The 144,179-nt window shown below is 40.2% G+C and overlaps 2 long non-coding RNA genes across 2 annotated transcripts; both read right to left on the reverse strand.

Annotated features, from left to right (window-relative positions):
• Positions 1-31,475: 31,475 nt before the first annotated feature.
• On the reverse strand, positions 31,476-32,737 carry LOC118685607 (uncharacterized). Its single transcript, XR_004979999.1, has 2 exons — positions 32,601-32,737; positions 31,476-32,409 (listed from the first exon to the last, which is right to left on the reverse strand). It is a non-coding gene; the product is annotated as an uncharacterized LOC118685607 (long non-coding RNA).
• Positions 32,738-34,447: 1,710 nt separating this feature from the next.
• LOC118685606 (uncharacterized) lies at positions 34,448-90,325 on the reverse strand. The gene is made up of 4 exons (XR_004979998.2): positions 90,289-90,325; positions 38,303-38,834; positions 36,382-36,471; positions 34,448-34,726 (listed from the first exon to the last, which is right to left on the reverse strand). It is a non-coding gene; the product is annotated as an uncharacterized LOC118685606 (long non-coding RNA).
• Positions 90,326-144,179: the final 53,854 nt, after the last annotated feature.

Consider the following 144,179-nt stretch of genomic DNA (forward strand, 5'->3'; position numbering starts at 1 on the left):
TCATTGCTTTTAAAAATTGCCTCATCATAATCAGAGGTTTTGTCATGGCTTTCATCAGAAAAACAAATCCAGAAACAAACACAGATGACAAGAACTGTGACAGACGCCTTTGTTTGATGCAGTGATCCTCCCTAGGTGGATAAAGAACCACAGTCAAGAGTGGTGAGTATTTTTTGACAAGTCTCATTTTGCTAAAATGGAAATATTCAGGGAGGAGGTGGCTGATGAAACTTGTTTTCTTAATTAGAAAATCTTCAGCTAGTTCACAGACAATGATATCCTTCTGATTTTCTCTAATCTGGTCTCCAATTATCAAAAAGATTTTTTTGCCAAAAATAGAACAATAAAGCTTATAAAGTGACTTTTTAATGTTATATTTATCTTCATTTGGTCTATTCGTGATATTTGTTGTTCTTAATCTAAAAAATGAGACAAATATCACACATGAATGACAAGCATTTGGCAAATGCCCTCTTCAAATAGTCCTGTTCTCTCATATGCCTACCACAAGCATCTGCATATCCTCAGCATTCCCTAACACAATTCAAGTCTTTCTGCTCTCAAATTAACTCCTACCCTGATCTCACAAAAGAACAAATTAAAAGGCAGCCTGTAGACTTCTTGAGGCTTACACAAAGAGACTCAGGCAGATCCAAGAGTGGAACACAGAAATCTGCTGACCCTAGCAAAACCAACCTGAGCCAGCTGAAAGCTCCTAAGGGACAATCAAACTTCTAGGTCAGGTTGCTGGTCACTCCATTTTTTCAGCCCTTGATCACTGAGACACATCACAGGTGACAGTTCCATTTGCACACTCAACATTATTCTGAAAGTTCTGTCTTGAAGCTGGAGGGGGGCTTCACAAGAGAAATACATTTGAAAACGCACGCACACACACACACATGCAGTTTTGATGCTCCAAAGCTGAACCTGGAGCATCAGATGAATACACCAAAGGACACCAACACCAACACTTGTTCCAGGCAAAAAGCTATTCATTGCTGAACTGGGTATTTGCCTCTAAGCTTGTATACGGTTGATGTTGATGAGGGAGGAGAGCAAGTTGAATATTAAAAACTGCTGCCTCAAGAATAACATAATGTACAGATTTAATCATAGTAAAAAATGATCTGCAAGTAATTGTAGTCATTACTACATCTGCTCAGAGTTGTGGGTAATCATTATGTACGAGTGAATAAAATCAAATTCCATATCATGGGCCTGATCCTAGAATTTCTTCAGTAAATTCACCTCATATTAGTAATCTCCCTGAATGCAGAGAGTCTATTTGTTTCTATGGATGCATTTCTTACATGAGTAATCTTATGACCCTTCCACATTTTACCTTTAAATTTAATTAAAATTTAACCCCAAAAACTTTAGAAGGTAGACTAAAACATAGATTTCCAAAGATGGGAAATGAATTTGTTTCACTCTGTTCTTCTCTCTGTGAAGGTACTAAAGTGGGTAGAGAGAAAGAAGTTTCCACGTGGAGCCTGAGTAATGGAAAAGGCAAAGTCTTCCAAGATAAAAATTTGAGCTCAAATTCCTTTTGTCACTAAATCCAGGCATTAGCATTGTACTGAGGACACAGGTATAATTTATTGCACAGAGTGGGAATGTCAAACCCTGACTCATGAAGATAAGAAGAACCTGTTTACAAAAAAGCTGCTGAAGGGCAGAGCTGAAGCCAAACTCAACCTTGATCAATAGCCAGATGAATTATTAGTAAAAGAAATAAATTACTGGTGTAGTTTCTTTTCTGACACTTATACCAAATGTTAGAGACTGCATTTTAGTTTATTGTCGTGAAAATATATCCACACCAGAAAGTTTTTACTCTGGTAGTCTTGTGCTGACCTCTGTGTGTGTGTTTGAAATGGGGCGTAAGAACAGACATGCCTGTTGTGGAGAGGACAAGTTTTAACCTTCCTAAGAGTGCCAGGCAGGCATCATGCTCTTCCAAAGATGCAGGAGAGAAATCAAACTAGATCTGAATTCTTCCTCTCATGCCTGTGGTGAGGTCACAAAATATGTTATAAATCAGGTTTAGGTGACATTTTCAATAAGCGTCTTTCTCATGGTGCGTATTCTAGCAAAAATAGTCTTGAGGGCAGCTGGTCCAGGGAGACACTACAGTGATATGCTTCTGTACATCTCCCCATCACCTACAGCTAGACACATATATTCCCACTACTAACATAGGTAATAGAGTGCAGCAACACAAAGGATAATTTTTTTCTCCTGAAACAGAAATGAGCTGGCAAGCATAATCAAAAAATGAGAATCATTTTTCCAAAGAGAAGCGAGAGCAACAACAGCAAAAAATCGAGTGAGAATTATGCCAACAATCTAAGAATGCAATCAGTAGAGAAATCCTGATAAATGAGGACCTTACATTTTTAAATGCCTTAAAACCAGTACAAATAAATATGAATTTGAACAGAATTCAAGGCACAATTGAATTTGAAGGGGAAAATTCAACCAAATTACTAAAATTCCACTGTAGAACTTCCAAGTAGTTTATCTAGATAAAGCTATAAAATGAATAAAGCAGCAGCAAAAAGGATTGAACTTTTCTGTCAGTAAGAAATCCAAATCATGGATGAGAATATTATGAATGCTGCATAAAGATCTCTGCAAAATATCCTCCAGTGGAGAGGAACTAATGATAGATGAATGTGCACATGTAATTGAACATGCAGAAAAGAAAACCAACATTCTAAGAAGGAAAGCAGAAAAACTATCCGGAGTACTGGCTCATGTGAACATCCACAAGAATGAGATGCATACAAGGAGAAAAGGCAAATTACTGAAAATGCAGCCTGCTCTGTATAATAAAATATATGTTTGGCTCTATACATATTCTTCATTAGATTATCAAGGGAGCATGTGTCACACACACAGTCATGAGGAATGCTGGCAGGAACATTCAACCACATAAAACTTGCCCAGTTTTGAGTTTCAGTACCTACGTCAGGCCCCATGTTGTTCCCATGATGGGAAATTTCCCTTTGACTTAATGGAGAACAGGATCAGGCCCTTGCCCAGCAAACAGTTAAAAAATAAAGTGTAGCAAAATGCTTGAAGTGCACCTCAGCCCAAAAGCAAGCCACTCCAAAGAACTAATCCCCTTTGCATTCCGTACCATAGGAAATATGATTTTCCTACCTGTGTTTTGTGTTAAGTTGTTGGGCTCAGCTAAATCAAAATTCAAGCAAAGCAAACCCACACAAACTTAAAATCAAATGCAATTTCACACTCCCCCTGCACACTGAAGCAGCCCTATACAAAGGTACTTTCAGCAGACAAAGTCAGTGCACTTTTAAGAGTAAGCAGAAATAGAACACATTTGTAACAGACAAATTAGAAGTGCATCAAGGTACTGGATGAAAACATTTTTTGAACATAAGCCAAGTACACAGTAGGAACAGGTTAAAAGGTTAAATCATTTCTAACCACAACTTTAAGAAGACTTCATAGTAAAAATATCCTTTTTTAACTCTTGTCTTCCAGGCACACATCACAACTTTTGTTTCCGTTGGTTTTAGTCCCTATTTCAAAAGAAGCATTTGCTGTAACAGCTCATTTTTTCATGCAAAATACTGAATCTAATTGCGGAAATATGTCATTCCCTCCTCTCCGCCACATGGCATGAGTTAATGATGATGAATGAAAGTAATAAAACCCAAATCTTTTTCAAACTAAAGCTCCTGTTAAATTACTGGAAATTATATGCATGCGTCTACAATGAGGACACTGCAGAAGGTCAAAGATCTTGCTTCCTGCATTTGGCCAAACTATTCAACAGGCAGCTTGGCTGAACCTGCACAGACACGTTTTTACTGAGGTCTGGGGGAGCCACCTAAGAAAAGCAGCTTAGTTCAAGGCTGGTGATTTCATTAGAGCATTTCTCCCCATCCCCACGGAACACTAAATATTGTTCACCAGAGTCTATGACCTGCCTTATATGTCCATGGCAAGCTATTTTTGGATGTTCATGACCAGGGTTTGGACGAGTAATATATCACCTAAAGTGATATATATTTTTAATGGAGGTCCCAATTTCCCTAATACAAAACTTTATTCTGTGGCATTGACATGAAGCAGAAGGAATACAGCAAATTTAGAGCCAGATGCTGTCCCTCTCATTCAGTCTGCATCACACCCAATTTCTTCAGTTGGTCCACTAAGACAGGTAAACCATTCAGAGATTAAGGTCTGTCATGGTTTAACCCCAGCCAGCAACTAAGTCCCAAAGCAGCTGCTTGCTCACTCCCTCCACCAGTGGGATGGGGAGAATTAAGGAAAGAAAAAAAAAAGGAAAACTCATGCATTGAGGCAAGAACAGTTTAATATTAAAACAGAGTTTAACCCCCCCCCCCAAACCTAATGCTACCACTTATAATAATAATATTATTGTGATAAAAAAGGAGAGAGAGATTAAAAAAACCAAGACAAGCAAGTGATGCACAGCAAAATTTCTCACCACTCACTGACCAAAACCCAGGCAGTGGTCAGCCCCTCCCAGCCAACTTCCCCCAGTTCGTGTACTGCACATGAAGCTCTGTGGTGTGGAATATCCCTCTGGCCAGTTCTGGTCAGATGTCCTGGCCATGCTCCCTTATGGCTTCTTCTGCTGCTCCTTGCTGGCTGAGCAGGAGACACTGAGAAATCCTTGACTTAGGGCAAGCAGTGCTCAGCAACAACCAAAATATCAGTGCATTAACAGTGTTCTCATCCCAGACCCAAAACACAGCTGTGTACCAGCTGCTAAGAGGAAAATTACCTGTATCCCAGCTGAAAACAGGACAAGGTCCTACTCAATAAAAACACAACAGGCAAAATGTATTCCTTTCCTGTCTACAAACTCTGTTTCTAATTCTGCATGCAGACAACTGCATCAGCTTATTGCTGTTCTCCCCATTCATTCGTTTCTTCATTTTTGCTTAACTGGCCGACAGTTCTGTGGCCCCTTCTTTTCCTCTGGGCATTCCAACACTATGTTCTCCTTTCTTTTCCCCTAGCTCACCCACAGCTCACTTTGGAGTCTTTTTGTCTCCCTTCCTTTCATCATCAATTCATTGAGGTTTCATTGTTTTTGTCTTCCCACTATGCTGATCTCCCACTCCCTATGCTTCCCTCTTATGGTCCATTTCACAGATGGACCACAGAAGACATGGAAAAACCCAAAAGGAGAGGAATTCCTAATAACCTCTCTATATTTCCTTCCGACAGATGAGTTTGAATGCTTTGAATCTTGGACGGGTATAAATCAAGGTGTTGCTTTGCACAAGTCAGCAGGGGTTATTTTTGCAATAAAAAAGTATTTGTAGGAGCAGGTTTGTCAGCAGCAAAGCAAAACTTACATCCTTGCAAGTCTAATTTCTTTAGCGATGATAAACAGTTTGCAGAATTGAAATGCATAGAATTAGAAACATTGGTTTTCAGAAACAAAAGAGCTAAATTCTGCCACTTATGTTCACAATGAGGGATAACATACTCTCTAAGCAGTACTCATTTGAAGTACTCATTTGGAGGGCTCCTTGGAGCCATCAAGAATTCAAGTGGAATTCAAGCCCCTCGTCCACTCCTTGCTCATTATTTTGCCTCTTGCTGTATAGGCGAGAACAGAGATGTTATTAGCAGGTAAATCACATAAGGGTACAAGTTCCGCATTTTCCATAAAACTCATGTAAATATGTGAGCAAGAAGCTAAAATCCTTCCAGTTTTTCAGCCCTAATCAGAGCACACTTGGCTTTCAGAAACTAGCTTTGGGATGGTTACCCAGATCTGGCATGTCCCCACTACACTATTGGGAATAGCTACTTAAACAACTGTGAGGAAGTCACTTAATTTTGATCTTGGTCATGCACAAAAGTAGGAGGAAATCTCTTAGACCCACTCGATGTGGTATTTCACAAACAATTTTTGAATTCAATGAACAACCAGAAGTTCAACAACCTCAATCATCTTTGAAAAAGAAGATATCTAAAGAATGAAAGAAAACTAACTACAAAACATGTCTGGAAACACAATCCTGATCTTAATTTTTGAAGACTAGGTTTTTGGTTCAGCAGTTTTGCATGCAGCTTATAAATATCATACAGAATATATTGTTATTTTCTGGCATCCTATGTCCACAAACAAAGCCATGTGTTGGAGTGGGATTAAATCCATTTGTAAGGCTGCATGTGCAGTTTAAAAGAAGCATATTCTAAGCATTGTCTCATTGTAGGCTGAGATAAATACCCTCATCCTACAACTAGAGGCACGACTTCTGAACACAGGCCTTCAAGGGGCAGAATGACACCAACTGCAAGAAGTAGGTTTCATAACCAAAGCTGGGCCATGTGAGCTTTTACATTTTAGCTCAATATTTATAAGAACATGTCCTCATTTACTAAGCTTCTGGGAACATTTTCACAATTAAAAACCAAAACAAAACAAATTGAAAATAATTGTCAACATACTGACAACAATTGGCAGCTTTCAGAGCAACTCACAATGCCATCTCCATGCCTTCAAAATCTTTCCCACAGTGAAACTTCATTACCATCCCATCCAGATGCTCATGTTAAGCTTTGGAGGTTTCCTTCATTCCCATGTCCCCACCTATGTAAATGAAATCCTAAGAGTTGAATCACAAATCCTATGCCATGTTTAAGAGTCACACCAAGGCAATTCTTTGGACTTGCTTCAGCCTCATATAATGGGTTATTAGCAATGTCATGGCCTGAGTAGATGCAACAATTCGTACTAAGGTGAAAAGCAGATTTATGGAGACATCATATTTGTGACCACTGCTGTCAAAAGGGAAGTGCAGTGAAGTTAAACTGTAAGCATTCCTGATGAAGTTGTAACTTACCATCACAAAGCTTCCAGGCCTAACTCAGGAGAAGGCCAGCATGCAACACCAAATCATTTTGCGACATTATCTCACCCACAGAGATACTGACGACATCTGCTGAGAAAAATCACAAAATCATCTCCTCTGGAATCTCTGAAAAATTAAGTGGAGAAGCTGCCACAGAACCATGATTCAGCCTTGGCAAATTTTACAGGACTCCGAAGAGCAGCACAGGGAAGCTGAGGTTACAGGGAAGCTCAGCACATATTTGAGGTGGTATAGGAGGCAAACCTTGATGAACCCTAAAGTTAAGTCCAGCAAATACTGCAGCTCTCTCAGAGCAGAGGCTACTCACACAAGAAAAGTAAAACCAGAATACCTGGAATAGTGTCCTGCATAGACAAAAAAAGCCATTTCCAAAACCACACTATGCAAATTTCACCTAGTTGCACAACATTCACTCTTTGTGCAAACATTTTGCATAGCTGTGATTTCACGGTGTCCAACACATTTCAGGGAAGGAGGAGGGAGAAATGTGTTGGGCAGAAGGCTTACCTCTGGCTTCAGCACAGCCAGCATCATGGAACTCTGGAGGTATGAATCACCACTCGGCTCCAGCAGTGCTGAGTTTCTGTGACCAGCACCCACAGAGACACAATTTAGGAGGAATAGACGTCTCTGAGCAGGACTGCAGCAAACCATGTAACACTTTTACAGATGGCACAGTCATAACCATTAAACAGCTATGACCAGCTTGAGTGAGAGAGTGAAGAATGTGAGCACAGGGTGATAAAACACCCCCACTAAGTTGAGAAAAATACACATATTCTGGTTTTAGACACAAGGGTTATCAAAGGTAAGAGAGCCCTCACTACAATATGATCTCTTATCAGAAACCTAAGGCAGCTGATTGGATTCTGAACTGTGGCTCACAGATTCACATATGGTCACAGTTTTCTGGAGAGAGTGGGGAGTGGGGGGGGTGTGGAAAAAACCAGCCAAGGTATCTTTTAGTACACTGAGTATAGTACAGTCAAATGGTTTCTTTTTCTCTCCATTTCTGACCCCATTTAAGTGCTATCTTAAATATTCCTAGGGACCCACTGGCCTGTAAAGGAAAAACTCTAAAGAAAACATAATCTTTCAAGGACTGACATTACCTAGTTCCCAGCACAGCTACAGACTAGTTGCTGTGAAATGCAACAGCCTGGTGGGAATTGGAAAGCTCTCTTTTAACTGCTGTTATTATCTCTAAAGCCTCTCTAATAGCAATCCAGAATATAGGTTTAAAGAAAAATCATTTTAATGGAGGTCCCAGTACTACATTTTTATATTGCACCAAGTCAAGCTATTGATTAGCTTTACATTAATTTTAAAAGCACAAAGAATTTGTCATGATTTTTCTCCCTTTGATATCAGTGTCCATCAGCAATTGCATCAGTTTTCTGCTGAGCTGCCAAGCAAAGTTAAATGATGATGCGCTTCCTCTCCCTGACTTTTTATTCCAGCTTGGTTCAGCAATCTTGACCAGCCACTTCCTGTCTCCCCTATTGCACCGTCTGGCACTTACTTCAGACAAGTCAATATGTTTAAATTATACCTGTACCAGGCATAATTAATCATAAAGCTTTTTGCTTTGTAATGTTATTTGAACTTCTGTATGGTGTTCATAAGCAGAAAGCAAAACAAAAGTTCAGTGGTGAAACCTGTGCCATTCCCCTCCACCTCCTCATTGAGTTGGAGCTCCTTGGATTTCAGAACAAGAGACGATTTCTCAGGAAGTCACTGCTCCCCAGAGGTTCAGAATTACATTGCTGAACTTCAGTAGACTGACAATACATATGGAGAAAACTCGAATAATTAGCGACATTTTGTATGGGACCAGCCTGGAAACACAGGGAAGTTTTTTTTTTTTATGTCAGTCAGAGCTTGGTGCTCCATGTGTAAGAGAACGATGTTAGAGGTGGTGAGCATGGGACCCAGCTCTGAGTCACAGCTCTACCTTTATAGCTGCAATTCCCCAGGGCATGTAGCAATTTATAGCCATTAGAGGCCAGCAGTAAATTACTCCCACCAGTCTGGCTTCAAGTCAAGCTCTCCAACCAGCCACTGGAGACTCGGCAGGAGGGAAATGCAGAGAGCGAGAAGTGGTTGGCATCCATCCCTTGTCCATTCCAGCCTTGTCGACTTCTAGAAAAGAAATAAATAGACAACTTACAAGATTTAGCTGGACAGGGTGCTGGGCCACCTAGTCTAGACTGTGCTTTAGCCAAGAAAGTTTGGGCCAGGTGATTCTCAAAGTACCCTTCCAACCTAGCACTCTATGATCCTATGACAAGTACTGCTTTCTCCCTCCCAGGCACTCAGCTCAGAAGTCTGGACTACCTTCCTATGGTGGGGAAACAGGAGCTCTGTCCAAATCCAAACACTCATCCTGTGAGGAGGGAGCCCTCAGCAAGAGCTTAGCTAGCCACTGAGTATTTCTTTTAGGTGTTTCAGGAACAAAAACTTGTTTTTCAGCAGAAATGAATCTTCCATATAACCCACAGCACAGGTGCCTTTAAAACACTTCAAACAAAAAATAAAAGCAACAAATAAACCCTCTTTTCTTAAAGCATCCTAAGCAATTTTACAGGGATTAATTATCCTTATTCATTTTTGTCTTTCAATATATTTCAGCTCTCCCACAGAAAACTAATCCACTGGATTTCAAATTATGGTACAATTAGCATGAAATTAATTAGCATCTGACCTATCCCCTAGTTTTCCTCCAGCTGAGAAAGCCAACTTTTAATTTAAGCCTAAAGCAAGAACTGTAAGATTAATACAGCAAATGGGACAAAGGCTTTTTAAATTAAAGAGAGTTTAAAAAAATGCAATTTACAGCCATAAGCATTTCCCTAACAACAACCCCAAAACTCCAGTCCTCCAACAAAGTGTAGAGGAATATTTCACCTCCCCCTGACACAAAGAGTTCATTTGCAAAGCCTGCAATCATCCCTCAATCATTTAAAATTCTCATGGCCTTTCAAAAGCAGAGCCTATTGTTATCAATTAGCAATGCCTTTTAGTCCCATCGTGCAGATTTTCTTTTTCATATAACCTCTCCAGACACCTGTAAGAATTTTTAAGTCCATCACATATATATAATCAGTCCCCCAACTGTATCTTAGCCTTCACAATTTCCTGCATCATTTATAGACCTGCAGTGTCTCTTTTTGCCACTGTACATATCTTCCACATTCCTTCAGGCTCCTGTTCACTATCTAGTACTCAAATATGTTGCCCTCTTTCCTCTTCAGATTTCAGCTATCATTAACCAAATGCCCCAGTTATTCTTTCTCATAGTTGCTTTGATCACTGCCATCCCCCTCTTCCACATGAAGCCTGTGAGTCACAGATACCCAATAACATTTGACTCTTTTGCATTGTCTGGCTGGAGTGGCACACAGCCGCCTGGCAGGAATCATTGCCTCCTGTGGAACACAAGTTTTAACTCAGAAAAAAAAAGACCATGCTAAAAAATTTTTCAAAAGGAACTTTCCCTCATGTCCTGCCATTGTTCATGTGTTGTTACAGCCCCTCATGCGTTGTAACAGGCTCTCCTCTATCTTGGAAGCACAACAATTCCAGGTGCATATTCCACTTCCTGTGCACTAGAAAGAAATACTATAGACACATCTTCAACAGGAGGATTTTACAACCCTGAAAGTGAAACATTCAGGTGTCACCACCATCATGCCAGAGAAACTAACAGCTTTGGTAAAGCTTGCAGCAGAAATGGAACTAAATAAAAAAAATTACACATGTAGGAAAAACAATACAAAAAATTGTAAGGATAGAGAAGATACATGCAGCACATAGAAGATTCTTTGAGAATCTACACACACCCTTACAGATTCCATGTGTACAATGCAGAATACACTTCATTCTCTCATCAGTAGAGGCTACATTGAAATCTACATCTTGGTCAACAGAGCGGCAGTATTGTCAGTCTTTGACAACACTGCAGCTCACTCAGAAACCACAGAGAACAACAACCAGAAAGAGAGGGAAGAAAACAGCTATACAAACACAATATATTTTCAATATTATATTTTCTTTTCACAGGTCTTTCATTCACCTGGGCACTTACTGAGGTTGTGGTCTAACTCTGCTCTTACAGACTGCATGGGTTGTTCTTTCATTCCATGGTTGCTAACATTGTTTTTTCAGTGTTTTTGGTTTGTTTTTTTTCTCCCAGAGATGAAAAAAGAGTGCTCTAGGGCATTTTTATGAGGTGGCAACAAACAGTTCCCCAGTCCACAGCACTCCAAGTGCTGCACTTTATTTTAACAGCCCTGGACTCTGCTGCTGCTGTTCTTTTTCCTTTTGGCAATATAGAATCAAAAGAATCCTTCCAAACTCAGACAGATGAGGAGCCCAGTAAAAACTAGAAAAGGAAAATAGCATCAATTATCACAGCTAGTCCAAGAGCAGGAGGAACCTGCCTCATGTCCAGGTGTATTTTGGTCAAAGGAGGTAGGAGTGGGGTGCAGTCCAGGTGCACCTCTGCAGCTGCCGAGGTCACCTCTATGCACACAGATGTCATCTGCTCTTCTGGACCAGGCACAAAAAGAGGGCAAACAGCAGGTCTTGCCCCAAACAGGTATTGCAATCCCATCTGTTGGCCCACATGTCACATATCAATGTATTTCCACATTGTTTGCCCAGTTCCCAGCAAAAGTAGGCAATTTCAGAGACTTCTTTTAGCAGGATGTCAAACTGATGAACCAAAATTAGGTGTTCTTTAACTGAATTTCTCTTCTGCTGTCCCTAAATAGCTCTTCCAGAATGGAACAGTTTCTGATAACCTGGCTTACATTAACCCTTCACCCCTCCAGAATCCACGCTATTAATTCTCATAATAAAGCCTATTTTAAATATATCTTTAATCCTCTGAGAAAACCAATTTCATCCTTGAATGTTCCATTGATCTACAGTAAACAAATAGGCATTAGGGAGAAACATTGTTTATTTATTTGCTTGCCACTTAGAATTTAATCCTGGGATTCTAAAAGGACAATTATAAATTTCTCTAACAGTCCCTAGGGTATGTTCTGAATGTAGTCATCTAAGATAGGACTCTTGCACTCCAGGATGCCACCACATTACAGCTTAGAAAGATTATAGCCAAACAGCACTCATTTATTATAAAGAGGGATGAGTAGTAATTCCAGGACACACACACTAGATGAGATTTCAGCCCTGTCTATTCTGTGTACATTGTGGAATGTATCTGGAAGATTTCCAAAGTCTGCTTACATACAGCACCATCTCACCAAGAGACTTCCTGGCAAAATCTTGTTGGTAAAGAGAGGGGTCTGGAGCTTCTTCAGTGAAAGACAGTTTCTACCATTTATCAAGACAAGTTTGCACAGCTGCAGATTTATGGCCATGTGGAAGGACTGTGGATATCTGAGCTCTTATACTGGAAAATCTAAGGCCAGTGCTTGCTTCACTCAAACTTTCATTCTTCTTGAAAATCAAAGGATGGGGTTTTTTTGGAAGAGACTGGCATAGGAATACTGTGCTGGAAGGGACCAGAAAAGTCATTGCATCCCATCACATACAATGGGAAGAATCAAGTCTGCTTGACCATGAGCTCCTACAACCACAGGCCATAAAACCCTCTCCTGACTCCTGAAAAAATAGCTTAAGTTCAAAAGACTGAAAATTATGAAGACCTTACCACATACCAGGAAAGCAGTAGTTAATCACTCTTAAAATTTAAGGGAGGAAAGAAGCAAACAAAACAAAAGAAAAACAAAATAAAAATACCCAAACAAAATCCTCATTTCCTATTTTGTCCAGCCTTTTCCTAGGACATGAAAAAGCTATCCACTAATCAAAAAGCTCTTCATTTAAAGTACATCTAGGAATCTTTAGGTCATGGTATTGGATAAACTAACTAGACTGAGCTTATGTGCGTAAGGTTTCCAGATCTCTGATCATTCTCCTAATGTCATTTTCTAAGCCCTTCCTGGTCTGTCAGCACAACCACACAGCAAGGAATAATAACAAAATGAGTAAACTCTTCAAGCAACATATTTCTACCATACTTTCAAGGAGTAGGAGGATGTTACTCAGTAGGGAGAAGTGAAAGAAATGGCTGCACCATGATACAATCTTGCTTAAACGCCTTGGAGACTCCAGCTCCCCAGTGTGTGTCAACACGCAGCCTGAAGGAGTAGCTGAGCCAGAGCCCTAGGTTGCACACAGCCAAACTAAATGCTCAACACAGCGAGGGTGAAGTCTGCTTTGTGTCACTGGAGAAAATTAGGCTGATATCTAACAGATGACATTTGCCAGTAAAAAGGATTGTTCACATTGTGTCTGTCTTCTGGGAGAACATTCCACATCTGACATGCATCCACAATCCACTCAGGTACTGAGTGTAACCTTGCTGTAGATGGCTTCCAATCTGCTACACAGGTCCTACCAGGATACAAATTCTCAAGATAACAGTCTTTTCCATTTAATTTATGAATCTCCTTCATGTTCATGCATGCTTCATGCTTTAATTAATATTAATTAAAGACTAATCACATTCATTGCAGCCAGGTGCTGAACAAATTTGTCATTTGTCTTTGCAACGCAGAGCACCATGGGCCCTGGCCATGTGGGGAGAAGGCAAGAATGGAGACCACCTCTGTTCCTGCCTTGTTTTATCTCTGGGCTCACTTTGGTGCTCAGAGTTACAGACTGCAGCCTCATTGCATACAGGGTTCTGTGAGAGAACACTAAGTGGTCTCTGCCTCAGAAATACCTATTGTACCCTGGCATGAAGGCAAAATGCAGACAGCCTGTCTGCACCACCACTCTTATTTCCCTCTATCATTACAGACTCTGCCCTGCAAATGGAGCTGCAGCACCATAATGCTTAACATGTAAACCAGTCAATGTTATCCCTTCTAACAAGATTTGGGGGCAATGAAGTACAGAAAGGCCATTGACTCACCCCAAATCGCAGTGAAAATTGGCAATGTAATTGGAAATAGAGTCCTAATCTGCAGAGATCTGCATGGTATCTTCACTGTATGGTCAATATTCATCAAATGAAGTATTTTGCCACTGAAAACTGATTGCATACAAGAACACAATGGCTCAGTTTCCTTTAAGTCATTAGCAAACCAGAATCTGGAGAATAAATTCCTGTTTCTATGTTAACAGAGACTTGGTTGAGACTATGAATCACATAGTATGGAGTTAGACATTCCTGTCTCTTCTAGATCTTATTTAAGTCAGACACAAAGAGTTTAGCCAGGCAGATCATGCACACAACAATTACTTGAAGCCTATGAAAACCCTCCAAGGGCTCATCTTGCTTCTTGAAGAGCCAACACACAGAGGAATTCCCTGCGATGCCTTTCATGATCTCTATTGTTCACAGGGTACTAAAGTAATGAATAGCCTTTATTTTTCCAAGATTCAGCCACAGAATGTGCATGCTACCATTAAAAGGAAAACAAAAGTGCAGAAATGCCAAGATACTATGTAACACACAGCCCTTCATCACTTGCCTTGATGCACAGTGTTACAAATTTTATCTAATCAACTGACATTTTAAGTAGTGGAGAATTTAACAAGAATAACAATGTGGTGACAATTTAGTCTTTCTTACCCCTTCATAAAAACACTGTCTTCTGTTTGGTCTAGATTTAGGTCAAGACATTTCACTAATTTACTAGTCATTAAAAAGATATTTTTATACCCAGCCTGTAATATTATACTCTTCAGTGATTATGATAGTTCCCAACAGAATTCCAGACTTGAAAATGAAGGCTGGGAAGCTGAGCTGCAATTATGATACTTTAAATAATTCCACAAAAGTAGAACCACTGTTAAATAATTTATAGTCTTTGATCTTGTCACAGATCTACTGAAATCTTCACATCACTCAAGCTAAATATTTTCAAACAGAAATGGGATAGGTTACTTCCCTCCACCCCTTTCTGTCACTGTGGGAGCAGAGGAAAATAACGGTGACAGGGGCCAAACTCTTCATTACTTTGGTGTAAGCTCCTTCTCACATGAAAATTCTTCCTCTGGGGTTCAAACACATCCAGAGATACGTCTTTCATCACAGCATCCTGAAAGGTTAAGAAAGTAGTGCTTATTTTTGAATCATAGAATCATTACAGTTGGAAAAGACCTTTAAGATTCTCAAGTCCAACCATCAACACAGCAACACCAGCATTTTCACTCTTTAACCATGCCCTCAAAATAGATTTACCACCAAAATGATCTCATTCCCAACATTTTACAAAACAGAAAATGTAACCTTTCAACTCTGCACTTTGCACAGCTATAAAAAAATAGTTGGAAGGGACCCATCATGATCCTCACATTCCAGCTCCTGGCCCTGGACAGGTCACCCCAGGAACAACACCATGTGCACAAGAGCATTGTCCAAATGATTCTTGAACTCTGTCTGGCTTGGGGCTGCAACCACTTCTCTGGGGAGCCTGTTCCAGAGAACCAACCACCCTCTGGATGAAGAACCTTTCCCTAATATCCAACGTAAACCTCCCCTGACTCAGCTTCAGGCCATTTCCTCTGGGTCCTGTCATTGGTCACCAGAGAGAAGAGATCAGTGCCTGCCCCTCCTCTTTCCCTCATGAGGAAGTTGCAAGCTGCTGTGAGGTCCCCCCTCAGTCTCCTCTTCTTCAGGCTGAACAGACCAAGTGACATCAGCTGCTCCTCATGTGGCTTCCCCTGCAGACCCATCACCCAACAAGCAGGAAGAGACAAGAGAAGCTCCAGGCAGCACATCAGTCCTAACAAAGTTCTTTGGATCTGTGCCAGAAAAGTGATGGAACCTCACCCAAGAGGCTCAGACACACTGCCAAACCTCAGCAGGTGCCTTCATGCCTAGAGAGGCATGGAACACGGCCACTTTACTCAAGTAACTGTCAGCTCCTAAAGGCTGGTAAACAGGGACACACATGAAAATGCAGACTGTGCTAAACTGCATGATTAAAACAGAAAAAAACCCCTCTGTAATTTGTGGCCTGTTCAGTTGCAATCCTCCTCAGTGTGGTCCTTAACGGGGTCCTCAACATAAGAAAGGTGAGGACCTGGCTGGATCAAGTTCAGGGGAGATCACTGAAGACAATTAGAGGGATAGAACACATCTCTTATGGTGACAGGCTGAGAGAGTTGGGGTTGTTCAGCCTGGAAAAGAGGAGGCTCCAAGGAGACCTGATTGCAGCCTTCTAATACCTATAGGGGGGCTTATGAAAAGAAGGGAAATGGACTTTTATTATGGGAAAATAGTGACAGGACAAGGGAAAGTGGTTTTAAAGTGGAAGTGAGCAGGTTTAAATTAGTTGTTAGGAAGAAATCCATTATTCAGAGGGTGGTGAAGCAGAAGAAGAGATTGCCCAGAGAGTTTGATGGGTACCCTATCCCTGGAAGTGTTCAAGGCCAGGTTGAATGGGGCTTTGAACAGTCCAGTCTAGTGGATGGCATCCTTGTCCATGGCAGGAATATTAGAATCAGATAATCTTTAAGGTCCCTACCAACCCAAACCATCCTATGATTCTCATGTCCTGCTACTCAGGGATGCAAAACTGCTCAGTTACTACCAAGTGCAGTGGCGAAATAACTTACTCTAGGAAAAACTGAGCTTCTCAGTTAAAAACATCTTTCAAAGTTGAATTCAGAAGCACTGGAAATTTTTTTGGAAAAAATTTACCTCTAATTAGCTGAGCCCAGTAGCTAAGACAAGACACGATAACATATCTTAAGCACCTTTCTCTGGAGGCAAACCCAAGTCTGCATCCTGTTGCAGCCCTCAAATGCCTACATGCATGTGTGCGTACAATTACAGCAGCTCTGCTGACTGATAACTTGTTAAATTGACATAACTTGACTGTCAGGGTCCTAAGACTAATGAAACATGTAAAGTATGCCAGAAGTAAACAACAGCTTTCCAGGAAACACTTAATTTACATTCTAATTAATGCAATGTGGGGCAGAAGTCATAAATAAAGGATTCAATCACAGTTCACTATATAATAGGCAGACTAGTTTTACACACCTGATATGACAGGCAAGTACTAATGTAGGGTTATGGAAGATGCCAGACCTAAACCAGCTCTTCACATCTACAAGAGACAAAGAGGTGCAGCACCTAAAAAACCAAAGGTTTAATGCTGCAAATATCTTTTTTTAAAGTTTCTCTCCCTAGGAATAAACCACTTTTTTTCTTTTCTTAGAAGATGACAAGTGTAAAGAAAATTTCATCTAAAGGAGTCCTTGAAGGTTTGACAAACAGGATTTGAACACCACACCTTCAGGCTCATTAGCAGTGGTGATGAGTACTGCTCATACCCTGAATGCCCTGGTAAAGATTGGAGTCTCACTTTTCAAACAGCTTGCAGAAGTCTTCCCAAAATAGTTGCCACCACCAAGGAACTCTGTCCATGCTCCTTGAAACAGATGATCATCAGGTCTAAATCTTGCTATTACATTTTTCAGACCTGTCACATATAGCATATTGCCTGCAATAGGCATTTTTTGGATTAGGTAGAGTTTGAGGATGGATTCCTGCTGCAGTCACACCTATAGCCTCACCCTATCACAATTATGGTGCTCCAGCCACTCCCTTCTAGGGACCATACTATGTAGTTAATTCCAGCTGGTGAGCTCTGAATACAATGGGGGAGCAGAAAAGGAGGCTGGTTGCATTTAGCCACAATAAATTCATCTACATAGAACCATTAAGAAATTCAATTTTTATGTCTTTTTTTTTGTGGGATGGTACATGTGGTTTACATTACTTCGAGAACACTTTGGTAAGCCCTCTGTTTTATTTATTAAATGCAATCAATTCAATTTAAGAAAAAGAAATTTAGTTACTTGCTTTCTAATTACAAACAAACAAAATTATTTTAAATATCCCGCTTTTCTTCCCTGCTGAAACTACTAGTAGAAAAACTGGCCTATGTAAGTGACAGAAGGTTATTGCAAACCAAGCTGATGAAATGAAAGGGAACAGTAAACATCAGCACCATAATAAAAGTAAAGTCCCTTTTTGCTTTTAACTGCCTCTCCTCACTTGCTTCACATTTCCCCACTACTCCACCACAAGCAGCAACTCTTTCCATGGAACCCTCTATGCTCATTCATTTTTATGAAAAATAATTCCTCAGGAGCTATTTGTTTTTTTGCAACCATAGTGATAAAATATACTACTGGCAGGACTCTCAGGATTATAAATAGGTATCATTCTTTGTTTAATTTCAGTAAGCCAGGACAAAATCACTGAGGTTTTTGCACACATGACTTTCATTAGGAGCAATGTACAACTGAAAACACATTAGGCTCTTGTCTTTTATTTTTCCTTATTTCTATTTGTTTATACCTTCATGTAATTAGAAGGTTGGAAACTTTGGGGGTGTAATAGCAAAGGTCCTGGGGAAAAAACACTGACAACTGAGGAAGGGGCAAAGTCACTCACACTAGGACAGTTACTAGCAATCTGTCAGAAAAGTGTTTGGTTTGAGGTTTTTGCTTGTTTCCATTTTTGTTAAATTGTTTAAGATGTGTTACTTTGGTAAATATCCATCTAACTCCAAGTGCTACAAGTTGAGCATGCTGTCAACACTGTGCTTGAAGAAAACCTAGTCTGAAAATCTAATACATTATTCCAGCTGAAACCTAAGAGATAGCTACTTTCTTCCCAAATGTCCACAGTCCCTCACTGAAGCCACAAGAGACCAAAGCTGACATTTCATATACCTCCAAGTCAGACAAGCAGTGCCAAAAATAACCATAAAAAAATGAGTGCAAGCTTTTCTTTGGGTCAAATCTTTCAAGAACTTACCTTAAAATTCATATCAATGATCCTTAGGTAGGACTTGCAGGTTTTTTCAGGGCTTGTAAGCGCTCTGTATTATGAGCAAAGACTCAATAGAACAACACAGAATTGATGTGATAAATAGAGGAAGTGCTCAACACTTCACATTTGGTACTGAACTCTGCAGCAATCCCCATCTTACCCCCATGGCCCTGGACAGAGGAAGCACCACCAGGACTTGCAGATCTCCAAGGGTTAAGCAGCGATGAGTGAGGGTGGGGTCATATTCCAGACTAGCAGTGGAGCTAAGCCACAGCATTCACAGGAAGGGAGCTGGAAGGATTTGCTGTTTGGGAGCCATTTCATGCCACCCTCAGGCAAGTCTCCCGTAGAAGTCAGCAGGACGCTCCTCTGGTTATGGGCTGCAGCAGGATTTGGCTTCGGCTCTGAAGAAAAGGGATTCATAGGGGGAGCTTCTGGTAGCAGCATGTACACAAGGGAAGTTGGGCATAGCAGCATATTTCTTTCAAAATCTCCCTGCTCCTGAAAGGCCACCCATGGGACACAGCCATCTCTCATGTAGCTATTGTTTTCCGTGGACATGAGCCATGTATTAACAGCCTCTCAGGCCTTGTGCACAGAAGACAAAGACTGCCCTCTGCCTTCCTGCCTTCAGAGGCCACTCACAGCACAAACAAGGCAAGGCCAGAAATACAGCTACCCTCCCAAAATAGGCTCCAGCAGCACCCAAGATAATTCCTACAGCCAGCATGGCAGCAACAGAAGGAGCCTTCCTGGAAGAGCTGGAGGGCACCTGGAGCAGATGATCCCCAATCATTTATATAGTAAGCACATACTCCAATTCAAGAGCCAGGGGCTATATGGTAGTGAATCAGGAGGAAAAAAAGGAACAGTTTCACACAAAGGTTTTACTAATTTCACCACTGTCAGGTTGAGCTTCTCTAGTACAGAGACAATGCAAAGAGTTGGGGCTTGACTCCAAAGCCCTTTCTCAAGCAATATTTTAAGGAGTGCAAGTAGATTTCCTTGCAATCTTCCCCTTCATTCCTTCCTTAGGTTTTTTTTTTTGGTTTTTTTTTTGGTTTTGGCTTTTTTTTTTTTTTTTTTTGCGGGGGGGGGGGGGGGGAAGGGCAAGCATTCCCTGCAAAAGTAGGATGAAATTTAACAATAGCAGAGTTATCAGAAGCCTCATGTGTCAAATAAACACTACATTTCTCACAAATAGAAAACACACAATCCATAAATCAAGGGTCCAGCAGAGAGAGGCTTGTCGCTGGGAAGGTGTCAGTGCACATGGATTTGGATGGCTTCTGCCCTCAGGCTGCCTGAAGGAAGTTTTGACCCAGGATATTAATACAGCTTATTTGATACAGAGTGAACCAGGCTGGGGCTCCAAGGTCTGTTTACATTACAAGACTGTGTGCCTTTGGGAGATTAACACCTAGAGAAAATGCATCTGTGTTTGTTCTGGGTGAGGCTACAATTTAAATTCTTATGTTATCACACAAACTAGACATGATAGATAATCAATGCCCTGTGATAGTTAGTACTGAGGAACTGAGCTAGTTTTTTTTTGCAGGGTCATTATTCAACATATCATTCTTGCCATTTTCATTTCTATTTAAAGTGAAATCAGGCATTTATTTTCCTGAGACTTTTATGAATGCATATGTACATTTTCATCTCTCAGCATAAAGCACAACTGCCTGGATTCTGTCAGTTCTGTGCTTTTTTTGCAGGGATATAAAATATATTATATAGTTGCAAAACATTACATCACAGAAATCATACAGACATCAGACTAAAAGTGATCTTAAGAGGGCTTCCAGTCTATTTTGTTACCTAGAAGCAGTAGTAAGTTTAATTGCAGCCATGACATATGTCCCTCAAATTTCTCAAAACCTTGAGAAGAGAGTCTGCAACATTCCTGGGTAACTTATTCCAGTGATTAACAATCCTAGCCATGTAGATATTTTTTAAGCAACCAAAAGCTTTGTTTTGCTACTGATGAAGCCAGTCTCTGGATTTTTCCTTACATCTTTAATCTACACCTTAGGTTAATCTACACTTTAGTAACTCCACTCCTTTGAAAGCACTGACAGCTGAATGCAAGGCTATAGCTACACTGCCCCTACAGATATCAAATTAAATACAGGGACACAATGGCAATCTGGGCAGAGAGAGCAACAAGCACAGATCAGGGTCAGTAGCACTGTTGAGAGCTAAGTGTGTGATACACTTTTCACATGCCTGAGCAAGAAAAGCACTGATCTGATAAATCTAAGTTCAGTTTAGTTTTTACAGAAAGCCTTCTATTAAACATGTGTGAAAATATAGTGTTTGCAGTCCTACACTCCACAGCCATGGTGACTGATAGATCTGCATCCCCTTTCTAACAGCAGCTGCCTACAAGACTTATACCCTTCCTCAGACATACCTTTTCTAGACAAACACAAATCTTTCAACCTTTCCACACAGATCATATTTTCTAAGTCTCAAATAATTTGGGTCATTCTTCTAGATTACACCCCACTTTTCTGTATCACTTTAAAAAGAAATGAAAAAACACAGGTCCAAAAACCCAGCTGCTGACTGCTTGCCACTGGACAGAGATGTCTTGCACACTAAGAAGTGCTCCCTCAATACCACATCTTTTATTCCTGTTCCACTTTCCAGTCACTAAAGCTCCACCTTCTCTCCTGATGCCAGGTCCCTGTGTGCTTGCAGATTCTCTGACACATTCTATTTTGCAGTTCTATAATCTGAGTGCCTTCATACTGATAAATTTTTCCCAATGTATCATGTCCATTGTTCTTCTAATCCTATGCACTAAAGCACTTCTGTACCCTCAGTCTAAATTTTTACATGTTCACTTTCTATCTCATCATTCAAGCTACTAATGAAAATATTGATGGGAACCAGGCCCAAAATTAAGCCTCTTCAAGAGCAAAAATGAATTCTCCTGTTAGCAGGGTATCACTGCTAACTGCCTTCTAAGCATGGGGTTTTTATAGAATGAGACCATCCCCTGTTATCCAGGCAAAATTTCTGGATTTTTCTCCAGTTTACATGAGAGCATATAATCTCCCGTAGTGTCAAAAATCCTGGCCTAAGTCAAGATGTATCACATTTACCACTTTTGCCTTATCCACTAAGCCAGTTTCCCCGGGAAGGAAGGAAATTAGATTGGTTTAACATGATTTGTTCTTGACAAATACATATTGACTCTATTTTATCTCCTTTTTATCTGCATGGTGCTTACACATGGACTGCTTAATAATTTGTTCTGGTATCTAATACCTTTTAAGATATCAAGGTTGCACTGATCAGTGCACAACTCCCAAGACCCTCTCCCTTCTCCCTTTTTTATTCATACTACCATCTATTAAGAATTCAGTGTAGAAAAACATGTAGGTCTCCAGGAGAAGCAAAACTTTGTGTGCATGGCGAGAGTGCCATGTGCAAATTTAGGCAAGAAACACTGAACAGTTTTCTAGAACACTTTGGCAAAAATGAAAGTTGGACTTATCTTCTTATCACTTTGAGATGAGACAAAAACAAACAAAGTGTAGGGTAATGCATGACCAGCAATGAATATTGTATAAACAGAATCGTTCATTGTCACAGAAATACGATCCCTATTATGTAACCTATTGCAGCTTTCTGCCAATGGGTGATTATTTCCTACAAAGTATTTTCCACTGCTTTGTTCAACAGAGATTTAAGCAAATCAGTAAATAGCTTCCCCATACTTCCCTTGGGAAATTGTTGCACAGCTATATAATAGTCAGTTTGGTCTCACTGAAAACAATAATACAATACTGAAACATATTTAATAGCAGCTAATTGCAACAATAAATATGTAGTAGTAATACTACCCCTCCCAGCTTTGTCCCATAGAGACAACTGTTTCCATTCACAGATATTATACCTACTTATTCTTCTATTTCCCCTTTGATTTCTGAATACTTACACTTTTTGTGTTTTCCACTGTACACAATAACAATGCACTTCAGCATCTGCAGAGGTGCCTGGAGCATCCCGGCACACCTGACCTTCTATTTTTTGGGTGCAGTTATACCACACTCCCATTGGTCTCTGCTATGGCTCTCAGTGCACAGGAAAGCTTCTGTCAAGGAGATGATCTTGCAAACAGGAAGAACAAGAGAGAACACTGCATCAAACTCAGTTACAATGTCATATATAACGCCTCCTATACAATGCCTCATCACAACGACTGCTGAGATTTATTTCTTTATACCAACACTTGCATTTATTGAAATGAAGTGGGATTAGATTTGATGTTGATTTTTGGATGCCCAGCATACTGCTCTCCCTTTTGGGTAGTGGCTGAGACTGAAGAATACCTGCAGTACCACATGATTTACCCTCTGCAGGAATAAATGCTGTTTCCCATTCTCTATGTGTTTAAATCAGAGGCAGTTGACCTGTTTAGGATATGATCTATTCAGATAATAAAATCCATATGGCACATAGTAAAATGTTTTAATCCATGATCCATGCATATACTTCTCTAGAAACAAAGATGGTTACAGACTGTAGCATATAAAATTTGCCCTGAGCTAGAAAGCCAAAGCCCTTTCGCACAGAGACATTTTTGAATTGTGAACTTTATAAAACCCAACTCATAAGTTCTGCAGATGTAGCTTATTGCTGAGAAAAATCTAAGATGTTAAGCGCCAGTGTTAGCTCATATAAGCTGGTATTTGCAAATGTGCTGTTTAACTTGTATTGTTTTTCTCACCTTTTCTATATAGCAAACCCAAGATATTTTAAATTAAGGCTTTGGGGGGGGGGGGGGTGGTGTGGTTGGGGTGTTCAAGAGTTTAATGGGGGTAAGGATGTGGTTTTGTCCTCTGCCATTTCTAAAAATTGTACAAATCGAAGCATATTTTTAAAGGGGATTTTACAACCTGTTTAATAACTTTTTAAAAGGTTCTAGTATTGCATCATGGGACTATGGGTACGGTAGGTCTTTTCCTGCACAAATGAGCAAGGAACACACCCGAGCAATGCTTAGTAATGTTAATAGCAGTTGCCATACAAAAATTCCGTCTGATCTTTAAGCAAAGGAATCCAGAAAAGCTAGTTGGCTTGAAATGTTTTTTAAAGACATGGGGTTTGGACACAGATTGACACAAGCTGTTCAGCAGCAGATTATCCAGACTGTATCAGTTTTCCTCAATGTTATGGCTGCCTACTACTATAATTTTAAGTTGCTCTTATCCAACAGCAAAAAGGCATAGAAAGTTATTCAAGGTCCTGCACAGAGAGATATCTTAGAGACTGATGACCACTGGCTCTTTCTTTTACCTGGCTGCAGACAGACAGCAATGAATTCTGTGTATCCACAGTAGAACTTAGCCAGAGGTTTTTCCTTTTGGCATTTCATGCTTTGGAGAAGCTTCTTTGCAAGCTAATAAAAATGCCAGGAAGACCAGCTGCTCTTAAACAGTTTGCACGAAGGCAGATATAATTAATTCACAAGTTGGAAGCACATTTGACAGAAAGAATTGTTTTGTTACCCCCAAATAATTGAGAAGCTCATATGTGAAATGTACGTGCAAATATATCTCTCCCACTTAAATCCATACATTTACACCACCCTAACTAAAGACACTGTAGCCATCTCTCGCAGCTAGCCATGAAGATGATTTGCAGAATAATCTAAATACTGCTGTGCAAGGAAAAGCTTGATCAATAGGCCCCATAACTTAGAAGGAATGAATTTATGTTACTTTAATGGTATGTCCAAGAACATTAGGACCAATCAAAGTCTATCCAGCTGGCCACATTCACCAGAGCTTTGTGTTTCTTTGGGTCATCACAATTGTGATTTCCACCAAACCCAATGTTCAATACTTACAGCAATGAGAACAGAATTATTTAAGCAGTTCCTTGCTTTTTCTTTTTTCAACCATATTCACATAAACTTGTCACTCATTTGCATAAATTTGAGCAGTCTGCCTGCCTATAAGGCATCTGCACTTTTATGTTCATTTCTCTGACATCTGGAGTGCTATAAATTCAATGTTTGCCTTCATTTTTTCCTTTTCTCTCTCCCCCATCCACTAAAGAAGTACTGGCACTAGCACAGATCAATCTAGTCACATCCAGATCCAAACTCACTGGAGAGTTCCAAGCTTGAATGACTCAAATGGACCAAGAAGTTAAGAGTAGTGGGAAAAAAAACCATCAATGGTGCCTCTGTAAGGAAAAAGCAGCATTGTCATCCATTGCAACAAAATTCAAAGGAAAATACTAACAGTGAACAACTAAAATGGTTGAAGTTGCCTCAGGGCATTTTGGAAGAGAACACTGAGGCAGGTATGACAAGCTGCCACCCACTTCTGCTACATCCCTGCTGGGAAAGCAGGAGTTGATGCCAACACCCTGGGGAAAAATATGCCTCAGAACAGCTCCAGGCTGACCAACTGAGCAACTCAGCCTCCCTCTGTGCTTCCCTTGGGATGACTAGACAGGTGAAGGACCACCACAGCACTGAGTGTGGGGACATTGTACCATGAGCATGGAAGCTGCGCACGTGTTTAGAGGGAATGTTTGGAGGAGCCAAGCACCCAAAAGGGATTCACAAGAACCACTTTGCAAACCTCTGAGATATTGCAACACACAATACAAACATAAAATTAAGTTTTGTAAATCTGGCCAGACACCAAAGGCTTTGGAATTTGGCTGAACACGGAGTTCCCTGATTCTTCCCCTGACTCTCAGCTTTCCCTGCAGACTGAATCAAAAAGCACAGATAATACCAGGCTGCTCATTCTCCTCCTGCCCATACAGTGATATATTTTTCTTGCTCCATTGGGACAGATGAAATAAGAGAAACGAAAGTAGGGTCAGCCTGGTGTCTGTTGAGGGATCATCTCTTACTAACCAAGAAATGGCAAAATCCTCCTAAAGGTTCTTTGGGGAATATTTATTTTGTCCCACGCTTTTACTGTAATTGTGTTAATCCGATAGATTTGCTAAGCAGTAAAGCGTTGACTGGCATGTCTGAGGAATGCCTGTTGGGGAATGTGTCTGCACGGGAAGAGGACTGAAAATGCAGTTTACATAAGGGTGCAGACTGTATCTGACAAAGAATACATTATAGTATATGTTTCCTTCATGGTAAAATATAATGAGGTAATGGGGAGCAGGGTTAAAAGCTGAAGTGACTATATTTATGTGTCAAGTTCAAGGGGTTGTTTCAATTTCTAGACCCAATCAATGACAAATTTCAGCTCGTCTTCTGTCCATGCTTCAATCGCCAGTGAGGGGTGGCTACTGTGTGTCCAGCTAGCAAACACTTCTGTGCTGGACTACTTCTATTCTCTTAAACTGGCATTTTGAGTGGAAAGTGTGGTGCCAAGCATAACAGAAAAGGCATGAAGAGCAGGGAAAGAGTGAAGTTAAATTATGTGGAATTGACCATAATGAAAAAATCAGGGGAATAAATCAAACTTGCAGCTATTTTGTCTATCACTCACTTACAGATCTTCCTTCCAACAAAGAAATCACCCCTTTGAACAGGTGATTGTCCTTACAAGCTGCAGGGCACATCAGGGGAACATTTTAACAGTTTCATTTTCTCTCCTACTGAGTTATGCTGCCCACAACCTCTGTGATCACACATGATCCAAGAGCCCACAGCTTTTTTTTGCTGTTGTTGGCTGCTCTCATTGCTAGAGCTCAAGTCCTGTCAGCAGAAGCTTCACAGCAGATGCACAGGGAACCTGCCTAACATGTTATAAACTGACACAATTCCAGCAGTAGCCAGTGGTCTCATAGAATGCAGTTATTTTTTCCAGGCCTGTTTTCTTCTTCCAGCTGAGTTCCCAAAAGGCAGCGATGCTTTAATGGACCCACACAGTGAAAAAATGAGCAACAGCAGCATCCAAAAAGTTTTTGTTAATTATTGCATCCAGCCCTTCTGGAGTTCTCAGATGAACTGGAGGGCGAGCTTGGCTAACATTTCCTGACTGAAGTACTGAGAGGGACTGTCCCAAAATTTCATATGTCAGAGCCACTCCAAGGTCCACTGTGCTACTTCACTAATGAGAAATGAGTGTATCAAAGTATGTCATATCTCTCAGGCACCTGCCTTCTTCCTCCCCCTTCATTTGCCTGAGGACAGCTGGTCATCTCCAGAGATGAGCAGGCATGTCTCTAGACTGACATACAAAAAGGGCTTTTGTAAAGCATGAGGAGTGCTTGGGCCACTAATAAAACATAGCTTTGCCACTCTGAACAGATGAGATATTCCAGGGCTCGGGACTGATTGTTTGTTGGTTTGGGTTTTTTTTAAGCAACAACCAAGTATTGTCATTTTCAGTAGACTCTAAGCTGCTGAAAGTCCGAGCTGATTCTGTAAATCTTTGCCATGAAGCTTTGAAATCCACATTGACCAATGTTACAATAAGCCATTTCCACCATCCATCAAGCTCTGGCTTACAGCAGACCTAGCAGCTCAGGACAAAGGCTTGTCCATGATAGATGCATAGTCCATGATGACACCAGCCCAGGTGAGACCTTGCTTGATCCATGCAAAGCCTTGTGAAATGCAAAGCCAATAATGGGAATTGCAGAAATTCACACTGGCACATATATGCTAAAAAGCTGCCTACTCCATGCCTCTTTCCTTCCTGCCATAAGAACAAAAATGAAAAATATCCCTTAATTCCTCTGAGGCTTCATCCACACAGTTACCTACAGGCCATGCATGCGGTCGCTCTCCTGCATCATCCCTTCTGCCTCCCCCCACTTTGGCATAAGGCACCAGATGAACAGCTTCAATTGCTTGAACAATGATCTTGGAAGTAAAGTATTTCCCTCCTTGCCACAAATCTTTATAAGTAGTGAAATAAACACCACAATGTGCCTTCTTCCAACAGCTGGAAAATTATGGTCTGACTGAAATGACATCATTGTGTTTTCCTATGGAATTTCTGTGCTGTGAGATTTCAGGGAGAAGCTGTGTGGTGGCTTGAGGTAGGGTGAGAGAATGCTGTGATGAAGTGGACAAATAAAAAAGGTGAAACTGTCTTAAAGAGGCTCTACTGTGAAATAAATGTTTATACAAAAACTGGAAAGGTTCCTTAAAAACAGGCTGTTCCTTGGCTCATAGTCATTCCTTGATTCCAGCCTTCAACAGCCCTAGCCACTCTAGTATACAATATGAAGTTTCTCAACATCTTATATGGTTCTTCCCCCTCGCCTCATTACACTAAAAAAAATATGTGGAAGACATATACCCCAGTAAGGCAGTAAGGGAATATCTCTGTCAAAGAGATGCTGCAATTCTAACAGCTTTTCAAATGAGACAGCACTAAATCTACACCCTTAATTACATGCTTAGTTGTGGATGTCAACAGAAAGTGTGTGACCACACTGGGGGTACTGCAATTCCCTTTATTGCACAGAGGTCATGTGGAAAAGGAAGATTACTTCCTAGCAAGTTAGAATCAAGTCCCAAAATATACCTCTGGACTAGAACAGAGTGCAAAATGTTTGATAGTAACTAAGTTTAAAACTGAATTTGACCATTTGGTGAGAGTAGAAACAACTGCCCACTCCTACCAAGAAATGCAAGTTCAGTTTTTCATTGTCATCACATTTTTTTCTAAATTTCTTTTCAATTCCTTACCATGCCAGAGCCACCCAATTTGCACTCCCTGGTCCAGGAAGCCTCAGTATCATTAAAAGGTTTGGTCACCTTCACTGAAACTCCTCTGGGCACAAGTCTCAGTAGCACTCAGTGCAACTCAGTAGTGCAGTTTGACACACTTGATACAGGGACTAAAAAAAAGTCACTGAAACCTAAAAGAAATTCTGAATTGTCTTTAGTAATCAGTGTTTCACTATAAACTACCCACTTATGCCAAATCATAGCTGTGGGAAACCGTCAGCAGCACTGAGACTGACTACAGGCAGTAATCAGGCTGAATATGAAAATCAGAAATGAAACAGAGCATGCAAATAAGAAAAGACAAACCACATCTTTGCTGAAATTCCCTTTCCATTTCAACCCATATAGAAGGCCTTGAAACAACACTTTCTCAGTGCTTTGGAAAAAAATAAAAGCAAATATTTTCAATAGCTCTGGTTTCTATACACTTCCTCTTATTTTCACCCTGCCCCTCTCAAATAACTACATAAACAACCAGGATGGCATTGCTAAAAAGTCAATGTGTATGCTAAAACTTTCCCCAAAACAGGGATAAAACTCAATCACCTTGCAAAGTTTTTCTACATTCCTTTTTGTTATGCAAATGAGTGAACATCATATATTCACACCTGGAATTCCATGCTTCATTTGTTAACTTTCAATTGCTCTATTTTGTGGTCAAGAATGAAGAGCAATGAGGGTCTATCTTCAATACTTTGACAAAGAATGAAATTGATGAATAACTGTGCATATGATTTTAATGTATCCAGCCCTATATATAAACATAATTTTGTGTGATTTATATCCCTAATTAGATTCCCATGGCAACATTCTTCAGCTAACAATGTGTATCATAATCACCTTTTCTTCATACAAATTATTTCCTTAACTTCGCATGCATATCTTAGCAGGTTTTATTTTTAAAACTCACGTTAACAGTTTCTCTCTTGTTACCAGTAGGGGTGCTACAATAAGAAACTAATTTGCTGTAAAAATTACTCATTTGTCAAATAAGCATTAAAATAATTGTTCCCCTTTTGACTGTTACCCTGCTGTTTCCAGTCATTTTCAAAAACTAAATTATTTACTCATTTGAAAGTTCAGCTGTGCATATTTTAATTGATATTTCCTCATAGGACTCATATTGTTAATGACAATAATTAACCCGAAATGGCTGCTAAATAATTATGCTGAAAAGATACAAAGTATTTGTGCAGAAAGTAAAATCAGCATTTGAGAAACCATCAAAATGTACAACTTTCCTATTTTATGGCAAAGCATGGTAATAGTTCATAATCAAATTAAGGATGAAAAGGAAAGATGTAGATTACATGCTTTGATGCAGAATACTTTATGTTTCCAATATAGCACGGTATCCTAGCAAACAATGTGTACTCAGTCATTTTAATAAATCCCTAGTATTGCTATTCCAGATAGTAATATAATGTATTTTCATGAAGTCAGTGCAGTTAGGAACGTAGTAAACCATCCATTAATAATACTTCTCTGCCATCTATCTATTGCATTTCATTCCAAGGAATCAGAGCCCTGTAATAATTTATCGCTTATGGAATTAATGCTGAAGGCTTTCTTCTGGCAAGCATTGTTGATTTCAATGATGAGAGCTAAAAGCTATTCAGGCCCAGCTTCTTTCTCTGGACACATCCCAGGCTAGATGCATTACCAACCTATTGTTTGTGGAACCATTTTTGAACGAAAATCATTTTTGATTTAGCTCCTCTGCCTGTCGATAGTGCAAGTTACGGATGAAGCAAGCTCTGTGTGCTCTGCTAAACAGACACAGGATGGGTTTGTCTACACGGGAAACAATCTGAGTTAACTAAGGATGTGATTTTAATGTGGGTTTCTATATACAACTATATTAAGCCCATGTGGACTCACTCATTCAGAATTAAAATAGCTCTAATTCACTTTAATCTAATTCACTTCCAAAGACCACAGAGGGGTTTAAAGTTGTTTAATCTATTTGAACAGCTCATTTGAATCCACATGCCCGAGTGTCCCCACAGACACTCACACAAGCAAACAAAAACCCAATAAAGCAACAGAGAGGTTAGGAGAGGTTGGTTGGCAGAAAGTTTTACTCCACGGTTTTTTGGTGGAAAATTAGGTTTTCAACTACATAGTCTCTTTGAAAAAGGTATTGACATTGAGTCTTCCTAAATTTCAGCTGGAAACCAAATGCCCTTTCTTTTAGAAATTAGAGCTGCTATTGCAGTATTATTTGGTTGACTATCACATATCCCCAGAGTCTGCAGTTCAAGTAGTTATCCCAGCACACTGTGGTCAGGGACAACCAGGGTGACAGATAAAGCAAGGTTCATCAGAGAAATTGATTTGGAGCCAGAATACATGTTTACTATCTTAGACCAAACCACATTGGGCCTTTGATTTGTTATTAATATTCAAGATTTTGAATGCAGAAATAACTCTCTCCCCTTACCCCCTACATACTCAATCAGTCCTACCTGAAAAAGCTTTTCCAGTGGCCCATACTAACAGAGCATCCTCAAACTGAAATGTTAGGTGGTGCTTGCAATAAAAACCAAAAACTATTTGGAGACCACGCACTCTATGATCTTGTGCTAAGCTCTTGGAGGAATATGGATAGAGCTGAAGTCTCAGTTTAAAAGTCACCAAGTCCTGGCATTTTGCTCTTGTTAGGGGAAAGGCAAGTTTTGAAGGGGCAGCAGGGTCTCTGTTCATCGGCTTAGGTGGGTGTTGGCAACAGGCATGTTTTAAAAAGAAAAATGCTGGTACTTTTGAAGAAGTAATTCCTAATTTTTGAATTTTGTCATTTAGTAAAATGCTTCATTACAGCAATTTAAGTATTCCTGGCCAAAGAACATTAATATGAATGCATCTGTCTTATACACTTGAATTACCTCTGCAATTCCTGTATGTTTTCACATGCAGCTCTGGGGGTTTGCCTGTGTAGCCAGCAGCATTCACAACTCAAGCACGCCTCTGTGAAAGTTTGGCTCATTTAGAGCTACCTTCCACATACTCTAAGTTATATTTTGGATTTTGACATATTAGACAAATAGCCAACAGATAAAGAGCATATTTATTAAAAAAATAAAATTATTTTAATTGCTCAACCTACTCCTGCCTGAAAAATAAGTGCAAGCTATTACTGGCACCAGACAACTCCCAGTTTTCACTGGCCAGCAAAGCTGCATCTGCAAGTTCAATGAGATCAGTAAACAGTGTAGGTTAAGTAACTGATTACTAACATTTTCCTTGAGCTACAGAACTTTTAAATAAACAACAACAACTGTGATCACAGTAACCTTCCAGAGGTTAACAGCATGCAGGTGGTCAGTTGGAATTAAATGCAAACCAGACGGCTGTGGCATTATAAACTGAACATCTCCATTCAGTTTGCTTCAGGAATTGTGTCTTCTTTCTCAAAAGCCTCAATGATACAACGCATAAATGTCAAAATGACAAAAATAAGGAAGTATGTAATAGACTAAGCATTTTAATGCCTTTTCTGGCTCACTTTTGCAGGCTGAACTGTCTGTGTTGACCACATTTGATGGCATCAGTACTTAGTATGGCTGCGTGCATGAGTTTTTAACAGCTAACATAAACAGAGATGGCCCATCAACCAACTGAGCTGTGCTGTGGGCTTGTTGTAATCCACTGGTATGATACATTTTATACTTCATTTATGATGCCACTTCAGTGACCTTGAAAGACTGCTCAGAGTATTGGCAATCAGATGTTGAACTGGGAATAGGTTCAAATCCACTTAGTGATGGTATAAACACTGATAAGAATGGATCATTTATGTCTGTAGACCTTTTTTAAAGCAGGTCTCTCAGTCTATTTCAAAGCCAAGAGGAATAGCTAATACAATTGTTGACCACCGAGAAACTTATTTGAAAGGTCCCCCAGAATAAGCACAGATTTGAGTTACAGGAGCTGAGAACCATCTTGTCCAGGACAAATGCTTTCTCCAACATCATCAACAGGGGCTGTGAAGGAAGCACAGATACATCATCACTGATAGGGACTCCTCTTAGAGGACTGAGCAAAAATTACCTGTGTGGTTCCCAAACACACTTAAACTGAGCACCTGAGAAACATAACATAAGTTTGGCTCACAGTGGACATACCCAGGCATAAAAGTTCCTACTGGAGGGGAAAATAAAAAAAGAGGAGAAACCTTGAAAAGGCCGTCATCCCACATCAAGCTTTTGGTAAGTGCCGTGCACAAAGCATTTGCCTTTAACAGCTTCTAGAAAAGTGCTTTTCAAAGCTGGAATCTCCTGCTTCCACACTGGCCTATCCCAGCAAATGAATGCTCCAAACCCACAGGCCCTGCAAAGAGCAAGAGAGAGAAGTGTAAAACACAGAACCATGACCATGTCCACATGCACCAGCCAGCACTTGGATTCTATGGAAAAGTGCCAGCACTTTTGAAACTTGACACTGCTCAGAGATACACATTCAATTTGGGTGGGTGCCAGTAAATAAATACAAATCTGTTGTCATGGTGTTTTGTAATACTGGCTCCTTAAAGCTAGTAACACTCACCTCCTAGTGAAGCAATTTGCCTCCAGGTACAATTGTTTCTCAGGCTGCCATATCACCTCCCAATCTACTGTCCTGTACCTTAACCCAGGCTCTGAGTCACAGGCAGCTCTAATGTGCTTGTGTGCAGCAGCGTAGTGCCAGTGAGGTCAGGGCAAATGTCCCCAGTCATCCTCCAGCAGCTGCTTCAAACCAGACAGTGGAAATAGTGAAGTTACAGAGATGTCTAAAGTGTATCATCACATTGTCATTTGTGCCATGTTGACACAGAATCATGGAAACTTTAAAGTGGGAAAAGACCTCTTAAATCATTGAGTCCAACCATTAACCCAGCACCACCACCACGTTCACCATCAAACCGTGTCATCAAGTGCCATATCCAGTCATTTTCTTAATATTTCCAGGGATGGCCACCACTTCCCTGGGAAGTCTGCTACAGTGCTTTATAACTCTTTCCATGAGAATTTTTTTTCCTAATGTTCAATCTCAACTTCCCCTGGCACAACTTGAGGCCATTTCCTCTCATCCTACCACTAACTATCTTGGAGAAAAGACTGACACCTGACTACAACCTCCTTTCAGGGAGTTTTAGAGAGTGATAAGGTCTCCCCTGAGCCGTCTTTCTTCTAGGCTAAACACCCTCAGCTCCCTCAGCTGCTCCTCATCAGAACTGTGCTCCAGACCTTTTCACAGCTTAGTTGCCCTCCTCTGGATGTTCTCCAGCACCTTTGTTCCTTTGTTGCACTGCTTATGGAGGACACATTTCCTCTGCGGACACATCTACCTGCTCACAGCTGATGCCTCCTGCACGGGCAGGTATCTGCTGGCCCTAGATCAGAGCTGCACACGTGCACCATACCTCAGTGTTTCTCCCAGCCAGCCAAGCTGGGTGGCCAAACTTAAGCAGAGAGCAATTCAGCTCCAGCTGCAGCCTTTCCATTACTGGTAGCACCAGTTGTTCCCTCTTCTTTCTGCTCAGCCAAAAATTTTTCAGAAAATTTATAGGAATTTCATAACCTCCATAAAATCTGGTTTAAATAAGCCAGTTCAGAAGTTATTAGGGAAAACAAACACTGGCAAGATTTTAACACACTAATAAGGTCTTCAGCCTCAGCAAACACTTAGAAAGTTGAGTGAACAATTGAACACTGAATATTTTGAACCTCTTAAAATGTAGTATAACCTGTGCTGCAATGAATGTCCAACGTTATCCCTTTCCAAAAACAGCTCTGTTCTGCTTGCCATGTATTTGTTCTGTATACACTTGTATCAGCTGAACTAAGATGTTCCTCCAAAAACCAAGGAAAACTTCTATTACTAAGAAATTCAAGCAATACGGTGTTGCATCTACCCAAAGCAATAAAGCCTCAATTCCTTAATCATACAATGATTCTGTTACAAACAGAAACTTTGACTTCAACTCCGCAGCAAGTACATGTAACAATGGACTGCATGATGCAGAGGAGAATTTTTCAGCCTCTTCAACTTCAACCAGCATTACCTGTGAGTGATACATTACAGAATTGAATGCCAGAAAAGTGGATTTTAGAATAAAAAGTATAGTGTTTCATAATTTGATTTAAATCAATTATACCATCTCTCACTGGAATGCTCATGAGCTTCAGAAATAAAATATATAAATGAAACCAGCTGCTCTGGATACTCTTTCCTTGGGATAGATTTCGCTTGAACTCCACCAGCTTTCTTCTACTGCAAGTTATTGTAATCCAGCATCAGAGTGGAGAGTTGTACAAGTTACTGCAAGGTAAACAGTTTCCATTAAAAAATGCAGAAGATTAAAATCATTTCCTGCAATGGCTGGCTAAAATCTGAGGAATTATTCATTCCTCTGGGGCTGACAGGGAAACCAAGGTAGTTACTGGCACCTCAGCAAGATCCATTAATTTATAGCTATTTGCTATATCACATAATCTTTCTGATTTGTCTCAGTCTGGAGCCCCTCTGTGCCCAACAGCATGGAGGTCTGCAGTGTTTAGAATGAAGAATAATTACAACTGGAGAAGCACATGCAACCAAAGCTCCATGTTCTTTAATCTCCAAGTCTAATGCATGTGTAGATTTTGGCATCACTCTTAAAATGATTGTTTGTAACTAAATACCGTATCTCAGTGCTTAGATACCACGATGACTGAGCTTTTCATAAATCAGAATAAATATATAAAGGCAAAATCCTGGCTGTACTGAACTCAATGGGAGCACTTCCAGCTACTTTAAGGGAGCCAGGGCTTCATGCAAAAGGTTTTCAGCAGCCCAAGTTGTCCAGTTTTGGTTGCAGTATTTTCAACTCCATTTGAAGGCCTCTTTTTCCCATCCAGCATCTGCAGTAGCGTGACAGTGAGATAAAATTGCACGCTCAATTCCCAGCCAAAGTAACAGGAAAATATCCTTTGTTAAAATAAGGGGCAATTCCAGCTTCAGTTCACAAATGCAAGGTACAAAATCCTCTGAATTTGTGTAGATGCCCCTGGGTTTTTTCTGTTCCTTATAGCAGACAGGCTCCTGCCCAGAGCAGAAGACAGTATCCTTGCTGCATGTTCATTTTGATAACATGCAGAAATGAAACAAAGGAGAGGTCCACCTCTCCCCCTTTTTTGATCTTTCCTTAAAGAAACAATCATATTCTCATATAGATGCTTATGTATCTTTTCTTAGCGTGTTATCCAAGTGTCTTAAATTCTTCTGTAGTGTTACACCAGTTCCCTTCAAAGTGAAAAAATGTCTCATTCTACAGTCAGAGTACTCAAAGAAAGGCAAAAAAATAGCTTGTAGCTGAAAACAAGACTATTTTCATAGCTACTGTGTGCTTAACTTTCCCCAGCTCAAATAACTTAGAACACAAAAGCAGGTGTCATATGCAATAAGTGGTGATTTAGTCAAGTGATGTGTATGTGCACTACAGTATCAGTCTAACAAACCCTGTTTACACTGATATACTTAAAATACTTGCATTCCTAAGAAGTCAGTAGCAGAAATGTGTTTGTATAGGATCAACAGTGTCAAATTAATATGCATGACAAGACAGCAGCTTCTATAACAATAAAAACCAAAATTATTTTGAAATTACTTTTCTCTGTAAGTCCAAATTTTCTTGTGAATGAAGAGACAAAAGGAGGAGGAGACAGAAAAAGACAGAATGAAATGGACTTTTTCATAATGAGGCAAAACAAGCTAAAAAATGTGATTCCTTTCCTTTTCCTGAAAGATTGAAAATGCAGATCCTGTTCCTAGAATGATTCAAAGTAATCACTAATAAACACAATTATTTTGGATAAGAACAGGTAATTACTATAAATTCCAACTAAAGAATAATTTTTTTAAAGATCTAAAAAATATTTAAGGAATGGAAGAATAACTGTAAATGGCAAAAATTTCAACACCAGGAAACAACTCACTTGTGAGAAGACTCATGTTCACAATCTTTGGCACATTCAGTTGATGTCCCACATGGCACAGTGACCTCAGGATCCCTCATGTCTTTACCACTATGAAAAAAATAAAGGAATCTTATAAAAAAGGGCTTAAGGCAAAGTGGGTCAAGGAAGCAGGTGTTGTGGTATATTTTAAGTTACAATTTATTCAATGAGAAATGGAAGCATGAGGTTTGACCCCTAACAACAACATCACAGAGAGGGGATGGGAAGGTTTTAAGTTTGAATGATGACTCCCCTGAAATGCGCATGTGACCTGGTAACCCCTGTGAGACAAGGCAGAGCTGACTAAGGAGGAGAGGGGGCTCCAAGAAACAAACTTAAGGTTTTTGGAAACAAAGAGACCTCTCAAACAGGTTCTGGAAACTACCTTAATGAAAACTGCAAGGATCTACAAACTCTCGCTACAAAAAATACTTTCAACAGCTGGGATACCTACCTCATCGAAAGCATACTTTAAAAACACCTGTCTGTGGATAGATGGGAATGTCTCCCTCCAAAATCACATTTTATTTCAAATTTCAGCACTGGACACTCAGCTTTCCACAGTATCTAAGTTAAATTCTTATCCTTCCGGCTTGACTGAGCTGTCTTATAGAAGACATCCTTAATTTCAGTGATGGAGATGGCAATTTAAGGACCACATAGCAGTAGATAATGGCCATTGAAAATATTTCATCTCCTTAAAAAACACAAGTAGAAGACTGGGGAATATGGTCAAGAACCAACTTGCAGAGGAATAATGCCTAGTAAAACCACCACATGGATTTCATATCCTCGCAGTTTCCTTAAGTGTAATATGAGATATTAAACTTCTATTTCTTCTGGTCTGAGGCATAATAGGAATTAAGCTTTCCCTCATTTTGTCAAAGGACCTGCAATTCTGTTTATCTGGCTGTAAAAACAAGCCTACTCTTTCAAAAGACAGAGCTGCATAGAAATTAAATAAGATCAAGAGAGCATTCAACATGACACCTAGAAATATACTGTAGATGTAACAGGAGAAGATTGGCCAGATTAGGCACAAATGAAGTAATGTTGATGAGACTACTCTCTTGTATTACCAAAGAAAGGGCTAAAGCTAATGCTTAAAGTGATCTGGGACCTATGGAAAAGGCCATGAAAAAATAACACAGATTTAAGGATCCTGCATTCACCCCTTCTTTTTTTTTTTATTTTTTTTATTTATTTACTCTTTCTTTTTCTGAGCCTACAATTTACAGAGAAGCAGATGGACTCCTCTGAACCCCACATTTCAGTATTCACCAACCATCATGGAAAGCTGTGCAAAACATTTCTTGTGCCCTCAGGAAGCTGCTGGAATTTGGAAAGAGAAAAAGCACACAACTTTATTGAGGTCGGTGCAAGCCTAGAGATTTCCAAGTTGCATGTCTCTGTTAATCAAAGTGACTGTGCCAACATGATTAGGATACCCACAAAGCCAAGCCAATCAAGCAGCTAACTGAGGGAGACCACAGAGCAGATAGCAAATACCACTGGAGTTGTACATTGTCTCAAAAGATTATCACTGCAGTTGTTCAAACTCTTGTGACCAACAAGGGATTTCAGTGACTCATTGCTATTGTGTTTCTGCAGCTCAACATTATGTCCCATGCATATTCTGGAGCTTCATAGCACCACATGTGTATAACAATGTGCCACTCTTAATAAAATATCTTTGTGGTAAAAGAAGTACCAAAAATATTCGCACAATAGCAGAATGCCAACTACATTAAACAACTCATTGGGTGCCATTCCAAAACAGCATCTGCCATGGCCCCAGGAAGTAGCTTTAAAAAAAATAATAAAATAAGAGATTTTTCTGAAAGATCACAGCTTTTAACATACCAAGGAAACGTCAAGAACAAATTAACATATGACTCACCTCCCTGAGGTCTATCCCATGGTTTCATTATCAGTCAAGCAGAATCCATTGTTGCAAAAGCAGTTCAAAGCATCCACTCCATCCATGTGCCACACTGAATACACAGCAAGTCTTCATGTATATACAGCATTGTTAAAAAAGGAGGATGGCAGGATAACATTTAAAAGGAAAACAAACAACCCCTCCTACACTGGAATTGGAAAGGCCAGCAAAGCCCATATACGTCAGTAAGGGCTAGGAAAGAAGATGCTCATTTTTCTGACAGTCTTAAAACTTTCCCAAGAAAATGATGGCATGCAGCTGGGGCACACCAATCAGCTGCTCTGGCAAAGGTCACTGAAGGAAAGATCCCCCGCTAGTTCAACAGCAGTGGCTTCTTAAATAATCTTGAAACAACGAATAGCATGTGAACATGAATGCTTCTTCCTCCACAGGAAGGAAAACAGGGCCCACATAACTCCTGGTGTCCTCCTGAAAGTACTGCTTCCAAGCAGAGCAGAGTGCCTCCTTCTGATCAGAGCAACCAAGCATGCTGAAATGAAAACAACAGACTTAACTGACAACCTGGAAAGGAATCATGGAGGAGTGAGTCCCCTCCAAGAGACATGGTTTGGGCTTCTTCCGCAACTAAAGAGGCAGATGTAGCTTCTGACACTGACAAGCTCTGAGTGTCATATCAGATGAAGGTAGGAGATAACAGGGAAACCCTCAATACATCAATCATGTCACAGAGAGGTGTCAGGCATAGTAAGAATCTGGCTGAGTTAAGCTTAAAAAAAAAGAATCATGATATTAGGCTTTTAGTTAGATAACTAGGGGAAGGGGGGAGGACTGTATTTTCTAATTAAAGTCCTGATTTAAAAAATGCATGTGCAGAAGGTGCTCTAATGGTAGATTTTGGCTGCTGAAGAGTGGATGAGCAGTGGGGGGAGTCCTGCAGAGGAACAAGTTTCTAGGGATGCTGCTCCTTCCTCTCCTTTCTCACAGCTGATGACATGACACAAGAGCCTCTCCATGTTAGGTAGTGACTGGAACTGAAAACATTTACACTCTTCTCTCCCCATTTTCTTGTTTCCTTTTCAGTGTCCTGCACTAGGTTAGCAACAACACATGAGGAGCCTTATGGATATGATGGACAACCCACACCGGCACCAAGCCATGGAATGCCATCAGACCTTCCCCTCAAGAAATAGTCCTTCCTCTGCTTGCATTCCAAGCACAAACAGAAGACAGTGGTTTAGGACTCCACTCTCCTAGGGACCCACATCCCTGGTGTATTAACTGCTTGCCGTCACTGCACTTTAGGAAAGCCTAAAATTTGGCAAACCTTTTACAGTGAGAATCTGTTCTCCATGACAGATCTTGAAAAAAATGATGCATCTGAAAGGATGGCTATAATAGATTGGAACTTCACAGCCTCTTTGTGGTCACTACCACAGAGCCAGAGGATCCCACTCACAATAGCCCACAAAAACAACCAAAATATAAAAAGCTTAAAATGAACTCAAACTTGAAAGCATTACTGGAGTTTACCATGAAAGGTGCACTGTGCATATATATAGAACAGGAACTCTGCAACACACAAAGCTTTCTACAGATATTCAAGACACCCTTTCAACTTTGATTCACTTAAGAAAAACATCACTGAAGCAATGTTAATCCTCTTGTTTACAGTTACACCCAGGAAAGAATGGGAATTCACAGCTCAAGATCAAACAGATACACTAAAGGGAGCTATTTAACATCACTAAGGATAGCACCCTGTAATTACTGTATCAGGGAGGTTGCATCTTTCAACACAGATTTTGCTTTAAGAAGAAAAAAGAAATAGGGAGCTTTATTCAGCTCTGGTCTTGCCTCATCCTGATATCTACTTCAAGTTAAAACTAAACTAAATACCAATTTATTGACCATTGTTTCAGGACCCCAGATCATCAGAAAACTATATGAAAGAAACTATATGAAAGAGGCAACACAGCTAAAGAAGCATTGAAGGCATGGAGCAACAAAATGCAGCTGTGTACCCAAATATAAATATTTTCACCTTTGCACCTGCAAAGCACAACAGCTACCAAGGTCAGGTTGAAAACTGGAGAATCTTGAGGAGCTCAAGGCAAACATAACTTTGATGGTAAGACCCTAAACATCCTACAGTCTGTGTGAGGTCTTATTAACTTTCACAGAGTATTTTTTGGGCAATGTGGGTGCCTGCTTTTCTGATCCTGTATTCACATTACTGTCAGGAGGTGGCTTTTCTAAGCAGCCTTAGCCTTAGGAGGTAGAGTGCCTTAGTTATATGAAGTAGACGTCCCAAAATGCAAATTTGGGGCCTTTTATCACATTGACAGCATTTCAATAGAATCTAGGCTTGGTACTTCAGTTCTAGTAGCAGCTCTAGGTTCAACATGAATGCCAAACTACAGAAAATCCCCTAAACTATTTAGAAAGGAATTATTTAGCTGATATTTCTACTGAAGTTTGCAGTTAATCAATTATCCACAAGAATTCACCATGAAGTCCGAAAGATTTTATGAACCCGTTCAATAAGAACAGTCTAAATACGAGTGCAGGATTCCTGATAGCAGAGAATTTATTCATATCTTGATATTTTCCATAAGGAAGAAGAAAAATAGAAGGAAGCCTGTTCCTGTGAAAACAAATTGATTTTGCTAGCAACTTCACTCAAATGATCCCTGTTGCATTACAATCCTACTAATGCAACTGCCTTGTGCCCTTGAGAAACCCCATCCACTTTTAGCAGCTGAAGCATTCAAGATCTACAACATAAAGCAATTGGATTTTGAATGCAGGTTGCTTCATTTTAAAACATTACTGCTCTTTGATGTTTATCTGTTTAAGAGAGTTTATTGCAGCTAATTCACAGCAGGAGTGCCCTGTGGCATCCTCAAAAATTATATTAAAAATATAAAAGATAAGAAAGGAAAACATAATAATTATATAATCTAATTTTTTATGGCTACACAACAAAAATTAAATCCTAATTTTGTAATGTATATGCATAGAACTATTTCTGACACATACCAAAAGCATGAAGCCATCATACACAGGCCTTTTATTGGAAAGTCCGACAAACTGAAACAGCAAGGGACTCAATACCATATTAGTTAGGTTTCAACTTTATTTAGAAAATGAGTTGCAAGGATAAGGCAGAAACATATGGATGGCAGGTTGTTACCCAGGAACAGAGTTAATGCAGGAATGGTATTTTTTGATGAACTAGTACTCCTACAACTGCTGCAGTCACTCCCCTGCACCACTTTAATTAATTAATGCCCAAAAATTGACCACTCTGGTGCATGGCCTGGTTTGCTCAAGGTGTTACTGAACATGCCCATAACACACTAGCAAATGTAGTCAGAATACAGCAAAGCCCTTAAGGCCTGAAAACTGCATTGTGCCAAGCCCAAGGAACTGTATAATTAGCAAAACACGAACATCATTACCATGCTTTTATCTTTAGCTATATCTTTTGAAGGCAGAAACTTTCAGGCTGCATCTTGAGTTGCTTCCTGAGTAGCAAATTTGGTCCAGCTGCAGTATAGATCAATTATTATGGATCAGCTTATCTGTAATTTCACACACAAGAATGAAAGACTGTTATTCTATACTAACACTGCAAGCAAAAACATCATTTGTAGAATCACATTGCAAAGGAGTTTTTACAAAGGAAAACCTCAACTGAGAGATCTTCCATTGAGTCATCCCTTTAAAAAAAAACCCTTCAAAAGAGTCCTTCTTAGATGCTTTCCACAGGTCTTATGATTACACTGAATTTTCTTAAAGCCTAAAAGTTCTTTTGGTGTTGGTGCCTTCTCAACACAGCCCCAACTCAGTCCACATTTAACTAGAAGATCTGCAATTCATGTTATTCCACAAGACTGGTAAACCTAGAAAGTTTTTCAGAGAAGGGAAGAGTTTAAAGATTATCTATCCCAGATGCAGTGGCTGGAGAAAAATGGGTGATTCCAAAAGAAAAATGAGAACAGATATCCAGGTCCCTATTTCTGCTAAAATGAATGAGGATGGATTCACCAGACATTCAAAGGTCAGCTCTGAGCTCCTAAATTTCATAGTCTGAGACCACATGTTGGGATCAATACAAATGCCTTTCCAGGTCAAGGAGGGTTAAGAATAAAGACTAACTCTGAAGAAATACAAGAAAAATTAAAGATACTCCTCCACAATGACTGAAATTTCAGATAGAAATGTAGTTCAACAGAAAAAGGGGTGTATTTCAACACACCTGAATGGGCTCAAGTAGATTCCCTAGGAACCAAGTTCTTTGAAAACAGACAAAGGAGTCTTGATTTAAACGACTTGGGAATGCTGGAACCCACCTAAAAGTCTTATATGTGATAAACAGCCTAAACAAAACAAACCAAAAAAACTTAAGAGTACTTCTTCATTTTAAGAGAAACTGCGCCACAAACTTCATTACATTCTCAGCTTGCCCTTTTATTCCAGTGTTGAAGACTGCTGATGCAGTAAATCCTGTCTAGTAAATAAAAAAAGCAACGCAGAGAAGTACCTTTCAAAAGAGACATGCACGGGCAGAGACTCTGAGGAAAGAGCCCTTGTTCCAACTATTGCACTCAACCCATGTGCCTCCTTTTTCCCTTAATATCTAGTCTATCTCAAGACCAAGCAAAACTGAAGTATTTAATGAACTCCCAGATAAAAATTCTCTTCATTTTCATGGCCATCAACCAAAAAATGAGATGCTCCACTTTGCCAGACACACTGAAAACATTGCTTTCAGACAAAAAAATATCCTTTGAATATCAAAATTCTAGGCTTAAATATTTCCTTTTCCTAAATTATACCTTTATGGGGAAAAACCACAAGAGACTATATTCTGTCTAAAACTGAGTAACATTTCCTCCTGGATAGGCACCTCTGAGAGCTTAGAGCCAGCAAAAGGCAGGTGGGAGGATCTAAGCCATCTAGATCTAAGGATCTAGAGCTGACTACAGCTCCAAGTGTATATTTAGCTCAACAAATTGACCAAAAGACACACTTGTTCTGCAGAGGGGATCTGCAAAGGCAATTCAATTCCATTCTGCCCCTTGCAGCTGAGATACAGAGGCCTTCACTCCTTTACTTGTCCTCTGTCACTGTTTTACTAACACCATACATATATACTGGCTTATTAGTGAAGGCTACCTCTGCACAGAGCTGCTGCTGACCAGAAATTTCTGCAAAAAATGAGAATTTAGGGAATTTACACATGTCCAATTTAAATGTACATATTTCCTCTGCTAGAATCCAACTCAGATTTGAAAAGAGAAACAAATAAAACTGGAGGTCTGCTACACTTAATATTGTCTTCATAAACAAAGGCGGGAATGAAAGTCTCCAAACATGAATTCACTATTTTTATGTAGCTTCTATTTCATAACCATCACCAAGGTACTCCTCACACATGAGAGAGGGAGGGAGAGAGGAAGAAAAAGATTTAATAAATAACAGAGAGGAAAATCTTGATGACGTTAATCTCAACCACAGCGAAACAATAGCTTGAAAGCACGCCAGGTCACTCTCAAGTCCCAGGCTGAAGCCCAGCATCCTGCTCATTAAAGTAAATAAAATATAACGGTGAATGAAAAAGAAAAATAATAAGAAAGATCACATGAATAATAGAGATAATCTGAGCACAAGTTCAACCAAATGATGTCAACTATTATTTAATTTTTACTTTGCTCTCTCAGAGACAACACCAGAGAGAGTAGGGGGAGAGGGACCCAGGGAAGTAGTGTGTTAAGGAGAGAAAGGCAAGGATATCCCAGAGGGGTTTTGATAACATAATCACTAAAATAATATATATACATTTTAAATCCTTTTGACATTATTCCCTACCAAAGATAATACAGTGCCAAGTCAGGAGGAAAAAAAAAAGGTAATATTTAGAACTGCAGGAATATTTACACTGAACAGCTCTGGGCCATTGTATCCAAAATGCACCTTCAGTCAGGATAGAATTTGGCCCAGTGTGGACAGTTGTTTATATAATTATTGTGTGGGTTAAATCAGTTCTTGACAAAATAAAGATTGACATTAGCTGGTTAAGTCATTCTTATTTAATGTTATTAGTATACAACCAGGGATGAAAATTTGGATGTAAAAAAGATGCTACATCTTTTCTTCTGGTTTAGTAGGAAGCTAATCATAACTATTTTGAGAAGCCTTTTATGCCCAAATTCTTGGAGATATTTTTCCAAACACCTAAGGACAAATTTTAATATGTTCTTCTTCCTACCAAATCTCAGGAAAACATTCTTGCTTCTGATCAACAGCACCAGAACTGAGATCTTTTGGGGATGCATTCAAAGACCCAGGAGATTTGGTCTGTCACAGACAAAAGAAATCCTACTCCATAAGCTCCCATTGGCAAAGTCTTACCAGGTACCGGCATTAGGCATATATTTTTTAAAAACTATATTAATCAGTATTTGAGTTAAAAACTTTGGATTCTAAGAACCAGGGTTGTGCAGGTTTCATAAATTTAACTTTTGCACTACCTTGATAATCAGTCCTTACTCTTAAACCCAGAAGGATACCAAAAATCATGATGATTGCTGTTATCTTCAGTGATGCCAGATTTTCATCTCCAGACACAGAAAAATCACAGAAAAATCAAAGTGTTACCAAGTACATTTTCATTTCTAAGCATTGAGCAAAACCTCAGTCACCTTTGTAATCAGCCTGTGAATTAATGACAATCAGACTTTTATGCTGATCTGAATATAATTCTTGTAGAGCTGAAAGGACAGTGGCGGGTGGTGGGAGCTTGTCCATGACTGTGCACTTCAATATAGCAAAGCAAATTTACTAATTTTTTTGGCTGCCTTTGCTGTCATTTTGGGTTTTGATTTGACTGACCTTTTGTATCACCCTTCCTCAGTGTAATATACACATGGAAATTGAGTGTATGAGTAAGCATTCAAATCCAAACTTTGATTCTTGGACATGAATAGCACAAGTGACCAAATTTTAAAACTACCATATTTTAAGTAAACAAACAAACAAACAAAACTATAAAAAAAATCATCTCTACTTCTACCTCAATACAGAATTGCAACATTCACAAGTTACATATATTAATCAGGAAAGCTGATTGTCCAACCAGACAGCAGGCTAAAAAAGATTAACAATTATAAAATATGAATTGCAAATCACAAGTGCAAAAACCTAAGTATTTATGAACAATCTTCAAACAATGAATTATTAATTGAAGAACTTTGTGAGCAACTTCCTACAGCAAATAAATCAGAGAATTCTGCAATCTGCACAAACAATTTATTGAATAAATTATTAATTGTGATTCAAGTATTCACTCAGATCTGAATCTTTCTTTTTTAGTTAATCACTATGAAGATTAACTAAAAATCTGCCTAATTCTATTGCCATGATGTAAATTAAAATGTACCCACTACCTATAGTTTTATTGGAAGTAGTCAAGCACGTGGCAGAAAGATATTAAGGTCATTCAAACTGTAGTCTAATAATCTAATAATCTATTTCACCATAAAGTGAAATTTTGGGTGTGTTAGAAGCCCAGTTATATATGAGAGGAATTTCAGATACCTGCAATTAATGGACTTCCTGAGAAAAGCTGACTGTAACTGCATATATTTATAGCCCTTACTTGTAGAAACAAATCCAAACAGATTTGAGAATAAGATCAGCTTTTTGCTCTCTTTAACAGCTGGGATAGGAGAGAGGTATTTTGCATGGATTTGCTGAGCATGCCCTCCAAGTCATCCCCTGCTCTTTGAGCTCATTTGTTTGAGCTCATTTGTTCTCATTTTGCCTCAGTTCCCAAGTCTGTAAAGAAGATAACTTCTCTGAGCTGGAGATTAAACACACTGGGCTGATCAGGTCTTAAGATGAACAGCAAATAGTAAGATTGAAAGCCAAAGTAAGGGACTTTGACTTCTAGGAATGAGCATCATGTTTACAAAACAGGATCACAAAAGGTAGCTTTTAACGTCCCTACTTGATTATCCTACACCTTCTGCCTTTGCAGCTAACATTTATGATTACAACACTGGTTTAGAAATAACCACTCTAAGCTTTGGTGAACTCTCAATATGTTGGGTAGTACCATAGTAGAAAAGAAAAAGAACAGTGTTAACTGTGTGATCCGTTATTTGGGACATACAATAAGCACTCTGCAGAGAAAGAACATCTGTGATGCTGACCGTGGAACATGGGGATCCCTGAACACATCCCAAAGCCACACCAGGCAGCAGAGCAACCCACAAAATGTTGCTCTGCAGCTCCCAGACCACAGGCAGGGAAAGAATCTATGGCTGTGCTCATAACATATCTGGCATTCTCAACAATCAAGGACTGACTGTCAATTTTTTTATTATTATTATTATTATGGCCCTAAAGGTTTCCAAACACTGTGGGATTTCATAGCATAATTCTTCAAGAGCAGCACAGACAAGTACATCCAGAAGGGGCTTGGGGAAAACAGGAAACTAGGCAGGCACAGACAGCTTTTATTTCACAGAGTAGACAAAATTTTTCTGAATCATCCTCTTTAACACAAAAGAGCATCTTGAGGTAGAGATGTGAGAAAGGCACATAGATAATGAAGCAACAAGAAATCTCCAGCAAATTATTTCTTAATCTCACTTTATTAAAAAAATTCTAATGAGCACAAGTGTCTATTTCCAACAAAATCTATCTTTACCCACCTGGTAGTAGGAAATTGCCCATTGAAATGGAATTTGCCCAAGTTAGCTTAAAAACATTGTAGAACAAGTGCAAAGCAAATTTCAATCTCAGTTTGATAGCAAAAATTAGAAAACAGAGTTTTAGGTATATTGTTGCTAATTATCTCTGGCCCTTAGAACATAATACTCAGTAACCCATGGCTTTTAACTAAGGCTTTCAAAAGTGGTATTAACATTAGATCACATTAGGATCTTGGTACAAGTTTCTCCAATAATTTGTAATTTTACTGAAGTCAGCAGTGGTAACTCTGGATTTACACAAGTAGAGTTGTGGTAATAATCCACTCACTCACTCTGAGGGTTTAGGTTTGGTTTAAACAGTAGGGCATTAATATTATCATTAGTCACCACCAGAGAATGAGCTGACATAAGTGAGTTCCAAGAGCGAATACAAACAGAAATAACTGGGTGCTGTATCAGGAGGAACCGCTTTAATTTTTTTTTAATAAAAACCAGAAATTTATATTTTATTCACCTCTAATTTTATGCATCCTATACAAAAAAAACTTCATCTCAGAGCCCTGAGATGCAGAATCCACTGCATTTTTTCTCTCAGTGCCTACAACTCACCTTCACATCAGTCTTATGTTTGATCAGAAGGGCTAAGCAGTAACAAGGAACGGATGACCCATTTAGAGTCACATTCCTCCAAATTCTAATGCCCTGTTGAATGTTCTTCCACCTCACATCTCTCTCTGTTGCAGCTAGAAATGGTTTTCATGTTTATGTTGCTCTCAGAACAGCAAGAAGGATACTTGCTACAGTTACAGTGAATGCATTTATTTTTTCACTTCAACAATTTTTTTTAAAATCTGTTTTGCTTTTTCAGTATTCCACTGGAATTTAAAAATGGTAAAACCATGCATAGAATAAATAGCTTGAGTTTGCTATCTAGATTTAATTTCTGCTTGTTTCATAGGATGAGTTAATTTGCCATAAAACTTTAACCACTGCTGATCCTGGATTCCAGCATCCATAGCTCCCTACAGAATTTTATTGCCCCTAATATAATAAAATGTAGTTTAACCTTCACTACTAATTTCAGAATTAACTACTACAAACCTGACTAAACGGCCTTTTTATCCCATGCACATTATCTGCTCATCATTCACCTGAACCTGCCTTCTTTCCACAGCTTAAAGTTCAGTAAGGGGTTCAACAGAAGATTTAGAGTTACAAAGAATTTCTAAGCACAGAAAAGCTTCCAGAGGAAGGATATCTAAAATATTACTGCAGGAGAAGTCTTCCAAATCTCACACCTCTACAATGCAAAATAATTACAAATTGTTGCTAATTAGGGATCAGGTGAACTGTGCAGATTAAGTGTAATCTTGCTAATAGTTTTTTATTAGGTTTGAGTTATAGTAACACAACAAATGATGCTGTGAACTAAACCTCTGTAAGAGGTAGAAAACAACCAACTTGTAGCACTGATGGCCCTTAAGAAGGAGATACTCACTAGTCTGAAAATAGGCCTTTTGAAAGCCAGGTAAGACACAGCAACAAACTCTTTCATGGCCTTCCATGCATTTCCTTTTGGCAGCACCAAAACCAAGCAATCCAGCAGTATTCTCTTCATTTGGATAGGCACATGAAAAGGAACATGCTGTTTATTGAAAAGGGAATATTGCAATATTACAGTAAGTTTATTTGCTTGCCGGATTAAAGAAACAAAAAAATTAATTAAAAACAGGAAAATATTTTTGGTCTCCAAAATTGCCCCAGTCAGACTTAAAAATCCCATTAATTCACACTTCCTACTGCCAGTGCCCTGTTGCATGGAATGCCATAGGCACTGTAATGGGCACTCACATTGAGGGTAAAGTGATGAATAAAACCCAGTTTCATCTCAGTCTAAATCTTGGGCCAGCTATTCAGCAATGAAAGCACCTAAGAATTAGCAGATATTCTTAAAACCCAGCAGCTTTAGGGATCCACTATGCCTCTTATTGCAGGTTCTCTGCTGTAGCAAGACTACATTACAAAGCTGAAGTAGGGAATAAATGACACAAATCTTAATGCAACCTTAAACCTCACACCTCTCATTGCAAGTCCCAGAGTTGTGTTCAGAGAATCACTGAGTATATGGGAAATGAAGTTGGACTGGTGGGCAATTCCAGCATCACCCAGTATATTTCATTCCACAGACATGCCAAATAGCTCCCTTTGGAGGCCATGGCTGGCTTGTGCCAGCAGCTCACACTGAAGGCCTGAGCCGACCCCCACAGGAAAAAAGTTGCTTTGACAGGAGACATTTTCTCTGACCTCAGTTTGCCTGTGTTTCCCACCATAAAACATTTCAAGCCTGCCTTGACTCCCTAAAGCACATCTGTCTCCCACTCCTAATCTGGGTAACACCCTCAAGTTGTCTGAACAACCCTCTACCGACACTCTTTTGTTTTCCCCTTCCCTTATTCTGCTCAATAAAGCTGGCTTTTGGCATATTAAAGCTTAATTTGTTTAAGAACAAACAGTTGGGGGCCTGCATCTCACAGACGAAAGTGACAGATCACACGAGGAAACCAAAGACTTCAGGGGCAGAAGATTTGGCAGGTTTGTGTCTCAGCGGAGATGCAGAGCTCATTGTCATGTTTCCAAAAGGCATTACACAGGGCTCCAAGGTGGAGCTGTTTACCAATACCGTGATCTCTCCCCAGATGCAGTTGCTACTGCAGCTAATTAAGAGAACAATTAAGACTAAGGCAATCAGTCAAGTACACAGATTCGACTCATTTTCTCCACTCTCTGATGCTGTGCTGGCTCCCAGAGGGCTAAACCTTATTCACTCATTCAGAAAATGACAGGAAGAAGCTATTAAATATCTGAAAACCATAAAAATGCAATCATACTGTTCCTGAGCTAAGCCACTCACCAGAGACCAATGCCAGGCAACTTAAGAAACTTGCTGGCCCCCAGAATTCACATACTTACAAATAAGAAAATTAATCAAAAGCAGTTCAGATCAAAATTTAATTAAAAAGAAAAGGATTGTAGAAGACTTCCTGAGATTTCTCTGTTTTATGTTTATGACTGATCAATATTACGTGTTATCAGCTCAGTGTATGACAAATTCCACTGGGCATCTTTAAAGAGGAAGTAACAGATTAAATATTGAGCTAAACAATTTAATCTCTGCTTTAAAAGGTTTTCAGATATTTGTAAAGGTAAATCCTATTAGAGTATAAATGTCTCCATGTGCTAGTGCTGTAGTCTCGTCACAGAGGAATTTGTAAACACCAGGAGACAGGCCCTCATTAAATATAAATTTCCTTCTTTTGTAGAACTATTGATGAAAAAAGAGAAAGCATTTATGTCTTCAGTGGAGCAGGGGAAAGGGTCTTAGGAGTGAGATTTAAATGTATCTATAGATATAAGTAAATATTTATCACACTTCTAGAACAGTCAATGCCAACTGGCTCCCTAAATCCATTTAAACCCAACTGAGAGCACTGATCCTTCACGCCTCAGAGTGATGGTGGAAAAGACTCATCTCCTGGAAATAAAAACATAGTCATCTGTGCCAAGCACATACAAGAACAGAGAGCTACATGTGATAAAGAAACAAATTAAGGGAAATCAAAAAATATACTGCATGCCTATTATATACAGACACGATATACTATATACACATGCAGGCATAAAATAAATATGGTATGTCATGCACACAAAGGTCAGACTGACAATGTAGCTGTTAAAACCATGCAATATCAAGGAAAAAGCACAATGCAGGTGCCCTCTCAGCTGCAGGGCAGAAATGTAGAAGGTGCACAAGGCCTTCAAAAGTACTGCAGCACTCACCCTCTCTTCACTGGGGAATGCCTTACCCCACTGACCAACATCTGTTCTGCAACATCTGCACACGTGTATCCTCACTGGGACTTGGAGCACACACACCCCCATAGGAGGCATTGTTGGCATTGTTCCAACCCTTGCTGCAGTCCAGAACCTGGTAACCTTGAACACGGAATGCAGTCCAGAACCTGTGCTCACCTGCCTGTATTGCGCTGCCCCAAGGACCAAACCCATCTCTAATAAACCAGTAAGTGACCAGCAGGAACACCACCAGTTCCACAAAAGCACTTGCTCAAGTGTTTTGCCACCCAGACCCACCCCACCACAAGACTGGTGGAGCACCAGGCCAAGCCATGCTCCTGCATCCATTCACCCAGAGCCTCACAGGCAGCTTTTCTGTTTCTGAGCTAGTGGGCTTTCTTCATTTTGCATTTGGGAATTGGTCTATTTTTTTTTCCCAAATTTTATGTGAAAAGGGACTAAAGTAATAATTGGTTTCACACAGTCTCTACTCCTATCCCCCCTCACCCCCACAACCATTAATCAGCTCTATTCAGTTTCAACCCAAGACAGATAAAGGAGAGGAGGAGAAGAAATGTTTTGAACATTTGTTGTGGAAGGCTTTGTGACTTAAGAAGCAGAAGTACAAAACATATACAAACAAATCTATTGTATATGATGTCGCTGTGGCAAATAAGAACATTAATAAAATGGAACCATTTTTCTGTCAAATGGGAACAAAATGACAGTAATAAGGAATTTAACAGTTTCTCAGTCAGAACTAAATAAACTCCCAAGAGGTAATTTCAAAAACCAATATGTTTTAAGTTACAGGAAACTTCTTTAGTACAAAAGTTAATAATGCATAGTTACTGCAGATTTCTGCAAATAAAATCACTAATATTTCAAAATAATGTCTTTGTTTCAGAACAAGCCTACATATAAGTGTTAAACTTGGTCCTTCCAATTCCCACTCTCCTGACATTTGCATATACGGAAAAAGAGATAAAATTTTGTCGTGAAGATGATGACCAGGATGGTCCATCTTTTCCAACCCTGAATTGAGGGATGTCAAATGAACTTCAAAGGAAGTGGTATAAGATGAAAGGGAGACTCTCCCCTTGGTGGTCCTGCCCCAGGACACCAACAACTCTAACAGCCAAAGAAGGAATGGAAAAGTTATGGGGGTGGAGACAAAGGGACAAAAGCTCCCCACTGGCGAGTTTTAAATAACAGTGAGCACTTCAGAAAACCCCATCACAATAATCTGGTGTAGGCTAGGAGAACCTGTCCAGGAAATGCCTGCTCACAGATTATCTCCTCCTGCCCAAGGCAAGCAGCTGCACCAGGTGGAACTGAACTGTGGCCTTGTCTGACTATTATGTTTTATATAATTGATTTTGAGAAGAATATCACCATTAAGTATTTGCCTTCTAACTCCTGTTCAGCCTTAGATTCCTATATCACCTTAACATCACAATCCAGATGTTTGGGGGCCATAGTTACATAGTTTTATGAATAGTGGATAAGGGAAAAGATCCATGGCCCTGTGTGATTATGTCTCAATAGAAAACAAGTGGTGCAAAGAAAAACAAGGGGGTTTTCCACCCTGTGTTGGATGGAATCACCACAGTGTATGACTAATTATGGTTTTAATATCAATGGCACCCCAACCAAACTGTTCATTTAACACCTGGGATAAAAGAAAAGGATAATTTTCTACAAAGAGATCCTCCATCCTCTACCCTCAACTACTTAACTGGTGCTGAACCTGAGCAGCACCTATTAGGCAAAAATCCACAGGACTCCTTGCAGGCACAGAGATCTGGCTATGCACAGTTGGTAAAACTCTGCATCCAGCTGCTCCATGCAAACTCTTACACAGGTTTGCTTTACTGGAGCATGTATGGGAGCTGCCATGAACAGAATGACCCTGACTTTCTTTTCAAGATTAACATTGGGCCTGAATTAGGATTTTTACCTTAATATACTCTAACAGTACACATGCATTACCTGCCCGTATGAATCTCCCTCCATTAGCACACTTAAGTAACCACTGAACAGCTAAGCAGCGGTGTGGATGTGAAAATAGAGCTTCAGAGGAATCTCATGCCACTAGACAGTGGGAAAATATAGAACTGGAAGAAGCAGATACTGTACAGGTTCATCACCTTCTTTAGTTTGCTTCCCTCTGAACTATCTTGTTTCTGATTTTTGCCAGAGTCTCTCACTCACAAGATACTGAGCAGCTTTACAAAGCAAACAAGAAGGTACAACTTTACCAGTACATTTAGAAAGGCAAGTATTCCATGTGCTGCTTCTGCAAAGAGAACAGAAAGCATCATGAATATGTTCAGTACAGCATTTGAGGACATACCAGGGCTAATCTGCCTGGAATCCCAAGAATAAAGGGGAGTTTGCCCTTTAAATGAAAACCATCTCCTCTCCTTTGTTGTTTTAAAAGTATTTGTTAAAAAGCCAATTCCTTGATATTGTCTCATATTGTGCTATTGATTATTATGTGGAACCTCCCACTCCCTTCCAGCTGAAATTTTGCAGGAGTTATGCTTTATAATCAATCGCATACTTCACACTGAATGGACTTGCCAGAGCAGCAGCTCTCTTCCAACACCCCCAAGGACAGCTGCAAAAAATGAGCAGCCTACCTCCCGGAGCTATCTAAGGACCAGATCCAAACTTCATTGAATTCTATGGAAAAATTCCCACTGACTTCAATGGGCTTTGGATCAACCCCCTGCAGAGGAACACTTTTTAAAATAAACATTAGGGAAAAAAAATCATTAGGACTGTAAAGCCTTTCATATTATCTCCTGGATACATTTTAAAGCAAGAGGGTGGGAATGTACTCTTTTCTCCTTATTAATGTGTAACTCCCGTTAATGTCAGGAAGAAGTCATTCAATTGTGAGATTGCAAAGGGGGAAAAAGAAATATGGCCTGACTTCTACAAAATCAACCTCTGTCTAGACCTAGACTTCATTAGGAAGTTTTAAAAAATATGAGTTAGCCATACAAAATATCAAAAATCCCTTTAGAAAAAATAATTTAAAACCCCTTAGATTTGTAAAGTACTTTGACAGTAAGTATACTATTGGAACTATCTAAAATATAAAGAAGAAAAGGAAAAATAATAAATTACATTCCACATGAGCTTTTGATGAAACAGAATATTATGCAGGTTTAAATATTATTAGAAGAAACATTCAGTTTGTTTCCTATTCTCTGTGCATATCATACTTAGTAGTGTAGGAATAATTCCTGGGGTTTTGCCTCTCCAAATGCACTTTTACCTGGGACCTGTTCAGGCTGAGCTCACAGGCAGGTACATACACTACACCTATCCAAAGTGTGCAACCAGAATCATTCCAAAATGCAAAATTTCCTCCTGCTCTCAGAGGAATGACACCCAGGGCTGAGTCTGAAACCAGTAGGTTCTGACAGACCAGTAAGCTCTGAAACCAGTAAGATCTGATCATTTGTAGGATCATGATTTGAGATTTACCATCCATCTTTGCTAGTTCCTAGCAAGAGCAATCTCCTGTTGGCAGTCCCTCTACAAAAGTCTCATTCTACTCAAGAGCTGCAGATGCATTTGCTGGTCTCAGTCATCCTTTTAACCTCAGCTTTTAAGTTGCCCCTGCAGACTGCACACAGAAAAAAACAAAACTCGAGCTTGGTCATGAGTGTTGACTCCAGTTTGAAGAGGTCACCCACAAAGGAGTGACACTGTCAGGACCACAGGGTGGATGGGCTCCAAGGTAGATTTGGCTCAAGGTTCAGCTGCTTGCAGGCATGAACTAACAAACTGCTTTATCTGAAGGAAGCTCCATACTGTGAGAAGCTTCTGCAGAGGCAATGTCCTCCGACTCTCCCTTTCATTCAATTATCCCCATGATCTAACCTTGCAGATTTAACTATGGCTACATGAATATGAAAGAAAGTTTTAAAATGTGTAGGCTCAGGATGACCAGAAACCAAATTTTTCCTAGCAAAAATGAATAAATAAGAATATCTTTCTTGGGGTAGAATGAAAGTGTCATATTGCACCAAAAGTATTTTTAAAAAATATAAATTCTTTAAGAATGAAAAATGTTATTAACCATAAGGAAAATTTCCTTTAGATCAATATTAAAATATTTTCTTTATACTTTCCTAAGATTTTGTCCTTTTACTCAGCCCAAACTAACATTTGAATTTCATCCAGACTTGCAAATAATTTCAATAACCACAAAACTGAATTTCCATTTCTCTTTTGGGATAGCAGAGAATAATCTTGCCTGAAAAATAAAATAATTCTAACTGAAACACCAAGAAAAAATAAGTCATGCTCAAGACTGAAGTCACTGCAGGGGACATTTCAAATGCCTCTGCAAATCTGCATTTGAACACACACACAGTTTTGGTTCTAGGAATTCAGACAGAATCCTTTCAGCTCTCTAGTTTCCAACAATTTGTGACAAACATAGCATATTTAAGGACAGGACTATTTCTTTTACTATAATTACTTAATGACACTAGTGAAATGATCAAAGAAGTTCCAGAAGCTTAAAATTCATTTCAACGCAGACATAAAAATAATTGGGCTAAAGACCCATGTTTTAGCACTTTCTTCTCAGTTATGCCCCAGAGATTTGCTCAGAGCCCACAACAATTTCAAACCCATACTTCTGGGGAATAGTACAATATAACCATAAAATCACACTTGAGATAAGATTTAATTGTCATTCTCACCTTTCCAACACCTTCCAAGAAGTAATCCTTAAAAGCCTCACAAGAAAGAATATTGCAGTTAAAATTATAGCTTGCAAAAATGATATAAAAAGAAAGACAAACTGCTTTATAGATTTTTCAGGAGCTTAAGTTCAACAGCTTTATTCAAAGATATTACAAGTGATCCTGTCTGATGGATTTTAGATATTCACTTTGGGCCCAAGGATGTTAGAGCTAAATAAAACAAACTGAAATTACACTCCAAGAGATCTTTTCATTTGCCTTAGCCATGAGGCTGGAGAAAGCCAGTGGAACTGCAGCAGGTGAACCATCACAGAGGAAGAATCATGTTCTCCTGTGGCTTCTTTTCAGTGCTGTTGGATTCACAATAAAAGCAAATGCTGCTGTGGAACTGCACTTCTCCGCAGTACTAACTTCCACCTTCTTCCATTCCTTCTCCTGCTACACCCTCTACTCCATGTTCACTACTCTATCACTCTCTATCAGCAGTACAACAGAAAAAAAGAGACTGAGCCACTCTGGACTGCAAGGTGAGGTTCAGCAGCAGCTAACTTGGCCTTACAGTCTTACCCATGGCGGTAGTTGTCACACCTGAAAGATGTGACTTTGTAACTCGTATCTGGAGCAGAGCCCAAGCAATTTGTGCTTGGGAGATTTCAGGCACAAAGGGAGAAAGCTTGGGAGCACAGCCAGTTTCCATGAGGCTGCCAGCATCTTGGGAGGGTCAAAACCTTATGCTGTAGCTGCCATTTTGGTCTCCTATGCTCTCAGGGGATGAATAAATCATTCTCCAACTGTGCACACAGTAGGCAAGACACACCTCAGCAGAAGGGAAAGGGAAGCACAGCCTGCAGCCCACCTTACTTGGATAAAAATGCTGGGGTCAGCTGGACCTTCCAGACAAAGGGGAGGTGTGTCCTGTTGACACACAGCTACCTGGAAAACTGAAATTATTTCAATTGCTGCAGCGGGAAGCTCTAATTTATGTTCCTAGGAAGGTAGCTCTTCTTAGGGTGGGGAGTGTACTTGTGGCAGTTCACTGCCTGAAGCATGAGAGAAGATGAAAGACAAAACTTAGAAGTTGCAAGTGAATCCCTTAAAACAAGTATCTTCAGGTTCCCTGAACCAAAGGCTAAATGGCAACTCTCATTCAACTAACCTGGAAATTAACACATGGCAGGGGGAGAGAAAGGGGTGGTCTGATCTTACTTTTTAACCAAAGCATGCAATCTCTTCATAAATATTCCCAGAAATGCTCCCAAATAGAAAGGCTGAGCCTTCACTAGCGATTATGTACGGAAAGGAAGCATTCTACTTGTTACCTAGACCTTGAGCAGAGGAGAAGGAGCATCTTCCAATTAGATGAATATCTGTGAAAAGATGGACCTAATTTTACAGTCCAGATGAATTAATTGAGGTCTGTCAAACCAATGCTTCTTGCTCTCTTCCCAGAGCAAAGAAAAACCAAATCAAAACCACTACGGTTTTTTATATGCTTGCAAATAGAAACTTTCCTTTTATTCTTTCTCAAGCCCAAATCCAGCTAGTAGTACTGTTTTTAAAACTCCTACAAAGAAGGTAAGACTATTGAATTCAGAAGTAAAATCATTGCAAAGAATATTTTACATTCAAGCCAAACACCACATCCTCCTGAAGCAGCATGAATGCCTTCAAGGGAAGATGGAAAATGTAAATCACTGGAAACCCTGAATACCCAATAAATCACTGGCAAGCTGGCCTGGGTTTCAGTGCTGAACAGAAGGAAAGCAAAAGAGTTCCAGAGTCCAGCAAAGATGGAAAGAAAGCGTTCATTGTATTGGGTATGTTACATGATCCGTATCGGACCTTTGTGCACCATGCTGGGGCAAAGAATTTACACGGATGCAAGGAAGTGGGAGGTGTTAAGAAGGGAACGGCACTGGAGTTTATACAAGTGTTACCAATGTTAGAATAATGTTTATCAGCTTACAGTATTTGAATTAGCATAGCTCAAGGGAGAAGGGAGAGATAACAACAGTCCAAAACACGCTCCTTTACCTGAAAAGCCGGAAGGAGGTCTAAATTCTCCATTTGAAAGAGAGCCCAATTAACTTTATCTTGTATATCTGAGCTCCTGCTGGGGAGACAAGTTCACTGGGGGTTATAATAATAATAACCCATGTGCAAACATTTTGACTACTGCATATACTGAAACATCAGAGGAGGGATATAGAACCACAGAGAAAGTTTATTGCATCAACTTCTTTTCAGCACCGTTCTTTGGAAGATGCTCGAAGCCAGGCACACACTTAACCACTTTTATGATAGGAAACCAAGCAGTTCCCATACATATCAAAAGACTTGGCTAACCCAGCTGTACTGCTTTTCTGAAATCAACAGGGCTGGGCTGATTTATATCAACCCAAGAGCTGACTGTCCACAGTTCATTCCTCTATGCCAGCTCAGAGCAGGAACACAACAGAAACAAAATATTCAGCTTCTCTGCAGGAGAACTGGTTCACAACAAACCCTATGATGATGTTGAGGGAAAGAAAAAGAAACACTTCACTAATTCCAGAAATTAGTTGCTTGGAGTGGACACGCATGAGAATGAATGAAACTTGGATTCAGTCACCTCCTTTGCAACAGCCTTTTTACACAGTTCAGTCATCTGCCCTCCATCACAGGCATAAAGTTAGGTTTCATCCATACACACTTGTACATTGAACAATATTTCTATGCAGAACAAAACAGGCTGTGACACTTCAATCTGGCATGATAAATTATTTTGGGTGTGGTAAGAAGTGAAACAACTGCACATAACCTCAAGAGGACAGAATCTTCCAATAATAGAGCAAAGGATCATCAAATAAAGCTTGTGGAAGCGAAATTCAAAACACACCAAAGGAGTCCAACACCTCTCTTGTATGAAGAGCCACCTGGAGAACTCCTTAGCAAAGGATGGTGGGACTACAAGACATTTTCAGAGGTTCAAGATGAAAACTCTGGGTGTATATACCACACATTGATCAGGAAATCTTTAAATTGGAAAGTACTAGAGGATTAGGAGAGTATTGGTAAGGACACATTAATCTTAACACTTTCACATTTAATCTTCTCCAAGTATCCATTTACAGCTATCAACAGGAACAGGATGCTGGATTTGCTGAACCTTTGGTCTGAAGAAGTACACTGAGTTTTTATTTTGTTGGTATGTTCGCCAAGATTCTTATAGTTACTTAGTTTATCTTTAAATATACAAAAATGTGAAATACAGGGACAGAAAGCTTAAAGCTAGAGAAAGATAATAGATGAACAGTACCCAGTAAAAAGGATCAGAGGATATTAACATTTAATAAGGAGCCATTACACAGAACCACAGAGTCATTTAGGTTGTAAAAGACCCCTGAGATCATCAAGTCCAACCTCTGATCACCACCTTGTCAACTAGACCATGGCACTGTCACATACAGTCGTTTCTTGAACACCTCCAGGGACGGTGATTCCATGAATTCCCTAGGCAGCCCATTCCTGTGTTTAAAACCCTTTCTTGTGAAGAAATTTCTCCTGATGTCCAGCTTGAACCCCACCTTGAAGCAGCTTGAGACTACGTCCTCTCGTCCTGTCACTGGTTACCTGGGAGAAGAGCCCAACCTCTGCCTGGCTACAACCTCCTTTTAGGGAGCTGTAGAGAGTGCTAAAGTCACCCCTGGGCCGACTTTTCCCCAGACTAAACACCCCCCGCTCCCTCAGCTGTTCCTTCACCAGCCTTGTTGCCCTTCTCTGGACTCACTCCAGCACTTCCTACCTGAATTGGGGGGCCCAGAACCAGACACAGCACTCAAGGTGTGACCTCAGTGCCCAGTACAGGGGACAATCCCTGCCCTGCTCCTGCTGGCCACATTATTCCAGATCCAGGCCAGGTGCCATTGACCTTCCTGGCCCCCTGGGCACACCTGGCTCACATTCAGTTCTGCCATCCAACACCCCCAGCTCCACTTTCCTGGGCCCCTTCCCAGCCACTCTACCCCAGCCTGTGCTGCTGCAGGAGCTGGCACTTGGCCATGTTGAACTTCATCAATTGGCCTCAGCCCATGGATCCAGCCTGCCCAGGTCCCTCTGCAGAGCCTTTCTGCCCTCCAGCAACCAACACTGCCACCAAACTGGGTGTCATCCACACATTTACTGAGGCTGCTCTCAGTCCCCTCATACAGATCATTGATAAAAGGTATTAAACAGGACTGGGCCCAATACTGAGCCCTGCGGAACACCTCTGGTGACTAGATTATAGGTAAGCAATTTAATTGGAAATATGGTGAAGGTCCCAGAAGTAATTTTAATGTGTGCTACACACTGCTGAGATTAACAGGAATTGCAAATATTCACATAGGACTTTTGGACCTGAGCCTATTTTCATCATGGAAAGTTAGCACCAAGTCTACAGCAATCAGAATTTACATCTGGTCATCAGAGCTGCTGCAGAGAGGTGTGGGAGATACTAAATATAAAAATAAAGGAAATGCAATAATGAGAATTACCATATTTTCATGCACTCCAGATCATCCACTCATTTAAAAGCACTATTCCACAAAAATAATTCCTCACCTTTGGGTTAAACCATCTATGGAGAAAGAGATACAGTAGGATTAAACATCTCTATGCCAGATAGGTCATTTGTAAGGTCCAAAACATTTCAGAAACAAAGTTTAGAAGTTTCATTTTCAGACAGATAATCTTTGGATTATTCACATGAAAATGTGGTGTAATATCTACCTGTCTGGTAAATTCATCCTTGCTGTAAATCTTTGAATCAAGGAATATTTTCCACCCTGCTACAGACACAGCTTTATGTCCAGAAAACAAATCTGGCAGAGGTGCACTTGCCAACAGATCTTAAAAAGTTCTAGTTCTTTGATTAAACACATCTATTTCTGCAGAGTTCAGTAAATGCGTGAATGGAGCATGTGACAAGCTGTTGGCAGTGTATTTATTTCTACAACACTCTGTAAATCTTGTCTAGGCTGCCTGTATCCTATCATTTTCTTGTCTCTATTACTGTTCTTCAGCACAGCAAGTCTGCGCCCTTCTTGGGAACGGAGATGTTTGGGGCCTGCTGCCCTTAACTTCTAAGTGAGATGCGCAATGATTCCTCCGAAATGCACTGGCTCTTGTGTCATATCACTTAAATATTTTTCAGTGCTCAACCAGAAACTTGCAAGGAGTACCTCTGCCATGCAGATCTCTCAGAAAGTATTGACATTGCTAGAAAGGAGGGCAGGAGGGGAGTGTAGGTGAAGTAAATCTCTTAACTCAAAAACGTCTGAGAAAGACAGCCAAGGGTGTGGATGAAGTTGTCTAGGGGGTCACTTTTCACTGTCCTATGAATTTTCTGACAGGAAGATAAACTCTTAATGAAAAATGCCACAGTGTCATTATGATCTGACTTAGAAATAAATAAAAGAGTAAATTAGGCTAGACAGCTTAAATGTGAAAAATTGCCCTCTGGCCCTGAAATTCCAGGTTCATTTCCCACAGGAAGAGCTAAAGCCACCAACAAAGGAGCAAAAATTTTCTTTTAAGGTTACATGGACAATAGGACCTACAGAACAATGTATGTCAGCTGTTCATGGTATAAGAATAATTATGATTTATCAGCACAGTTAAAAATCAAGGAAGAGCAAAACTTCATTTGTACAAAGTTTAGCACATTTCACAGTAGCAGAGAGCTGAACGAAGAGGGTGCAAATGCTTTGGACAAATCACAGGGACAGACAGGAAAAAGTAGGGCAAAATTAAATCAGGACCAGTAAAAAGAGATGTTGGAGTTTTAACTGCTCAAACACAGGAAGCATGTGGCTAAATAGTAGTTCTCCAGAAACATGTTTAGGGGTTACTGGATCAGAGTCAACATGGCTCTGCTGGCAAGGAAAGAGAAAACATAATGCTAGAAGAGATAAACTTGGTCTGCAGCCTGCAAAACACACAGAACAACTCTCCTGCTCTCTGCAGTATCAGCAGGACTTCACAGAAACACTGCATTCTCTTCAAGAGTGGATGGAGCTGAGCAGCAATAGGATGAAGTTTCTGGGGGTCAAGACACAGCTATTAAAGGTAAGGACTACAGCAAACACCACAAGGCACCATAAAGAACTGCCACAAAAAAAGAGCAGCAACATAACCTCCATCACTAATTTCCCCTCAGAATAGGTTGGGCAAACATGCCACAGGAAAGCATCCAACCATTCTGGCCAGGTTGCTGTAACTCCACACACCCATGAGGGACACCTTCCAGCCCAATTTTTAATGGATTCTGTATTCCATGGAGTTGGAGGAGAACACCCTGGAAATGAGTTAAGGGGATTCACCGCTTTCTCTCCAACATTACTCCTATTTCCCCCTCTTTTAGGTCATCCTTACCTTCACATTCAGAGCACCTTTTGGGTTGGAAAAGATCACTGCCAGTCATTTTCAGTGATCAGTTTAGCTTGGCATACCTGTAGAATAGGTAAACGCATTCAGACCTGAATGTTTTTAGCATTCTGGGGTTGCATCCAATTTCCTCTATCAGCAGTACAGTTCTGAGGCCTTTCCTTTATTCAGGATTGATCAAGCTTTGTGCTGGCTTGGCTTCACAGGTACACATGAGCATCTCTGCCTTGTGCTTCCTCACTTGGAATTCCACTGGCATCATCCTCAGCTCTGCACCAGGCTGCTATAAACACCTCTGTGCTCTAGGAGCTCTCCTTTTCATAGCTGAGGCAGATATGCTATTAAAAAGGATCTCTGCTGCCCTCTCTCACCACTTTTAGTCCAGCTGAATACAGCAGAGCAGAGAGAGAGAGAAACCAGCACTTCATGGAGAGGAGAGAGGCACTAGTAGCATTGGAGGGACATCAGGCACTCAAAGGGAGATGGCTGGAGAGAATCGAGCAGAGAACTTAAGATGTTTATCCCCGCTGGAGAAATAAACTTGAACTGAAAAAAAGTGCAGACCAATATTTCATCTATTCTACAGATCTGGATCATACTAAAAATCTTACTGAATTCATACTGAAGCAAAGCCAGCTTCAGTCACAGCTAGACCCAACCCCAAAAAAGAGCAAGAGAATTACTCCTTCATTTCTTTGATATTTGATTTCCTTGATGTGTAAGGTGAGTGCTAGAGATGAGCCTAGAACTAGGATCTCAGCTGGAAAACAGAGAAGTCAGGAGAATTATGATTTCCATTGCCAAATTAAAGGAAAAGAAAAGAAGAAATGGCCACCACACCTAGTATGGCACTGATGTCAGTAACTCACTCACTGACATGATTGTGCCTGAGGCTTAAGCTAAGACCCTTACTAGGACAACCTTAGCATCAATTAACAGGAGTGACAAACACTCACATAAAGGAACTTTTTACCTTTTGCCTTCACTGTCAACGTAGAAGGATTAACAGAAATATCTTTGTCTGCACAAGAGGGCAAATATTAGGACGACCCCACCCAAAGCCCACAAGGACTCGTTCAGCACTAGGTGACTGGACAATAAAATGCCAATAAACTGAAGAAAAATGTGATTATGACAAACACCCAACACATCCGTGTCTGGAGGACTGCAGATAGTTTGAACTGCTGCACCTGGAAAAGAGCCCAACAGAATGGGGAAGGAGCAAAGAAGGAAAACCAGCTCCTGGCCACAGGAGGAGACACTCAGAGTAGGAAGGCAGTAATCTTCAGGGTGGAAAATAGCTATCTAAAGGAGACATAGCAAATTTAAAATCATGAAGGGAACACAGGAGGCAAGTATGCGAGACATTATTTTTCACAACAGAGCTCCAAAACACTCAAATAACACTAGGAAGGTCAAAATCCTAGCAAAGGGGGTAAAATTTCAACAGCTCTCTACTAAATTGAGGATGGCACTGAAAAAGGAGGCTATGAAGACAAGAGAGTGGTTTGGGAAGAAAAAGAACAGCTTCTTCAAGAATAGTCTGTTAGTTTGAACATGAGAGAACAGATACTATAAGGTCAAATTGTCCATTACAATGAGTTTTTGAGTACTGCAGAGAACACACAGGTGAGCAAGAAACAAAAATTTTAAAAATCAAGAATTTTGCCCTTCTGCAGGGACCACCCTAACTACTCCTCAATGTTCCTAGTCCACTCTAGCATTTGGGGATAGTCAAAACTCCTCGGTATACACCATATCCTGGTGGTTGTGCTACAGACTAAGAGGTAACAGTGTGGCTCCACAGTGAATTGTTTGATGGGCATCTCCAGCAGTTTCAGTAGGCAGCACAAAGTGGACTAAGCAGACCAGAGAATTCAGATCCAGTAACCCAACTAAATCACCTTTGTTCTTTCCATCACTAGCTCCAAGCACAAAACACCAGTTGGACTCAGCTGCTGGTTTTAATTTAAAACACATACAGATTTTGCTGAATATTATCAAGAGGAGCTTTGAAAAGGGAGATGAAAAAACACCATCTATTAGTCACATGTTAAAAGCTGGTTTTTCTTCTCTTAGAATAGGTCTGAAACACTGTCAGCTCCAGCACCTAATCTACTCTATTGGCCTAGGGGAGGTTTATCAGACAGGCCTCAAGAAAGCACAAGTAACTCCTAAAGTTACAGGGGCCCTCAAACATTGTGTGCAACTAAATATCATTTACCACTACAGACAGTGTACCACAATGCATGAGGTAGCTTAGCAGATGCAATCCAACAGTGGTTTTAGCATAAAGAATTTTTTTTTTAAATTCCTAAAGGTCTCAAGACAACCTAAAACACACCGTCAGTCTAACCGAACTGGATGGAGATTTGTGTTCCCTTTGGCATGGAATAGCCAAAGATGTTCTGATCAGTGCCCTAGTAAAGGCAAGGCAGCTCTGCTTCTGCTGGGCAGTGATGCCCAGTCACCGCCTCCTTAACCTTGGGAGGAGGAGCCTGGCACTACGGCTCAGAGCCAGCTTTGTGCCCCCCCAAGGACTTCCCTGAAAATGAGGCACACTGTTGCAGTCTTTAACCCTGACAACCTGCAGCCTAAAGTTTGAGCAAGAGGGGGCTTGGCTGGGGCTGGAAGGCAGAAGTACATGATCATCTCAGTTAGGAAAATCGAACATACCCAGCAAGAAAGAACAACGCTGCAGTGCAGCCTTCAAGACAGATTTTTCAAGGGAGGAGAAGGAAAACAACCATGAATCAGTAGGAGAAATATGACTTTAAAGCCCTAACAAAGGGGAACAGATGGGAGCACAGCAATGTGCTCACAAACTTGAACTGGAATAGCTGTCTCTTAATAAAACCTCTCCAAATATGAAAGCTCCTCAGACATGTGCAATTAAATCCCCTATTAATCCCAACTATATTTTAAAGGCAGTTGAACCAGGCTACCAATAGTGCTATCGACAGGCTGAAAACTATACCAGGAGGACAGAGATGGTGACACAGAAATGAGAAGAGCCAAAATTCAAACTTAAACCCCAGGATGATAGGGCAGGTTTTTCCACCTCTGTCTCCACATAATTAAGATCCTCCTGTAGGTTTTATCTCTAAGTGCTGGAGGGGGTTAGGACTTCAGTATTTCTGACTCACCCTGATTTCTTACATGCTCACAGGAATGAAGATAGGGAAAGTATCACCACTTCTGTATTATGGAAACCTTGCAATTAATAATAGAGAATCTTTTTATCTCTCTCTCCCTTTTTCTTTCAGAACTAGAGTGCTCTCTTCAGCTTGTTAAGCTTAGTTCACTCCCACTGATAATTCACTAGAGATCATAATTTATGGACAATTGAAGCTGCAGAAACATCTCTTAGAAGGAATAGAGCAGATCCATAGCAACAATTCTTCAGGGGAATATTAATCCCCAGCTTTATGTAGTGCTAAGTGTACAATAGTAATCAGAACTTGAGTAGAAGCTGCTAATCATTGAGGGAAAGGGCTGTATAAAGAATTCATAATGGAATTAGCCTGCGGCAAACAAAGAAAGACAAAATTAAATCAGCCATCAAATTGCACCAAGGAATTTTAATTTACAGGTTAATGTAGGATTATGTAACTAATCACAGCTAACATTTTCAATGAACAACCAATAAAATTCGGCTCTTTTTTATTCCTGCTAATGGTATTCCAATAACACACTTTTATCACCATATAATGTGTTAAGAATGATTTCCAAAAATTCTAAAAATCTCCAAAAAGCATTATGACTGAGCAATCAATGCAAAATGCTAGCTTTAAGTTAATTAGCATAAATATACCTCTAGATGATCTACTGTTTGTTTCAATCCAATACAATAAAGTTCCTTGGAGTCTGCATGGGAAAGATTTACATAACCAAATGTGCATAACTGTAGCCTTAAAATATATGCATGACTTCCAAAGAGGGAGATACAGCAATACAGAAAGCCTCCAAATTAAATAAGTCAAACAACTTCTGAGTACTAAAGTGCACCAGCTAATTCTAAATAAAACCCTTATTATAGTTTTTTCTATCAATACAGCATATATATCCTATGACATACGCACAAAGGATTGCTCTAACAGAGTTTGTGCTGTTTATAATATGAACATCATAAAAAAGAATAAGGTTTCTGAGATAAAAAGTTGATTTGCTTCCCCTAGAGAAAAAAAAGAAAGACCTTGTATTTGACCCAGTTATATTTTGATATTGGCCAATGCAAGGAGATTTTTAAAAAGACAGAAAGAAAGGAAAATCTCTCTGTTCAAAAACATGTATTAAAAAACACCAGTTACTGTATACCAATACATAGAAAAGACTCGCATAACTCTTTGCACGTTTTTAAAGGGAAACACCGAAATTATACCATATACTTCAAAACACATCAGCTTAATCAAAAAGATCTTTTTTGCAACATATGGCAGCACGAAATTTTTTATAAATGGAGTAAAAAGCACTTTCATAAGCTTTACTTCACTTAAGAGGAATGCTGGGAAGAAAGGCAACAGCATTCTTCCTGCATATGTTTTTCTTGTTCTGAACAATGTGGGAAAACCTCATTTTACTTTAATCTAACAGTTCATTTTATGGAAGCAGCAACATTCTGCCCATTTATTAGCACAGAAGGTTTGGGGTTGTGGGTTGTTTTTCTTTCCCCCTTCCTTTTATAAAGTCTAATTTTAAGATGCACACTTCCAAAAAACATTATGGTGTCAATTGCACTACCCTTCAGCAATCCTGTAATAACTTTATTCAACCATTTCTAATTATAATTATATTTTCAATTCCTTTTAGCTATAGAAACTCTTTATCAATCAGAGCACAAGACAGAAAATTACTTTATTACAGCTACAGCTCGTTAGTCTGAGTGCTCTTAATGAAGCAGCCTCATAATCAGATGAAAATCATGCTGAAGAAAACTTGCATCATTAGTCTGGGCCTTAATTACCAAGAAATATAGTCACTAACAATGATACTCCATTTCATGATACGGTGCATGCACCTTCTACAGTACTTGCAATTAATAATTCCGCAGACTGCTACAGAATCTTTCTATTTATTCATAACAATGGAGGGGAAAAAATTCTAAATTTAATTGAGCGGCTCCAAATGCACTCTCTCACTCTCTCCTGCTCAGATTAAAATGTCAAAAGGCTAATATTCTATCTTACAATAATTCATCATTTTAATTACATATTTTATGTCTATGGAATGTCCTTTTTATTTTTTTCTCCTCTTGATCATTTAGGGCAACATTTTGGGGGTACATGTGTATGGAAAAAATCTCTCTTTGTATGTTGGTGGACCACGCCGCACGGAGTTGGAATAAAGAGAAGAAAAAAGTATTTCTTTTCCTTGCCAGTGAACAAGGAAAAGCTTCAGACATAAGCACAAGACATTCATTTAAATTAATGATGTCCTTCATTCAGTACACTTATCAGTGAGGATGGAAAGATTCTCGAGCGAAGAATATGTTGATCCCTAAAATCCTTTATGAATATGATCCATCGTAGGGTTAGTAACTTTTATACACAAGCCTCTTCTAATCCACTGCATTTTCTGTTTTCTTTCACACTGAATGCTGGTCTGAAGACTCCAGTAAGCTCCCAGCTCATGATAGCATCAGGAATTGCCGTAAGAGTCCCCTTCATCCAGCTAATGAACCCACTAAAAGATCAGATCACAATCCTCGACACTGAACACCTGGAGGATATTTCACTCTAATTTGCAGCATGGAAAATGATTCCACAGACATCAGCGGGAGCGTTCACACCTCACAGTAGTGTCCCTGAGATTTGTGCCTCCTCCAGCTCTCTCCCTCCTGTGCCTCATCACCACTGAAGCCCGGCAGGCTCCCGAGGGTGACAAGGAACACTGTTTTCCAGCGCCTTAACTGAGGCGGGGAGCAGATCCTGCTGCTCTGCTGGCTGCAAAGCTGCACTTTGCAAACTGGGGATTCCACTCCACATCAAAAATATCTGACATTATGATTTTTGCAAAGTGCCCAGCCCTTGGCTGTTCAGCTGCTATCTGAGTTAGTCACATTAGAGCAGAAGAGATTGCTCTGGAGTTACTGAGCCTGTGATTAATCTCAAGGGCATAAGCTAAATAACTCCCTTGTACCATTGAATTTTCTAGCACTCACACAGTGCTGTGCTTTCATGCAAGCACTTCAAACAACGACTAGCCATTAGACAGGCTAGATGAACTTGCTGTAAATATATTCAGCATATCCTGCTTCCCAGCACTGTGCTCCACAAGGCACCCTCGCTGTTGCCTCTGCTAAATGATTTGCTGCATCTTCCGATGGTCTTTGACAAATCATTGGCACCTTTTGAAGCCTTTTACGTGCCCTCCCAACAGAGAAAGTGAGCTCCCTCCTCCTTAAACAGAAAGTAAGAAACTCCCTGTTCTGGTTTTGCTACCTCTCATATGTGGCACAGTTGAGGGCAAGTAAGCAAAAGAAGGAAAAATGAAAATCAGCTTAAAGTCCTGTAAAACAAATTTGTAAGTAGATGGAATGAATACATAAAATAAATAAAAAGGCTTTCTACCCAGTCTCTCCTGCAACTTTTATTTTCCTACCCTCCCACCACACCTCAGTATTTTTTATTTTAGGACAACTTCTTTTACATAATTCCTTCAAGAATTTGCATCTGGCACCAGCAGCCAACAGAGACAGGAGACTGACAAGATGGACTGTTGTGGCAATTCCTATGTTCCTACATTCCTAAGCTGTGCTTTTTGGCATTGAATATGGCAAAAATAAAAGACAGCATACTTAGAAACGTGACAACTGGAAAAAATATTCTTAAACCTGCAGTGCCTTCTAAAATGGCAGAATAAAATCAATTTATAGTATGCCTACAGCTGGCGAAGAACCAGGGGCTCACAGTAAACCAAATGGGGTAAAAAATTGGCTCTGAAAGCAGTTCTGAGGTTTTGGCTCTGTCCAACAACTACAGTTATAAACTTATTGTATAACTTACTGGCAAGAGAGGAGCATCACACTGACCTCCACTTGCATCACAGAAACTACACATTCATTGTCTTTGAGGCAAAATGTTCCTACGGTACCATATTAATATCCAGTGTGGGTTGGGTCATGAATCAGCATTGGCAGCCACCTCCAAAGCCGTCTGCCTGCCAGCCTTCCCAGCTGGAAAACTGGTAAGGCAGGAGAGATGTATACATAAGGGAAGTGATGGTTTCCCAATTCCGAATTGATTTGTACATGAATCCGCTCAAGTTTAAAGCGCCCCAACGTGCCAAAAACCTGGTCCAACGAATATATAGGATGGTGAGCGCTCCCTGCGTGGGCTCGTAGGGAACGTCAGCGAGGATGAGTTTCTGCACACGCGGATAGCCCTACAGTCCCACGGCCTCGTGCTGGAGCAGTCCCCGCACCGCTCCTCGCGGGGGGCGACCCTTCCACGGGGGAAGAAGTTTGGTCTGGCTAAAACTGGGAATTTTTTTTTTCTAGATTTTTTTAAACTTTGTTTTATTCTCCCCACACCACCCCTCCCCTTCCCTCGCTTTTCCTGCGCCGTGCCCGTGCGAAGGGGGCGCAGGGGGAGAAGGAGGCGGTGTCCGGGGCGCTCGGGCCGCAGCGGGGCAGCCCCGCCGCGCTCCCCCCGTGCCTGGGGGCCCGGCGCCCTCTGCCGGCCACCCGCCGCAGCGGCGCGCCGCGGGGCCGCGGGTTCGAGCCCCGGCTCCGACGCGCCCGCGCCTCGCCGCCCTCCGCCGTGGGGCTCACAGTGCAAGCCGAACCAGCGCTTCCCGAATAATTAATAACAAGGAGGAATAAACCACCGCGCCGTCACTCGGCGTACAGCTCTCAACCCCCACCTAAAAGCATGGAGCAACTGGGACAAGATATAATTTATATCTACCAATTATTAAACACTAAGAAACCGCTTTGGTACATGCAAGCCACCGACTGTCCCCAGCCCACCTTCCCTGGCAGGAGGAGCATCACGACTAGGTTTCAGCACGAGTGGCAGAGCTGGACCTGAAAACTCCCCCAGACCATCAGAGGCTTGGAGCAGTGGTGCCACAGCTGTTGAGCACTATTGTAACCACAGTCACAAGATGTTGACTGTCAGACCTTCAGGCCTTAAATCAGGAGGAGGACATTCACTGACCAGCACAGACAGGAACCATTGTATTTTACCTGTCCAGGTGTTTTCTGTAGTCCAAGCCTCTGCTTCATAATTCACATCCCTGAACTACAGTTTGGCGATTAGATTAGTCTAAGTCAACATTTCTTCACATTTCATCTTCTTAATTCCTGTTCCAAATGACAGTTGTGTTTGCTTACTCCTCCTCTTCTTCCCCCAGAAAGATTTGTCCCAGTCTTATAAACTAATCCTTCAAGGAGAAAACAGGATTAGACTGGCAATGCCATGGTTTTGGTAGTAGAATAACTGTGTTTTCCCAAACGCTCATAAATCCAACCTGCAGGTATGAGCCATAGGTCTGAGCTGCCACCCAGCTGTTCCAAATGAGCACCATGCTGCCCGGGTTCCTTGGCCATGCACCCTCCTCAGCTGCACTCCCTGTGAGCAGCCAGGGGAGAAGCTCCAGCAAAATACAATGAAGCTCCAGACATGGAGCCAGACTGCTGCAGCAGTAGGAAAGACAATTTTTCGTCAAGTAAAGACATGCCAAGTCTCTTGGTTCCCGTGCCTCTCACTGAAGTTGCCTGCTGTAAAACCCAGGTGGAATGTAAAATGCAGAAAAAAAAAAAAAAAAACAAAAAACCAAAAACCAAAAAACTAAACCAAGACAAACAGGATTTCCTGACTTTTCCTTGAGAAAGTAGGTTAGGCTGCACACAGGGTCCTTTTTTAGACAGAGATTACAGCTGAAGGGCCTGGTCCACCTAGATGGAGAGCAATAGGCAGCAGTGACAGTTTGATTGGAAAAGAGGCCAAACATGAGACATCTTGAGGAAATTAGAGTACAGCTATACTGTGTGACAGTCTTCAGTCACTGTATAGGTACAATCTACTTCTACATAACCCATTGCACATTTAATGAAAGTATAGCAGTAGACCAGTGTGAGATCCTGCACTTCCCACAGGAAGACCAGGATCCCTATCGTGGTTTTGCACTTAACCTCAAGGCACCCCTGCCTGCTCTAAGACTGCCAGACCTCACAGAGACCAGGGCAGGGGAAGGACAGGTCTGGAGGGGTCCCTAGGTCTGCCCAGCTCTGAACAAACTCCCTGCCTTCTCAAGGCAGAGGGCATGGCCGCTCTCCCCTGCCTCCTCCCGGCTGGTGGCCACAGTCACTCAGGCCATGAGCACAAGAGGGAAGTGCAAAACCCAATTCACCTACGCTGATCCCCAACTCAGCAAGGCACCCAAACCTCTCCCTCTCTCCAGCCTGCAAGAGGCATTACACAGAGGTGTTCCAACTGGCTACAAAGAGCAGTCAACCACCACTGAAGTACACAATGTCTTTTCTTCCTACACCACCATTCCCCCACCTCCTCTCTTCCTGCATTTAGGCAAGATTCACTATTAATTTTCCCCACATGCTCTGGGAAAGGGGAACCATTGTAGGATTTTTGGGTGGTGGTGAGGTATTATTTTGTTTGTATGTTTTCCAAAGCCAGTGGGCAGAGGGTGAGGCAAGCCTGTGCAAGTGTGCAGCAGCACTGCTGTGAGCTCCCATCAGCCCAAGTGGCACATTGCCTGGGGACACTGACGAAATACTTGGGCTTCTGCTTGATTGCACAAAATGCCCCTGAAATTGCCAGGTCAGGAGGAAAGGTGCAGTGCAGGAGGTGACAAACAGATAGCAAAGCCCTAAGAGACCAGCCAAAATCCCTGAGCCCTTCTCTACCTATACTGGTACCCATGAGCCAGGAAACTCACTCCATACCCTTCAACAACCAGAGATGAGTGCACAGATACTGAAGGTTTATCAGCTCCTCCTTCACAAGCATTGACATAATCACCCCCAAACTGTGTCTTCCAAGCACTTTTAAGACTCTTGCCATAAGAAAAATATTTGGTAGGTTTTTGCTGCTATTGAATGATTGTCTTTTTTCCCTTCTTATACGATGACGTGGTTTATCTTATTTGCTCAATGGGATCACTGCCTTTCCACTGAAGAGCCTATTTTAAATATCAACACAGGTTGGTATTTTAAGAGTTATTTAAAATGTCACCAGTCACAGAATGTTTAATTATTGCAAACATCTTTCAAAAAATTCCACCGTGGGTTTCTTGTGCCAAGTGATTTATTTCGGATATAATTTCTGTTTAATTAATAGGGGATTTAGCTCTGACCTGGAGGGTGTGAGAACCAGCAGAGGAGCTGGAGTTGAGTCGAGTTAACATTAAACCTGCTTGTGCCTGTTGGAGGCTGAGAAGGGAAAAAAAAACAACAAATCAGGCTGGCACTTATTCAGGTGCTGCTGCTACCCAGCAATATTCTCATGTTGATTGCAATGGAAAAATTGTAAAGGCAAACAGAACTTGGGGGGAAAGAATTAATCACCAGAATATGAACACTGTGCTTTGTTATTTGTTTTAACTATGTATATAATTTGCTATAGAGTATAATTACCCCTAATTTCAGCTGAGATAATATCTGGGCCACTCTTTGTTATTCATATAAGCTCAGAGAGCGTTTCTCAATCAGTCTGGCCTGAATTTCCTTACACCTTGAGAACAATTGGAATCAAGGACTAAAAGGCTATTTTGGGAGGGGGAAAAAAAAGGCGCACCTACTTAAAATTACAAAATTGGAAAATGCCTAATCTATGCTGCTCAAAACACCAGGTTACATCAGAACCAACTTTAATAACCTGTAAAAATCTCTTAGTATGACGCACATACAGCTGTCTAATATTGCTGCTTAAAATGCCTTCGTGTTAAATAAGATTCTATGCTGTAAAATTTTGCAAGGTGATAAAACAAAAAAATTATATAATAAATATAAACCATCTGCATTTTTAACAAGCCATTTGGAAATGGATTTAATTTATATTTAGAATTGTTTTGAAGTGTTCTCTTTTTTGAAAATGTCCCAGTTACAGTATATTAGGTTTTCAGTAGAAAGATTAAAAGAGCTGACGCACAAATAAACATGCATGCACACCCAGAGCAATTTCCAGAGCTATGAGAGCATTTGATTCTTCAAGGATACTACAGCTGGCTTTTAGTCACATAAAAAGGGTTAGTGTGTGCAATCCGCAGCTCTGGAAAATGGATTCATGAACACAAAAATGCATTAAAACAACATTAAGATTTTGGCAACAACCAACATAAGCCAGGAAACCGAGCTTCAGGCTGAACTCGCATCCTTAACTCCTTCCACGGTGCTTGCTGAAAGGGTCGGTCAGGTTCTGCAGGAGGGGAAAGCCCATCCTGGGGCTTCTAAACATCACAGCAGAGGCACCGAGGGGAGCCAGGACTCAGCGTGGTCAGGGCAAAAGAGAGAATGATGCTTTTTTGTACGACCCAGCTCCCGTGATATTATCTCCTCTAACAGACTCACATCTTGTGTCACAGCTCTGTTCAGCCCGGCATCTCCACTGAAAAGCTTTCCACTTAACTCCTTCATATTACTTCTACTGCCTTGCACTCCTACCTCTGATGCACAGGACACTCCCAAGTGCTTCCTGAGCATTTGTTTCCAGCAAACCTCCAATGCCAGCCAAGCAGGTATGAGCCAGCATTGTTCAATGATCTCAAAATTGCAAAGAGCTTTGTATGCCCTCGAATCACTGCCCAGCACCCTGGGCCCCCGTCCCCTCTCAGCTTGCCATCAGCTGCACATTAACCCCCCAAAGCTTAACTCAGCCCGTGGGAGACAGGTATTTGCCTTTTTGAACTCACTTCAGTTCAGCAATCCCCAAAACCACAGAGTGTTTTTATTCTGAGGAATCCCACTCCTAGAAGAACTGATGGTTTTGGCTGGTTTTGCCTTCTATTAGTTTCCTCTCTACAAATCCCTTCTTAATATTAAAAATCAGGATTTTCCCCCCAATACATGGATGGTGGTATAGTACAAAAAAAAGTAAAAAAAAAGGGGGCATTTTGGTCTGTCCTGAGCAGTCAATGTATAAAAAGGATGGGGCTGTAACCACTTTACTTCTTTTGCTACTCCTTCTCCCAGCAGAGCAACATCTACCAGGAAGCATTACAAAGTATGAGAAAGTTATTTTTTTTAAATAAATTAAGCAATGTATTAGTACTACAGGCATTATCATGCCTACTAATAAATATCTGAATGGTCATTTATTTAATTTTAAATCATTCACTCTATTAATAAGCAAATGCACTATTGACCAGATATCAAATGTAATTCTTCTCCCTGAAAACAGCTTCTGAGAGTGTTAAGTTCATCCTCATTAAGAAAAGGAAAGCTTTCATTGGACTTTCTCTTTCTATTTTATCATTTAATTACCTGGTGCTAATATCTGATTGATGACATTAAAGTTTGAACAAGCCAGGGATTTTTCAAAGACGCACCTCTGGACAGAAAACTGCATTTACATGCCCAGCATTTTGCGTTTTTTGGCACCTAATTGCCTTCCTGTCCCAATTATGTACAGCTAAAAGAGATCTACTCTCTTTGCTGTAGTATACACAATCCCAATTCTCTGTGCCCTCTCTTGTGTGCTCCTTCACAGCTTCTCTGTTAGCATCATCTCAGCTCACTGTCTGCTTGAGTATTCGAGTTTCTCACTCACTTTGGTTTTTTCTTTCCTTCCCAGAAACCCTTCACTGCTCGTGCAGCCTCAGGAATGTCAGGACTCAGAAGGAAATGTTTTAAATCTAATTATAAACCTGTATTTATATTTTCACCTTGCAGTTTTCAAGCTTTGAGGGAGAGGAAGAATTCCTTTCTAACTCTGAAATCAGGAAGTTCTGCCAAAATGATTTACACAGCTGGCATCTCACCCTCAACACATAAGTGGGGCAGTCATCTCCAAGCATTTCCTTTTTCCCTTCCTATGTAATTCCTCTGTTCCCTTTCCTAATTGCTGGGGACTTTGAGTTTGTGGTTTCTGTCTCCCCCCAAAAAAAAACCCAAAACATTAGAAACAAACAGAGGAACTTCATATCTCATTTGTATCTACTTCCTCTCTCCATTTTCACTCACTCAACCAAGGAGAAAGGAAGCTGTATTTCCAGAAAAGAGGAAGGATTTAGAGGGTAAAACATCATCCTTTGGCTATTTTCTGGATTACTTGTTTCCAGATAAGAATGCATGCCAAAAAAAGGGTAGCTGCCCAGGGAGCTGGAGCTCTTCAAGCAGAAAAGACACTGGAATGGCAAGATGGCAAGATTTTTCCAGCAGGAAGTTAACCTTACAAATAACAGTTTCTCATGTATTCCCTAGCCACATATTTTCAGCATCAAAATTCCCCAGAAGCAGTGATCTTACAGCACCAACAATATCAGGATAAGAATTTTAGACAAGCAGAAAAAAAAGAGAAAGTTAAAGTGATAAAAGTCTGAGAGGAATGTAAAACTGCTTTGAGGGTGACTGTTTTCCCCTCTGGGTTTCCCACTTCCTCCTAACAAGGACTGGAGAAGGGAGAAACTCCTTTTTTTCAGATCTTCAGATGCACACAGAGAGCATGTTCCAATAACAAACAAAATCACAGATCTTTAAAAAAATATATATACAACCACCACCATCAGGGCATGAAGCAGGTTTGGAGGTGCGTAATACCAGTGGAAATCACTGAACAGGAGAACTTAAACCTATTCTGAATAATGGACCAAGATAAGGCACAATGCTGTTTTCAAAGCAGGAATTTTTTCTTTGTCATCAAAAACATAACAAAACAAAAAAAAAAAGAGCCAAAGAAAACATCAGTTACAGAATTTCACCTCTGAGTTCAGCACAGAACCATTCAGCACAAGATAGCAACCCTCAGTGCAGAAAAACAAAACCCCAAGTAATTCTCCTGTTGCCTGATGTTTCTCCAGCACCCCAGATCTCCTCTCCCAAGAGCATACACAGACACACACACACTCTCACCACCTACCAATATTCCCTACCCTAAGGAGGCTTCAGGCACCACCTTGAAAACTGCAGGGTGAAAATATAAATACAAGTTTATAATTAGATTTAAAAAATTTCCTTCTGAGTCCTGACATTCCTGAGGCTGCATGAGCAGTGAAGGTTTCTGGGAAGAAAAAAAAATAAAGCAAGAGACTCAAATACTCAAGCAGACGGTGAGCTGAGATGATGCTAACAGAGAAGTTGTGAAGGAGCTCCTGTGAATGTGGGCTAAGCAAAGATCTGGGTCTCCTTCAAAGGCCCTGGAGGGACTTCAGCTGGGCTTTCTTCAGGGGGCACGTCTGCAAATCCACACTGCCCATCAGAGAAATGTTGTTCAGGGGAACACACGTGACTGATTTGCTCACACAGGTTGGAGTGTTTGCATGCCCAGTTCGGCAGGTGTTTTATGTTGGGACACAGGAAAAATCCTATGCCTGCATCCACCAGTGGCAATACCCCAAGAATAAGGAAACTGATGCTTCTCCATTGCTTTCTAAAAATCTCAATCCTAGAACACACACTGTGTGTCAGTTAAGCGCTCAGACAAGACTGAAGTGGAGCCTTTTGTGGCCCAGCTCTAGCTCAGGACTAATTCAGTGGGGCTGCTGACATTCCACTGGACAGTCACCACAACTGGGACAGTCACCCAAATTCTCACAGAGTCAGGCTCTGCTCAGGGACAAGGGGGGTAACTGCAGTCCACTGCAAAAAAACAAAATGGGGAAAGAGTGCTTATTGCTTGCTTCTACATTCTTAATTTACAGGGTATTATATTGTAGAACACCCTGAAGTCCATTCATGGACTGTTGCACAGTCCAGAGCAAAAAAAAAAAAAAAAGGTATTTCAAGGCTTCCTCCTTTCTTGGCCAGGACCAGCACATGAAAGAAGAATGCTCCTTCACCTTTTCCCACCCTGGGCTCAGCTCCAATAATGTATTATTTCTCTTCTTCCACCCCTACACCACCCCTACATCATCTACTGGTGTTTTTCTCCTTCATGCTGCAGTATAGGCAGTGGATGTTGATGAGGTGATAGCTGTAGCAATTCTAGAAAAGCAGCTTTTCAGATAATTTCTCATGACCTTGATATTCAAACTGTTCCTTTTCACACAGAATACAGATCTACTTGCCCATGTATCAGCATGTAGTAGTCACTGGAAAAGTCTGAGAGGTAGGATATTTAACAGGAGCCCTGATTTCATTCTCTCACCCTTTCTCTCAAGAAAAGTTACTTGCAATCATTATCTTTGCTCTAAGAGTGCACATATCTTAAGGGCAGCCAAGACGGCAGCAGAAAAACAAAGGGTAAATTTCAGTAAAAGCATTATTACAAAATCTAGTCAAGCATTGTAAATAGAACTGCCATATTATTATTGAGAAAAGGTGTAGTGCCCATGCAAACTACATATTTGATTAGGATCTGAACTCTTTGCTGAACCATGAATCTGAAATAATTTAGGTGATACATATAAATTTAATTTCTTTGTTCAACATTCCACATCTGAAACGATGCACTGCAAATGTGCAGCTCTCACTGAAGTCTGCAAAATGAGTCTTCTTATAACTCGCCTATACTGTGTGGAAATAATCTGAAATAATCTTAAAGGAAAAGGAATAAACCTATTTTAAAAACAGCTGAGTCCTTTAGATTGTATACCATAACCAATTTATGGAGATAAATGGAATTCAATATTAAAGAAATACTGGGTTTTCCCCTCCTGTGGAAAATTTAAATGCAGAAACAAAAGGGGAAAAAAAGAAAGGAAAAAAAAAAGAGAAAGAAAAAGAAGGAAAGAAAGAAGAGGTAAGATACAAGTAATACTTGGCTATTGTTTCTATATCAGTGCCTGCTAGAGGCACTTCACCTTGTTTTTCCTGGCCCAAGCTAAAGGCTAGCTGATTGTGGAAATGACTCATTCCATCTCTATAATGGAGATACACCAGCTATTGGACATCTTTATTTCTCATTCATTAAATGAATCCAGTGTCTACTGCTGTGATAGCCATCAACAGACACAGACAAGGAAATAAAAAAAAAGGGGAAAGAGCAAGAGGGAGAATACAAATGAATATTATAGACTACTGTATGGGCCCTATTACTAAAAATGAATACAGAATACTCTAAAAAAATACATTAAGCCGGTATTGGCTTACAATGAGGTCAATATTGTGATTCATTTAACTCAGGGGACAATAAATCTTGATATTGACTGAAAACATAAGTCAATATGCGTACTGTTGTGTGCATTCCATTATAAAAACGAGGTGGGTAAGTGTAATGGAGAACACTTTCAGAAGAAAATTAGTTTTGCCAAAAGATTTTATCTGGTTTTTAAATTCACTGCTGCAGACCAGGATAGCTGAATCCTTGTCCCTCACCTGTGAGGCTGTAAGTTGGGCTGGGGCTGGAGACCATCTCATCCCAGATACACTGGAAAGCTCCAGCACAAATGGGAGCCTTAGAGGCCCAGAAAAGGTGCCAGGCTGTAGAAGACAGTGACCTTTATATGGCTGATCTTGTAACATTTAAGGCTATTTGTGCCATCTCCAGGGATGGCTTCCATGAGAAGAAGTCAAATATAACCAAACCTTTCAAACTGATATGGAAGAAAGGAGTCAGAGGATCTGTCTAGATTTCTTCAGCTTTAGGTTGTGTTGAGCTGTAAGATTCTCTTTCTCTAATGATCTGGAAAATTTTTTTTAAAAAATAAATCAAAACCCCTCCCAAAAAAGCAAAGAAACCCACATACATGCAAAAAGAAAACCCTCACATTTTTAAAAAAATCAGTTAAAAGCAGAGGCTGTGGGCCTAATATCCAAGCTCTCAGGGCAGCTCAGCTCCCACTCTGAACTCTACCAATGCAGCCTGGCACTGATATAAGACCAGGCAGAAAAACCAAGAAGGCCTCACAGTGCTTATAGCTCTGGGAGATTGTAATAAAAAGCCCCATTTTTGCAGAAATATTTTGATGTCAGCAGACTGTCTGGCCACAGCATAATTCTGCTGGAAATCTCCCACCTACACCTAAACTGTAGACACTGGGCTTACCTGCCCATGCTGTCTAAGCACAGTTATCATTCTTCCTTGCTGCAAGGTCTTCCAAAACATCTCTTAAAGACCAGCTGGGCCAAGTGACCCAGGGAACCCACATGAAGCTCCAGCTGATTCCATTAGCACCTGACCTCCTGCATCCATGTACAGGCCAACCTGCTCTACAAACACTGAGCCTGCACAGTGGGCACTTCCTAAAAGACAAAGAAAAAGCTGCATGGCTTTAAAAAGCCCTGCTCTTGTAAAAGCATCCTGTTTAACTGAAAAAAAGTTGTGCTACTATCAATGAAATGTTTTAACAGTAAAATTAAATTTTCCACAAGCTACAGGAACGGCATGTGACATCCCAGGCAATCATCTGGCCCCAAGTTACTGACCTCTGAAGTCAGCCAAGGTGAAGAGTAAAACTTACTGGCTCAGCATGTAACCAGCTTCAGCAAGTCAGCAACTGAGGAGGATTCCCTTTCTGATCTTATATCCAAAGATGCTGAACCCCCACCACCACTGCCCAATTCCCCAGGAAAAGGGATGGGCAGCATATGCAGATAAGAGGAGAAAAAGATCCCACCCATCAGTGATATTGCAAAAGGAAAATCACATGACCAGGACAGAAGCCTGCAGGAATCCAGCTTTTATGCAAGCCAGGATGACACACCCCTATATGGGTACATGTACACATAAATACACACACATTTCTGTGACAGTGCTTCCACACACAGTCAATCACACGGAGAAGGGAACATGACTAGGGGTACCTTAGTCAGTGTTTCCTGCATAAAACTAGCATGGCAACATGCTACAAAATAATGTAAAAGAGCAGAAGACCACTTCTTACAGGACAAGCTTGATGTCACAGAGCCAGAATGTCACCCAGGCTGGTTCACAAGAGCACTGCCCTCTTCAACCTGCTTTCATCCACGTTGGCTCGGGGACAGGTGGCAGCGATCAATACCCACATGCTGAGCTGTAACGACTGAGAGCACTCCTGGGTTAATGCATCTCTGAAAGAAGCCAGGAAGCTCCATGCCACTGCATACACAAAATACAGAGGTTACAGAAACAGGGACCTTGCACAAGTGAAAAATGCCTGCAGTTGTTTAGGAAAGCATACATCCCAACAGAGCACTGAGGCTGGGTACCACAAGCCATCATCTCACTTAAATGTTTAGGAAAGAGTGGCAGACAGCAAAATTACTGCTCTTTACTCCCACCACTCCTATCTGGGTATGGGTTAATCACGCCTGCCTCTCTCCTAGTCCTACATATTGTCCCGTTTCCAGCCAGGACAGGGTTAATTTTTGCAGTAACCTGGAGAGGGTAAGCCAGGTATGGCCAGGACCCAGAGGTTATTCTATACCACTTCATGTCACTGCCAGGGCTGAGGGAAAGGGAGTCTCTTCCAGGGAGAAGGGGCCTCTTCCAGTTGGCATAGCATTGAGAGGGAGCAGTTGGGTGTTGTCTGCTATCAGAGGGTTTCCTTGGCAATTGTTCACCTCTTTCTTGTACCCTCTGTCATTATTACTGTTGCTATTTATTTTCTTATCTCATTGTTGTTTCCAATAAATTGTTCTTATCTCAATATGTGAGCTTTACCTTTTGAGCCTCCAATTCTCCTTTCCATCCCACTGTAGAGGGAAGCTAAATAGGAGCGAGCAAGAGGCTCATGATTTGGAGATTCTCAGTAGGAGCACTAAACTGGGGAGTACCATTCCTAGACCATGATGCTTAAAAGAAAGCAAAAGAGTGCATAGGCAATGACCTTGTAAGATTTCTTGCTTTATGTGACATCTTTCTTAATATGCAGCACTGATTTGCCTATCCCTATGGTGCTCCTGACAAAGACAGCTCACAAGGATCAGGCCAGCAGCAGAAGCAGAGGGAAGGACATCTCACTAATTTTAATGGATATGTCAGCACTCTGTTGTCCTGCCAACCTTGTTGAATAAGGTTGCCAACCTTTCTCTCAGCAGAGAGCACATCCTTGCTGGGAAGGACTAGTCAGAGCCTTGATCAAGGCCCATTTCAAACCTCAAGTCTGGCTATATGCACTGTGGACTCCAACAAGCCAAGATGCAGGTCTTGGTTACATTACTGCATGTCAGCAGTTTACAGACATGCTCCTGCAACCAAAGCTTTGCCTGAAACTCCCCCAAGAAGAAAATCAGCACCTGCCTGTGTTTATGTCTGGACAGATATTACCTGGCTTGGCTGCTTGCAAAAAGAGTCCCCCATTCCCTTTCCTACTGAGAGTCAAAATCCTGCTGTCTGGCATAGAAAGTGAGAAGAGTTTCAGCTGCCCTGGGCAGCAGCCAGGTGTCTTCTGGCAGTGGGGCACTGCATCAGGTGGAACTGGGATGCAGCTCCATTGCAAGTGAGTGCCCACACATCCAGGTACGGGCAGGAGCTCTCCTCGTTGCATATGGACCTGCTTACAGTTGGGAAGGAGGCTGGGATCCTGGCTCAGCTACATCCCAGGCAAAGGACAGCAGTGGGATAGGGAGGAGGAAGATAACCACTTCCAGCTAAAAACGGACACTTCACAAACTTTGTGCAAAGCTTGCTGGTTTGAGCCAGCGGTAAGGTTGGAGAAAGCTGGTCACTCTCCTTCACCTAAGAAAAACAAGAAACAAAAAAACCCCAAAGACCCTTAAAATTGTACAAAGGCATAACATGCCACTGCTTTACAAATTAAAAATACTAGAATTTGTTCCCATGGAAATCTTCAGGAGCCTTTATTCTTTTCCTGAGTAAGAAGAAATCTGTTTTCTATTTTTTTGGGACCCAAAACCACAGAGACACTCTGCTCAGTGTGTTCAGATTTTCTCTCCCTCAGCCCAGTCTGCCCCCACAGTGAGTGCTGAGGCAGAGCCCCAGACCCTGCAGCCTGGCTTGGAAGTCACTCCCAATTGGTGCCAAGGTAGGTTAATTATGAGAACAACTCTTCCTGCTGCCCAGGTGTAAATCCACTTGTGCACCCAGCTGCTTCCATGCAGCAGGGGGACACAGCAAACCCAGACAACACTGGGAAGCCAAAGGTAAGTTCAGAGTTTGCAGGCAGAGCCCCAGCTATTAACAGATTATTGTGGGGACACACACACACACCTTCCTTCACACCTATGTCCAGGCTAGAACTTTAATTCCTCTCCCGGGTTTGGCCTCCCTGCTCATACTTCCATCTCATATCACACTGCCCCCATAAGAAACCAGGCATCCTGGCACAAAGCAGAGTGTTCAGCCCCCAGACTGTGTGAGGTTTGGGACTATTACATGTACTTCACAGCTCAGACCCAGCTCAACATAAAACATTCTGTTATTCTCTCTCTCTTTTTTTCCTTTCCCCTTTTCTGAAAGATTCCTCCAGAGATAGACAAGGAGGAAGCATTTTTGCCTCCAAGAAAGAATGAAAATTACAACCCTATCTACATAGCAAAGGATACTTTACCCCTGGGTGCAGAACAAGACGGCTGAAAGAAATGTAAGCTAACACAAAAATTATGAGCAACTTTGGATGTGGGTAGGTCTCTGGTGTGAGACCGGTATACAATCCTTTCTTATTTCTTCCTCCTTTTTGTTTCTAAGATGCAGATAGATATTCAGATCATATAGTGGGCAAGACAGATAAATAAATAAAGTTTTCAAGATTGCAGAATATGTACAGCTCTGTGGTTGGGACTCTAATCACACAGGCAAGGATGAAGAAGTCCTAAAGAACTAGTAAGAACAGGAAGATGAAATACATTCAGTGCTGTGATAATTAATTAAACTACTTCAGTTAGGGACACAGGTTGGTGCCATTTCTTGTGCAATGTATTTATAGGCATCAGTCCAACAATGATGGAGAGTGAAACCTTGTCTGAAATACTGCTCTTCAACAGCCGGATAAGCACACTAGAACAGCTCTCAAACATGTAAGCCAGCTCTTTTCCAGCCCTCAGTTATTCTCTGCCAGCTGTTTAGTCTTCCATAAAGAATACCTACATTTTTCCCGCATTCAAACATTTTATCAAACTGCCATATAAAAGTCAATGGATATTAAAACACAGTAGTACTGTATATTCTTGCTACAGCCCCAAATTCAATTATAATCCTTCAAGACCCCAGGGAAAAGTTACAAGTGGAAACACTATGTGCTAAAAAAATGAGAAACTATGACATTCAGCATTTGTAAGTTTATTTCTACTGCCTTTCCTCGGGAAAGCAGGTACAAATAATTTGCAGTCATCATATTGTTTTTATTTGGAATCCCTCCTTTTCTTTGCTGCTAACTGCAGGTAATCTTTAGTTTTAGTTGTCTTGCTTATGAGGATACCAAAAGATTCTCCTCTCTACCTAGATGCTTCCAAAGCATTAAGCTTGTGACTAAACAAGGGAGTAGATTCAAAAGCCATAATGCTCCCCATACCAGTCACCAGCAACTGCATCAGAAAAACAAATAAACAAAAATAGGCTTTTTTACTTCTCCCCCCGCCTTTTTTATTTTTTCATAGATACCTTTAAAGACTTTTACTTTGAGCGAATATGGGACTCGTCACTTGATGATTAATTTGCATGTTGATAGGCAGTCAGTGTAGCAGCTTTCAGATTAGGGACATTCCGCTGCACACTAAAAGGCACAAAGAACAAAAAGTGAATTTCAATCTTGCCCTTCTTTTCCAGTCAGTGCATTCCCAGCCCATGTCTATTGATGAGCAGTTGGAACAATACCAAAATGCAGTGTAAGATCAATCCTGCTGTTTACTTCGCTGAGCTGAAGGAACAAAGGACAGAAGAAAGGACTTAAACCCAGCTATAGCAAAAGAGTGGGGATGAAGGATGAAAAATGTGCCTGATGGGCAGTAGCACAGAGTAAACTCATTTAGAAAATAGGCAGCTCCAGCTGAGATAAAACCAATGATGATTTGTATTTTGTACTGTATCTTCAGGGGATAAAAGCACTTCTATCAGATACCATTGGAGGCAAACTTGAAACACTGCAGTAAAATGCTATGTTCCCTACCAGGGAGAGAATAAAAATTCCCATAATTGCAAAAGAGTGTTAAATATCTGATTGTGCATGCCTTTTTCCTCCCATGGTGAGATAACTCAACTCGGTCCTCTTTTTAACTTCACAGGACCTGTCTAATAGAATATTCAGCTGGATGTTTTTGTATCAAATGCAGCATGACGCCATGTTTTACTTTGATAAATACTGATAATTGTAATTTGGGGGATTATTAGCCTTTAAGACTTTTTTTTTTTTTTAAAAAAAAAAGGAAGCTATTTCAAATGAGAAGGAACTCAAGTGCCTGAACAGGCAGGAAGATGTGAAGAGAGAGGACAAAGTTCTTCTTCAAATGCAAATGCCTTAACAAACTGTAACTAATGAGAAGGAGAAAATAAAACACTCCCTTCTATTGCTAAACATAAATTATTCTAAATCAAAAATCTATTTACTTTTACTGAAAGGCAAGAATATATGACACAATGAACTACCACCATCTCAGGCAAGGACAGCACAACACAGAATAATAGAGATGGTAAAAATGAACAGCAGGAGAATTTATGGTATCTTTGTTGATATTGAAGTACAGGGGAATTTTGCTGTTTACTGATCACCATTTACAGGGTTTGTTCACCTCTTTAGCTCAAAAAATTACTTCCCAGAGGCTGTTACTTGCTGACAGGGATGTGTTGGCTCCTCACACTGATCAATGTACATTCTTCCAGTAAGGATAAAATTTGAAGTAATTTATTTGATTTTCTATGAAGCTTCAGAAGAATCTCTGACTGTCACCAAGCAGCAGAAAAACAATGCTCCCATACGCAGGAGTAAGCACTTGGAGACAATTATAAATTGACCTGCCTAGACACCAGCACACCAGAGTGTGAACACTGTCTTTGCACATAGGGAGTTGGTGTAGATACTATATACACACATATGTATATGCATTGTGGGGTAGGGAAGCTTATTGTTTAAGGGAATAAGAGGCAACAATAGCAGAAAGTACATAGAAAAATCTGAGAGATTTGCACAAACCTTACATTTGAGAAAAACCTCTGTGGTACATCCAAATGCAGCTGAGCCAGCACGGCAGGAAGGATAAAGGAGCTAAAGTTAGGTACAAATATCTCTACTGCTGACTCAACAGCTGAGATTTTTCTGTGGGTTGATGAAGATCCAAAACATTTTCTCCATTTCACCTCACTTTCCAACCCCACTGTTTACTCTGAAGTGACCTGATATGTCTCTTTTGTCCCAAGATACAATAGCTAAGAAACTTGGGTCCTGATTCTGCAACTCTCTTTTTTCACTGTTATTCAGCAGCAGACGTCAAAGCACTGCTGATTAAAAGCCAGCATATTAGAATTAGAAAGGAGGTACATTCTGTCTTGTGTTAACATCGCTGCTACCAGCCCATTTCTCTGCTAGAAATTTAAACCCTCTTTCTTACTAAAATATTACACTTGTGGGTGCTCTCCTGCAGTCTAACAGCCTTCCAAAAATTAGCCCAGCTGAGCAATAACATCCACCTTGCCCCGGTGAGAGAGAATAGCACTGTGTATGGACCAGTTCCCAGAGAAAGGAAGGGGTTTGGGTCTATTTACGGCAACTTTCTCTGAATTTATAAGTATTTCTGTTTAGTTCTGAGTGCACCCTCTCTCTCCTTACATAACAAACAACAGAATCAGACAAACTGCTGTTAATTTTAACTCTCTCTTCAGAACATTCATACAAGCACACCCACCCATGTTTGGAAAGAATCCTCTATATTTATCCATAAGCATAAATATTTGGTACACTGATGGATCTTAAATTTTTAACTATGTTCTTCCAAGCTGAGAGTTCATGTTTCTTCAGAGACAACACAAGCCAGTTTATAACCCTCTAGAAACTCACAGACTCTGATAAAGGTTCACAGCTGAAATAACCCTTACTACAGTGGTGAAAATACAACACCATCAGTATAAAATAAGGCAGCATTATTCTAAGCAATCCTGTGTCCATAAATAGTGCAAGATTAAAGTGCCTATAAATTGCAGAGTCTTATTTACTTCTAGATACAATTACATTTACAACAGATAAATGTCCAAAGTCTTTGAAATCTTAAGTCCCTGGTGTGAATTTCTGGATGCAAACCTATGCTGCATGTATGCGTAATGCACATTCCTGTCAAGAATATAATTCATAGGGAGTCTAGTGAGAAAAACCTACCTCCTTCTTCTAGCTTTTTTCCCTACTGTCATTTGCCCTCTGATGGAATCCCTGACAGTTGCCTTGAGTTTCTACAGTGCTGCAACTAATAAAAGAAACAAACAACCCAGTCACATTCTTTTCCCTTCTAATTAAATGGCATCAGCAGGTGATGCTCAGGTCTGTAAAGCTGTATATGGCCACACCTCCCCAGCCCTTTTCAAGGAGAGAAGTTCTGTTCACCTTTTGGGAATGGCCTGCTTGCATCCCCAGCAGGGTGAGCACAGCAGCTCTCAGGAGACCCACAGCTCAGAACCAACAACACAAACACAAAGCTAAATTTTCAGTAGCTGCCGGGTATTTGAGGTTCCCTGACACATCAGCTGAATTCCTCAGGTCAAGGAAGTTGAGCCTTTCTGCTTTTGAAAGAAATTGTCCTTTTGCAATAGAAGGGCAGGAAAAGAACGCTTGAATGCTTTACCCTTGCTACTAAATGAGAGAAGAACCTTAAAAGGATTGAGAGTTGCAAAAGGAAGCACATCATGTGAAACATGGGCACACAGACCAGCCAGCACTGCTAGGGAACATGCTCAGCACACCAAGGACAAGCCCTCTGTCCCCCACCCAAGGTTCATGCCTAAACAGGCACAACTAATATTTGACCTACACACTGCAAAACAGGACTATAACAAACAAAATACACCAAGAAACATCATTCAGCCTCCCCAAAGAGTTTTTGAAATCTCAATGTTATTTAATTCCTTAATTACTAATCACTTAATTACTTTAATCCCACAAACAAGATTTTTTTGCGTAACTGACACATTTTTAGAGATTATCCAAAATTTCACAGACCTTGCCAATTCACAAAAAACCAGCCAACCAGACCTCAAAATTGCACTAGTGTCTTTAGAATTTCCCCCTCTTCCTCAGCTCACCTCTTTTTTCAGTTCAGTGCAAACATAAGAATACAAAGATAATGTAGACTAACTTATCTTTTTGAGGTTGGGCATGCTGGTATCCTTGTTTTAAAGGGAGGAAAAGTTCCCAAGACTTTAGAGACCTTATGAACCTACAGATGGGCTGGTGGCAAGAAATCAAGCACAAACTCCAGGCTAGGTGGCTTATCTTGACAGCTGAACCATCAGCTCAGTTTATCCCTGAATTTAAGTACAGTAAGGGGCATTTACTGGAAGAAGCACTCCAACAGCCTCTGCATAGATCTTGGTGATGCCAACAACAGAGTGTTGGACGCAACCAGTTCTTGGCATCTTTCCAAGCAGCTGGTAGGCACAAAGGTAATGCCCAGATATCAGAGGAGATGCTCCATGAAATCTTACCTTTCTTGCCCAGTTCTAGCAAAGATTTTCTGAACTTTCCTTTACAGTTCAACTGGCTTGGACCAAAGCCAGTTTATTCCTAAAGATTTCCACTAACATTATTCTATCACTGCCTCCCTCCAAAGAGCTCAGATCTTGGAGCAGACACAGCTGGCCTATCCAGAACATCCTGTCCTGGAGCATTTTGCTGTCAAAATGCAACATCCTCTTCATCTCAGAGACCTCTATTCTTCAAGCCAGAGTAGTAGACAGACATACCCTAAGCAGGCACTAATATGTTTTAAAAGGCAAGTCATGAAAGAAAACAAAATATCCAGTGCAAAGACAGAGAAATGAAGAAGCAGGAGGACTAAGAGTCTCTCTAATAGGTTTCTGTAATTTGCATCTTAAAAAAAAAAAAAGTTTCACAACTTGAGCTTGGACAAGAAACCAACTCCACAGCTCTGTGAGGTAATTACAGCAGTTTCCAAAAGAGGTTCTGGAGCACACAGATGACAGGCAGAACATGAACTAAGAGGCTAAGAATGGGAACAGCAAGTAACAACAGGTCAGAGAGCAAGGCTTGAAACTGTGCTTTTAAGGGGTTAGGGTGGAAATAAATAAATAAATAAATAAATAAATAAATAAAAGAACCCTGAAAGTCAGTGCTGACTTTTATCAGGGACCAGGGTCAGTGCTGGGAATGGCTGCTCTAAAAGGCTGGACTCCATCAGCCCTTGAACTGCTGACATCTGTGGGATTTACCGATGGCAGCAGCAGACTTCAGGCTGATGTCTATGGCTCTGACCTGCAGGCACCAGCATTTCCAGGGCTTTTCATAGGACCAGCTGCCTTCCCCAAGACAAAACCATAGGCTCCAAGCATAGCCCATGAACCCTCTCTGCTCCATACCACAGCAAATCACTTGGATGAGCAACAGTGGATTTCAGAGGTAAAACCAATGCAGTGGGGCACATCCCCAACAGCTGCTGTTTGAGGCTGACTGCAGACTCCAGCATCCATTACATTTGGGTGACATCCAGAGTGTCCTGCAGCTATAAAGGCTAGAAACTTCCCCAAACACACATTTCAACACCACCACCAAATGTTACTCTGTTTCCTATATCTTGATATCCCTTCCCTTGTTTTCTCAGCTTTCCCAAGCTTCTGTGTCATATGCTCCTTCCCAGTCCAGCCTTCCCCAGAATTATGGGGAGGAGAACAGGATTGAGATGTTAAAAACTAGCAGTTTTCTAAAAAGCTAAATCATACAATGGATTGAAATCAGATGTTCAGGCTCTGCACAGGCAGTTCTCATGGAATGTCTGCAGTGCAGGAATCAAACGTTATCACTATCTGGCTGATGTGATTAAATGAAACACGTCAGTGGTGAGTCTGGCTCCGCATGTTCAGATGTCAAAATCTCTTTCCACTCTCCTGAAAAACCAAACCAAGAAACTTGTCTCAAATTACCACACCTTCCACTTTTCCCAGCAGTGAGGTCAGGAGCTCCACAGATAAGAAGGAATTATTCTTTATGCTACAAGAGGTCTAGTGAGTCTGATTCTGTATTTTCTATGTGAATAAAAACTCATACAGATCCCAAAAATAATGTCTTCATCTAAGGATGTCAAGGAGGATCATCTCAGGTCCCTAAGAGGGAATAGCATGGAGAAGTCTGCTCAGACAATCCATATACAGGCAGCAGCATTAGGAAAACCTAAACAGTCTCTATGACATGCTGCACACCCCTCCAGATATTTACACATTTGCTGTAGAAAAATGGTGCAAATGACTGAAGTACAGAGAAGAATTTAATTTTCTCAGAGAAAGTGTCTCTCTCCTCAGCCCTCACACCACAAGCAGTTTGGTCTCAGATACATTTGCTCCATTTGGAAACCTTCACAAAAAGTTTCACCATCATCAAGAAACAAAACCCCTGGAAAATTAAAAACGTGCAGCTATCATAAGAGGAAATTTATACCAAACTATCCCTCCACCCTGTAATGAGAGCAGGCAGGGTCAAGGGGAGATAATTAGCAAAAGGGGATTAAAAGAAAAAAAAGAAGAAAGGGAAAGAGAAGAGAAGAGAAGAGAAGAGAAGAGAAGAGAAGAGAAGAGAAGAGAAGAGAAGAGAAGAGAAGAGAAGAGAAGAGAAGAGAAGAGAAGAGAAGAGAAGAGAAGAGAAGAGAAGAATAAATCAAGGAGCAGGGAGGAATGGATGTCTGAGCTCTTCTCCTTTTGTACTTGGGGTCAGCAGCTTAATTTTCTCTTACATTTGAGTTGTTTTTAATTTCCAGGAAGTCTTCTCAGATATCTTGAAACTTTGCCAAATTATCATTAAGCCAATATTTTATCTCCTCATAAAAATGCTACAGTATCTCCCCCACTCAATACATACTGCAGGAATAGATCTTAAATCAGGGAGGATGGGAATTTGTTTTTAAAATGACTTAACTATTTCAACCATCCCAGGGAGAAGGAAAAGCTTTAAGGGAAAAAAAGATCCCTTTAGTGCTGTCCTCCCCAAATATAATAATTATTTTCCTGTGGCTCTGTTTAAAATATCAGCACCACATATCAACATTATGTTTGCTCTTCACCTTGCACAGCTGACCACAAATGAAGTATCACAAGAAAAATAGCTATTAAACTTCCATGTGTGAGGCACTTACAGACATGTGATCTACATGGAAGCTTCACAAATCCATCATTAGTCATGGTCTCCAGAAGCCCTGCAGGGAGGAAGCAAGAAAACCAAAAGCACACTGAAGTACAAACATTCCTTTGTGGATCATAATAACTTGAGAGAGAAAAGGGATGCTCAGGCAGTTAACAAGTATGAGTCCAGCCCAAAATGGATGTTTGACAGCCCTTTCCTTTATTAAAACAGTGCATTTTCAGAGCAGAGATTTTTTGCTCCTGTTGTCACTACTTCAAACAAACAAACAAAAGACAAACTCCGTAAATAAGCCCAAATTTGGCCCAGCAGAATAGCTGCACCATTCTGTAAATATGGCAGTTTGGTGAGGTCTCTTGTCATTGTGGAAAAGTCTAGTAAAGAGCACAACTCCAGGTAAATGAGGTATAAGAAATGCAGGGAACTTATCTAGCCCATCATTAACCTCATTCTGAGACAGCCCCAGAGGCAGTTCTTTAGCCACCAGCACAGCCAGCTGTCAACTGTGTCAAACCAGTAACGGGTTCGTTAGCTGGGGAGCAATCTGAAAAGCCAGCCATAGATCCAAATGCCTAAAAAATATTCTCAAATGTGGTAATTATGTCCTGCAGCTGCCAAGAATGAGCTCAGAGGGTTCACAGATACTGGTTGTACCAGTGAATCAGAGCAGATAACCACTGTAGCCTCAGCAGAAGGATTAACAACAGGCAAAAAACTGAAACTCGGTAGGAAAGATTTTGAACCATCAGCAACAATTGGCATGGTAATTGCCATGCTACTTTAAAAACAGTCTGCTTTTATTTTTTAAAAGCATGCCAACCTAGCATCTTCATTGCTTAATACAAAATTATTTTAAAACACAGTGTAAGACGTGACATTATAACAGGGATGAGCTTCAGAGAGGGATCCACAGAGATCCTGGAAAATGAGGTTGCCTTTGCAGTCCCATAAGTTGGGCAACTGACGGTGGATGCAGGTCACAGGGAAATCAACATCAGCTTTTGAAAACACTCACAAAATATCTTAAAAATAATTTTTTATTAAGCAGTGAAGATGCTAGGTTGGCATGCTTTTAAAAAATAAAAGCAGACTGTTTTTAAAGTAGCATGGCAATTACCATGCCAATTGTTGCTGATGGTTCAAAATGTCTCCTTCAAAGTTTTGAATGGTGACCAAAGGAACAGCCTGTGTGCAGCCTCCTGTGAAGACTCCAGAGGTATTTACCAACCAGCCTGAAATTAGCAGGTGTTTCATGTCCTTCTTGCAGTAGAAAAAATTGCTTGCGAATGATATTTGGCAGTTAGTAGATGACAGAGCAAACTTTTGCTTATTTCAGTGATAAGCAGCCAGCTAGCAGGACTGATAAGGTCTGGCAATAGTGACAGGAAAAGTAACTATTACCTCTGAACAATTTCCAAAGGCAGAAATCAGAATAATCAGGGCAGAAGGAGCCATATCACAGAGCAGCCCCAAGAAAACCAAATCCCAGATTCCAGAACCCACTGAAAAAAATGCAACTTTTTAAACACTATTGTGCAAAGCTGTTGACTTTATGTTTTCAGTGGGGAAAAAAATTAATAGGATGGTTTGGGGTTTGGGTTTTTTTTTAGCTTTTTTGTGGTACCAAAATGCTGGATTTTGCTAATCTGAAAAGTTTTGATTCAACTTTTCATTTTAAGAAACAATTCAAAACAAAATAACTCAAGGTTTTTCCTATAAATCTCCTTTCTCTTTCTGTTTTCATTCACATGCAAAATAAAAATGATTGTTTCTAAGAATTTTATTTTTTTTAAAGAGTTCTTAATTATAATTTCACTTACCACAAACCAAAGAGAAAAATCATCCATATTTTGCTCAGAGCCTTGACATTCCTGAAGTCAGACGAGGCAGTATAATTGTATGCAAAGTTTGCCTATCATACCACAAACCAGCTTTCTTTTAAAAAGCTACTGCAATAGAATAGAGGAACAGAATGCAGACACATCTCATATATTACCCAAAGTACATCCTAAAGCATTATTAAATAAGGGATTATGAAAACTAGAACTTCTTGGTAACACCCAAGTGAAGATAAAGTCTGTTCTGAGCATTTCAGAGACAGAGCCTTCAACAGCATCAAGATTTGATGGTCCCTGCTGACACACGGTTGCAACAATCCTCAAAACCAGCAGATTTAAAATACAGGATACAGGAAAATCAACTACAAGCAATTAAGACAAACTGGAAAAGAAAGAGCCTGTCATTTAACATCAGCTAGATCAAGTTTGCTTTCCAAGTTTTGTTGGTATTTTGGCTTTCAGCACTGGTTTATTCAGAAGACCTGGAATGAAGACTCAAGAAAAAACACTCACAAAGTATTTCTTGATGGCCAAATGCCAACATTACAGCATTCTCAGAATGCAGTGACCAACATTTTTCCAACTTCAACTCTGAGAGGCAAAAAACTCAACACAAAAACCTTACAGGCACAGCAACTTAAAATCAGGTGTCTTCAGAAAGAAGTTTATTTTCCACAGAATTTTCAAAACACATGGGATACTTGAAGTCTACACCAGAGAAAAAAAAGTAGAAAAAAACAGCAGCAATTTTAAACCAGATCTCAAAGTTTGTCAGTGTGACCACCAGAAATAAGTGAGGAGCAGGGAGCAGCATCCACATACAGAGGCTAAGAATGCCCAGCACCAGCTCTGACCTTTGATGGAGGCAGGTGCCTTTGAGGCATTTCTTCCTGCAACCATTTCTTTTCCATATCTTAATATAGCAGAAATTAAGCAGGGTGCTAATCCAGGAAAGAAAGGATGGATTGAGCATGATGAACTCAAGTAGAAGAGACCCTTAACTTTTAGTCCCTTTCCTCACATTTCTTTCCAGAATTTCTCCTTCCTCTGTAGTCACTAACATCCTTTCCTCAAATTTTGTCTCAGTTCCATCATCACCATTACAACAGCCAAAATATCTACAAACCTCTGGACATTTGCCAACACTGGAATAGCACTTCCAAAGTGTAATGCAGAAATGTTTAATTGAAATTAAATAACAAAAGGATGGTATTCTCGATGGTCAAAAATAAATTGTTCATTAGGCTGTGGCTGTTGCACAATGGAAACAATTGATAACATTCATCTGTTTAAAAATTCTGAGCACTTTTGTTAGGTCAAAGAGATCAGCTATTACTCCTGTTCCATTCTTAACAACATGCACATCTAAAATGTTCTTGTCAATAGACAAGATCTTCTTGTCAATATTATTTGAAAAGACAAGGCGACATTTTCAAGTCCACCCAGGCCACATTAGATTTTCAACACCTGTATTCATAAGTGATTTGAAACTTTTTTGCTTATGCAAACTAAACCAGTGAAATTTATGTAATTTTTATTTTCTTCTGTCCAGCTTTAATCAAGTTGAATAGTTAAACAGAACTTCTGAATCTACTGTAACAGGAAAGCTTATTTTATTTAAATACAGGAAATGTCTACCCCTCTCATTGTGACAAGGTCACTAAAAAAGAGCATATATGGTTCTGGCTTTCCATTCCAGACACTTAGAAACTTGAAGATGACAATATGCTTTTTAAAATCTTAACTGTTCCATTCCTCATTATTTTAGCAGAAATGTCCTGCTACCAATAAGCCTCTTGCGTGCTTTCTGCTCACAGAGATGGGATATCAGCTGCACCATCTAACCATTGAATACTTCACATTCTCCCTCAACAAATGTCAAAAAAATATGGCTGAGTGCTATCCAGAGAAAAATAATCCGCACACACACCAAGTCAGGTGGCACAAAATGGAATGCTCAAGAGAAACAAATAACAAATTCCACACTTCAGTTCTCTAACCAGAATCGATGCCCTAAGCTAATTTGTTTCCTGGGAAGGTCTCATTTTGTGTGATTTCTTACATCTTAACGTAATGTTCTTTAAACAAACTTTGTCATTAGAAAAATTTAAGTATTTTAAGTCATCAGAAGTCCTCTGATTACTTCAAAGCCCTCAGGTTCATGCAATCTCATTGCAGGGATACAAAACAGGTTACAAAACAAGGACTTTTCTGTGTATGAAGTCCACATGAGCCTCAAAGCACAGTGAACAGTGCAAAAGCAACTTGTTTAGATCAAATCTTTCTGAACACTAACAAGGCCTAGAGCACTGTGATTAGGCATTGCTGATGATAAACAGATCAGCAGCATGACAAAAGGGCATCACCAACCCTTGCACCTCTCTCAGGAACCCCCTTCCCAACATTTACTAACTTATTTTCAGGACTCATTCCATTTCCTGGGTCAGCATTTCCTCTGTCTCCCCAGTAACACTCAGGAAGCCCAGGGCTCTCTCAGGGGACACAGCAAACACACAACTCTTGTCTTGTTTATCAGGATGCCAAAGGTTTGAGTTTGGCACATGGCTGCACCACTTACATAAAGATGATCTATTCTACAAAACCTCCATCAATTTGCTTTTCCCCAGCAGCAGGCACCTCTCTTTGACTCTTTAATACCAGATGCTAATCCAAGGCACAAGTTTGGCTTCTGCAACTGCTCCCACTCCTCCCTCCTCCCCCATCCCCTTTGCTGGATTTCTTGATCATGGATAAGAGACAAACAATAGTGGCTTATCATAACTTTTTTTCAATTTATTTACCGTGAAAATCTGCCAAAAAATAATCAACCGAAAAAAAAAAGGTCTCCTCACCCATGCCTTAGCCATGACATGCAACATCTCATATCACATATAACTTGATGGTGACCTGCTTTGGGTCTGCAATTAAACAGCCTGTTTGCAGGAGGTATCCATGCTTTTTAGCAGCTGCTGAGTTTGGGGCTTTGTGCTAAAAGGGCACACACTGAATTCCTGCTGGCTGGACCTGCCAGACTGACTTACCCCATTTGCAAATGGAGGAAAACTGTTCTTAAATAACAGACTAACTTAATAAAATTGCTGACAAACACAAAGACCTTCCTGAGTACAAAACGTTTCATCATTTATTGTCATTCACCAGCAAAGTACTTTGCAACTTCCACTGCCATCACCCTCACCAAGGCCCGTGCTGGATCCCACCACAGGCGCTCTCCTCAGACCAGATCTGCTGTCCTGCTTGGGTGGAGGGAGCTGTGTCCACGTTGACAAGTCCCCACCTGTCTCCCAGCCCTCACTAGTTCCCTGCCAGCAGGTAACAGCCTATTCACACCATGTAGAGCACAGGCTTCCCTGAAAAGGGAGGAGTCACATGCTTGAACATGTGCTTTAGCATTCTACTCAATTTGCTTTTAAAAATAAAGCGCCAAGAGAGTGAGGACTCCACTAAAGCCAGTGGGAAGCCAAAACAAAGCTATTCTTTCACCAACAGCTTTGAATGTACATCTAATAGATATTCCACATACAGGTGAAAGTGGTCAGTGCAAAGCTGTAACACTGATGGAAATACATTCATTTACAGGCTTGGCTCTCACAGCCAAATATTTAAGATGATAAAATAACTGGCCAAACACTGGATTTGGCTGTGGCTGCAATAAACATTTTTCTTTTCAGTTGTAGTTCCCTTTCCCAAATGCTGTTAGAAGTCATTATTTATGTCTACAGACTGGATCCATCTCTCTCTATTTTTTCCCTGGGTTTCCTACATTATTCCAACTATTGATTGTGGGAATTCATTTTCCAAGAAAAGGTAAACTCCGATACATCAAACCAGATTTTGCATCTGGCACTCCCTGTGAAAGCAACTGGCACTTATTAAAGTGTTCTGAACTGAAATCTTTGAAACTATTGAAATCTTTCACCAGGTGCAAGCACCAAATCCCAGTTTCTACCCCAAGCTCCAGTGTAGAAATGGAGCTCTGTGTATTGAGCAGCCACTGCAGTTTCTGCAGAGTGTGGTTTCCTACCATCTCTTCCCAAAGAGATTGAATAATTTCCTTAAACACTCACTCTGATTGTGCAAACCAGCATTCACCTTGAGACTGAAGCAGATGACACCATGTAGGTGATAGGAAACATGACAGAGGCCACTGCTACTCAGCACTTCACAAAGACAGAAGCGGCCTCAGGGTACACAACAGAACAAGAAACTTTTTTTTCTCCCCTTACCACTGATGTCTATTGATTTGTCCAGTTCATAGGGAGCATCCCTTAATGTTCTGCTTTCATGTTTCTGCTTTGTTGCATGGGTACAGAAAAGAATATTGCAAATTGATCTTTCTTCCCTGCCTTTGTTGGGAATGCACTCCTATTACGTTAGCTCCCCTGGCCTGTCAGCTCCTGCTCACTTTGCCAGTATATAATCAGCATGGCTAAACACCGAGGGCTGAGCTGATTAATTTCCAGCCTTGGCCACTGAGCCCATTGATGCACTCCCTGTTTGATGATCTGTGCAAGAGAGAACCACTTTTGATTGCTTGACCCTTGCCCTTAAAACTCGAGCTGTCGGCTCTAGCACCTGTCTAAGTTAACAGAACACACATTGTGTTTATTTTCAGTTTAAAAGGAAACCCTAACAATGGATTAGCATTCTCAAAGCACAAAGAGCCTGATTTTCTGCTCAGCACTGAACTCTTGCAACTCCCACAGATGCCAGATGATTTCGGGGTACTTGGTACCACCACAGACATGCCTGAAATACAAGTTTAAATAAAATATATCTCACTCCATATCTGGATACAAATTTATAAGCCATATGCATTAAGTAAACTCAAGATGGAGAAAAAAACCATACCGATTAATTTACATCCTCATGCCTAAATTATTCACCTGAACTGGTTCAGTAAGCACCAACACTAAAATTTCCACTCACTACATTTAAAATAAAGTGCTCAGCATTCATTTTTTCAATGGTGCCAGAGATGTTCCTGCTGTTTATTTCAGATTAATAAACAGAGTTAGTTTATATTCCAGGAAGGAGCAGTGAGTGATTAGTGTTAAGGCTGTAAGAATCACAATACCTTTCCTTACACAGAAAAGGAGTTTTACTTAAAGGTCCAACATTTATTTTAAGAATGTTATCTTGGAGTTCTAGGGATGTTTGGAATGAAAGAAAGGAAAAGAGAGGACAATGGCAAAACATTTAAAGGACAGTTGGTTGGTCTGATTTTTTAATGTAAATACATGTGTATAATTCTGTATATAATTATAAGTGAATATCTGCAGATATGAGCATTATGGATCTTGTAAAATATAGATATACAATTTAACAGGGTAACAGCTTACCCTGGCAGCCACATTTTCACAGCAGCCTAGAATAATATGCCTGGTGCAGCAGGGGTGCACCTGTGAAGCAAGAAGAAAAAAAAATCTGTATTCATGAGTGCAAATTGGCTAAAATTGACAGACTAGCAACAGTGAGTTTTGCTTCCCTTAACCCCCATTTTTTCTGCTCATCCTGTAAGGGCTGCAGGTAATGGCTCTCTGGGAGGAGAACTTCTGCTGCTGTTTTGGAGGTCATCACAGTGACTATGTCAGACTCTGCTGTCCTTGTGCCAGCTGGCAGATCAGCCTGGGAGAACAACACTTTTCTGTTGGAATGCCAAACTCACTTTCAAGTGCTGCTTTCAGTTTTATGTGTGACTTAATCCCTTTGTGGGTGTCTGTAGAGAGGGTAATGGGCTCCAAAGGCTCAACTCCATCCACAAGTCTAGTCTCTAGAAGTGGATGGAGAAGACTGCTGACTCCTCACAGCAGCCTCAGAGAAATTTCAGAAGGTATTTCACCTGCCAGAGCCCCATGGTAAGCAAAGGGTTCATAAAGACTTCATGGAGGATCACAGAGGTAAAAACTGTACTCCCAGCCTATTAGTAGCGGTTTACTCTTGATACTTATTATCCTTTATCATAAATAGTTCCTCCCTATCCTGAATCTTTTCTTAATTTGTTATGAAAAGGTCAGATGTATTTGATTTTAAATGGACTATGTGGGCCATTGTTGCCTTCCCTTGTAAAAGGAAACTTCTCCTTCACCTGCCTGCATATGTTCCTGACTGAATTCTTCTCTCTTAAACATGGCCAAAATGGTGGACAGTATTTACACAAATTTCCACCTGTGTTTTCCCACTGCAAAAATTCCACATGACATATCTGACGCTGGTGTTACCCACAGTAATTAATAATGGCCAGAAATTTGTGATCAGGTTAATTCTTAACACAGGTAGGCCTGGTTCCACCATTATGTCCAAACGCAGCATTTTCCTGCTTGTGGCAGAAATTATTTCTACTTCTTACACTTGTGACTTAAAATTTAATGTAGCAATCTTATCCCGTTTCTCTCCCTCCTCAATGACAACAGGTTGTTCAGTTCTTTATGAAGAAATGTTCATACTCCACCATTGCATCATTTGCAAATTTCAAGAATAAGTTTCAACAGTTTGGCCCTATGAATTCTGAAGAAAACATTAAATATTACTATGGGGATTTTTAAAGGAATTTTGAATGAGTTAGAGATGGGACTTCTGAGTTTTTAGATGACACTGTTTATTTTTTTATTTTTTACGTAGGCAGGAAGGGGGAGTTCAGCTCACATCTTCACCTTATGGCTCAGAAGGTCACAAGATTCCTAGTTATAAGACTTTTTAAGGATTTATTGACTAATAAAGCACCCCTAACAAGGATTTTTATATTTTTGACTTAATTTTTAAATACTTCATCCTATGGATTCAGGCTATAGTGTAAGTTTTCTTAGCTAATCATGTTATGACACACAAACTTATGGTACTGCATTCTAAACTCCTTGTTTACTTTTGTAATTACTTTTATTTTTTTATATCTTAAACTCTAAAATTCTAAACTTTCTTCTACTTAACTTAATGTGTCTCTGCTTTAAACTATAAATCTATAGTCTCACTTCTAGCACCTAAGTTTGGAAGCCTTTTCTAAGGTCTCAAATCCTGTGTTTAATTCCAAGCTTTGGCTTATAGGCCCAAAGTTCAGAGAATTCCCTGCATTTTGGATTCCAACATATGACCAGGTTTAAAATTCCATCCCTGAGGATGACCTCTCACAGACTCTCTCCAGTCAAGCAGCTCCCTTACAACTGCATTTTCAGCCTTCAATTTGGCCACGTTACTGTTGGTCTAATCCCCTTTCACTTCACTTTGCAGCCATAATGCCATGATAGATGGAAATTTGCCAACTCAGAAATTTGCCAACTGCTTTTCCCATTTCAAAATCAAAGTTACCAACCCAAGATATGAGGTTAGTCCTGTGCAAACATGAGCAATATTTATTTATGTGGTCTAATTGTCCAAAGGAAGAATAATCCAAGATTTCACAAGCAATGCCTACAGCCGAAGAGCTGATTCTGAAGGAATCATCTATTCTCCATAGCTGCAGGTCTCAGGATAAAGAAAGAATGGTCTTATATTAGACATAGAAACTTACAATGGTATTGGGAATTGGAGTGGAACAGACAGATTGGGAAGCTCATTTTCATGCTGTCATACAGTTGAAGACCATGGATTTGACAGACCCTTGAAAAGCCAAAATTGACCTGATTTCTTGTCAATTTTCTCTTTGTTCCCTCACCTTCTACGGCCACACTGCTGAAGTCTATGTTGAATAGTGTTTCTACCCACATATGTGTGCTTTCTTGTTTTTTCTCTTATTCTTCCTAATCTTTTGGACATGCCAAGATAGCCATTTTCTACCCTTCATTCTCTGAAAGGTGGATATATCTTCTACTTTTTTTTCAGTTCATCTTAGTTCTTACATTTGGAGAAAGCCAAAATGCAGACTTCAAGGACACACTGAGACAAAAATCACACTACCGGCATCAAAATTACAGTCAACCTACCCAACACCTACAAAAATTCTAGGATTCTCAAAGTTAAGATCAAGTTCACCCTTCCTTTAATGAGGAAGAGAGTCAGACCCAAACATGAGCAGAGTCCAGAGGCATCTGGTTCAGGATTACTATTTACCAGAATTCTTGATTTGAATAATCAGAAGTTTTTCTTTCCCTCTTCCCCTTCCACTACTACTGTACTGTAGACTAACTGTATTACTTCAGAATTTCAATAGTTCTGTCAAATTACCATACCTTAATCCTACTTACCACTGCTTCCTAATTAAAACATAATAAATAGGAAATTATATCACTGTCAAAACTAAAACTACATTGTTTTTTAAAAATCAGTAGATACTTACAATACAGTAATTGTCTTAATGCAGCTTAATTACATCCTTACAAGAAGACAATTTGAAGAGTGACCTATTTTATTCTCTAGATTTACATAATACAGCAAGCAATCAACGGTGTCCTGGATACATGAAGCAAATATTTTAAAGATTAAAATGACTGATGAAACAGCTACTTTTCACAGGGTTTGTTTTAATGCATTGTTGGGCTTTAACCTGAAAAATATTCAGGGTGAATAATGCTCTATAATGGTAATGTTTCCAAGGAAAACTGAATTAAAAGCTCTGGAGGAAAAGTCAACAAGACTTAGTGGAACACATACCGAGAGACACAGCACTGTCCACAGTCCTGTTTGAGACACTGAACCAAGGGTTTGTGAATGTGGGGAGAATGCTGGGGAGGAAAGCAGCACAACATTTTCTCATATTCCCCTCACAAGACTCTTGTGATGCAAAAGCAGCCTTGACTTAAGGATATATTCCTTTCCACGAACCACATTCCTTGGCAGTCTCAAAACAAGTCTTTAACTGCTTCTCTGCATGGGGTCCTTACTCCCAAGCAACATAGCATCCCACTGCCAAAGCCATCAGGAGCTCAATGTTCATCTCCTCTTTGATCCCCAAATCCCAGTGCAGGAAGAAGTCCCTTCCCCAGAGCACTTGCATGTGTGGTCAATTTCTTTGGGTGGGATGGCACTTCACAGTGTGCTGACTAAAGCTCATTGCCCAGCAAGGATGGCCTTGGATGCAACAACTGCCATGGTGAGTTTGGCTACCAGTGAATACAGTCAGGCAAAACTGAGCTCTAAATTCACCTCCTTCCATTAGAGAAACACTTCAGATAAACCAAACTCTCAAAGTAACTCTGCTTTCTGGACAGTTCAGCCCTCAAGTGTTTTCTCAGGAATGTTTATATATTTGTATTGGAACAGGACAAATGTCCAGTTTTATCTACATTGATATGAAACCAAAGTCATGGAGATTTGAAATGGCTTTTAATATAGCAAATGGAACATGCACCCAAAGCTCTCACCCTGCAGAAATCAACAGGCAAGAGAAGGCAATATGACCATAACTACTATCCAAGAACATCCTGAAGAATTGCTTGTATTTTTCCCAGAAGATCGAGGGTTAGCCAAAGTTACATTTAGGTAGCACACCAGAAAAAGAACATGTGTTGCTCAAAGAGAATTTGCATCCCACACCAAAAGAAATTACTGAGACACATTTACCGCAGTTTTGACACATCAAAGGAGTAACCTCATTTAGCCAAAATCTGAACTCCACAGTGCTCCTGGAAGCAGTAGTATAAAACATGAAGAAATTATTGAGTATTCCTTATGCATTGAAAATGAGTCATATTTCTTCCCAAGAAAATCCATAAAAACAAAAGAACTGATGCTGCTACACAATCTTTGAACTGATCACTGGACCAAGGTCTATATTCTATCTGGATGCAGAAAATTGCTTTCTAGACTGACAACTGATTAGTATACAAGGATGATTATATGCAAATCTCCAATTTCTATTGACTTAATTGTGATCTGATGTAACATGTATAATTAACACATGCATTTAAAATAAATGTATATTTAATTAACATGCATATTTATAAAATGAATATTTATATTTAGCATATAATTTTGGGTGAATTTAGGTGGCACAAAATTGAGGGGTTATCATTACTGATGAGAGCTAGTCATAGCAGAACAGCTTTCACACCTCAGGCTCTCCCTGGGGATTTCAGTCCCAATTTATCTCACCTCTGGCAGGCCAGCCTTGGGCCTTCCTCCACTAAACAAAGTCTGCAAGTCACACCAGACAGATGCGACTCTGGTAAACATCTTCATTAGGGCTGGGGGAGGGGAGTCACTCAAATCATAGTCTGAATAGGAAACTACAACAGTATGACAAGCAGAGTCCAAATATATCTGAAGCCATAGGTCAGGAAGCTGGGCATCAGATTAGCCAAAACTGTTTAGTATTTCCATTATAGATACAAACTACTGTGTGACTCCAGCAATTCAGGGACGTTTATTCCCATGAAATCGTCTTCTGCAAAACAGAAAATGTAAAAATAAATTTGAGACACTATTTTCATAGCAATGCAAAGACATGATGCCTTAAACACACTGGAAAGACCAGTGCACCAAACTCCAGCTGTCAATCAGAAATGCTGATCTGGAGAGTCCATCCAAGCAGCCTTGCCCCTCACTACACTCATCAACAACTGTGTCGTGGTGCTTATCACCAGGGCACCAAAAGCATGGGACATGACAAAATATTTATGTGGGACAAAATATCAATGATAACCTCTTTAGATTGAATGTCTCTGGTGCAAGCAAGACTTCCTACAATCAATATAAATCTCTCATTCTCAGGTGTTTTCCAGGAAATAAGCAGCCTCAAAAAGCAAGAGAAAGCCCACTGCTTTCCACAAACAAACACACAAAAAAAAAAACCAAACGGAAAATGAATGACACTCCCGGAAGAAATACTGAAAAAGTACCTTAATCACTGCTGAGAGGTGCTTAGTTGTGCTAGATCAGCATCAAAGGGAAACTTATGTGAAACCCAACCCAGAAATTCAGTCTTGGGCTTGAGCAGCATTCTCATGTCAAGCAATTATTTGTTTCCTATCAGCCAGCATCAGTATTTGTATGAAGACAATTATTAAATACCTAGTTTCCTTGGGAAGAATCAGGGGGAGACTAATAGCACATCTCCAATGGAGTAGTCATCTGTTTCTCCCCAGGGAGAACAGAAGTACATTTTCTTCTTCACTTCCTAGCAAAAGTAGAAATCATGACAGCTCTTGCAAGGTTCAAAAATACCCCAGTGTGCCCCCCTTCTACAATACGGAGCATGTCCTCTTTATAAAGGCCTAGAATATAAACAGTTCTACCATGCTATTCCTACAGTATTTTGATCAAATGTCATCTAATTCTAGACAAATGCCTCTTCCTGATATATTTAAAAATCAGGTTTAATGGTTCATATACAGTGGATGCAATCATGTTCGTTTCAAAAATGTACTGACAGAAGGAAATATTCTGACTAGAAAGACGCTGTGACTTCCAGCACTTTGTAATGGCAAAGGTTACACAGCCAAAATGACCTAGTGCAACAAACACCAGCTTTGGCAGTGATGTACTTAGACAAAAATCAAAACTTACCAAGGAAAAAAAGGATTAATCAAACAATGTATTTCATCATTAGCAGGATGTGATCTTTCTTCTATTGCACCAGATCTATCAAATCACAGATTTTGTAGTTAATCATTTGGATTGCACATCTCCAGGAAGCCAAGGAATCAATTTACAGTCGCCTTTGTCCATTTCTTCTTCTGCCCCAGTCCCCATATTCCTCTCATGTGGTTTTATTGCCTGTCCCCTCAGACAAATCTCTTCCCTGCTGCCATAAGTCTCCCATTCTGTAGCCTCTGTTAGCCAGAATGGTTTTTATTTCTCTTCCTGAATGCTCAACTTTCCCTTCCATTCTTTTCATCTTTGCCTATGTCTCTTAACTCAAAGCAATAAAGAAGAACAGATTTAACAACTGTCAGGATGCCTTTGACAGGGGAGCATGTACACAAAATGAGTCTGCATTGTGCTAAGGAAGGAAGAGCCACAATAGAGTGTTAATATTTCTATTGGTATCAACAGGTGAATCAAAGCTTTGTAACATGGAAGGCAATATCATTCCATCATTGCCATGGTTAGTAAATAAAGCTTGTATCCACAATGGAACTGAACTTGGATGGTTTAGGAATAAGCCTTTTTACTGGCCTGGATATAATTTCAAAGTGATGGTCAAGGCCATTTTTATTCTCAAAAATTTTCTGAATGTTCATTAAAAATGTGCACTTCCAATGCATGTGTCAGTTTACAACATACATACTCAAATAGAACTAAGTTTGTAAAATGGCTCTTCAGTCACAGTGACCAAGAACACAAATTCTATGCAGAAAACAAAGTTGCTCCAGGGCAAATTCTCTAATAATACATATATATTGTTCACCATGAGAACAACTACCCATTGAAATATGGTTGCCCTGAGAGGAGGTGGAATATCCCTTGCTGGAAACATTCAAGACTCAGTTTGACATGGTCCTGGAAAAAGTTTTCAGAAGGAGATCAGACCAAGTGTTCAACAGAATTCCCTTCCAAATCTTTTTCATACAGTTTTCTACTTCTTCTACAGAGTTGAGGTACACTTTCTGAGGCACCCATAGATGGGCACTAATTTACTGGAGGCAAATATCATAGAAGAGGCAGGGCTTAAACTGACAAGGAGAGAGACTCTGAATCTCCATTCATGCCTCCTGCACAGCCCAGCTGCCTGCTACATCCTAACACCCTCTTTGACTTATGTTTTTGTAATAAAATTATTTTTGGGGAACCATCTGGGAAAGAAAAAAACCCACAACAGATTTGCATGCACTGAACGTCTCTCCAACAAGAATATCTTCTGTCCTATATAACACTTAGAAAGAAGGTGTATTTATACAAAATCACTGTTTACTAGTTTATATGCATCCCAGAAGGATCCCAGAAAACACTTACAAAGGCTTCAAAGGATCATAGCAAGACACGTCCTGTGGCGTACTGTGATGAGGATGGGGAGGGGGCGGGGGGGGGGGCTGAAGATGCAGAGCTTTTCTTTTTGTATATCAGACTCCTCAGAACAGCTGCTGATCCAGCAGGTATTATTTTAGTATTTCAGGTAGGTTTTATGGTGGTTATAATAGCTGTTCCTCAAAAAAAAAATCACTATTTGTTCATGTGAAATTACAAGTTACAAATTCCCATGATTCACTTTCTAATTAATGAAGTCCTCCCCTTCTTGTCTCTCCTCCCTGCCTCCCTCCAAAACAAAACAAAACCAAAGCAAAAAAAAAAAAAAAACCCAAACAAACAAACAAAAAAAAAAACTCTTACCCTCTTACATATGATACACTAAATAACTTAAGACCACCAGCACTAACTTCATTTTACTTCAGATTAGTTGGTCCCTCTACCTGTATTCAATATTGCATGGAAAAACTGTTAAATTTCCCATGGCCCCAGTGGAACTGCCTCTGCTCTGTCAGGAGAGCTGGTAGCATATACAGCCTCTGACACACAGTGTATCTGTGCTTGGATCATTTGTATATAAGATTACTGGATTTTACTGCAGTTTGTTACTTTTTGAGCACAGGAAATACTTTTTATGTGCAGGATGAGTAAATGAAACTACACAATGTGATAATTAGTTCTCGTATTTTGAAAACAGTTATAAATAAAGGCAAGAAGAGAAATTATAAATAAAGGGAAGAGTGGGGGGAAAAGCCATTTGCTTTCAGATACAGCACAATGTTCAGGGCTATCATTTGTGTCAATACCCTGTAAACCATTTTCCTCTCTCCCTACTTCATTGGTATCACTGCTGGTGGTGAATACAGCAGGAACCTTGCCTCGTTTGTCACTTGTGAGAAGAAATGGACAGGACAAGTGACCCAACAATGATTGTGAAGGCTCATCTAATTAGACAAGACAGAAGATGGATGTTCTTGGGTATTTCTTTAGTGAGGAAATCACAAGGTAGGGAGGAGGAAAGTGAAAATACAGACCAACACCTTCTAAAGCAATTGTCCAAGAGCCTGCAGGTGATTTTAGGAAGCTGAGTAACTGATGCAGTGTTCAGGAGAGTGTGGGCACAGCAATCTTCCACCAAGTCCCTTTGACTTGTTCGGAGTGCCCACACCCACAAGACAAGCCTGCACTCTGAGAACAATGCTGTACATTTGCTTAAAAACGAGCACAAGCATTTTTACACAACAGGAAGATTAAAGCCAGCATGACCTTACTGAGGAAAAAATTCCAAGACAATCTCATATGGTAATTTGTATTGGAAAAAAAATGTGATTTTATGATTTCTAATGTAAAACAAGTTTTTAAACACCACAAGCAGAACTCCACTGCAGCACCCTAAGCCCAGCTTGCTAGTCCATGGGAACAAGGCCCTGAGCAGCCTGCAGGGCAAGAGGTGACTGAGAAGAGCCTTTAAGCATGTCAGCTCTGCCTTGGGAATCTCCAGCGTTGGCACAAGACTCCTTAGCTACAGACACACACTCGGATTAAGTGTCAGAAAAACCCAAATTCAGCCCAAATGGTATGAAGTACAAAAATTCCTTCTATAATAAGTTGGCAGCAGAAAAATTCATTAATAATTAAATAGGAGGCACAGAACTATGGCCTGATCTTGCAACACCAATTACAGATTGTAATGCTGATTTGGACACTAAAACCAAGGAGGGTATTTTTTCATACACTTCTGTTTTACTTATTTTTACGGCTACTGTGCTGTTGACCCTATTTTCTGCTGGTGTTACTTCCTTGGTGGAGATACTAAATCCATATTAAAATAACATCAGGGCTTTTTAGGCATTAGGGATATTTAGCCCAAATACAAATATATTAGTATATGTAAGAATCCTCTGCTTCTAGAAACATCTTGTTTTATTATGAAATTTAAGACTAGCTTAGACTGAAATTTGGGTTTAAGGAGACAAAAAAAAACAGTAGCTATTATTGCTACCCTCAGTGAAACACAAGAGGGGAAATCCACCCCACGCTACCAGCTTGATCTCTGGTGTTTGAAGATGATGTGCAGCTTTACCCATCTGGATGGCTTTTCAGAGAAAGTAACACGTTATTGCTTTTATCTGCATTCCAATCCTGTAGTCAGGTCTAATTATAGGGAATATGGACAAGCAATAAGCAATGAACACGCAGTCTCTGGGGAAAGTATTAACAGCAGCAAGATCACATCACCAGTGACTCGGGAGGCGCGACAAAAGCCAATCAATGAGGGATCGTGCAACTGGAAGCCCCTTCTTTAGACAACCTTCTCCCTTGCTATCAGTCATTACCCGAGCCAAAGGTCAGCAACTTGGTGCTTGTTGGAGGCAGACTTCAAACAGCACATGAAACAGCCCAGAGCTAGGAGCAGGACTAGTGCAAAATGAACACTGTGGAGAGGCAGCAGCTCCAACCACCCCGAGGCTCCCACATCTGAATTCCAGCAGCTGATGCTTTCCCCCAAGGCAAGATACTGCTCTGAGGCCCAGGGTACAGCAAAATGCTTTTCTTGGTGAAGGACCATCTCCTGGCCTGCCCTGGGGTCCCAAATTCAAGCTTCATCTCAAAAGAGAAAAGCACAACCTGTCACAGTTCCCTTCCAAAGACTGCACGTCTCTGGGCTATGGGACCTCACAATACATCAGTACAGGTCATTTCTGAGCTATCCCTGTCCCAGACTGAAACAGGACATCAAGGCTGAACAACTGCAGTAAGTGAACCTAAGCAGGAAAATTTAATTTAAAAAGGTTATTTTCCCCCACTTCTGAGAGTATCACATCTTGTTCCGATTAGTATCCAGAATCACAGGTTACACACATCCTTTGCAGGCTGGGAAAGGCAGCCAGCTAGGCTTGTTCAACATTACAGAGCTGATTCAATTTTGCACATGCCATTTGAAATTCTTACTTATTTCTTTAAAAAAAATAAAGACACGTTAGACTATCAGTCCTGGATTATACTGATTGGATGGGTCTGGCAACCTATTCTGGGCTAAAAAGGACACATTTTGCAATGTGCACAAAGGGAAATTTCAGATTTACCAAAGTCAGCAGCAAAATTCCCATTGACTACCCAAAGGATAGAATGTCAGCCAGCTTCTCTTCCATAACAAAATGTTTATCACATCAATTTTTTTCTACTATTTGTTCTCAGTCCAAATTTATAAATAGTCTTCTATTCCAAACTACGCAAATTTTCAGAGCTGAATTCCATCTTTTATCTAATAAGAGCCATCATATTTTAAATAGTAGGAAGTTGTCTGAGAGAAACACCTGCCCCAGGCTCTACTCTGCTTCAAGAAATTCAACCAAAAATTGTGTTCCTCTATTTTCTCATGTTTTTGCCTCAGTCTAAAGCCATACAGCAGGACTGTTAATAATCATTCCTTCTCTCACGCACCCACCACTTGACCAGCTGGCTGCACAATCTTCTTTCATCCTTTTTCTCCAGGGTAGTTGCAGGAATCAGACCATATGTAATAGTTGCCAGTGTTCCCTTATAAGCATAGGTATAGGAATATTGGATCTGCTACGGTTCTGGACAGGAACAAATATGATCCTTTCTTTTAAAATACTTTGGAAAACTGGAAAGAAAGTATCTTAAAAATGCCTAGGAATCATGGAGATTCTCTAATGCTTATACCATAAATAGTGTTTTTCCAGCAACTACATCTGGTTTATAAATGTTGTTTTCAGAGATAAGCATGTGTCAAGTCTTTTTAGTATTCTTAGTGCAATGCTTACTGCAACATTTCTTCAGCTAGGATGTTTCTTAAGTAATTTGGAGATCACTCTTCACTGATCAGAATTTCCCACTCTGCTTTTACATGAACAAATTAGATGAAAACTGAAGCCTGAAGATCTATCGAAGCTCAAGCATACAATAGAGAGAAAAATATTTCCTAAAACTGTGATTTCCAGTGAGACTGCTCCTGGATCTAACCTTTGTTTTTTCTGGTTTTTTATCTGAACAGGTGAGGTTTTGGGCACACAGCTCCATGGCTAAGGTGGTTTCAGGACTCTCTGAGGCCAACAGGTTGGAACCAGCCTCTATGTAACGTGATCAATTTAAGATCTGCTTTCAGCAGGAGCTGCAGCACACAAGGCAAGAATTCACCCAGACGCTTGGAACACACAGACCATCTTCTCCAGCAGTATGACTTGTCTGTTGTTCTTGTTGCTCTGTATCCAAAATTTCTGCTCAGTTTTTTTCTTCCCAGGGAAAATGATGCCACAACACAGTTCCAATCGATATTTGACACAGTATCAGATTCCTTGCAGTAAAAAATACTGGCTGAAAGTCTCATACATGCTTTCTCCAAGAAGCCTATGGTAGCATGCCTTGCCTCAGCAAACCATCAATTTAAATGATTGGGAAAAAAACAACACATAATAAGTGACAGATTTTTCAAATCAGATAAAGATGGGAACCAGATTATCTGTCTGTGGGTGATAGATTGCAGCAATAATAAATTCACTTTAAGACACTGGATCAATTTTTAATCAAGCCAAGAATTATTATTGCAGAAAGATAAAATGACCCATGAGGAGATGCCTTAATTTTCCACCAATCAAATTATAGCCTTTCTAAATAAGATGTAATGAGATCCATGGAATATCCAGGTTACACAGCCTACCTAATTACCCATGTTCCCTGTCATGTTGTGATATAGTAGTGGTAAACTGACCTCTGAATTTACCGAGATGAAAAGGTAATTAGTTTTTCCACAAGGCTGTAGTGAAAACAACAGCAATGACACATGTCACCTCCTTCCACCAAGTCACAATCTCAGAGGTGTTTGTTCTTAAAATATATACAGGATATGACCTGCTGGGTAATAAACTACAGTCATTAAGTGAAGCATACATCTGACAGAAAAACAACCACTATCTCCAAGTTGAGAATACAAGGTCTGAAGGTAAAGCAAATCAACCCATATTCCACATGAACCTCTATCAGTGTATAACCACAGAGGGTCTCAGGAGATAACAGATTGTTTTCTAATTAAAGAGGTCTCAATGACATATTCAAAGGAAGTTTTCCTGAGACACAGGCACCACAAGTATAATTTTCCTTCCAATTGCCCTTAACCACATAGGCACTTGTTTCTGCAAATTGCAGTACAGCATCACTGGAAAGCATTCCTGAACACATTCTGAGAATGTGAAGGCTCATTAAGATCAAACTCGAAAATTGTAATCATCACCATGAATTGATAATTATTTCAGACAGAAGATTCCAGTTTTGTGCACACAGAACAAGACTAACCATCTCTTTACCAAGATTTTGGAGGTAGGATTAAGAGCCACATTTGCAACAGCTTCTGGGGCCTGATATCTTCACCAAAGCTATTAGTAAGAACAGAGACTGAATTTTCTCTGGCAACCTCAGAAAGCAGGAAATCCCCTCAATGATTTGTCCCTGTCTACATGCCCTTTCCTTTGGGCACCACTGCAGTTTAGAGATACAATGACAGACATAATTGGTTCATGCAAAGAAAGCCATCATAAAATTAATGAACTACAACAATTCATTCCATCTGCTGCCTCTTTCTTGCTAATTTATTAATAACACTTGCACAAAAAAGGGGTATGGATTATAAATTTCAATTTCTCCTCTTTACCTGAAAATTCAGTCTGAGAGTCTTAAAAAATGATTTCATATTATACCAAATAGATTTATGGTTTATTACTAGTAATGTGGCAGCACCCAATTGACCATAAAAGCTAACTATTTAAAAGTAGCTCAAATTACCCCTTCTGAGCAAATTGGATATTTGGTTTACATATCTTGCACTGCTTTTACAAGTGCCCTGCTTCAGTCACCAACCCATCATACTACTCTGCTTGGATCTTCTTCAGCTTGTCACAGACATAGCACTGTTGCAACAGCTTTGCTAGCCACAAGACCAACAGTACACAAGTTTTCCTTCAATGGCAAAAATGTAGCGATACGTGCAGAACAGGGAACGTGGAAGGGGTTTTGCAGGGGTTCAGATCAATTCTACCCCTTTTTAAGACTGTCTGGCATGGACTTCAGAGGAAAAAATTACATGAAGGCCAAGCCCTGCAGAATGGCTCTTTTGTCGGTGAACATAGAGGTAGAAGTCCATGAACAGATGACGTTGGTGTTCCTGATACAGGAAGCATGAACTTCACAAAAACCTTTGGAATTCTCCTGCAGGACATCCCCCAAGTGTGAGTGTGCATGTGCTAAGCAGGCATCCACCACTGCTGCTTCTCCATTTTGTACTGAAGCATGTGAAAACCTCACAAAACCTCACAGTCCCTTCAGGCTGGGTTACGACATGCAGGAAAGCCTGACTCTCTTGTATCAGGGCAAAACTGATATTTCATTCAGCTGGATTAAAGCTTCCCCTGAGGTCTGATCCTCACACCAATACTGCAGGAATACAACTGCTTTGACAGTAAGGGTTTTTTACTTATTTTTCCAGTGTATCTCCTGCAATTAATGCAGTTCAATTGATACAAAACCCATGACAAGTAGAAATGTCACCCCCTCTACTGCAGAGAAACAGCACTATCAATAGAACAAATCTCTGCAACAGTGTAAGGGTCTACGCAATAGGCAAATTCCATGGCTTTTGGGGGACCAGGCAGCAGAGCAGTCAAACTTGAAGGGAATTACACATCCTAGACTGATTTGCAAATACTATGGAAAGTTTGTTTTGAGTGGGATCACTGTGCATTACCTAATACACGATGAGGTAATGCTAAAATACTAAAAAACCCTCAACACTTTTTCCAGTAGAGATTACAGCTGCTGTAGGGGGAACCTATTACTCAGAAGGAGTTCAACATTACGAGAATGTTATCTGTTAGGATAGTCTCACTTTGCATCAATGTTCCTATTTAGATGTTTTGATCAAAACACATCAGTAAATTAAATGCAAAGGCTATATGTTGTTTGGAACAAAAGATACATTGCACTAAGATTAAAGTCTTGGCATTAAGTAAAATATCTGAGCACTAATTCCTAGTTCTGTAATATTTCCATCAATACTATCATCTCCACTTAATTAGGACATAAAAGTAAGTAAAGTTAATTTAAAAGGAAATTTCAAACAGCGTTCTCATTTGATTTCCTAGCAAATTAACACTTTAAAACCTCTAATGGGCATCTTCAAAAGAAAATGTTATTAACAAAATATGTGATAATTAACATAATTTAAACTCTCTAAAGTATACTTTTTTTAATGGCAATTGTTTTGTTAAAAAATATGCAAGAGTAGTGAATCCCACTCCCCTCATAACATAGATGTGCATTAGATAGCATAAACATTGGACAATTCCTCATGGATATCCATTCACCTAGAAATTGCTAGAATTAACTCATAACAAGATTACCTTTTGTGGAACTGGATTAACTTTTACACACTCCCTTACTCCCAGAAGAAGCTCAGCAAATGGCTGCGAGTTCTCCAATATTTCAAATCATGCAGTTATTAATTTAAAGTAGAAGTATTTTCTCTGATCTTATCCCAAACATTTTAATCCCCTCTTATTCCTCCTGTTTTCTAACACCTATTCTGGCACACGAAAAATTATTAGTTATCTCACATATAAGATCCAACTGGCAAAATAAGACAATTTGTACCCTGTCAAAGTGTCTGAATTAAAGGATTTTGTGATTTTCAACAGTTATGACATCAAGCTCTATAAGGAGCAAATATTTGTTCATCCTTGGTCTGTGTGGATGCATTTCTCACCAAGGAAAACCATCACATCTTTTGGGGAACAAACTCAAGGACCTCAAGTACATCTTTTATGCCTTCTGCACTCTCAGGGATTTATAAGTTGTGACCTGCTGGGATAAAAGCATGAAACACTTTAGTGACTTATCTGAGCTGTTCAAACCTCTAGAGTCTGCCCAGGGAGTGAGATATCTGAGGAGAGGGGCTGTGCTTCCTGCTCCCAATCCGCTCAGAATTACCTCATGAGCTGGCACTCACGTCACTTCACACAGGATGCAGCAATGTCCTTTCATGTGGGTAAGCTCAGCACCAGGTGCAGCAGCACTGCTGATAAGACAGAATAAAGGCAACTTTCTTCATGTTTAGCTTCCTCCCACATGTCTTGGGAGGGAAAAAGAAAAAGATGGAGGAAAACATGTGAACCTACCCCATTAATATTTCCTGGCTTATGCTCACTGCCCAGATGCAGAAGGGCTCAGACATACCTGACATTTTTAATGAGCAGGACTAGTGGGACCCACCCCAGAGCACCATATGGGTCAGCTTCTCCCTGAGGGACAGGGAGCCAGGACCTGAGGGGAATCCCATGGCTGAGGCCTTACCAGCAAAACCCCAGTCCCACCACTCCCGTGCGAAAGGCAGTCCCAGGATGGCACCCAGGGTCATCTCAGAGCTCAGGGAGAAGAAGCAGGACCAAAATCAGGCTAGGAGCACAAGTCAGAGCCAGGATCAGACCTGCTGAGGGCAACCAAGTCAGACACAGCCCAAGGGTCAACAGGGGCATCCATGGTGACAAGACAGGCCCAAGAGAACAAGTGAGGTTAAGGCTATTCATAGCCAGAGAGGGGCACAGCTGCAGCTGAGCTGGAGACTAAAGCTCCTGTAACAAATCTCAGCTCAGGCGGGGACAGAGCTCAAATAAGGCATGTAGGAAGAGGGTGTGGTGGATGCTTCTGGTGATGTTGACCATTAAGGCCTGATGGCGTACTAGGGACACTGGCAAAAAAAAATGCAATTTCTTCTGAGACTGTAGAGATAGGTCTCCCACAAATCCAGCACCCTCTTGATCCCAGGGGACAAGGTCACATCCCTGCACCTCTATGTCAAATCCATTTATATCAAGCTCTTATATGCAGGCTCCTGCATTCACTATCACACTACTGCTCAAAAGTAAAATTCAGCTCTACTGAGGTCCTGAGGAAAAAGAAATGTCTTGTGTTGCCCAGCCTCTGGAGCAGGCTCCGTGCTCCTGCCCTGGACAAAGCCATTCAGATGACAGTCAGGAGCAGAAGGCAGCACTGGATTCAGCAAGGCCTCTGTTAAACATCACCCCTTAGACTCCCCCCTGTGATGGGGAACCCCAACGAGGGCACATCAGCAGCCCTGCTCATGCTGAGGCCTTGCTTCTGGGCAGGTGAGAGTCCTGTAGGCCTACAGGAATTATCACAATCAAGTAGGAAAGAGGGATATGAGAGAGTTAATAACCAAAAAAAAAAAAAAAAAAAGAAAACCAAAAAAATCTTGCTTCTCCAAAGAGAAAACATTTGCTCCAAGAGCAAGAACTGGCCAAATACTTGGTTTATTTTTGATTTCACTTGAGCCTTGCCAGCTACAGCTAATAGATATTACCACCTGAATCATGAGCTGATTTACTAAACAACAGCCATGACACTCTACTAGTGTAACCTCATAATAAGGCAAATATTTGCCACCATCTGCAGTAAATTCAAAGCATCTGCTGTAACTTTTTTTGATGAAAGTAAACTAGTGCACCCCACTGTAAATTCTTTTGATATTGTTATTACAATATTCTGTGATAAATAAAACAAATGGTCAAATACAGCTCAGGCTAACAAAATAAATCATCAAGTCTTAGCAACTGCTTTAATTATTATTAGAAACAATTTGGTATTTTTCTTTCCTGTCACCTTACAGAACTATTTTACTCACCACTTAAAGAAAAGCTTTATCTACTCTTCTAATACCTAAGGAAAAAAATTTGAACAAAATCTCTGTTTGCTTCAACCTTGACTGAAATTTTTCAAAATAACTCAGAAGTTACTCAATCTCTGCTTCCACTGAAATCTACACAGCTTTCCCCATTGCCTGTATAGGTAGAAGCCAGAATGACGTGCTTCACAAAAATTCCAGCCTTAGGTATCAATGCTGTGTTTATCACCACATTATCCAGGAAACTATCTCTCTTGCACTATGTATAAGAGATTCTCTCTGTCCACCCACTAATGGCAGCTTGGCTGATTGTGGGAAAGCCAGCAAATCTTCCTTTTTTGCTCTGTGGATGGATGAATTCCCGGGCATTTTTATCTCCTGTGGAAGGGGTCCAATTACAGCCGACTGGCCTTCATCCAGGTACTGATCTTTCCCAGGCAAGGCAGAAAGCTGGAGAGGAAGTCATTTGCCTCTGGTATAAAGATGATGTGCGACAGCATGTTTCTGGGGGTCCAGTTGTCACACAAACTCCACCACACATTTAAGAAAGATGCTGAGTAAGATGACATGAGATCGGGGGAAAAAAAATAAATAAAACAGAGCACTGTTGGAAAGATGAATGAAATTAAATTGCCCATTACAAATCTTCCAGCTTTCTTGGAATTGTTTTGAAATGAATAAAAAGCACCATCTCAAAAATCTTCATACAAATTTATAGTAAAAAAGGCAGCTTTAAAACCAGTAGTGGTAACAGGAACAGTTGACGCAGCCACAGGACCATAAATGACCATAAAATGTCAGCCAATAGCCAAAAAAAGTCTAGACCACTCATGAACATAAATGTCATCATTTTGGATTACATCATAGCAGAAGAAGGATTCAAGACACCTGCAATAACCAGATGGAGTCAGAATTAGCCATTTATTGGCTTTTTAGCTAAAAAAGATGAAAGCACTACACTTTTTTCAAAGCTTGGGATACATAGACATAGGAATTTCATCCTTAAAGATGATATTGGAGGCCCTGAAGCAGGCACAGAGCCAAGAAAGAATGTTCTGCTCTTGCTAAAGCTGCTTCAGGGAAACAGCCTTTTCCATGCCTAGTAACCACCTTCTACTTTTCAGACTAAATGCATTCTATATCTGCTCACCTTCTATTCAGTAAACCCATATTTTTAAGTTCTTCCAAGTTTGTTTCATGGTGGTGTTTTTTAACTCTCATTTCATACATAGCATTTTCCTACCTTTTATTTGTGATTTTACAACAATATTATTTTCTTTCAGCCTTGTTTTCTCTAGGCTAAATAAATTGTACTCCCACAGGAGATAAACCCAGAGGAACTCCTCTCCAAATTCCTTTTCTTGAACATGGTTTACTCATATTAGCACATGGGAATATTTACAGAAGGTAGATCTTTTTCTCATCTGAGAACACCGTTTACGGAGATACTTCACATATTTCAATCATCTCAAAACAAGTACTACATTCCAGTCTCCCTCCTACTTACATACTTCTAAATTATGAGTTTTCAATAGAAATAGGATATTTATGAGTGTGGCTTTACATTTTTCACTAGTGCATTTAATGCCTTTTCTTTCACTTGCTTTCTCAGAGTTATCTTTATTTTCCCATGGGAGATTTAAGGCCTCCTCTGTATTGCCAGTGCATCTCATTTTTCCCTATGAATGCAAGCATGCTCCAATTTTCATGCCAGCATCATTAAAGAAAAATCTTCAACCAAATCCAGTGCCAAAACTCACTCAGGAGACCTTCCTTTGTAACTTGCTTTCAGCATAGCAATATTTCTTTTAGTATAACTTAGTATAACTGCTTTGTGTCTTACCAATTCCACTCCACATTTCAGTTCTAGTACCTGCCTCCCTAACCTTTTAAATTAAGAATTGTCCGTGTAACACCACAGAGACTTTAAAGATGCTATACAGCAGACCAAGCTAATTTCTTCTGTTTAAGAAATTATTATAAAGAGGAATTAATCCAAAGACACTTAGATAAAATACTTTTGGCAAAGTTATATTTCTCTTGTCTGGAATTTGGGATACTCAGAACCTTCTCTGAGCCACCAAATCTGAAAAAAAAAAAAAAAAAAACCAACAACAACAACAAACCAACTATATAGATACTGTTATCACTTTCAAGCTGCTAGTCTTCAGTCACTACACTTCAGCCAACTGACTGTTTTTGAGGCAGTCTGACACTGAAATTCCTTGAGTCTAGAACATGCTTCAGCAGTAAAAAGTTCTCCCAGAAATAATTTGCCATTACTAGTCAGGATTTAAATGAAGCATTCTTGGTTGCCAGCAAGATTTTCAGCTTGGACTACTATGGAGGGATGTGATTTAATGGCTCACATGCAGACAATGACACAAAGTGGTCAGGTCCAAAAATGGGCTTATAAGACTTTTTCCCTAAAAACCTTTTTATTCATATCTCTTCACCTCTAATGTTACAGTTGCCCTTGTTTTTTCCTCAGATCACAATCACAACTAAAAGCTGGGACTTTTACAACATGAGCTTCCCTGTAGACTCTGTGTGTCTACAGGGACCATAGCTAAAACTACCTGGGCATTTGTTAAATAATTAAGAATTAACACTAACAAAAGTGATAGGTCCTCAGCTTCTGGAAGCACTAGACTTTACATCTATGTAAAAGAAAAACCAATGCTCCCAAAGAAAAAGCTTCCTAAACAGAAAGACAAACAGGGAGCTGTATTATTCTCTCTTCCAAATTTCATCTGTCTCTAAAGCCCAAACTTCTTCAAACTATTTTCATTACACTGTTATCTTTAGATACTTAATTAATTTGCACCAAAGTCCCCAGTATTTTCATTCCTTAGCATCATGCTCAGAATGGCCCCAGAGTAAAGAATACATATTCACTCTCAGAAGCTAGAGATCTTACCATATTTAACAAGAAGCATCTCTGACAGTAATTGGAGTTTTGTATCAAGGTAAATAAATGGTAAGATCATAAGAACATACTCTAGTGGCCACATGCATCCGGCAAACAGTAACATCAGAGAGCAAATTTAACATACAGTCTCAGTGGATATGAATTTTCTGTAAACAAACAATCTGAAGAAAGCCTCACTTTTGTCATCTGTTATTCCCATTGAAGAAAAATGAATATTCTGTTTCATACTTTTCCTATCAGGTGGCTTCATTATTTACCACTAGTCTTTTTTCCCCTCAACATGTGTGCAATACTGTAATATCCTCAATGACAACAGATTAACTTCGTTTCCTCAACAGTAGCATTCAATGCAAATTACCTAAATTATCCAATATGCTGGTACTTCACAAGGGTATGTTGGAAAGCCACTTTCTCATACTGCTGGGAAAAGAAGCTCACTTCTATCAAGATACAAAGGTCCCCTCCTCACAGAATATATTCCAAGTACAGGGAATGGAGTGAAGAGGGGACAGTCACAGAGGCTCCAATATTCCTCGCCACTGAGTATGTGAGGAGCGTTGGGCAACTCACTCTCCCTGTACACTGGCTATTCCTGTGCAATCCAGAGATAACACTGCTTCCTCCCTTCAAACAAAGTGCTGGAGGCATAAAAATTCCTAGACTGAGAGGTGTAAAATCCCTTGATGATGAGGTAAGTGCCTTGAGCAAATAGTGGCTGGACAACTCAGACTGAAGTTTGAGCACTGTGTTTAAAGAGTTAAGTTCAGAGCAGAGGCAGCATGAAGGGCTCCCTTCTACATACCTAGAAATCTGTGGCTTCAGCAGGCACAGGACTGGCCTGTAAATGCTGAAGCTGTGCTAAGATGCCTGCTATAGAGAAAGAAATACTTATTCTGACCTGGGAGGAAAAAAAAAAAAGAAAAAAGGCAAATGCCATGGCTTTGAAATAAAAGAGCAAAAAGAAAGAATAGGCTCAGGAGGGTTTATAAATCCTCTTAGGCAGCCTCTCAATATTCCCTTCCCTACAACTTTAGAGCAGAGCTTTAGAATATTTCAAGGAGGATGGTCAGACACTATGATTACAGCCATTTCTGGCTTCACCCTGATTAGAATGGCAGTCAAGTTTGATGGGTGTTAACTCATCAGGTCCCAACAAACCTCAATATAAATATAGCTTATTGTAATACCTCTGCTTTGGAATAGCCTTAGTTTGCTTTAAGCTTATTCAGTATCTGCAGAAATAAAAATAAATTTATAGTGACACCAAGAAACAGGGGGCAATATTCAGATGAATGTCATAATCAAGGTGAAACCTCTAAAATATTCTAAGAAGAAATTGTTGCTACCAAATATTCTAGTATAAGACAAAGAAATTAAAACTTTTGGCAGGATTTTGAAGTGTTGAACCAGCAGGACAAAACTGGGGATATCCCCTTTGTACAGCTCTGGGTTATGAAAGGGTCAAAAGCTCTCTTTCAAGGAAAAGAACAATTGTGAAGGAAAGAACAGGCCAGAATTGTTCAAGCTGCCCCACCTTGTTGTAGGGGGCTGACACGATCCCCAGGCAGCTGTCAGGAATGAAACAGGGCAGTGACAAATCACAACTACATTTGCCCCCTTCCTCCCTCAGACCTTTAACACTGCATGCCTAACCCCAAGCACTCTCCACAGCACTGCTGCTATCTTGCAGCAAAGCATCCCCTGGTTATAAGATTCCAACAGCTTCCCAGCTGGGGAGTGCTCTTTTCCCCCAAACTGCACAGCCTAGTTTGCAGTAGCTGCATTATCAATGGCTTTACCCTCCTCAAAGCCCACTCAACCTTTTCACAGCCATATCACAAAGGCAGGAGATGCTCTTGTATGACCAGACCTGACAATGCCCTAGGCTGTATTTCCTCCTTCAAACACCCACCACAGACCGATGGCCAGCCCTTGTAGCCTCCAGGTATTCCCAGCAGGGCAGGCATTTCTATTAACTCAACATTCAAGAGGTGCGTGACTGAGAATCCAGGAGAGCAATCAAAGCATTTGAAATGCCAGAGACCTGCCAAGTTCCCTGTGCTGGGCTGGACCCTGCTACATTAGTTATAACTGCAAGTAGCCATTCTCAGCAGCTGATCGAGCAAAAAGCTACTTTGGAGCTTTAGAAAATTAAAACATTCTCAGCATGCAGGTAGAATTTGAGTGTGAAAGCCTGTCCCTGTCTGCTCCTCTCCATTTTAAGATCTTAGCTCCCTACAATCCCAATAGGGAACTGGAGTCTCTAAACTATAGTTTATGCAGAGTGAAAAATAAGCGTCACAAATCCCTAGCTCCTGCTGCAAGTGTTGCAATATTCCTAGGAAGTTGACAAAAACTTCTGTTTAGGTAAAGAATAATAATAAGCCCATCACTTATTTTGTCACTTAAATTGCCTTTTGTTAGGTGATGTCCAAAGGCTTTCCATGTAGAGCCACGAGAGAAGCCATTGCTGAACATCTCCACATCTTGGGCCGTGACAGGAGTGTGCCAGATGCACATTTTAAAAAGCAGAGTGTGTAACAGCCTCCTCATAGAGCCCTGTCAGAAAATTTGATTAATGGTAATGTGCTGCAAATCCTAAGCAAAAAACACAGCCCCTCATAAGCGTTCTACCCAGATCAAAGCCATGTGGCCACGGACACTCACCACCAAATGTAGTTTCTGAGGCTCTTGGAATGTTTCAAACCAAAAAAGATTTCAGGCTAACAGAAGGTTTGGGAATGTTTTCATAGCCTCTGAAGTTTCAGAGTAAAAAGGACCACACTAGACTCCAGTGGTTTGAAAAACCTGAAATCTTCAATGAGCACTGTATTTAAATTATTTGGGAGAGAAGGAAGAACAGGCTTTCCACTTCTGCTCCATGACCCACAGGTTAATGGACTAATGTGATAGAACAATAGGTTATAATAGGAGTCCCAATACAATTAAAATCAAAAATAATGGCAATCTGTTTCAGATGAAGCCACTGATGAAAATAAAGGATTAAATATTTTCTCCCATTTATTAACCACATTGAAGATTTCAGCCATGCAAAAGTGTGATTTACATGTATGTACTTGCACAAACATGGCCAAGTCTATGTAAAGAGATCCATTTAGTCATTAAACTTTGTACTACCAGATTTCACTTACTCATACCAAGGAATCCTACTAATTTCTACACCAAAAGGATTATTTTAGAAGCAGCTTAATATAGGTATCTAAAACAAGAAACTATCTGCTGACATAGACTGTCCTATGCTAGGGAGGGGTGTAAGAAGAATAAAAAGACTGAATAAATGACAGACTACATGAAATTTGTCTCAGCAGATTTCACTAAGGGCAGCAACACAACTGCATGCAGTTGGTCATTTCAACTAGGTTTCCTACTTCTGGAAATAAGCTTTCATTAAAATGTGGGAAGTCAGTGGTGTTATCACTCACGGATCCTCAGGATCCTCATGAGTCTCATTTTATCTCTAAAATGAAATTATACAAAGGATTTTCCCATGACAAGATTGTGTTCACAGCAAAACCTCATTTGCTGTTTCTTGAAACAGTGATCTAAATAGATTTGAAAAGAGAGAAAGGAGACCAAGTTTCAGCTGGAATTTATATTTAGGAAGACACCTGCTGTTGAGGAGAAACAAACACAAGAAGTCAAGCATTTCAAAGGTCTTTATCACTCTGTCAATTAATTTTCAAATCCTTTCCTGTAAAGAGTCTACCCCTATGCAAGACAAGCAGGCAACCCGCAAACACAATGGATCCTTCTCCTTTTCCAGTATGTTGGACCAGCACTGAGGGTGCCATAAATCAGTTCAGGATTAGAAAGATTGCAAGGCAGGTCCAACACAGAAGCACCTGTTCCAAAGGCTTATTCCCTGCAGTTGACATTAGAGCTGACCCTCAATAATCACTATTAATGATTTGTATGACAGTAAAACTGAGGGATCAGCTGAGGAGCCATGGGACCTAACACCCATTGTGAAAGGGAAAAAAAGCTTGCACCCTAGGTAACAGAACAAGAGAAAAGGATTTACCTTCAGGCTGCAGATTGAGAAGCATGCCACAGCCAGAATGGAATGACTAGTTGAAAAGGAACTAAACCAGGAACTGGTTTAAACTAAACAGGATTTCTCACATCTTTGTTCATTCCCTGAACCATAGCTGATCATTTCCCACACAGCCTCAGAAGACTTTCACTTCTAAGTTCCTTTGAGGCTGCTGCACTTTGGCCCCATCCCACACAGCCCAGCGTGCTTTTCACTTCCCTTCATCTGAGCTGGCTGCAACAAATGTTCCTTCTGTGGCCTCTCTGAAGCACTTTGTGGACAGGCATCTGTTATCCTGTCAAACATACAGGGCACTGAGAAGTGCAGCTACTTTCTGCTCCTCACAGCAGTGCTGACACCCCTGGTGTCCCATTAGTAGAGGCACACTGTTTTCCAGCCTCACGGGTGCTCCAGCTGAACAGCTGTTCACCCGAGGAACGGCAGCCCAGGCAAGTTTGACACGCTCATTTGTAATGGCTGCAAGAGCCACGTGCCTCTCCACTTTATCTGGAGACTCTGGCAAAACAATTCACACCTATACTTATTCCTGTGCCTCTTACTGTTCAGACATAGCTCACAAAGTCATCTCACTTCAAGAACCACCTCCCTTATGCATGTTCGCTTCTCTGACTCCCATAGTCTGTCTCCCTCTCCAGCCAGTTCCCTTCTTGCTTAGCCAGTCTTAGGGTGACACCAAAGATGTCACCAAAGCCCGCCCCTCCACTCCTCCTTCCTGTTCACAATCTCTTCATCTCTGCATGTGCCTCCGAGATCCCTTCCCCTTCCTCCCACAACCTCTGAAGCTCAAAATGCACCATTAGTACTCAAAGTCTTTGCCTCTGCTTCTGGGGAAGTTTCACTGCTCCAAACACCTTTTCTGCCAGCAGATTCAGCTGGATTGATTTTCTCTGCCTTCAGCTCTCCCACTGTCCACAAGGGATCCCACTTGAATGCATGCCAGACCTCCTGCTCGGGGAGCTGCATTGGCCATATGCTGTTCAGCCTGTGCACCATGCTCAAAGTGTGATATTCAGCCACGCACCCAGACTTCAGAGTCACAGTCAGAATTAATAAAGTACATAGGGACACCTTTTCCCTCCACACCTTTGATTATCCCACCTGCATATTGTGTGGTTATGCAGCTATTTTCTTGATGCTGACTGAGATATAAGCAGCCTAATAATACTGCAGTATATTTTTTTTTCAACATTTGCTTCCATTCTGGAAAAAAAGCCATAAAAACTGTGAGTAAAATTGAGAACAGATCCGTTCAGCTGGTGTAAATCTAAATATTTCCATTGACTTTTGGTGGATTTATGCCAGTTTCAGAGTGAAGATTCAACCCTTAAAATAACAAGTCACATGTTTTACACATCTTCCATATTCTTAATAAATTATCTAACAGGCTTTCATTTCATTAAACCTTGACAGAAATATTTTTGTATGGAAGGACATAATGGAGATCCTACTAATCCTGGACAACTTGCTTTGCATTTGACACTGATGCAATACTTGGAAATTAGATTGGAAGAATAGTATGGTCCCACTCTAGTAAATGCCCCATCAACTTGAGCTTTACCCCAAAAATGAGAAAATGAGGTCACACACTAAGAATTTCACTCTATTAAATTAATGCGTGCTGATTCTCTGCCTTGGTTTTTAAAAGTAAGGTGACAAAGATCACTGTAATCTACATTTAACAAAACATCATATCTCCTGTGTATTCTCATTGATCATATCTTTTTTTTTTATCATTCTTAAGAGAATATTGGGCTTTTGAAATGACAGAAGCTCCTTTCCATAAAGAAACCCTTGCTGCCTGCCAGTGATCTTGTTATATGCTTTGAGAGTCTACTCCATTTGTAATTAGAGTCAAACTATCAGGGTGTTTTTGAACCACAGAATGCCTTTCCAGCAGCAAATTCTAGTCAACATAATGCAACTTGCACTGCTTTCTTTAAGTGTCAGACTGCTGGGATTGTTATTTTGCCTGAGGTGGACTTTGAAAATAGTAACAAATTTTGCCCAAGACCTTTTCTGAACAGGGGCAGTACCATGATATCCCAGAGCCACCTTCTGTAAAAATTCTCCTGCATCAGGAGAATGCTGAATTATTCATCTTCTGATTTAGGAATCTGTTCAGAATCTCCTGATTTAGAATTGTCAATTTTGTAACTCTTCTGTATGCCACCATTTCTGCTTTTGCAAACACAATGATTGTATTTGGTTGCTTGTTTCAGAAATATATTGGTATTTCTTCCGAGTTATGGAAATGGGAAGAAATACTGCAAACTCCCTAATGTACTTTGCATGTCAGAATTTAGGCAGCCCCCAGTGAATCTGCCAAATTGTGCTTTGAAAAGTGTAATTTAATGCTGTGGTCAGAAGATGTTTGCAATGTTATCCTGGAGGAAGTCAGGTTCTAAGAGGACTGACAGTTCTTGATTTGCTTTCCATTTTTTAATGGTCACTAGTAAACCATCATTTTTCTTCAAGTTTTCTGCACCTCACCCCTAAATCAATGGAAGCCAAAATCTTCACCCTTCTTTGGAATAAACGGGGTATCCAAAACAAAACACCTCAGTACTTGACTCAGGAGCTGGGGCTTTATGGAAAAGACCAAACATCAGATTTCTCAGCCCTTTTTATCATTAGCTAAACACAACCAACCCAAAAAGTGACCTTAGCAGTCATATCTAAACAATAGGAGGTCTTCTTTTTACACATATTCAAAGAGGGACTAAGGACCATTGAAATAAAGTCACTCATGTAAGTAAAGAATCATTGACCTCGTTCACTGCTTTTGGGAGGAGGCAAATACAGCAAGAATAAAATGTTCAGTTATGTCAGTTCTCATATTTGCCAAGCACTTGGGATCAGGTGAATTCAATGAGGCACAGATTAGAGTAGCTAAACATGAATTTCACTCATATAATCATAGAATATCCCCAGTTAGCAAAGATCCATCAGGATCATCCATCCAACTCCTGGCCCTACAAAGGACAGTCCCAAGAGTCACACCCTGTGCTTAAGAGCATTGTCCAAACATTTCTTGATCTCAGGCAGGCACAGTGCTGTGACCACTTCTTGGGAAGCCTGTTCAGTGCCCAACCGCCTCTGGATGAAGAAACTTTTGTAATATTCAACCTAACCCTCCTTAAACTCTGTTTCATGCTGTTCCCTGGGGTCCTATTAATGGTCCCCAGAGAAAAGAGATCAGTGTCTGCCCCTCCTCTTCCCCTTACAAGGAAGTTGTAACTGCAAGGAGGTCTTCCCTCATTCTCCTCTCCTCCAGGCTGAACAGACCAAGTGACCTCAGCCACCCCTCACATGGTTTCCCCTCAAGGCCCTTCACCATCTCTAACTCATTTGAGTTGCCACTAACAGCTTTATATCTTTCTTATATTGTGGTGCCCAAAACTGCCCCTAGGACCTGAGGTGAGGCTGCTCTAGTGCAGAGCAGACCAGGACAATCCCCACCCATGAGCAGCCAACAATGCTGTGCCTGATGCCCCCCAGGCACTCTATGCTATTGTTTCAGGCTTTGAGGAGCAAGTAACAAGATAAAAGGGTCTGAGTGTAAAAACAGAAACGTATTCTAAGCCTCTGAAATTTCATCTAGTTAGAAATCAAATTTGATGCCTACCCAATTCTCTCCATAAAGTTCCCTGAGGCTCTAAGCCAGCGAATGCCTGCACACCATCTCAGACCAGATATTTGGGGCCAAGCTCTTCCCTTGAAAGTCATCTTGACCACTGCTCTCACCTGTCTTCCCCCACCTGGGGAGAGAACAGCAGCGACAATCAGTCTGTTTTCTACACTTTATTTCTGGTTAGTAGGCTGGTTTCCTATGAAATAAACGTTGCCGGGAGTTTGAGCATTGAGTCTCTCTAGACCAACACCTACAGAGACAGAAAAGGATTAGCCCCAGGGCTGGCTGGACAGGAGAGATCTTTCATTCTCTGTAACAAGCCTCAGGCAAACAATCACTGCTTCTGGATGGAGCAATTGAGTCTTTCCCCAAAGCACATTATGGTCCTCCCATCCCATGACCCCATATAATGGGGGTAAAAGCAACAGCAACCTTTTACTTCTCTTTTCCTAGGAGTACCAGACACTACAAAGGCCTTTTCCTCTGTGCTGTATTTACACCTACCTGATCTTTCAGAAAGGATCCAGTGCTCACCTTTGACAAGCAAAGTTATTCATCGTAATGCAAAATCTGCACAGGGATTCTCAAAGAATTTAAAAATTGCACATACATACAAAACCTGTAACATCTAAACATTGGCACCTAAGTCTTCACCCAAAAGGCTCCTGAAGTATTTTCCCAAGGTATTTATTTTTCTTTTCTTGGTAACTACATCTTGTCAGAAATATGAAATGGAATATTGCTAACTTCCATTTATTAATTCATAATGGCATCAAAATCGTAGGGTTTTTTCTTCTTTTTTACTTCATATTATCCGATCACAGACTGCAACAGCACAAAATACAGCCTTTATTTTTTATTTCATTCAATATAGTAAGTATTCTGAGTAGTCCTTACTGACAATCTGATTTCTCATAGAGGAGTATTTGCAAAGTGAAAGATGGATATTCTGTGAAATATTCTACTTGTCATCAGTTTTGTGTTCTATATCTCAGACTGAGACACCCTCTGACAGATAGGTTCAGCCGCCAGAGGAAAGACTAGCAGTTCCTTTCTCAAAGACTGGACCACACTGCTCCCGTGTGGTTTCTGAGGAAAACAGAACAGGTTGAAATTACTGTTCAACAGAGAAACTCCTCATCCCCTGATTCTGTAAATCAGTCCCTTCATATGTTTCTTAGATGGCACTATGCATTCTGTTAACACCTGACAAAATAAAAATGACAGTGGCAAATTTCAAGCAAAGGGTTTCTGTGGTTTTTTTTAAGTCCATTGTAATATTAGTGCTAATTACATAGTTCCTTTGAGTAGCTCAACTCTTGGTTATTAGCACATGGCTAAATGTTTCACACCAAAAATAAAGGAAGAACTCTGCACCTGCTGTGAAGATCTCTACAGATAGTAAAATCTGGAATCTGAACCATCAATACTAACCACAATAGAAAAACTGCCTGAATAATAATTGTATGCTGACTAGACTTGTTCTTCAAATATGTATTAAGACCAGTAGCATTTCCTGTAAAGAGATGACATTTTCCTTTGATTATTACACAGCTAATTTTACATTAATTCAGTGGATTCTTTTCCCATTGATCTAAATTGTTCCTTCATACCCAAACAATATCTGCAAATAGACAGTGAAAACAGCTGTTACTTTTCAGAGTAAAAGTATTTTTTGACCTGTTTCATCAGAAAGGCTTGCCTTTCTCAAAGCCAAACTCAAAAGCTATTTACCCTTATCTGGGGGGCATGCAGACAGAAGAGGTGGGAGGTGCAGAGTGAAAGAGACCTAAAAGAAATAATTCCATATAAAAACAAACCTTACAGAAGAAACCTCAAAGAAACCCCAAAAGCTACTTCTCCCCAACTCCCCCCCACTCCCCCTTTCCCCTTTCTATGGAAAACGAGCAGACTGACAGCTCATATAAATAGAGCAGACAAGTTCAGCATGAAGGCAAGAAGAAACAGAAATTCCTATTGAATTGTGGAAGCAACAGCTATCCCAGAGACTGTTACTGCATCATCTCAGATTGCTTGCAGGCCCCATTTCAATTAAAAAAGATATTTGTGAATCAGACAGAAATGTGGTATCTTAGAACAGAATCAGAGGATCTGTCAGCATTCTGGAGAGTTTACTTTTAATATGTACCAGGCCCTAACCACACGCACACAGAGAACAGAGCATAATGAACACAGACTTAAAAGTTCCAATGGTTCACAGGCCCTCAAAAGGAATGAACAGCTCTGTAGAAGATGTTATGGTGCATCAAGCAAATCCTCCTTAGTTCACACAGTTATTGACCCGAGACATCACAATTATTCCTTCAGAGCCATTAAGGGTCAAATGTGTTAATCCCACTGCCAGCACAGATTATTTCTTACACATTTTAGTGAGTAGGATAAGGAGGATGTTATATGGGAACTGCACACACTCATCATTTGGAGACTACCTCTCGCCAGCCTTGATACCCAGGGCCTTACATTACTGATAAGACACAAGGAGTGGAACAGGAAATCAGGGCAGCAGGGAGAGGTATAAAGCCACCAGAAGGCAACATGTCCTGTTGGGACAACCCAGCTGCTCTCCTCCCCGGGTTGACTGGCACAGAGCTAGAGAAGAGACATTTTCCTTTTAAGTGCAATATGCCCACAAAGCACACAGAAATAGCTGCATCCCTTCATTCCCTCTGCTACCGGGAATCACTGTCACCAAACTTTCCACTGGATTGCAAGGAAGTGTTTTTGTATCATTTTACCTATGCAAAAGCCAGTGGCAAGTGGAGGCTTAAGCAGAGACGAAGCTAGAGCTGGACCAGCTGAGGAAAGGAGTTGACTGCAATACTCAGAAGCCCTTGGTGCAGCACTGCCAAATAGCCAAATCCACAAAAGCTAGCATTTAACTGCAGGACATTTCCATGTGCCTTTCAGACCTCTTGGATGAGCATACAAATCTCTCAGCCTATTCTAAAAGGTTTGTGCACATTTTTCATGAAGAGGCATACTTGCACCCACCTTAAGGAAGCAGATCATTCCAGCTCCAGGAGCAAAACCCACAGTAAAGAAATCAAGTCTTCATCAGCCTCTGAAAGAAAAATGCTGATGTGTAGTAGCTGTGACACAGATCACATAAATCAGCATTTCTGAAGTGACTCCTTTCTTTCCAGTGCCAAAGTTAAGTTGTAATAACTAGCTATTTCAGACTTATTGAATCTCCATATTGAAGCTCTTTGCCTTTTCTTACAAAAAACAAAAACCAAACCAAACAAACAAACACAAAAAAAAAAAAAAAAATCAAGAGCAAGGACAGTGAAGGTAGGAATTGCTTGAAATGCCTAAAAATATTTTATAACTATTGTTTAGTTCTCTTAAATTTACCCATGATTAATAATCTCCTGGAAAAAAGATATGCTAAACAAATTTAGGCTTCATTGGGATGATGATTTTCTTCTGAACTTGCCATGGTATTCTTTCAGAAAGCAAGGACACAAAGTGAGCTATGCAGCAGTGGAGGTACATGGGAACTGTGCCTAACCCCACAACCCACCAGCTGTGGAACTCTGCCCTTGGAGGAAATATGCAAAATATTGGAGGCAGTAAAGGAAAGGGTCCCCTTAACACCACAACAATATTCTCATAACACAATGTAACCCGATCTAGCACAGCTGCAGTCTTCTGCATCATTCCTGTGGCATACAGATACCCTTTAATCATGTAATAAGTAAAGAGGATATATATAAAAAAAGCACACAACACGAAGATGAATATAAACCATTTACTGCATCATGTCTCAGAAGATGCAGTAAAGAAGTGCAGAAGACTACCCTGAGGTTCCTGCTTTGCTTTGCTACTTGTAAGCTGCGATTCCTCATTCCCCAGCAATGCCATTTGTTACCTCCATTCACATTGTGCATTACTCTGTCCTGTAGGATATACACATATATGCTAATATATCATTAATATGATAACACAGGGCCTCATTTCCTTGCAATTTCTTAATACTCTGTTGGAAATAGCTGCACTGCAGCTTCTGTTAAATTGTTTTCCAGTAGCAGAATACTTCCACAGAACAGGATAAAGAAAAAATAGTGTCTTAAACTGGCCTCAAAAATGTCATCAAAATATTGCTTAAAATATGCATTTTTGCAAAATGTGGGAAAACTCTTCAGTCTTTGGATTATTCATTTGGGAGAAGGAGAACAGATTTTGGCTATGTACAACCTCAAATTGCATGCAAGCCAAACATTTATCATTTCCTTCAGAGATAACTGAATATTACAGAGACTGTGAGGGAGATGGGAGGCAAAGGAGGAGAGAAATACAGGAAGACAATATTTTTAGTGTACACCAAACAAAATTTTACATTTACTTAGTTTTGCATATCATTAAGGGAAAGGCAAATGAGTACTGCAAACCTCTAAGCAGGCTATCGAACTGTAAAGTCAAATTTTATAGCAGCACCAAACCATTTCACAGCTCCTTAGTAGTGTAAGTGGAGAAACTGGATTCTCCATTTCCAGCTCCCTTTGTAAAGGCAGTGAAGCTCAGATTCAGCAAACTATTTAAACTACTTAAGCATTAAGCAAGAGCATTATGTCAACTAATATGTATGCAAGATGTCAGAAGATTTGAGTTAGGCATGCCTCGAAAATTTTTAATAATTTTTTTTAATAAATATCACTGAATTGACTGAGAACAGATGTGAAGAATGAATAAATACTAATATGGGGGCTATCATCCATTTTCCCCTCAAACCCACAAATCCATAGCTGTACCCATCCACACTGGGCAAACAAAGATTTTCTACTCATTTGTTATGAACAAGAAATTCAAAGCCATCTTTTTTGTGTAACTGCTCTCCTGTGATGGGAGGAAAATTCTTTTATGCTTTTATCTTTAATTCAGTAAGTCCTGTGAGAGGGGATTGTTTACATTTGGCCAAATGTTTTCATATTTGTGCCAATTTTAAAACCATGGATTTGTTCTTTGCAGTGATTATCAATTCTGAGATGATGACCATGTTTTGTGTTATTCTCATCTACTTACAAGTATAGCTAAGGTTTCCACCAAAAAATTTCCTTTAGAAGCTGCAAGACAGCATCTTTTAAATACAACCCAAACTGAATCTAAACAGAGGTACTTGGAAAAGGCCTTCCTCTGTGGCTACCATTATTCACAATAAAGGTGTTTAGTTACCCTAGATGGCAAAACTAGAAACCAGATTGCAGCTTTATATTCAAAAGCCAGTCAAGCTCATGTCACTATTCATAAAGCAATATGAACATCAGTCCCAGGTACATGCTGTTGGGAATGCTCAATAAAGACTGACACTTCAGATGCATTTTTAGTTGGTGAAATTAAAATAGGGGAAGGACACACAAAAAGGGCTGTTCTATGCTTGCCATTCCCTATTTCCTCTTGGAGAACTGAGTAATCACAACATTTTTCCCTTCCCTTCACTTTCTAACTATCTCAGGTTCCTGGGCACAGACTGATTCACACTGATGCCCAGGTCTAATCTCAGCACCACAGTACCAGCTATAGGAGCACATATTAATGTGCCAGGGCAACAGACACTTCAGCATGAGCAGAAACCAAAGCCTGTGAGCAGCCCCCTTGACTTCACAGGCAAGTGGACTGAAGTAGCAGGGCTACAATAGCTGTAGCTGTCTTCAGGATACAGGTAAAACTACAACACAGATGTGTAAAAATTAATGAGTGTAACAGCTCCCTCAGGTGTCACTCAGTCACTTTCATTACTGGAAGGAGTCTCTTGCTGCTCTTATCTACAGAACTGTTTCCTGGTCATGAGCTTTTATCAAGATACAGCTACCTTAATGCTGTTGGTCACTGAAATCACCTGTTGGGTGTTTCTTTATGAAAAAATGCTGGTCAGCAAGTTCTATTTTCAGACACTAACATCTAACCATGTCATTAGCATTATATTCCCTCAGCTCCCTCTTGGTGAGAGCAGGACACATTAAACTGGTGCCACAATGGCAGAGCAGTTGGAAGATCGCATTCTTCAGAGCTTCTATATGACAAGAAGTGTCTTCCTTGGTTTTGTCAGATGCTAGGGGCTGGCTGGTAAAACTGTTTTCCCAGGACGCTCACTTCTCTGGGCTGAGCATAAAAAATGGCTTGATTTGAGAGCTTTTCCTGCTTTCTCAGTTGATCAGAAATTCTAAACGATGCATGTTGTTTCAATAACCTTCATCTTCCCTTTTAGTCTTCAAGAAGCCCCAGAATAGAAAGAAAAAAAGACAAGAGGGAAAAAGGACAAGAAAGCAGAAATTGCACCCTCTCTCCAGAAAACCATTTCAATAGAAAGATTTCTGGTACACACCAATGTCTGCACAGTAAGCCCCACTGACTATAAAGCATTGTGTGCATAAGGCCTCAGAATAAATGTTTCTTTATAAAATGTCCCCAAAGAAAGTAGACTACTGAAGTAATCACTGCATCAAGACATTTTCTGCAGGATTTTCTGCTTATCACTCCTTTTGCCAACCAGCCCAAGTGGTTTTAATCTCCCTTTTCTCCCTGTCACAGGACATAAATGTTTCCACTGCAAGTTCTGAGACTTGAGTGCCACTCTGAGCTGCACAAAGCAGATGCTGAACTGACAAGTTCACTGAAATTTCTACCAAATTTCTGTGAAATGCACCCATAAATAAAGTCTGTCAACACTTGCTGTTCTGCACTGATTGCCAACATCTCACTATTCTCAAAATAAATACCTCCTACAGATACTTTTATTTGCCTGGAGTACTAGATATTTAAATAGAAGTTAAAAAATACAATTTCAAACATGGATTGATGATCTTTACTCACTCCTAAAGAACCAAAATCCATCAAACAGGTATGAAAGATCAAATCAAAGCCAGTTTCTATCTGTTTCCACTGCTGGGCCTCAGTGGCCTTCAAACAGCCACCCATTCTTTATGGGCAGCTTTATGACAGCTGCTTTATCATGCAGTTATGCACTCAGTAGTGCATTTCCAGGTTTTCTTAAATTCCAGGCAGAGGATAACTCTTCCATTATTTCTTGTTTCTAAATGTCTGAAAATCAGAAGCATTCAAAAACTAACTCAGGTTACATAAAAGCACTGTTTGAGTAAAATTCAAGCAGAATAGAATATATATATATATTCCATTTCAAAGCAATTTTTTTACAGTTTTTAATTATTTTTTTAAGAGAATAAGGAAGAGTTTTAAGGAACAGCAGCATTCACTGTTGGTTATAAACCAGCTGGGCAGGTTATAAAATAGACAGAGAAAGCACACATACCCGCCGCCCCCCCCAAACACTCCAGTTCATGTCTCAAACCAGGTATCAAGTGTCCTGACACTGTTACAGACATGCACACTGACACTGAGTTATCACTCTGAGGAGCAGTATTTCACTAAAGGTGAGTAACTCTGCAGTTCAGGACTGCCTTTATGCAAGTATCACTCACTCAATGGTACTTGCATTACTAATCACCTGAAGAACGCACACAAGGTTTACAATGAAGGAGAAAAGCAACAAAACAGTCAAGAGTTTGCATTTTCTCTGTCTAGGGGCTCATCATAAATAGTATAGTCTACCCCCTTCCTATTACCAAAGCTGTAGAGTTAAGTGCTTGCAAAGTCATCTAAAACAGTTAGGTCTATATAGAAAGAGGTGATTTCTGCCTGCCAGTTTTTTAATTTAAGGTATTGCAGACTTTAAACTGGGCTCAGACCATGCCTCTGTTGGCCAGACACTGACTATCAAACAGTCTGAGCAGCCACATAACCATTTCAGAGAGACTCCTCAGCACAAGGGGAAAGACTTCTACAGTACAATCCACATTCTAAACTCAACCATAAAAGTTCAAAAACACAGTTCCAGTTCAGCTGCTGATAGACAAATAGGTCCTCTCAGATTAATCGGTCTCACTCAATTGCCCCAGTGCTACTTCTAAAGCCAAACTGAGCACTAGCACAAGCCAAAGAGACTGCTATAGATTGTGCCATTCCCAGAACTTAACCAGAAGCTCAGAGGCCAAAATCCCATCTCCAGCAAGAAAGGCACAAATATTCAGATTCCAATTCTTATCCTTCCACTCTTATCCTCCCATTTGATAACGCACGGAACATCATTACAGTCGTCTTTTCAATGAAAGGGAACATTTCTTTCAGACATGCAAAACCAGGCAACTTAATTATGACCCTTCTGATGAGACAGTTCCTAGATTTTCTATCAACATGTTCCCAAGCCCATTCCCAGGGGACCTCAGTGGTAACATGAAGAGCGTGACCGTTTATTTGGCTTAAGGAACACATTCATTTATCTGGCTTATAGAATTTAAACATCTGACGAATGACAGTGTGGTTGATTTTATTCATCAGCTAATTGCTTTGCCACCTGGAGCTGCAGCTTTATATATTCAGCTTATAAAAGATCTGAAAAGGATCTCAATTATTCTTTAATTTGTTCCTTGAATTTAAAGTAGGAAAATCTGGCTTAATCAAACATTGTCTCAATTCTATTGGGATATGTCTAGTTACCTTATAACAAGGTAAGCTTTCATTTAATCATATGATATGATAATTCCCCACTTTCAAGCCAAGTATCCTCTTAGTTACAATCAATTTTCCACTGAAAAAATAAACATTGTCTCTTTACTGAAATCCCTGCAGAGGAAAATAGTCCTTTTAAAGCAACTTGCTGTTAGTACAACCACCCTAGGAATTTTTATGTTGGAATTCATTAAACCCCCTCATTTAGTGCTGACGGGTAAATTGTGATATCCTGATTTTTCAGAAATGACTTTTCACACACAGGATGGTTTTTGGCATAGTTGAAAAAGTCTGATAATGAGCATTTGGGCAGAATGGTGGGATAAGCAAAATCTGGGGGTTAGCTTTTATTTTGCTGTATAAAACAATTTTCTGTAGCATCCTCTGAAAATTGACTGCCCAATAGTCCTTGTACTTATTTTGACAGCAAGTAACAAAGGGGTAAGAAGACATATCAAGCACAATGTAGCTTTTCTCCAAAATACAGTTAAAATTCTGCGTTTCCATAAGAAGATAGCACTAAAAATTATATAACTGGGTCAGAGCCCTGCATAGTCAATTAACATTCTCCCATAACTACACACCCCAACAAAACACTTGCCAACACTAGTCCCTTTCCACACTTTCCCAGAGAAGCCTAGATCTACAATGAGTTTTAGAAAGACTGCAGAAGAGATCACTGGCAGCCTGAGTGTCTGGGTGAGGGCAGTATTATGGAGTTTGCTACTTGGAAATAGCAGCTTCATTTAGGAAGCTTAAGATGCCATCATGTGGAATGTGTAACAAACCTAAGTGTGTGTTTGCATAGGAATAACTGAAAAAGAATAAATAGATAAAGAATAAAGAAAAGAAACTGAATAAAGAAAAAAGAAAATGACGAAAAGGAAAAAAAGGAAAACTTGCAGAGGAATTGCAATGAATTTAAATGGATGGAGTACTGGTAGATACCAGACTTGAGGATAACAAAAATGGAGGAGGCTGGAAGAAACATCCTTCTGATGAAAACAGTGTGACAGGCACTGGAGAAATAATTAGACAAGGAGATGATAAGAGGACAAACAGTGAAATGACTTAAAAGCAAATTATTTGTACCAAATCCCAAAATACTCTGGAGCCAGAGGCAAGAAAGGATAAACTGGCCCTGCTAGTGCTTATACAGGCACTGAGAGCAACTCATGCTGTAGGCAGAGCACTGAGGACCTGTAACACTGGGCCACAGAAGGGTCAGTAGCAACAGCAGCAGGAGGAGATGGAATGAGGAAACAAAGCAGCTGACACAGCCTCATCAGGGTGGTGGAATGCTTTGGCCAGGTAAACATGCTTAGGAAAGTTCTCTGATGAGGAAGACAACAAAAAAGTGACCCAATAGAGGAAGAAATGGAAGATTTACCTAATATGATACGTATTTTGCATCTCTGGCTTTGATAACATATGGCCCTGCTCTAATTGTCTTTCATTTGCATAGGAAGCTCCTGATTTTGTATGTCTGGAATTTCATAGTTCTCTAATGCACACTACTGGCATTAACAATAGTGATTTATAGTATTAACATTAGACTATATATTAATTGTTTTCACCTATTCTTTTTGTTTTTAAGTTTGGTCTTAGATTTGATCAATTTGAGCAACTGAGATGCACTCAGTGTGAGCAGACACTGGTAAAGAATTTGGAGGACAGGATTTACTTCTGCTGAAAGTAATTTCTCCAGAAATTCAGATTCTCACTCTCTCTGGAACACTTTGCAAGCAGATGGAGATCTGCAGGACATAGCATGAATATAAATACACAATGGTACTTGGAATTCAAAGGCCATCGACTTGAGTAAATACTCTAGAAGAAACTTGGGATTTTTGTCATGAGACAAGTGTTTCTGTATCCAAATGTTTTGCTCTGGAATCATGAGGCAGAGTGGAAGTATTCAGTGAAGGAGCCTGGTATTTGGCAACATTTCCTTGAGATCTCCCTGGAGCTCTATTCTGTGGGAATGTCAACTTTGTTCTCCTCTAGCATCTGACACACATATGAGGTTGAAGCAACAGCTGACTTCTCAATCAGCTTTGTTCAGTGAATTCAAACAACATTTTTAGCACTGAAAAAGTCTTTTAATCAGGCTTATTATGGCTTCAAACAAAGCTGAGTATTGGATGTTCTCAAGCTACTGTGAATTCCCTGTCTGTTTACTCAGAATTTTGAGAGAGGGGCCTATTTCTAAAAAGAGAAAAAAAAACATTTCCAAGGCATCCAGACATATTTTTTGCCTTACAAATTTCAAAGACTGAAATGTTTCCTCAATGCAACACGTGATTTATGTGTCATGCAACCCATAAACCAAACCATAAAATAGCAAACTCTGAATTCTAACAGGTGGAAAAGTCACAAGAAGAATTTAGACTTAGGCAGTCTTCAAAAACTACATTTCAAGGCAATATCTGAACAATAAAAAAAAATGCAACATGGGTATACTACCAGCTAAATATTCATTCTTGCTTCCCATTGAACTTGCCTTTTCTGCCAAGCAGAGTAATGCAATTTGATCTACAAAGCATCACAGAGAAAGTGATAAGGTCGGCCCTGGCTTTTACACAGTGCCAGCATAAGAACGTAGAGGGTTTTTTTAGAGTTTTGTAAGAGTATAAAACTGCTATATCCAACAAAATTACTCCTGGCACATATCAGAAATACCTACCAGATACTTACAACTGTATAGCACTATAAAGAACAGAAATGAAGTATCCTTTGCTACAGCTTTATCATCTACCAGTGCTCCCCCCACATTTTGAAAAACTGCCAGGAGCCAATCCTGAGAGTCACATCTATGTCATGAGGATTCATATGTTTGCATACACTCACCAAATACAGATATCACATTTGGAACTCAAGTGTGCTCCTCTGGCCTATTCCTATTCTCTGATTATATGAAAATAGCAAGGGACAACAGTAGCCCCATTAGGTTTAGGCTAACATCAGAGAGGCAGTCCTGGCCAGCAAGGAGCATGTACCTCATTCTCCCAAACATATGTCAGCAATCAAGCGGAGCACTCAATTAGAGCTATTCAGTGCTCTCCCAACTTTTCAACAAATAATTTTTTCTTTTCTTAAAAAAATACCTGCCCATGGAAAACACATGTTTAATGGGGATTTGGGACAGCACTCCCCTTATTAAAAAAAATATATTTTTTCATCTTCTAGCTTGTGTTCCTCTTTTCTTTCTCCTCCTTTATCTCTTGCCTCCAACACCTAATAAAAGTAAATAAGTCCACCTTCCCCAATTTTTAGAAATTGAAAAGCCTTGAAAGAGTTTCATTAAAGAAAAGAAAAAAGATCAGGGGTGGGGGGAAGAGGTAGAGAATTAAAATCAAAATAACTTGTGGAACAGATCTTTTTCCCAAGTTTCCAAGCTCCAAGCACTGCCAGAGCAAGCAATACTTCCAGGCTCAAATTAAACGCCACTGCCAGTGGCAACCTCCTCTCCCACTGCTCTGCCTGCCAGGGTGCAGCCAGCTCAGCCTTAGAGATCCTGGCAGTGCTGGCAGGAGATGCTGGGAGCTGAAAGCCCATGGAGCTTGAACATTTTTTTTAAAAAACAATCATTTCACATAAAAGTAGAGACTTAGTAGCGGGATGCAACTGTACCCCTCTGTTCTCTGAACTGGCTGCTCTCTGATTGAACAGACTACTCTTCTCTTAATTTTAGTATAGTCCAATAATGTCAATAGTGTAACTGTGAGGGGTAATAATAAACTAATGGTATGAGAACAACCTCATCAGTTTCTGTTTCAGCTCAGAGTTCCTGTCTGTTCTACTGCTTCTCACACAGAAGACATGAGAAAAGATAAGGAGAAAGGAAGAAAAAACAACTGGGAAAAAATATCCAATTTTTTTCTGCCAACCTCCTATCACAGCACATGCAGACAGCTTTCCTACCAGCAGAGACACAACTTTAATTCCTTGCACAGCAGTCTCATTAAAATGGACACTACAGCTAGAATTCACTCATGAATTCAGGTATACAGAGCTCAGCACCAGATTCTGCTGGGCTGATCAGAGGAATTGATAATTCTTCCAGCACTCCTCTTTTGAGAGATACTATTATTTCAAGCTTAACAAACCTGTCTTTCACAAGAATTTAGTACCTTCCCACTCTTACAGAGGAATGGATTTATCCCTAAAATAAAGCAGCACAGGAAAAAATATATATATTATCAAATGAGTTATTTCCAGTAGAGGACACAGTTCAATGAATTCAAAAATCTCTTGAAAAAGCAAATGTTTATTTTATGCCTACCTTACTGTGGATCTTTGTCAGAAACCTTGTAAACCCTTGACAAGGTAAGGCTGATGATTGTGGAGGCAACATAATCTAAAAAATTACCTGTATCCTAGAGAGAAGAACCCAAGAAAGACTAATAACACCATCTCAGCTAAAGCAATAGAAAGCAGAGAGTTGGAAAGGCAATGTTAGTGCATGCACACAAGTCAAGCCAGTATTTTGTAGCAGACAATGTCCCAGCGGAGAGCACAAAACTCATAATTCTCATACTACACAGCTCAGATCCATTACATTCATTTGTGGGTGTGATATTATTAATTAAGTGGAACAGAGAAGTGGTCAGGGAACAAAGGAGTCAAAATAATGAGACTAGAACCTGCACAACATACAAATGGATAAAGTGGATAAAAATTAATCTATGCCTGATTTATTCTCAACAACAAGCTTCATTTTAAAGATAACTGAAATGAGGCAAATCCTACCCTAAGATAAAATGTAAAAAGAGCTTTTGTCTTTGTTGTTGGATGCTTGCAATATAAGCCAAGGAAAGTAAAAGTTGTGACCAACTCTTGGACAATAACCTCAAAGACAGGATACTGCCACATGCTGGAAGCATTCAAATAGCTACTTTTACCTGAGGTCATCCAAAGTTCAGTCTCCCACCTCCCAAAGCAAAGGCATCTATCCTCTGGGGTAATTTCATCTCTCTGTTGACTATGTTCCATTTTGCAAGACCTGCTTGAATACTCAGAGATTAAAAAGAAAAAAAATATAATAATAATAATAATAATAGTAATAATAATAATATCAGCACTTAGAGAAGGCAATGGAATGGCTGAGTACCTGGTTTCATCATTTTTTCAGTCCTCTCAGAGAAGACACCTCAATAAGAAAATTCCAACTCCTTTCCACTGCAATCTAAACCCACTTGGATTTTACCCCACAAACAGGGGAAACTAAGCTATCATTTCAGCAGTCCACACAAGCCTAATCTTGCAAGATAGAGCTCCCTTTCCTCAGACTAGTACCCACACTGTCTTTAACCTTGCTATGCTTTCTATCACTGCAATCCCCTTCCCAAAGAGTCAGATTAAAATACTCCCAGGCATGGGATTAGTCAGTTGTAGAGTTCTTTCTCATGGTAAGCAACAACAGTGATACTGCTTCAAGGCTTTAATCTAAAACTGGAAAGATACTGTACGGAAAAATCTCACCTCTAAGAAAGGAAAGTATGTCAGAGCGCCCTCAAATACACTGCTGAAAATGATTGTGGCATTCTGTAACATTAAGATTTAATTTCACACAAGCTCGCTGGTTTCCTCTGATGTGGATCTACTCTTCAAACTATCTATCTGTTGATTAAGTTATTAAGAAAACCATTATTTCTTCTTCATTTCCCTGTACATGGAGAACATAAAGACAAATGTCATGTTTCAGTCCTTTCCTTAATTTCCACAGATTGTAACCAAAGCCTGAGAACCTAATTTTCCTCCAGCACATTGGGGTAAAAAACAAAAAATCTAAGGTGGTCACATTTTAGTTAATGGAATTGTACCCATATAAAACTGGCTAAAATAAACTGAGCCCTGAATCAGATTTTCAAGCTTAAACAGACTAGCAAAAAGCTCATGCAAATCACAGTCCATGGAATGTATGCAATAGCTGCCTCATCAAACCAGGATGCTGTGTAGAGATAACATGACACTACAACCATGTACTCAGTTACAACAATATAGGCAGCACTGTAATTATAATAATGACCTCCCAGAGCTATTGTGTCTTTTAATTAAGCCTTTAAGAGTAGGCATTTGCACTTAATCCTAACTCACTGTATCTACTGCAGCATATCATCTACATTTTCACAAAGAATTACTGTGTCATATTTCTGTCAGAAAGATGAAAGGGAATATTTTAGTTCAAGTGGCATTTACAAAATGAAACCATATGAAATAAGTGGCCCATAGATGTCCTTTTAACAGCACTTCAAGTAAATGCTTCTGTTCCCTTTCTTTCTCCTACTACTCTGCTTCTTCCCAGAGTAAACTGGGAGAAAGGCAGGAGGGGCTACACAGAGCCAATATCACACCTGATTACATGGATGATAAAGCTGTAACAAGAGATTTTTACCAGAATACAGCACACAGCAGCAATACCACAAACTTACTGTTTTCCAGTTGTATTTAACTCTTTACCACTCTTCAAAAACAAACCAGCAAATAGTTCTTACTGGTGCCCACCAACTCTGTCTCCACTTTCTTTGACTGGGAAAGCTTTCCTTAGATCCCTTTCTGTTCAAAAATATTCTCAGCTAAAGTAACATACAGCGCAAAGGAATGACGTTATTTTCAACACCATTAACAAATTGTTAGGGGTATTTTCTAATAATGGCTCTAATTATAAGGTATTCTTTCCAAAAACATGCAAGTATGCAGAAGAGTTTGAAGAGTTTCTGTCTGTTGTTTGAATGGAACCACTGTTAACTCAGACATAGGGACACTGAGCAGCTCTGTCGGTTCTACATGACTTTAACAGACTCAAAGGCACCGCAATGAGAACAATTTTCTGCTTGTTTATTTGAGGGAATCTTATTCTAACTATGGAAACCTGACTCGGCCCATTTCCACATCTTTTCAGTGTCTTCTTTGATATGAGTATTTTCATTCCACTATACTATTTGCCTCCATCAACTCAAATACCACATCCAAACAGTTTGATGAATGAGAAGAATTAAATCAAAAACTAAGGAAGTAGTAGGGGAAGTTAAAAGTGATCATTAGCCCCTTGTGTATTTCTGTATCATCACAAAATACTTTCAAAACTGCCTTGCCATTGCACACCAAAGAAGAAACAAAACCAAGATTATTTTAAATTTTCTCCACAAACAAGGCAGGGTCTTTTAATCAACAGTCAGAACCAGCTTAAACCATGCACTCTGATAACAGCAGCCTTTCCAAAAATCTCCCACAGCCCAGTATCTTACCAGACTTGAACATCTTCTCTGAGCCTTCTATTCTTTCTCCAAGCAAGTATATTCAGTTACTTCCTTGACTGGCCTGTAAAATACTGAAAATAGAGCATTGTTTATATTAATATGCTACCTGAATGACATATAAACAAAACAAAACAAAACAAAAAATCTTTTTTATCTCCAGAAACATGAATTTCTCTTCTGCAAAATTCTACTGTGTTATTGTCTTTCAGAGTTTTGTCATGTTTGTTCTACCCCTTTACAAGATCTTTCATGAGCCTGAAAAATATTCACTGTTCACATCACAGGATAGATGTCAACTGCTGCCTTAAGTTTCTTTCTTTCTCCTTTCCCTTCCTTTCCTACCCTTTGCTGGAGTGTTAAAATCGTATTACCTTCCCAAGCTGATCGCGCTATTAATCCACAATGGATTACTAGAGCATGAGAGAAACTGATGCTGAGTGGCTCTTTTCTGCCACTTCAGGTGTAAGTAATACCCCTATATCAGGTACACAGAGGCAACCTCTTAGCACATTCTAATCTCCTGCCCACACACCATGCAAGTCTAGTGAAGTAATCAAGGCTGACACTGACCGGTAAAAACTTGAACAAAATTACTTTGCATTATAGCACCCAATGTTTTATTCATATTACAAACAAAATTTTGCACACACAAGTGGAAAGACTTGCTGATAAACATCTGTTGGCATGAACGAACTACCTGTAGAAAAATAGGTGTTTGAATGGTTAAAGGTGTTTGAAATGGTTGATGAGCATGTGTGGTTCTTTTCTGCCACTTCAAGAGGAATTGCTGTATCAGGTACACAAATGCCAACTTCTTGTATTTGTAAGTAATTCAAGCTGTTCTAAGGCATTCAGAAGGGTCTACGAGTTGGCCTATAGACAGCATTGTCTGGTGGGGCATCATTCAAAAATGTTTATAGAAAGCTGGCTTCTTTACTAGCAAGAGCATAAACAAGATCTTTTCTTTTGTGACTGGATTGAGGATCGGAAGGGAAATGACAATACCTTTCTCATTCTTTGGCATCTAACCAAAGGAAAACAAAGATCAAAATAAAACTTCCAGCATTTCTGCTCAGTACAAGATTTTGTAGTACTCTGAAACTGTTCCGTTTCATTTTTTTATTAACTCCTTCTTATGGGCAGATAATTTTAAAATTAAAACACTTTAAAATATCCGAAAGCTCAAAAGAAAAATACTCTGCATTTCTCTAAATGAAAGGCATTACTGCAACATTTCAGAGAGCTTCTCTTTGTGCTTCTGCTTTTAAAGAATGATCCACCACCTTGTGAGGATACAGCAACATAATAGACACATCTCAAATTACTTTCCTAAGGTGAGAGAAAGGAGGTTCAGCGCTAATGAACCAGCCCTCTTGACAACACTTTTGCATACCACCCTTAACCAGACCCTTCTCTCCAGGCTTGATGTGAAAAGGTCACTGGCCTTTTATCTAGAGAAGATAGACCCTTCAAAGTCCAACCAGCTCTTCATTTCATCTGACACCAAAGCAACAACCTCTGCTTCACTGCTACGAGGCAGGCACCTCCAAATGCCTGATCACACATCTTTCTACTACAGCTTGACAGGCTTACAGTGTGAAGGATGTGTTAGAGCTCATTCCATTTGGAAAAGAACATCTTTGACTGATGAAATTGTATCTCTCTCTTTAAGTAATTGGAAGTTCTTCGTGACAATTAGAATCATATCACAAAACTTGTCACGTATTTCAGCAAGCTTTGGATCAAGCACATATCTACCAAATGAGACTGTTTGGGTTTGATTTCTTCAAGGAATTTAGGTTGAGAGTGCAAATGTTAAAATAGGTTCAGGCAGCATGACTGACATGCTCTCATACTTCCACACCTTCAGCAGTATGGATTTCCTTCCCCACACACAGACAATTACACCCCTTTTTAGAACTTGTTACAAAATATAATAGTATCTTATTAATAAAAATCTAATTTCTATGCAGGATAGATTTTTTTTAACACCACTAGGCTGAATCAACCTTTCAGATACTATTTCTGGTCAAGCTCAGAGACAGTTTATTTGAAAGTCATCCCTGAAATGTGAAATGGGTATCTTTACAAAGACGTCTGAAATTCTATTCTCTCATTGTAAATAACCTTATCACAACAAATAACCTTATATTCCCTAGAAGCAGAAGGATTCCATGATTTCTTTGTTTTTAAAGATCTTTTTCCTAGTATTTTGGGAAAAATAGCACCAGGAATTCAGTTGGTCAAACCTTTCTGACCACAGAAGTATCTAGCTCCTAAAGACAAAAGGAAAGGAAAAGTCCAAACTAAGCATATGACTAGTAGCAAGAAATTGACAGATATATTCAAATCCAAACGCAGCATGAAGTTCAAGCCATCATGGATGGGTAGAAAAGGTGGTGCACTTTTGCTGAGGAGAACATAAAACCTGTGCCTTGTGAAAGCTATGCAGCTCACCAGTGACAGCAGAAAACGTGGGGAAGGGTTCTTCACCCCCAGCATTCAATAGCACACATTGTTATACACAGAACTGCTCTTGTTGAGTCTGCATTGAGCCAACTGGAAAGCAGACAGAAGCAGGTACTGATATTACACCAGAACATATTGTCACTGCTAGAGCCAACACACCGTCACTGAAGCTGCCAATTATCCCCAAGTCACTGATACATTATTTTTTTTAATCCCAAAGAATGAACTTTTGCTGGAGGTTTTTTCACACCCATGACTGAAATATCCCTGGTGGCATGTTGACTAATTAAGAGCAAAATCCATCTCTTGATGAAATAACACTGCCACTGAAAGAGATTTCTACAGTTAGGGAAAAAAAATGTTTAATCAGGCTAGGAGGAGCAGCATCCTAACACTTGCACTAAGCACAGGAAAGAGGTCTACAGCTAGCAATTAACAATGATGAAAAGGACAGTGATTTAAAGCATATTGCCATGACATTTTTATCAAAGTAAATGAGTTTGCTAGGCCCAGCGGCTGCATATGCTTATTGTCATTTAATGTTTGGATAGCAACACATCAGGCATCGGGT

The sequence above is a fragment of the Molothrus ater genome, chromosome 3, assembly GCF_012460135.2.
Source record: "Molothrus ater isolate BHLD 08-10-18 breed brown headed cowbird chromosome 3, BPBGC_Mater_1.1, whole genome shotgun sequence".
NCBI classification, from domain to species: domain Eukaryota; kingdom Metazoa; phylum Chordata; class Aves; order Passeriformes; family Icteridae; genus Molothrus; species Molothrus ater.